General features: G+C 43.0%; 2 protein-coding genes across 3 annotated transcripts; one reads left to right on the top strand and one right to left on the bottom strand.

Annotated features, from left to right (window-relative positions):
- Positions 1-32,545: 32,545 nt before the first annotated feature.
- Positions 32,546-35,297, bottom strand: ASCL1 (achaete-scute family bHLH transcription factor 1). Its single transcript, XM_014835070.3, has 2 exons — positions 34,021-35,297; positions 32,546-33,664 (listed from the first exon to the last, which is right to left on the bottom strand). Exon 1 carries the CDS (start codon positions 34,764-34,766, stop codon positions 34,068-34,070), a length of 699 nt encoding a protein of 232 aa, XP_014690556.1. The 5' UTR covers positions 34,767-35,297; the 3' UTR covers positions 32,546-33,664; positions 34,021-34,067.
- Positions 35,298-66,617: 31,320 nt separating this feature from the next.
- Positions 66,618-136,550, top strand: PAH (phenylalanine hydroxylase). 2 transcript variants are annotated; one of them, XM_014835046.3, is made up of 13 exons: positions 66,618-66,805; positions 73,893-74,000; positions 88,195-88,378; positions 103,610-103,698; positions 115,836-115,903; positions 121,073-121,269; positions 122,397-122,532; positions 123,818-123,887; positions 127,040-127,096; positions 128,732-128,827; positions 129,346-129,479; positions 132,659-132,774; positions 135,675-136,550. In XM_014835046.3, the coding sequence occupies exons 1-13, from the start codon at positions 66,746-66,748 to the stop codon at positions 135,716-135,718; spliced, it is 1,359 nt and encodes a 452-aa protein (XP_014690532.1). In that variant the 5' UTR covers positions 66,618-66,745; the 3' UTR covers positions 135,719-136,550. The 2 variants fall into 2 exon arrangements, with proteins under 2 accessions (XP_014690532.1, XP_070363267.1); XM_070507166.1 differs by having other exon boundaries at positions 66,794-66,932.
- Positions 136,551-144,179: the final 7,629 nt, after the last annotated feature.

Genomic DNA, 144,179 nt, shown 5'->3' with positions numbered 1-144,179 from the left:
ATTAGTATTTATGTTGACTTTATTTGTAATAGTCAAAATCTGTTAAATGTCCACCAACAGGTGAATGGATAAACAAATTGTGTTATATCCATACAATGGAATAATACTCAGAATTAAAGAGGAATGAACTATTGATACATACAACAACCTGGATGAATCTCAGAATAATTATGCTGAGTGTAAGAAGCCAAATAAACGAACCAGATGAGTGTATGCTCTATGTTGCCATTTCAATAAAATTCTAGAAAATTCAACTAGTCTACGCTGACAGAGAGCAGATGAGCTGTTGCCTGAGGATAGAAGAGAGATTGAGGGGAAGGAAGGAAGAATTACAGAAACACACCAGGAATCTTTTCTAGGTGATGGATATGTTCATTATCATAACTATGATGATGATTCATGGCCACATGTATATATTCATTATCTGAACTATGGTCAGTGTCTTGACTGCAGTGGTGCATGCAAAAACCTACATGTGATAAGATTGCATAGAATTAAATACACACACACAATTGAGTATAAGAATAAGTGGTCTCACAAATGAGTACACAGAATAAGATTGCTGCATTGTATGGATGTCAATATCCTGGTTGTGCTTTTACACTATAGTTTTGCAAAATGTCCATTATCTTAACTATGATGATGATTCATGGCTGCATGTATATATGTCAAGCTTGTCAAATTATACACATTAAGCACGTGTAATTTATAGTATGTCAATTATTCCTCAATAAAGTTGTTTAAAAACGATGCTTTACGAAAAGGGAAGTGGGAAAGGGATTATTATTTCCATTAGCCTAATGACTGAGGCTCAAGGAAGCTGTTTCTCTAAAGTCCCATAGCTAGTAAATGTTGGATCCAGGATTCCAAACCAAGTCTGTCTTATTCCAAAACCTGTATTATTTCCATTATGCCTTACTGCATGACAAGATATATGTGTTAGCTATTATCATAATAATGTTGTGTAATGAACCATCCCCAAACCAAACATGTATTCTTGCTCGTTCATCTGCAGGTCAGCTGGAGTTCTGCTGATCTAGGTTGGATTCAGCTGGGTTTGGCTCTGGGCTGCAGGTTACATTCAGGTGTGTTCCATAGAGCCGTCAATGTCCTGGAACCAGTAGGCTACCTAGAGCACGTTATTTTCTTGGCAATGTCAGAGGCGCAAATGAACAAAGGCCGATTGCTTAAGCACAGTTCAAGCTCTGCCTCCACCACATCTGCAAATGTCCCATTGGCTGAAGCAAGTTACACGACTGATCCCAAAATCAAGGGACAGGGAAGTATATTCAGTCTCTAGTGGAAGGAAGTAGAAATTCACTTGGCTATGGTAGTAAATACAAAAAGGAGGGAGGAAATGGGGAAAATAATATAATCTGCCAACAACTGACCAATAAAAGGAAGAGAAAGTGAATACCATTTCAGTATGGGTAAGATTTGCACAATTGGGGAAGATAAAGGAAGACCACTTCTGTGAGACAGGCTCAGGCAAACTCAGGTGATAGGAAGTTGCAGATGGAAAGATGAAGGCACAGGAAGCTGTGTCAGCAGCCACACAGCCAGCCCTCAAGGGACAAAATGGCTATTTCTTTGGCCCCACCAGCATCCAGGCCCCCATATTAGTTTAAGAAGCCTAATTTCTTTCAAACAAGATTTCCTACAATTCTCTAACCGCAGGCAGGTCCAGATGAGCCATTCAGACTATCTCAGTGACTTTAACTCTTGAGTGGAGTGAGGTCAGAGTTGAGCTTGACTCATTGCAGAGGCAGAACTCAGGAGGGCTTTGATTCCTGGATTCCCAGAGATGTCTGCCTTCTGATCTTCACCAAGCCTGTTTCTTCAGCTACTCTTTGGTTCTAAGAGCATTCCCATGTCTTTCCAACACACTTCCTTCTACCTTAAGTTACCAGAGTCCGTTTTTGTTGAGTACAGTCTAAGAGTGAAATAATAGAATCACCATTACTGTTTGGGATGCTTCGAAAACCCAGTTGTCTGGGTCAAGTCTCTGATGACTCAATAGCCACATTATTGACAGTCCCCTCAGACGATCTTACTCATAACTCCTCCATATAGGGGACTCATTCCATATCTGTCTGCTTCTACTCCACTTCTCTCTGGATACCTGCTATGGTCACCACAAGGCATAGAACTCCTTTGTTAGCCAGAAATCTTAAGCCATGCTACTTCTTAGACTGCCTGCAGATAGCTTCCTTGGGGTTGCACTGATCCATGGTCCAAATAGCTGTTGTCAAGTTTACCTGGATAGAAAGAATCAAGATTTATGCAAAAAGTGACTGTAGGTATGGCAGGTTCCCTGAACACCCGATATGTACTAGCCTTTGTCTGAGTGAGAAAGAAGTAAGGGTAAGATATGGAGAAGGGATGGGAATAGAAGCTAAAAGGCTAAGTTTAAAATGAGGGATTCCCAGGGTATCAGCAGAGGGAGGCAGGCAGGTGCTTTCAAGGCTGATTAATCTGGTGAATCCACTGATGGACATTTTGTCTTGCCCTGAGTTTTGCTCTAGCCGAAAAAGGTCTAGGGAAGCCAGCCACGTGATAACTTGGAACAACCCCAGACTGATGCGGACTGTACAGGTCACAGAGTGTGCGAACAAGGATGAGCTAATGAGGGACTCGTCAGAGACCCTGAGACCTCACAGAGCCTGAAACAGGCTGATGGCTCTCCCTCTGCTCCAGGAGCGGAGCATTCAGGAACGCTGTGGCAGGAGCTTTTGTCCTCCTATGTGGCAAATCTCCAGCCAAGAGACTAGCTCTGCCTTTCGGGTCGTGCAGAGGCTTAGTTACAGTCGATGGTCAAACCCGTGTGATATTCAGTTAGAAAAAAACCCCAGAGAAGCGGCCCTGGCTTCAGAGAGCACATAATTCCATCAAACCCAAAATAAAATGCTATTTTAATAATCAGCATTAATTAAAACTCGGCGCTTCAGAAAATGCCCTTAAATAGCTCATTATAGATCATCACTGAGGGCTTACCGTGGCCAGATACCGAGCTAAGTGTGTTATATACATAATATTTTGAAATCTTTGCAATAAACCTTAAAAGTAGGGGATATAATCTCCTTTTTACAGATAAAGAAATTAAGGCTTGGAAAGCTTATGTGACATGCCCAAAGTCGCACAGAACCAAGACTCCAACTTAAGGCTATCTAAACCAAAAAGCCAGCCCTCACCACCACATTCTCCTTCATCTTTCTAGGTACTCATAAAAAAACCCCCGTGAGAATGACATTTATTAATTCTATTTTAAAGAGGAGGGATTTTAGCAAAGTTAAGAGCTTAAGAGACTTACTCCCTGTCACACCATTTAGTAGAAAATGAACCAGGACTAGAACTCAGATCTCCTGGCATGAAAGGAGATGCGCAAGGGTGCAGTAGAAAGACCATGTCTGTGAAATCAGACAGACTTGCATTCAAATGCCTGTTGCAGAATGCATTTACCGTGTGATTCAGGCAAATTTCTCAACATCTCTGAGCTATAAAATGAGATTTTTATACCTACACGAAAGGGGAGTTGTAAAGATTCGATGGGACAACCTTATGTACCATCAATGTTAGCTTCTTTCTTCATTTCCAAAGTCTCTGCTCTTTGCACAAGCTAGATAAAATGGCACTATCCCATCTTGAACCCACAAATACATACATTTAAAAAGAGGCCCAATTTACCAATGGATGGTATTACAAAGACTCCTTTAGCAGGTATTATTTGGAATCCTGAATGAATTTTCCAACACAAGTAATTTTATAGTGTGTGTGGTGGGTTGAATTGTGTCTCTCAAATAAGATAGGTTGAAATTCTAACCCCTGAAACCTGTGAATGCGACCTTATTTGGAAATACAGTCTTTGAAAATGTAATCAAGTTGAGATCATACGGGACTAGGGTGGACCCTAATCCAATGACTGATGTTTTTATGAAATGAGGGAAATTTAGACATAGGCACACAGAGAAGAGAAAACCATGTGATGACAGAGACAGCCATCTGTAACCCAAGGAATGTCAAGAATTGCCAGCAACCACCAGAAGCTAAGAGAGAAGCATAGAACAGATTCTCCCTCGGAACATCCAGAAAAAACCAATGCTGCCAACACCTTGATTTCAGACTTAACAGTCTCCAGAACTGTGAGGAATAAATTTCTATTGTTTTAATCCAATCCGTATGTGGTACTTTGTTACAGAAGTCCTGGGAAACTACCATAGTGTGTTAAGTGGAGTATCAGCTTTCACTGCCTAAACAATAAAACTGGCACAAAGCTTAGTGGGTTAAAACCACAGCTATTTATTTAGCTAATGATTATGTGGGTCAGCAATTTGGGCTGGGCTCAGCTGAGCAGTTCTTCTGGCCCGGGCTGGGCTCATTCCTGCATCTGCAGTCAGCTGCTCAGTCAGCCAGGGAATAGCTGATCCCTGGAGGCCACAGCAGGAGTGGCTGGTCTCTGTACCACTGGGTTTCTTATCCTCTAGCAGGCCTACCTGGCCTACTTCTGATGGAAGCAGGGCAGTTTTCCAGAGGCACACAGAGCAGAGAAACACAAAGACTTTTGAGATCTTGATTTGGAATTGGCATAGCATTTTGGCCATATTCTATCTGCCAAAGAACTCACAAGCCCAGTCCAGATTCAAACTGGGGTTATAAACTCCATCTTTTGATAAGAAAATCTGCAAAGTCACATGGCAAAAGGGCTTGAACACAGGGAGGACAATAATGGTGCCACCTTTACCAACATCCACCTCAAGAGGTTTAGAAAATCACTCAAGAGGGATCTCCAGTGGGTTCTGCTCAATCCATCTACCCCTGACAAGTTCCAAGACAAAGGGCTTTTCCTTTGCTCACATCACAGCTCTATTGGGCATCTGGGGCCCCACCTTCCTTCCTTTGAGTTTACAAGGGTCCTGGGATGTTTAGGGAGAGAGTTTTCACCGTTGTATCAGATGGGGATGAGGCAAGACTTGGGGCACATCCCTCTCCCCACTCGCTCACTCGCTCACAAGGCAAGGTACTAGAGCTACAGAAAGTCCTTGTTAGATGCTGTCCAGACAATCAGCTGTCATAGTCTTGGGACACCAAGACTGTGGTGGATCAAATTTACTCAAGTGAGGGCTTGGCGGCCTACAGGTGATTCAATTCAGGACACTCCAAAAAGGCCCTGTATCCCTAATTCCTGAATGTATGGTTTAAGGGCCCCACTGACCTCTGCAATCTTTCTCCTAAACATTTCATCTTACCCACAATTCCTCCATTACTGAACAATGCAGGTAATGGAAATGAATGAATTGGATCAGATAAGGGCTGTGGCCCACTGGGGGCCCTGTCCCTTTGGAAAGGAACTGGCACTACCAGCTACAACTAACTGATGCCCCGTGGGGGGGGGGGGGTGCCCTTATTCCCAGACTTCCCAAGTTGTTTTTTTTTGAGGTATAGTTGATATATAACATTATATTAGTCTCAGATGTACAATATAATATTCGATATTCACATATATTGTAAAATGCTCACCACAATAAGTCTAGTTAACATCAATTGCCATATCCAAGTCTTTAAAGAAGCCAACAATTGGATTCTTACGTGAAATCCAAGGATTTTTAAGTATGAGTAATTAAAATTCTAAGCACGTGTCAATATAAAACTCGAAGATGTGTTAATTAGAACATATCTTCAGGCTAGATTTGGCCTGAGGGGCACAAGATTGTGAGATTTGGGAGAGTAAGGAGTATTCCTTTATTTCTGTTTCCAGTCCTCTCAATTGTTCTCCTGAGGCGGTGAGTACAGAACTGACTGTCTTCCTGACACAGGGCCTAGTGGGGATGGAGGACAGAGAGGATGTTGGAAAAGTGTGGACCACAAGGACCAGAACATATGATATTATTAGTGGTACAGCCTAGTGTGAAGTTAGTCTGCCAGGGTTTACGACGTGGCCTTGGCACATTCAAGGCCTGGGATCTGGCAAGTGGATTGACCCCTTGTTGTTCAAAGTGTGGTCCAGGGACCAGCAGAATCAGCACCATCTGGGAGCTTGCTAGAAACCAAGAATCTCAAGCCCCATTCTACTGAATCAGAACCCACATTTTAACAAAATCCTCAATCAATTCTTAGGCGCATTAAAGTTTGAGAAGTACTAAACTAACACATCTAAGTCTCAAGTTCTTGTCAATAACGTGAGGATAATAATATTAGCCTCATAAGATCTATAAAGAGTAAATGAGTTAATGAATATAAAGCACTTAGTGCAATGTCCAGCTCACATGGAGCACTCAATCATCTTAAACAAACATCTCTTAGATTTCTAAGTCAACATGAAAAGATCTATGTGAAGGGGCCAGCCTGGTGGCCCAGTGGTTAAGTTCCCACGTTCCGATTCTCAGAGGCTCTGGGTTCACCAGTTCGGATCCCGGCTGCGGACATGGCACCGCTTGGCACACCATGCTGTGGTAGGCGTCCCACATATAAACTAGAGGAAGATGGGCACGGATGTTAGCTCAGGGCCAGGATTCCTCAGCAAAAAGAGGAGGACTGACAGTAGTTAGCTCAGGGCTAATCTTCCTCAAAAAAAAAAAAAAAAGAAACAAACTATGTGAATTATAAAAAGAATCATATACAAGAACCTAACCTCCCCCCATTACCCATATTTCTGTGCAGAAATGATTTCTGAATCCTGGCTGACAACACAGGGAGACATCTTCATCCTCCCCACTCTCTCTGTAGCAGCCACGGGTCTCATCAGAAAGGACCTATCAGAAGGGGCTCCTTGAGCAGGAATGAGGTGGGACTTCAGCAACTAAAGTGGAATAACGTATGCCAGGTGCCTGGCATCCTGCCCGACACATCGTGGGCGCTCAATAACTGGCGCCTTTTATATCCCGTCGTCAGTTTATCACATGTTCTCTCTCAGAAGCTTCTTTCGAATGAGTCAGTGAATCAAATCCAGCATTATTCTGGGATTTCTGAGTCAAAAAATCCCGACTAAAAAAGTACTTTCTCCCTAGAGCGTCTATTACACACAGTGGGGGGTGGGGAAAGAGGAAGAGGGAGCTTGCTCACTTGTCTATTTGTTGCTAGATTTTATAACATTTGCATTTTTCTGCTTATATAAATAAAGTGTGCTGTCATACAGGAAAGATCAAAAAAGATAATTAAAACCATTTGAAATGCTTCTACCCAGGAATGTTAGCATGCTGTTTCTCTTCTTCATGTTCTTTTCTAGGTAGTTATATGTATTATATTTACACAATTGGGTTTGGGTGCATGCTGAATATGCAGTCTATCCTGATTTTTAAATTTTACTTAACACTTTATCATGATCTTTTCCATGTTAATAAACAGACTTCAGAAAAACACTGTTTAATGAAGACCCTAATAGTGCTCATTATGGCTCTACCATCACTTATTTCACTATTCCTCTGCTGTTGGTCGTTGTATGTTATTTCCAATTTTTTGCTCTTACAAGTAGTACTTCGATTACGGGTCCATAGATAAATCTTTGGCTATATTTATGATTGTTTCTTTATGATTGTTTTCCTGGATGTTAATCCCAATAAATGGTATTTCTGGTTTAAAGGATATGAGATTGTCAAAATTCTTGATATAGGTTGTAAAATTGCTTCCCAAAAGGCTACATCAATTTGGATTCCCACCAGCCATTGTGAAATACTAATTTCTGTGGTCTGAATTGACTATTACCAATTCTTTTAATCTTTATATTTTAAATAAGCAGAAAAATATCTCATTGAAGTTTTCATTTCTCTAATTATTGGTGAAGTTGAACATTTTTTTAATCTTTATGGACCATTGTCATACTTTACAAATTATCTGTTTATGTTTTTTAGCTAATTTCTATGGTAAATTTTTAGTATATCCTGTTGATTTATAAAAACTCTTTTCTTAATGAAAATACTAAATATTTGTAGTACTTGTTGCAAATATTTTTCCAGTTCGTCTTTCACTTTTTAACTTGATTATGACAATTCAGTGTACTGAATTTTAAATTGTCTTCACAATCTAATCTGTTGTTTCTCTTGTGTAGTTTCTTCTATTGCTTTTATGCTTAAAGATGTCTTCACATCCCACAGATCAGTTCAACAAAGGCCTATCTTGTCCTCAAATTATTCATGGTTTTATTCGGTTTACTCGGTCCCTCACTCAAGCCTGATTTTATTCTGCATTATAGAGGAAGTAAGGTCAGAAACTAACTTACTACTTTCTCCTCAAATAGTCAATTTTACCAACATCTCTTATTGAGCAAGTCATCCATTCCCCATTGGTTTGTAACGTTTCCTTATCTTGTACTACTGTTTTGTAAATATTGTTTCAAGACGTTATATTCTGTTCCATTGACTCATCTACTGATTTTTGGATTACTACCATAGTATTTTAATTATCATAACTTTCTAGGAAGCTTTGGCTTCTGGAGGTTGCACCTAGACCTTTGATACAATTATTCTGTTAGGACTTGTAAACGTTCTGGTTACACATAAAAAAATCATTAGTCATTAACTACTTGAGATATATGAGGTCTTATATCTTATATATCTCATTAAACAGACAAGGTTATTCACGTTATAAAAACTGAAGTGGCTTGCCCAAGATTTCCCAGTTCACTAGAAACAGGGCTAGAACTTGAACCCAGGCCTCTACACCCAGTTTAGAGCACCTTCTACCACATCATATTTTATTTTCCTTTTACTAGGTCTCAACAAAATGCAGCATGGGTTGGTCTCAGGTGAGCATCAGCTATGACGCAAGCATTGTGTTTACCCACCAGGCACTGTACTATGCTTCCTGACTGTGAGGCACTACTAGGTTACAAGTTGCTTTAATAAGGTGCCAATTGTAGGAAGCATTGAATAAAGAGTAGAGAGGCAGGGAGAGACTCATTCCAACCTGGGGTTGGAAGTTTCTAGCAAGGGATAACCTCTGAGCTGAGGCTCGAAGGATGGGTCAAATTGGGGAGGTAGAAATGAGAGGAAGAGCATTCTCCAGGCAGTACAGAATGAACAAAAGCATAAAGGATAAAAATAATAGTATCTTTAGGGGCTCTTTTATTTTGCTCCTCCCAACCCACCCAGCCAATCCATTAGCCCTACTGTTGACTCTACTTTCAAAATAAATCCTGAGTATCTAAGTTCTTCATCATGTTAGCAATCATCTAAGATAACGAAGTGCGTCCCTTCAAAATGCCACTCATCTACATCCTGCCTGTCAGTTGAGCTCCTCAAAGTCTGCTTCCCTGCATCCTCCAGCTTTCATCTTCAAGTAGTGATTTCCAACTAGCTCCCACTTCTGCATCCTAGAAAGAAAGACCTCCGCTTCTCTCAGAAATTTATCTTCTGCACAATCAAGCATTTGGTCCAATAGGAGTGCGTTTCATTAGTGACTGAATGAAGCTTTTAAATTAAGTATAGCAGCTGACAATGGCTGCTCATAGTGTGATTTTCTGAACAATCCATTCTGTCAGTTCTTGAGTTCTTCCCTCGCTTTTCTAATTCACAGGATTATGTGAGAGCAAAATGAGATAACATATATGAAAATGCTTTGTAAATGTAAATGACTCTAGATGAGTAACATGCCATTGTTCCTGTTGTTGCTGAGATGCCTGTAATAGCCCTTTGACATATGTAACAAGATTGCTATCGTCTGCCAATATCTGTCCACAACTTTTCTTTCATAGTAGTAGAACCGCTAATCTTTTAGCTGAGTGCATAGCTATAAAAAAAAAAAACTCCCAGAGCCCTGTGCAGATAGGTGTGGCCATGTGACTAAATTTTGTGTATGAGCAGATTGAGTGTGACTTCTGTGTGCATCCTTCTTTTTCCCCTGGCTGGAATGTGGATGTGGCCATGCACCATCTTGGACCAGATGGAACGGGATAACACCTTAAGAAAAGTAGAACAAGATAAAAAGGTTTGGGTTCCTACCAACAGGGACCTTCAGTACCATCCCTGAACTTATTACACTTGGACAGTTATGCAACAGAATTCATTTTCTAAACTTGTTTTAGCCACTATTATTTTGGGTCTCTGTTCTATATCCTGATTAATGCAACATGGATGTGCCAAGGTCTCATGGTTACTGTGATTTTCAGCCTCTTACTCTAAGATGCTGGACCGCTGCTTAGCTCAGTGGATCACAGCACAGTGCTCAGATGGGGAGTACCATCCCTGCCTGGGCCAAGATAATTCCACACTGTTGTCAAGCACTTGTAACTAACTTCTCTGGACTACAAATGAGTGTGTGAATAGATCTGGGCAAATACATCCTCAATATAGTTGGTGAGAAGATTTCAATGAATACACCACCTACAAACAGTGGTACTGCGTGAAAGACACAACTAAGACATGGTACATGATTCTACAGCCTGGTATAAGTTGGTTAGGTTATTCTGGAGGTCAATTTGATAGTCTATAGTAAAGTTAAAAATGCTAATGCCTTATAACTCAGCAATTCACTTTTCAGTATCTACCCTAGAGACAGACTCATAGATGTACGACAAGATGATATGCCAATGGGAGCCTTTGCATGAATAATCAGGCAACATTGACAGACAATGGCTGTCTTTTTTTTCCTTTTTTTTTGTGAGGAAGATTGGCCCTGAGCTAACATCTATTGCCAACCTTCCTCTTTTAGCTTGAGGAAGATTGTTGCTGAGCTAACATCTGTGCCAATCTTCCTCTATTTTTTAATGTGGGATGCCACCACAGCATGACTTGACAATAAATGCTAGGTCCTGCCTGGGATGTGAACCTGCAAACCCTAGGCCACCAAGGCAGAGCATGCAAACTTAACCGCTATGCCACCAGGCCAGCCCGAAAATGGCTGTCTTTAGGACGTAGGTGCATACTTTGAAACCTTATGCAGCTATTTTTTTAATGAGGTGGATTCATTTATAGTTACCTAGTACATATATAAGACATACATACATACATAAGACATAATGTTCAGTGAAAAAGGAAAGTTGCAGAATGACATGTAAAAATATAACATCATACATACTTTTATAAAGCACGCATGCACACATATAAACACACACAAATTAGATGTTTCTAAAGCCTCATAAATGTAAATACCATTTTAAAAAAAGCTCACTAACTCAAAAAGATATAAGCACCCCTATGTTCATTGCAGCATTATTCACAATAGCCAAGACTTGGAAGCAAACCAAGTGCCTACAAATGGATAAAGATGACGTGGCATATATACACAATGGAATACTACTCAGCCATAAAAAAGATGAAATTGTGCCATTTGTGACAACATGGATGGACCTTGAGGGTATTATGCTAAATGATACAGAAAGACACATACCATATGATTTCACTCATATGTGGAAGATAAACAAACACATAGATAAAGAGAGCAGATTGGCGGCTACAGAGGGGAAGGGGGTGAGGGGAAGGCAAAAAGGTTAAAGGGGCATATGTACACGGTGACAGAAGGAAACTAGACTTTTAGTGGTGAACAACATGTGGTCTATACAGAAGCTAAAATATAATGATGTACACCTGAAATTTACGCAGTGTTATAAACCAATGCGATCACAATAAAATAAAAATGAAAATATAAACTTAGCAAGGTTCAAGTCCAACCTAGCAACAATGACTCCCTTTGGAATGAAGACGATTACTGGAAGCAATAGCTGTTATCTGAAATGCCTAAATATTTTACAATGAGAATTAATTTATTTATTACTTGGTAATTAAAATTAAAAGTATTTTTTGAAAGAAGACACCAATACCATGTATCAATTTATCTTATTGAAGACTGTATAGATGCCAAAAATGTGTGACTGCCTTCTAATTAGAATATGCAAGGAAAGAAAGGAGAATTTTTTAAGTAAGTATGAAAAACATGGAAATTTGGACATTTCCCTCAGCCTATAACCAAAGCCTAATTAAAAAAAATTTTTTTACATTCTTTTCTTTCAAAGGTGAGCTCTTCAATAAGATACAACTATCAGACCAAAGCGACCACTGTGATGCTTCTTCTAAACATACTAGAATACATGCCTTGGGTTCCACTGAGTTCATGTGGCATCACCTTGGCCTCCCCATCACAATACCTTGACACAGACAGGGAAAAGGGGAGTCTAGCCATACCATCAAAAGTGAAAGATGCCTGATGTTTGGGAATGCCAAAGAAATCCATCTGCTAGTCATCCAAATGGTCCAAAACTGATTCATGGGTCGCATAATTACAAAGCCTATCCCAACCACTTCACTTTGATTCTCATTTATCCAACATCAACCATTTTCATTTGTAAGTAAAATAGAAGCCATGAATCTCTCAGCCTCACATGTTCTCTACCTCTTTGTTCTCACCACCTCATCTCGTTCTAAAAGCAGAGCTCACCTTCCTCTAGTAATGCTGAAGATGGCTTTAGATGGTATACAGATGAACATTTGCTATTTTTTCAGTGTGTGTGTGTATATATATATATATATATGTAATTAACACATCAAACAAGGGATTTTACAGATATTAAATAGGACAATGGTAAAGTAAGAATTTAAATAAAAGGCTTGAGTCAATATTACACAATATGGAAAATTTAATGAAGTTGTATTTGAGTGAGTTATATTTGGGATAAACTGACTGTTAGCATCCCACAACAGGTTTTACTGCTCTGTACCAAGAGCTCAGTGTCTGAAGAATCACTTTCACCTTCTGTCTTCTCCATCCTCTGTGAACTCCCCAACAGCACGGACCATCTTGCTCTCCTTTGCACGGCCAGGAGAGCCTGCGCATAGAAGGTTTAATGAGATATTGTTTGTGGACAGAGTGAGAGTTACTTGGTTTGACATAGTGAATTGTAAGATGGCTCTCCTCAGTGACAAACAGTCCCTGGAAGGGTGATGGTGGAGTTGACCTGCTTGCTCTAGATAAGTGGTTCTCAACTTAACTGCATGTAAGAAACACATGGGGAGCTTTGTAAACTCTCAATGCTCAGGTCGCACCCTAGACCAGTTAAATCAGAATCTCTGGATGTGGGACCCAGGCCTTCGTCTTTTTCTAGTTCCCAGGGAATGAGAAAACATGCAGCCAAAGTTGAAAACCACGGAGCTGGGTGATAAAGTTGCCACCATCTAGCTAAGTGACTGAAAACCAGTCACTCTCAAAGACAATGACAGCATCGATAGACTCGTAGACTGTTAAAGACTTAGCTCTGGAGATGTCCTCTCTGCCAGAATGCCTCCCCGTTGGATAGGTGCTTGGCTGACTCTCCCATCTCCTGAAGATCATTGCCAAACCCCACTTCCTCACCAAGGCCCACCCGACCACCATATTTCATATTGCAGTCTGCCTCCAACCTCCACCCGTGGCGCGCCTGTTCCACCTTGTTCTGCCTTCCTTTTTCCTTTTCTGTAGTACTTATTATCCTCTAACTTATGCCATTTATTTATTAATTAATTATCTTTGTTCTTCATGATTGTCTCACTCTTCTGGATTGTAAGCTTCTTGGGCATGGGGAATTTCTCTGCTTTCTTCCCTAAATATCTCAACTGTCTGCAAGAGGGCCAAGTACATGGTGGGCACTCGACAAATACCTGCTACATGAGTAAAAATTAGAGCCAGCGAAGGCCCGCTAGATTGTTCGCTAAACTCAACCTTCCCATTGAACTGGTGAGAAAATGGCAGCCCAGAGAGGAGAAGAAATGCATCCAGGGTCACAGAGCGAGGCAGTGGCTGAACGGGGACTACACCCCAGCCCTGTGACTCCCAGCACCGTACCTTTTCACTCCAATGCACAGGTCTACTGTGTAGAAGTGTGCACGCAGACAGCTCCAAACAGCAACCCTGGAAGGCGAGCCTTTGTTTGCTCCTAGAATTTTCAAAACTCTGCTCTGCTTTTGGAGGGCATTTATCAGCCTTCGGTCTTGATGGAGCTGACTCACCATTTGGGAACACCACTGCCTGCTGTCTGAGTAATCACTCAGAACCTAGAGACCATAGAGAGAGATGGGTTTTTAGCAGGCTTTTTTTTTTTTTTTTTTTTGCAGCAATTTTTGTTTATTTTTTGTTTTCCCTAATCTGGGCTGAAATAAAGAAGCCGTGAGATCTGTGCTTTGGATTTTGTAAATGAGCCTGCTGCTCATCGCACTTTTCGGCAAGATAAGGCCCAAATGGCATTTGCAGAAATGCTTCGCTATCTCTCTAGCAATCCGGCTCCAATGCGGGCCCCTTGGTAACAGCTTGGCAAATCCGCAAAAGGAATGCGACTATATAGTTTGTGTGTGGACCGCGGAGTTATTACGGCTTCCAAATTGCCTAGCAGGTCATTAATCATAGGCCAAGATAGGCCATCGCAGCGGCAGTGGACTGAAAGCGCCCAGCATAATGCCAGCGAAATCATGTTTAACATGCAGCCCTTGCTGGCGTAGATATGGAAGGGGGAGAGGGAAGGAACAAAATCATTCCCCTTTTAGGAAAGAAAACTTCTACTTATCTTTGATTTGCATTCAGTCCTCCCTCAATAGTCCTTAAGCCTGTTATTTAATTCATTTTGGTGCCAGGGTTCACCACAAAGCAGAAACCCTAAGCGAGACCTATGCAGTCGGTGACCTCTAAACCCCCTGTCTTTTCTTGTCAGTTCTATGTCATTTGTGCAGTTGAACTCCACCAATTTGAAATGCTGACCTCTTCCATAGACAACCTTATTCTCCCCCAGTGAAAGAAAGGCCCGGGGCCGACGAACCACTCAAGCGGGAGATGGCAAGAAAAGAGAAAAGTGGTTGACTCGTAAATCAATTTCCACAGCCCACCCAAAACCCACACACACATTGAATTTGTATAAATTTTTTTTTTAATTGCTCAATGGATTTATAAAGACGAGGGCTCCAAGAACAAAATAAAAAATTATGAATTGGGGCCAGAGAGAATGGAAGTGGAAACCCTACTCCCAGCGGGCCAGAGGAGCGCTGAGCGCCTCCGCCCTTCGTTCACACCTGGACTCCCTGAGGTTGTTTGAAAAGAAAAGTTGAAAATAAAATGTAGGAATAGAGTTCCATGTCACTGGCAAAGGCAACAAAAGAGAAGGGGGTGGGGAAACTACCAGAAAAATAGGACTTAAGTTATGGAGCCTACGTGTTGCTAGGCACTAAAACTGGGATGTATATGTGGCCCATCTGAACTGTGCTGTATGTGTGCACGCGGACTGCAGGCTCCCCAGAGCTGGGGCCAGGTCCCGCTCGCCCCAAAATACAGAACGATATAATCCCTGTGACCTGTGGTTTTACCTAGCCAATGTTTATTCCATGCCTTCTCTCTCACTTCTTTTAGATTTTAGATCTTTTCCCGTTAAAATCAGTCATCAACTATATAATGTTATCTCATTAAAATCAGCATTTATTGATCATCTACTATGTTTCTGCACTAGGAATTGAGGACGTAAAGCACAGTCCTTTCCCAAATACCTAGCAATCTAGTGTAAAAGCTAAATATAAAAGTCCGCTCTTAAAGGAAAAAAAATTATGCAAATAGAAATATGAGATTCTTCTTTAACATATGAATCAGTTTTTCTGAGATTTTTCTCTCCATACCTTCATTTTCTTGCTACCTGGATCTTTGAGGCTGAGAAGAAAAGTCTTAAGTCAGTTTGCATTTTGCTGTAGACTGTTTTTCTGTTTCCTAGACCTTCTGACACCTAAAGAATGAAAAAGAATAGGGGCCAGCCCAGTGGTGCAGTGGTTAAGTTCCCACATTCTGCTTCGGCAGCCCAGGGTTCGCTGGTTTGGATCCTGGGTGCAGACATGGCACCGCTTGTCAAGCCATGCTGTGGTAGGTGTCCTACACATAAAGTAGAGGAAGATGGGCACGGATGTTAGCTCAGGGCCAGTCTTCCTCAGCAAAATGAGGAGGATTGGCAGCTGATGTTAGCTCAGGGCTAATCTTCCGCCTAAAAAAAAGAAAGAATAATTCTCTTCTTGTGTTCTAAAAATAGATGGTTTCTGCCTATTATGAAGCACACACTAATGACCCCTTTTCTTTCAGGTACTTTTAAGACTTGTAAAACATGGTTAGGCACTTAAGGATGATTCACCAATTGTTATAGTTGGGTGAGAGGAAGCATCATGGAGTTCCCTGGCTCCTTTTCTTCAGAGCCATTGTTCCCAGAGCTACCCAATGCCCATTGTAACTCTTGGTGGTCAATATGAAATTTGTCCTCATTTCTCTTCTTGATATGGCAGAGTCTACTTAATAAAAGTGAATCTGGCAGTTTTTCTGAATTTTAAACACAATTCAGAGTCCTTTGGTTTTGATCATTTCTCCACTCTAAGAAAAAAGGAAGGGCTGAAATCAAATAAATCAGGGAACATTATGATAGAACAACTAAATAACAACAGAATATGTAAGAGTTCCAGAGAAAAAGTGATTAATCTGTGTGAGATGAGGTCAAGGAAGGCTTCCTGGAAGAAGTGATATCTGAGCTGGAACTTAAGTGGTAAGTGAATATACCAGATCAACAAACAGGGAGCATGCAAAGGTAATGAGAAGAGACAAAGCGAGGTGTGTGCAAGGGACTGTGAGCCGCCTGGCATTCCTGAGACAGAAAGGTCAACAGGGATGGCTGGAGATCTACATGGGCCTGCAGACAGAAAGCAGCGCATCAATGCCCTTATCAACCATTCGTTAGCGCAGAAGCTCCAGGAGAGTAGCCGCCACGTTTGCTTATTCAGCATCACATCTACATCATCTGGCATAGTACTGGCACCTTGAAGGGGCTCCATAAACATTTGTGGAGTGAATAAAGTGGCTACCATGATGGGCAGTGGGGAAACCAGAAAAATCACTTTGGCGGCAGTGGTGTGGTCCACATATGATTTTTAAAGTCCTCAAGTGGCTGCAATGTGGAGGATGGACTGGAATGACGTGAACAAGGAGACTATTTAAGAGGCAGAGTTCCAGGGAGAAATAAGTTCCTGAACAAAAGCAAAAGCAAGGGAGTCGAGAAAGGAGGAGCTGAATTTAAGAGATAAATAGAGAGTATCTAAAAAATTCTGCAAACAGAGAAAAATAGAACCAAATACGTTCGTTACATTTTCAAATAACATGCTCCATATGTTTCCTCTAACCTCCAGACACCTTTACAGGCAAAATATCTCTAAATTTAAAGCCTAATGAGTCTCATCATTAATCTAGGGAAAGAGTTCAAAAAATAATTTGAATTTTTTTTCTGTTTGTATAGACTTTTCAGACGTTATATAGAATCTTTTGGATTGAGTGACGCTCACTGGGTGCCAGTTGGAGAGGATGAGAGGGAGAGGATCAGAAATGACTCCTGGGTTTCTGGTTGAAGACACTGGGTAGGTGGCACTATAAGAAACCAAGATTTGGAAAGCAAATTTAGCATGTTCCTTCAACCAACATATTCGGAGTCTACTAAATGCCTAATAAGGGCTGGATTGAGACCCTTAGAGGCTCTAGGAATGGAAAAAAATAGGAAGGACTAAAAACGTAGTTCAAACACCAAGGCCAGCGCTGCGGGCATAAATGCAGCTTCAAGTAGTGAAAGGAACTAGTTAGAAAAGATTCCACCTGGCTTTGATGGTTTAAAATCATTGCAATCTTGAAATTTGACTGAGAAGAATCTTTTGAAAGCATACACCCAGCATTCTCTTCATATGTGTTAATCTTGGATATACCCCTGAGCAGCTGTGTGATGTTGGGCAAGTCATTTAATATCTCTGGGCCCCCATTTCATCATCTGTAGCTCAGGGGCTTGAAAGAGGAGAACTTTTAGGTGCTTCCTGTAAATATTCAGTGAGTCCATAAATGAAATTGATGACACAGTATTAAGAAATCTGACCTACTTTGCAACTTAAAAGTACAGACTAATAAAGGAGGCTGAGAGGATTGGGAGCAGAGGCCAGCTTGTTGGTGGGGCCCATGAATTGGTAGAAAGTGACTCATGGGCTAAATCTACTGTAGAGGGACCTTGAGTGTCTTTGAGACCCAATACCCAACCTCTTCTTCTTCCTTACAAACAGGATCCCACTTGTGTTTGAAGCAGCAACATTCCTGGCTTTAAAAGTCCATTCCTGGCTTCTTTCACCTCTTTTATTAGCCACTTGATACAGTTCCAACCAAAGAAATGTAAGTTACTGAAGTGACTTATAGGAAAGCATTCTAGAAGAAAGCAGCGTCTTCAAGAAGGGAGCCAAGAACACACAATGGAGAATGGAAAGTCTGTTCAATAAATGATGTTGGGAAAACTGGACAGTCACATGCAAAAGAATTAAAGTAGACCATTATCTTTCACCATACACAAACATTAACTCAAAATGGATTAAAGACTTGAATGTAAGACCTGAAACCATAAAACTTCTAGAAGAAAACATAGGCAATATGCTCTTTGACATCAGTCTTAGCAGCATATTTCCCAATAACGTGTCTGACCAGGCAAGGGAAACAATAGAAAAAATAAACAAATGGGACTACATCAAACTAAAAATCTTCTGCACAGCAAACAAAACCATCAACAAAACAGAAAGACAACCTAAAAATTGGGGGAAAATATTTGCAAACCATATATCTGATAAGGGGTTAATATCCAAAATATGTAAAGAACTCATACATCTCAACAAAAAAACTCTAACAACCCAATTAAAAAATGGGCAAAAGATCTGAACAGATGTTTTTCCAAAGAAGACATACAGATGGCCAACTGGCACATGAAAAGATGTTCAACATCACTAATTATTAGGGAAATGCACATCAAAACTACAATGCAATGTAAACTCACGTCCATCAGAATAGGTATACTTAACAAGACAAGAAATAAAAAGTGTTGGAGAGGATGTAGAGAAAAGGGAACCCTCACATACTGCTGGTGGGAATGCAAACTGGTACAACCACTATGGAAAACAGTACGGAGATTCCTTAAAACTTAAGAACAGACTACTAAATGATCCAGCTAGTCCACTGCTGGGTATTTATCTAAAGAACATGAAAACACAAATGCGTAAAGATACATGCACCCCCGTGTTCATTGCAGAATTATTCACAATAGCCAAGACTTGGCAGCAACCTAGATGCCCTTAAAGGACGAATGGATAAAGAAGATGTGGAATTATACACAATCAAATACTACTCAGCCATAAGAAACGATGAAATCCAGCCATTTGTGACAACATGGATGGACCTTGAGGGTATTATGCTAAGCAAAATAAGTCAGAAGGAGAAAGTCAAATACTGTATGATCTCACTCATAAACAGGAGATAAAAACAACAATAAAAAATCACACAGAGACAGAGATTGGAGTGGCGGTTACCAGAGAAGAAGTGGGGAGAGAGGAGGGCAAAAGGGGTGATTAGGCACATGTCTGTGGTGACGGATGGTAATTAGTCTTTGTGTGGTGAACATGATGTAATCTACACAGAAATTGAAATATAATGATGTGCACCTGAAATTTATATAATGTTATAAACTAATGTTACCTCAATAAAAACAAAGAAAGCCGCTTCAGCTGGCACAGCCCTTCTGCTCTTTATCCTTCTCCTTCTTGCCTAGAAAGCAGACATGATCTGCAGATGGAGCAGTCATCCTGGGACCACAAGGCACCAAGCCAAAAGCTAAGTAAGGGTGGAAAGCTAGTCAGCACCTGTGGCCTGAGAGCACTGTGACCCATCTTAGCAATCCCAATTCCTACATCCAGACTTCTTGCTCAGAGAGAAAGGAAGGGAGAGAAGGAGGGATGAAGGGAGGGAGGAAGGGAAAGAAGGAGGGATGGAGGGAGGGAGGAAGGGAGAGAAGGAGGGATGGAGGGCGGGAGGAAGGAATGGAGGAAGGAAGGAAGGAAAAGAGAAAAAGAAAAAAAAAGAGACAAATCCCTCATATCTCATTTCACCATCACAGGCTGGGTTTTCTGCACATGCCATCAAACCTGTGTCTGATAAAAGTGATGACTGATCTTCATGTGGTGATGAATAAGCCCATTTCCCTGCAACATTTAGTACGCTTGGGAGAAACAGACATAATAAATGAGTGCTTCCAGAAAAAAAGCTTGCTTATAAAGACAAACAAAACTAATTGAATGTCCTCCAGGACAGAGATCATATTTTATTCGTCTTTATAGTCCCACTGTCCAGTGTATACGTGGCATACTTTAGGATCACAATTCCTATGAGTTAAATAAATGATGGAAAGAAGGAAAAAGCTTTTCCCATAAAGGAGTTATCTTATCTATATGATAGCAAACATTCACGTCTGATGATTTGTCATTAAATCCATTGGATTGACTGTCCTCCCTCCCCAGGTCACATAAACCAGTCTACGGGAACATCACATAGAAAACATAAGAAGCTACCAATTATTTCACCAGTGTGGCTGACATGCCCTTTGGGAGAAACCCATACACAGACTCCTAGTGTAAACCAAGCGCTTTTTTCATACCATCTATGGCAGGCAGTGATGACATTTGCCCTAAAAGGTGAAAGAGTGCAGCAGAGCTGAGGAAAGGAGCACCTGGAAGACCCGGGGAGACCTGGGGTGATCATGCAGGAGGGCAGAAGAGGGAAGAAGATTTCTCTTTTGCTCCCCCTCCTCTGCCACGCTCCTCACCTGAGGGGGTCTCAACCAATGCACAGATCTGAACTGCAATTCTATTTGAATGCAAATAGTTTACGTTATTAGCCCCCTAACTAGGAAACAGTTTTCACACTGAAACCAGCAGTCACAAGACGGAAAGACAACTGAAACTGAATGACGGGAGACGTCTTGCCAGAGCACAATGTAAGAAATTGCTACTATCTTCACTTACATCCGTTTCCAGCCAGGATTCAAAAGACACTTTCTAAAAAACTTGATCTAGTTGTCATCATCATCATCACTCTAGAGCAAGGATATGCAAACTGTGACCTGAAAGCCAAATCCTGTTTTCGTAAATAAAGTTTTAATGGAACACAGCCACACTCTCATTTACATATTTCTCCTGTTGCTCTTGTACTATAACCGCAGAAAATACTTACTTGTTAGCCTTTACAGAAATGGTTTGCTGACCTCTGCTCTAAAAGCTGTCAGGCTTTTCTGTTGTTGTTTTTTTTGTTTTGTTTCGTTTGGGGCTGCCCAGCCTCGGAGCACTCTTCCGTTAGATGTTCTTAAGCATCTTGGTAGAAAGCAGATCCTGTCTCCTAACAGAAAAGTAGGCAAGGCCAGGCACCACTTTCCCGGCCTCCCTTGCATCTATGTCTCAACCAATCAGAAGCTCCCACTCCAGATGCAGACTGGATAACTAGTGGCACAAAAAAGCAGAGACAGCAGACAAGCCATCTTTCTCACAATGGCAGCTGGAGCTATGGCTACAGCCAACCAGTTTCCAGGCAGTGGCACCATCAGCACCAGCAGGACATCCAGTGTCTAGTTCTAGAGATGGTGTCAATGCAAATGGTGGTGTCCAAGAATGAAGGCAGAAGTGGCTGCAGCCCCACCCAACTATTATAGGGAAAGGTGTTAGCCGTGGTTTCGGCTGCTGCTCAGCCTCACCTTTTCTAGCCCATTTTCTGACCCTGGAATCAGCCTTTCTAGTAATTCTATGAATAACTCAAAGCCTTTCAGTAAGTCTTTTGCATTTAAATCGTCCAGAGTTTATTTCTGTTGCTTGCAGCTGAGAGCTCTGACTGATAAAAGCATCTATTGTTTTTTCTTATATTTGTAGAGCAGCTAACAGATGACAAGTCACCATCACATAACCTGTTTTGTTCTTATGACAACCTTGTGAAGTGTGTTTTTATGCCCACTTAACAGATGAAGAAACTGAGGCCAGGTGAGGCTAAGTAATCTCTTTGAGTCAACACTGAAATCTTTTTCAATAAAAACACAGACTCTCTTTCTACTGTGCCAAGCAGGCAGAACTCTTTTTATAATATCAGGCACATGCTTATTGTTTTACTTATAAATTAAACAAATCCTCTCTCTTTTTCAAAGCCTGCAGAGGGTTAAGAGCTCTGTTAATGCTTACCAACATCTTGTCATTTTTCGCCCTCTTTATTCCAGTCCAGGTGGCTTTAGTTTTTCATTTAAAAATGTCATCACCACGTCATTAGCAATGCACTGTTACCTGACAGTAGGAAGAGGCGTCCCAGGCCATATGGCTGAGTTTAATCTACATGGTCACGGTGTAATCCCGTTGAAATGGCTTCCCTTTGCAATCAAAACCGAATTTCACACTTTACCAAGATGGGGACAGCTCTTGTCTTCCCCAGAGTAATATAGATCTCCCCAGGCAGCCAAGGCCAATGGAAATGGCTTTCTTCTCTGGGCCAGCAGCAGGTGGGGGGCAGGGCTGGGAGGTCAGCATGAATGGGAAGAGGCTGGAAAGGAGAGGCCAGGACAGGAATGAGAGTCCAAAGTAATCCTCAGCACTCCCCACCTATGGATAGCCATTGGGGACATTTGACCATGGAGCTTTGGAAAAGTAAATTTGGAATATAAGCCATCTTTATGGGGTTGGTGGTTTTATCTTACCCACAGTTGTCATTTGTGAAGTTAGTTATCTGGTTTATCTCCCCAGAAGGGCTAAAATTAAAATGACTGTCCACAAAATGACCTTCTATCAGAGCCACTTAGCTAATCAGAATCTCCAGGAATATGTATTTTAAGCACACATCCTTCATTTATTGAATGCAGCTCATCTCAGTCCTGTGTATGAGAATCACTGGTGTAAATTAATATGAAGAAATAATTGAATGTCATAAATAAGAAAAAATAATTGAATTGCTGTAGGACAAGCAGAATGAAAGAATGAGACATCACTTTTTTTTAAACCTACCAGTTGGTAAAGTGGTTTGTTTGTTTGCTAAAAATATAGTCATACCTGTGAGGCTGTGAGGACATTGGGATTCATCACTGCCGGTGAAATTGGGGCTGATTCAATCTTTCTGAGGCAATTAGGTAATATGAATCCAAAAGCCTTCAGAACACACATTTCCATTAACAAAATAGTTTTTCTTCAGATGTGTCCTGAGGACATAATCATGTGTAATTGTGTGGTTGTAAGGTTTTTCATCACAGAATGTATTCACAGATAGCAAAAAATGAAAATCAAATAAACAGAAAGAAACCTCTTCATGTAAAAACACACAGATTGGTTAAAATGTTATCCCACATTCAATCAGCATTTAAAATCATGTTATAGAAAACGATTTGATGATTCAGAAATATGTAACTACTGGATTTTTGAATGCCTTTCTTACCCCATAAACTGTAAGGGCTGAAATCCTGTTGGTCTTTTTCACTACTGTACCCTGAGAGCCTAGAACAGGACCTGTGAAAATATTTGTTGAATAAGTAACCTGATTAATGCTCATGTTTTAAGTAGAAAAGTGAATTATATGATGCCATTCTGTCAAGAAAATATATAGATAATTAGATGGTGACTGGCTTTCTCTGGTTGGTAGAATTATAGATGATGGCTATTCTCCACACTTATGAAAAGATATTTATTATATCCCAGATATATTTCCATGTTAGTAAACATAAATCTACGTCACCATTTAAAATTCTGCAAAATATACCATTATATGATCTTGTCAATATTTATTTGAACCAATATTCCAACATTGAAGTTTCAGGTTATTTTAGATTTTTCAACATTATAAAAAATGCTAATAATACTGCAACAAACACTCTTTGCTCTGTGTCTTTTGAGCATGTCTGACTTTTTCCTTAGAAAAAGTATCTAGAATTAGAATTAGCATGTCTATTTTCATCTGTAGAGGATCTCTAGCAACAAATTAGCTGTTCATTGAAATGTGTAAATTATTTAGATGCCACAAAATAAGTCTCCCTCATTTGTGTGTCCCCGTGAAGGAGGGTAACATTCCTGAGAATGGGGAGATGGATCTAGAGCAGGCCTCTTCTTGGCCACTCCAACAGGAAAAGACTGAGGAAGGAACATGCCCAATGCAGGTGCTGACTTCTCTCCCAAGCTTAGCTTCCATTTCCTCAGGAAGTAGAGACATTATGAACTGCCTGAATGCTGAAGATGGACTGGTCCAGCCTGGTCCCCTCCCAGGGCTGCAATGTTTGCTCATTCCATTTTTTCATGGAAGAAATCTCATCATTAGCTTATATAAACCACCACTGGCTACATCACTGTGGTTATACAAACTCTACAGTTTTCACTTTAGCAGTCTTATATCACGTGCTTCTGTTGGGGGGAGGGCTGCTCATAAGGTTGGCCTACATTTCAAACACCAATGCATTTTGAACATCCTCAGATAGTGTAATATTTTCATAAAATATCCCCAAAGTAGACCTTGCGCTTACACTCTGCCATTATTTTTGGCCAGCAACCCGTGAAGTAATGATTATATATCAAGGACACAATCTGTCTTCTGGAAGACAAAGAAGGTCACTCAAAGAGGCAGGAAAAAAGGGCAAATGTGGGAGAGACCTGAAGATCATCACTGTCCTCTGGAAACTAAAACATTCACACAGGAATCAGTGGAGAAACAACGACCAAGAAGCTGACCAACTGTTGCAGAATTATTAAACATTCCTGGGATTATAAACTGGAGCTTTTCTTGTCTTCTTTCTTTTGTTATTGTTTAATTGGTGTTTGGGAACTTGGAAGAGCTCATTGGTGGGTGGAATCAGAGCAAGGTGGTGACAGCAATCCTGCAGGTTTGGGAGTTGGTGCAAATTTAAATATTCTCACCAGTGACAGATGCAGTGGAAATGATGGCCATCCCTTGAATTCGTACAAGCGGTTTTCTGAAAATTTTCCCTCTAAGGCCTGGGGAAGAGGCCAAAGTTCTGAATCACTCTAGAATGCTGAGAGGATAAGACTCCTGGAGGAGAGCACAGGGCTCAGTTCTAACTTCTAGTACTTATTTTCTCCTAGCAAATTAATCACCTTTTCGAACTTCGTTTTTGTCTTCCACAAAATGGGCTGTTCTTCTACTTGCCTCACGAGGGAGCAGTAAGCAACAGTAAAACCATTCTGCTCTTACTGGAGGATGACTGCGCACTTCTTGGAGGCCCTGAAACTCTTCCACCCACTAGACAGTCTCCCCAAGACCCATGGACTCTGCTTTAGCTCACACCATCCTGGTGGCATGAACACCACAGAACAACAGAACATAAAATTCCCTAATGACTTTGCCGTAGTGCAGCATTTTTGTTTCATGGATGTAATTGCCCGTGTGGCCTATATTTTCCTGATACACAAAAATGAAAGACTCAATCCTATTTCATTATCAACTGAATTTTCTTGAACACCTACTATGTGCTGGATACCATGCTAGCTACTTTCGCATAGTTCATTTTATTCTATCTTTATAATAACCCTCACGGATAGGTGTTATCTCCACTTATGCAGATGAGGAAGCAAAATCTTAACTCCCTAGCTAACTGATGGTTTATGGAGAATTGCAACCAGATCCTTTGCTCCCAGAATCAAATATCTTCCAGAACAAAATTATGTTCAAAGAAAGTCAAAAGGACCTTTCTAAAAAGTCCCTCTCTTCTTCCATCCTTTCATTTCTCCCTTTCTTCGCTCTTTCCTTCCTTTTACAAGTTTTTGAGTGTCAAGTATGTGTCAAATACTATTCTAGAAGCAGGGAACATTCTTAGTAATACAAGGAAGATGGTGAAGAACATGCTTGCACATTGGTAATATTTTCAGAAGCAGAGGACCATAGAGTTGAACTTGGGATCTTATTGGGGAAACTATTGGCTGGATTATGGTGGGAAGAACATGGAATTTGGAGTCAGGCAAACCTGAGTTCAAATCCTGGTGCTGCCACTCTCTACCTTTGTGATCATGGACAAGTCATATAGCTTCTCTGAGCCCCTCAGTTTTTTCATCTATAAGGTAAATAGAATAATACGCCACCTTATAGGATTGCTCTGCCTATGAACAAAATAAGATGCCTGGCGCTTGGAAAATGCTCAGTAAACAGGAGATGAGAATATAACCATGTGCATATATTATAAACAAGTCTGTTTCAGGAAAAGTTCCTGCTCTACTGCCCTGGTCTGGGAGGTCTGTCCATCTGCCCATCCACAGGACTATCTCGTATGACCTCTTCTAGGCATCTTGTGCTGACTCTTAGAAAGAAGAAGCTGGGGGTATCTTGGTGCATCCCAACACTGCAGAAACCACACTTAGGCGGGCTCCATCTCCTTCAGCTTTCAAAGCCCTGCTCCTTTGGCTGGCGGGTGCTTCACCGGGTGGAGGGCCAATTCGCCATGGCGGTTTGTATCTGCAGCAGGCCTGACAGGCTGGGAGAGGAAGGCGTTAATGTTTTCTGACAGGCGACCCCTAATTGTGGAAGCTTTTCTTCTCGGCCTTTCTGTGAAATTCTGACTTAGGCAAGCAGCATAACAAAGTGGTAGGGCATTGAGCTGGGCTTGCACTACACTGGGTGGGGGTGGGGGGGTAGTGAGGGGAGGATGGGGGGGTAGCCCAGCATTATTCATGAAGACTTTCAGCTGTTTTTGTCTTTTAACTAACCTTTGAGTTTGATCAGAGGGCTGGCCGGCCTCCCTTTCGCCAAAGGCCCTGCTGGCACCTGGACAATGGAGACAGACTGTTTTTCCTCGTAAAGAGCTATAGCTGGGGGAGGTGGAGGGCTGTGTGTACTGGAGGTGGGAGGGGAGGGTTGGGGGGGGTGAGCCAGCTTTACTTCTGTCTTGGTCTTGGGGAGAGAGATGGAGAGAGAATTTCCATCTCCCCCAACACAAGCAGCCACCCTCTACTCTCTAGGCTCAACAACTTTATCCAGAGTAACGCACACAGTGGGCTGCTTTGCCCACTTGATTTTCAAATGCCACACCACCTTCCCCCACAGATATCTTTCTTCTGCTCTTCCTTCCCACCTGACTCCCTCCTTCCAAAGGGCCCATTGGCTGGAGGAGGCTTCAATCTAGGAGTGCTTGAGTGTTTTATTTAAATTGTAAATAATGATGGCAAAAAGGGGAGAGAGCAAATGAGTGGAGAAAGGAGAAAGGAGGGAGGAGGGAAAGGGAAAAGGGAGAAGAGATGGAGAAAGTGACTCAGACGACAGTTAGAGACCCAAAGAAAGGCCGGCAGACGAGCTCTGGTTCAGAAAGCAGCTAAGAGGGCTGGGCTCAGCTTCGGCGGCGTCCAGAGGCGGCGGTGCTGGGCAGCGCCCGAGCCCAGTGGTGCAGCTTCACCCCCAGCCCCTGCCGGCCCCCAGGGGAGCAGGGAGGGGCTTGAGGGGGTAGATGCTCTCCAAGAGCTCTCGCTTTTGGCAGGTGCCAAGCTTTTGTCCCCTGCATCCACTTCCTGCCCCGACAGCCCGGACCCAGGGCCCAGTCCTCTCCAACGTACTTCGCAGAAAGTGACTCCCTTCAAGGACTGTGGCTTGGCGTCTTTCCCCTATCTCGTCCCCAAAATAGCCCTGGTAGCCAGCGCGCATCAAAGGCGGCTTTGTGAGCTGCCGCTTGCAGGCTGCCTGGAGGGGGAGCGCACGTGGGACGTTCTGGGAGCACATCCCACCCGGCTCTCCAACGTCTCTCTATTCTCTCATTGATTCTTCTCCTCTCCTCTTCTTCTTTGTCTCTTTTTCCTCTTCTTTCTCTCTCCATCTCTCTTCCTTCTCTCCTCACCCACCTAATCCTCGAGTTTACTTCCTCCTCTCTCTTCTCCCTCCCTTCTCTCCTCTCTCTTCCTCTCCCAATCTCTCTCTCCTTCGCCTTTTTCTCTCACTTCTCTCTCTCTCCCTTCCTCCATCTCTCTTTTTCCCTCTCTCTCACCTCCTACCTCTTCCTCCTTTTCACACCTCTCCCCTCCGGGCCAACGCCCACGCCTCCTCTTCCCTCCACCTCCCGGCCACCCCACCCCTGCCGTCAGGTAGCCAGGCGAGGCCCGGGCGCGCGCTGCTGACAGCGGACGCATGCCTGCAGCCAATCCCAGCCCGGATGCGCTGCAGCTTGAATAAATCATTAAACCTGACACGCGCTCAGGGCCCGCGCTCAGCGCTGCAACTTGCTTCCTGCCATTAACCCACACACCCTCTTTTGTAACAACCTAATCTTGCATACAAAGGAGGAAGGAATATAACTTCAACCTGCGCTAGAGCCCAGCCTTTGGCTTTTGCAGCTGGGAAAGGACGTTAATGCCCACGAATCCCCTTTCCTCCCTACCTTTGACTCTGGCTAACCCGGAGTTTCTGGGGAAACCCGAAAACGAATCATTTCTTGGCCGAGGAGAGGAGAGGGAGAAAAAATGTTCAGAGACTTCTCAACAATAGGAAAAGGGAAATGGGGTCGAGGGCGTTTAGTACATCAGAGAAGCATCCACAGTGTTTTGAAAAGAGTTTGCAACAAAACAAGCTTTTTGGAGAGCTTGCTCTAAAAGATACAAATTAAGACAAGCCCTAGAAATGTGGACTAAATTTAATCACATCTCCCTTTTTTAGATGAGTGCTGCCTGAATGAATGGGTGAGTGATGGGGTGAGTGGCTTCCCAGCAGCAGTAGGGTCTTTGTTTCTCTTGGTGGCAAGTCCCCAGCATCACTTCTCTACCTGGGTCAGGAAGATCATGAGAAGCGGTGTCTCTTGTACTTATATAGTCACTGACGGCTCTAAAGCCCTTTCCTTTTCTACTCATCGGGTCATCTATGCAAGGGAAGGTATGATCCTCATTTTCCCAAAGAGAAAACTGTGACTGACTTCTTTTGCAAACACTCAGGTAAGTCATTCCTGGCTCAAAAAGATGAAGTGATTTTCCAGAGTTAGGGTTTTGAACATGGCTAGGTTCGCCTCTGCCTTAGGAAGTTTCTTACTGATAGCCCTATGAGGTCCTGAAAATCTTACACAAAACTACTACATCTTTGAGATCTTGTGGGAGAATGGCCTGTGTACCAGGCAAGTTCAGCAGGAGAGATGGCACTCATGAAGGGGTAAATGACAAGAGTTTAATGGAGAAGCAGAGATGTGGGCGGGGCTAAGGGAGACACAATGATGCAGCCCCCAGAGACTGCTAGCAACGGGGAGCTGTTACCACCTCTGGGCCTGAAGGAGTAAGAGGAGGAAGCTGTTAAAGCATATGAGCAAGGATCCGTTGCTGTGGAAGAGAAACCACCTGACAAGAGCTGTGGCTTTAGGTCAAGGAGCAGAGCCACTGCCAAAGCAACCAAGCCCAAGAAATGAGAAGCAGGGTTGTAAATATCCCAACCTGCCTGCCCTCCTACCCAACAATCTTCTAGTGGTGCCTCCCACTGGCCAAACCCAACAGGAAACCAGAGGGCCAGGGAGCCCTAGTGATGAAGTCCATAGAGATCAGCCTCCTGAGACACACAGCAGAGCAGAGAAGGGTGGAGAGTGGATCTGGAGGAGGAAAGGAAGAATAGGTACCACAGCTGTCAATTCAACAGAGCAGACCATCCATTCAGTCAACTAATACCTGTCTCCCCAGGGGCTGAGATACCAGTGAACAAGACGGGTGGGGTCCCTGTCTATGTGGAGTTTACCATCTAGTAGAGGGCAATTGACAGAAATCGTATAAATGGACAAAGATACAGTTTTGTCATCTGGTGGTAAATGCCAAGAAATACACGCATAGTGTAAATGCCAGGAAGGAGAAACAGCCTGATGGATAGAGAGTGACTGTGGCCAGTGTAGAGCTGCTTTAGATAGAGGAGTCAGCAAAAGCTTCTCAGAGAAGGTGGCATTAGAGGTAACGTGACCTGGGCTTCCCAGGAAAGCCCAACTTGACTCCACATCAACTCCCAGACTTCTTTCTATGTGGTTTGTGTGTAAGCCTCAAATTGAGTCTGTGATTTAGAGGCATCACCTGACCAGTCCCCATGAAACTGAGAGACAGGACTGGAAAATAAGAATAGCAACAGCACAGGGTTGGCCCGTGGTCGAGTGGTGACGTTCCTGTGCTCCACTTTGGTGGCCCAGCGTTTTGCGGTTTGGATCCTGGGCATGGACATGGCACCATTCATCAGGCCTTGCTGAGGTGGCATCCCACGTAGCAGAGCCAGAAGGACGTACAACTAGAATGTACAACTGTGTACCGGGGGGGCTTTGGGGAGAAGAAACAAAGAAGAACAACAGTAGCAGACATTCACATCACATATAGCTTATAATCTCCCCCACAAGGCCATGTGCTAATTCCTTTCCACTGTCTGCTCTTACAGCTGTAGGTACCACCAAACCCATGTTACAAACAAGACTACTTAAACTTAGAAGGAATTGGATTGTTGATTTGGTGTTCTCACATCCCCAGCCCTGCAGGAACAGGAGCGGAAATGCCCGTCCTACTCTCTCCTTCTTGCCACACGTCAGTCCTATCCCTCTGATGCTCAATGCAGAGAGGGGAACTGCTTCCTCTCTCTTCCTTGGTGGGCCCACCTGATGTGAACTTGAGACAGTTTCTTCTCCGTATGCACCCTCCTACTCCCAATTTAACATTTTTAAAAGGCTGTCAGGGAGGTGAAACGTGTGTCCCAGCAGCTTCAGCCCAGCCTCTGACAATAGTCGCATTCAACAGTTCCGCAGCCGGCGGCAGGTCTGTTTCGGCTTTCTCTCCTGCACGCCGCGCTCCTCCTCGTCAATTTCAGGCCTGCCTCCACTCTTAACTCGGTGGTCCCCAGGCCATTTTTGAATAGGTGAGATTTCTCAGTCAATAAAGTCAAGGCAGTTTTCTTCCCCAGCACCTCCTCAGCTCCACCGCCCCCCCACCCCCCCACCCCTCCAAAGAAAGTGGAGTGAGGGCTAGGACAGGGGAGAGGCCGCATTGCTAGCCGCCGGGGTCTACATTTTGTATTTCGTTGACAGCCCAGGGCCGCTCCAAAGCCCGCCGCGCAGCCAATGGGCAGCGGTGATTTATGGAGCTGACTAATGCCGGCTGAATGCGGCCTGTCAGAGCGCTGTGAATGGCTTCCCTTCGCCGCACAAGCCCAGGCTTTGTGTTGCTAAGCGATTAGAGCAGATGTAATGAGATTTTGCCCAATCTTCGCTTTGCCCTTTCCTAGCTTCGGCAAATTTGTGTGTGTTTTTGTGAATTTTTAGAGTTTGCCTTCGCGTTGTGGCAAACAACGGCTAACTTTGCCTGGAGTTTAAGGAGACTGGATATTTCCCATTAGGAAGTGAGTGAAAGAACACCTGTCTTTACAAGGAGAAGGGGAAAAAAAAAATCCCCTTTGTGGGGGCTGAAACATTATCCTAATGTTATATTCATAGACAAAAATGACTGGCTACACTTTCTTTGCGTACCTTATCTGGAAACTTGCAAAGGAGCTAAATTAAAAGAAAAAGAAATGGGGAGAGGGAGAGAGCCCAGCTCTGGTCCTCCAAATAAGAAGATAAAAATAAAAGCAGGCACCACAAAAGCGTCGCTCCCCTCAAGTAAGCTCTAAATTGGCCCACTGCTGGCAGAAAGTCCGATTATTTATGGCGATGAAGAATTTACTGATTTTTTCCCCCTTAATTACGCTCATCTCTTTGAAAGGGACTGAAGCCTCAATGTGCATTCTATAGAGGGTCATTTAGCAAAATGACATCAGATGCTGTGGCGTGCTCCGCGCATCGCGGCTTTAAAAAATGATTATTCTGTGCCACTAAATGGTATAGATGTACCAACACAGACTAGATTTTTAACTCTGGAAGACGTGCTGGCTCCCCGTCCTTTGTTGGGTTTTGTAAGATGCATTTTGCGCTCGGCTTTCCGCTTGGCTGGAGACACGCAAACTGAATCTGCAAGTAATCCAGGCAGCGAGCGAGGAGCCGGGGAGAGGCGGAGTAGGATTCTGATCACGTCCTTGCTAACTGACAAGAAGCGAGCCAGCCAAAAACCCACCAATTTCTTTTTGAATCTTGGTAATTGGGGACTTTTACACGCGGCTCACGCTATTCGGATAGAGTCACAAGCTTACATAGGCCAGTGTCTCAAAGCGACCACACATTTCTAAGGCTTTTATTTATTTAAATCTAAGTCCTTCTGCGGGGAACTCATATCATATGCCACCTTTACTTATAATCGATATGGGAAGTGTGTGTAGTGGGGAAAAGGAGTAGAAAATGTGTGCCTGGAAGTGAAGGAAGAGAGACACACCCACCACTGTGAGCATGGAGGAGAGGGTACCTCCCTCGTGCTCAAGGTCCAGCAGCACCATCCCTCCACCCACCCCTGGGGTCCTGGCTCATCCAGCCCTTCCACAGTTTCACAGGGAGAAACTGAAAGTGAGGGTGAGGGTTAGAAAGCAGGGTGGGGAGCTCCTCTTTCCAGTTAATTTGGGGGGGGGAGTTTTAAACTTATAGTCATTTTATCAAAAGATGATGCAGCCATTAATCACCACCTATTCTCTAGGTAGATGTGTAACTTCACAGCATAAAAGGGCAAGAACCCCGTCTTTAATGAGATATATATATATATATCTTGTTCCTCTACATTCGTTATAGAGTCATCTCTAGTAGGACTGGTCATAGCACTTATCTTCGTCATTTCTGCCACTTTTTTGCACCATCCTCATCTTCGCCACCCCCTTCCCTTTGGCATTTCCATAATAACTTAGACATAAGCAGTGAAATCAAAGAACAGTGAGAGACAGCTGATTATTTTCATTTGTAAAAAAAAAGAAAAAAGTTTTATTATGAAACTAGTTTGTATAAAACAGGGTTATACACGTTTTTTGTAAGTTTGTAATAAAACAGTAAGAAAAAAAAAAAGGCAGTGATAGAAATTTCCCCAAAGGCAAAACCAACTGGCTGCCACTTTGCGTTTGGACAGTAGCTGCATAAACTTTGTTCTTCTTGCACAGTATTTAATAACATCATTAATACATTAACAAAGTTTCTAAAAAGTAAGACACATTGGTGCTGAAGTACATCTGGTGGCCTTTTGATCTCCCCTATGAGGAGAGTTCTTTACAAAACCACATAGGGAAAAATGGCAGTTGCAAGGTGAACTACACATCTAAAATAGCAGAGGTAACGCATTACATGTTAAAGTATCAAGATATACACATTTTAAACCATTTGTACAAAACTCTATAAATTTTTTCTCTCTTTCTCTCTTATGTACAAAAATATCTTAATATATCCCCAAACTGGTTAGGATAGATACAAATAGATTTTTCTTATAATAAAAAAATTCACAAAAGATTGGAAGCATTCTATGATGAAAACTGTAGAAAAGATGGTGTGAGGGAGTGGGGCTTGGGGAGGGCGCCCCGGAGGATCGGGGTTTCAAAGGACTGAGGATAGCATCATTTCACTGCAGACAAATGTCTACAGCTTATTGGGATGGGAGATACTGAGAGTAAGGACACAACCCATTTCTAGAGGGCTAAGAACTGGGCTTTCAGAGAGGGCGGAGGTGAACCTCCCAGCAAGCGCTTTCAGTTCTGCCTGTTAGTGGTGGGTGGGAGTTTCTATAGGTAATGTGCTGCTCCCTTCTGCCAGGAGCCCACTGCTTTTGCACCCAAGCTGCATTTTGTGCAACGACTCAGGTCCTAGTCACTCTTCATATCTCGTGAATGATTGGAGTGTAAAGATACTGTTCCGAGCGCATCGCTGTTCTCTAAGAGCCTTGCTTCTCAGACGTGCGTCCCTTAGTTGGCGTTGGGGTTGGGTGCCTGGGGGTTCCCCCCTCCTTTTTCTCTTCTTCTTTTTTTACTTTTCTCTCCCTTCCAACATCGCTGACGAGAAAGCACTAAAGATGCAGGCTGTGCGGTCGCCCTATAACATAAGAAGAACGGGAGAGGTTAGCGTGAACTTGGAGGCTGGTGGTGGGGAAAAATGGAGGTTTGGGAGAGGATCTGTCAGGTATGGTGCCTCTTTTGACAGGTTCTAGTACTCGGTTCTTCAGCATCTCCCCACCTCACCCCTACCCTCCAGTTCTTGGATATCTAGGCAAAGCCGCTCTCAGCTGAAACTAACAAACCAGGATTTGAAATAGACAAACTTTAACAAATCCTTTAAAGCAACACCCCCCCCATCTCCGTGGAGACAGTCCCCCTCCTACAGACACTAAGACTGAGGAAAAAAGATGAAGACAAGAAAATACACCCTGTTCACTCTAAAAGGCAACTTACCTGCTTCCAAAGTCCATTCGTACCGGGGCCTGAGCAGGCCGAGCCCCTCAGAACCAGTTGGTGAAGTCGAGCAGCTCTTGCTCCTCGGGGCTGAGGGGGTCGTAAGAGCCCTCGTCCGAGGAGTAGGATGAGACCGGCGAGCCGGCCATGGAGTTCATGTCGTTGGAGTAGTTGGGGGAGATGGTGGGCGACAGGACGCCAGCCTGGAAGGCAGCGCTCACCGCGTCGTGCTCGTCCAGCAGCTGCTGCAGCGCGCGGATGTACTCGACCGCGGAGCGCAGCGTCTCCACCTTGCTCATCTTCTTGTTGGCCGCGCCGTTGGGGACGTGCTCCCGAAGGGTGGCAAAGCCCAGGTTGACCAGCTTGACGCGGTTGCGCTCGCGCTCGTTGCGGCGCGCCACCGCCGCCGGCTGTTGCTGCGGCAGGCTGTAGCCGAAGCCGCTGAAGTTCAGCCGGCGTTTGCAGCGCATCAGTTCGGGCGAGGACGAGCGCTGTCGCTTGACTTGCTTGGGCGCTGACTTGTGACCGCCCCCTGAGGGCTGGCCGTCGGCCGCCGGGCTCAGCTGCGGCGCCTGCTGCTGCTGCTGCTGCTGCTGCGCGCTCTGCGCTGCTGCCGCCGCGGCCGCTGCCGCCGCGGCTGCGGCAGTGGCAAAGAAGCAGGCTGCGGGCGGCAGGAAGGGCTGCTGGGGCTGCGGCTGGGGCTGCTGGCCGGCGCCGCCGCTCTCCATCTTGGCAGAGCTCTCCATGCTAAGCGGCGGCCAAGGAGTCGCGGAATCGGAGCGAGCCGGGACGCGAGGTGCGGGGCGCAGGAGGGAGACACAGACAGGACTTGGATGCACGAACAGAGAGGGAAAGAAGGGGACAGATGAAGAAGGAGCCCGGAGGGAAGTTAAACAAAATACAAAATCCCCGGGAGACTTCTTAGGGTGGGAGCAAAGAAGGTGCAAATGCTTTTCCTCCTCCCTCCCCTCCTCCTCCTCCCTCCCCTCCTCCCTTCGCGGGTTGGCTGCGGGAGCCTCGCGTGGCGCTCGCGTGTGAGGCTGCCGCTAGCGCCTTCTTGTTTAAAAAAAAAAAAAAAAGGCAGAAGAAGCAAAAGTCAGCGGCGAGCGCGCTCTGTTGAGTCTGCCGCTCCTCTCCCCCTAGGGCTGCGCTCTCTTGCGCCGGGTCTCGGTCTCTCCAGCCGTAGCTCAAGCTGTTTTTATTATTTTGTTAACACCCTTTCTTTCTTATTTCCTTCTTTCACTCGCCCTCCCTGGCCAGCTCCCTGTCGGTGCGCCTTCCACGTTCCCTGGCCAGAAGTGAGAGAGTGCTGGGCGGCCGGAGTGCGGCTGCCTTTTCAATGGGACACCCAGCCCCACGCGCAGCCCTGGCCCCGCCTCGCCCCCCACTCCCCGCTGCTGCAGCAAGCGGCTGCAGCCCCCACTCCCCCCTCCTCTTACCTCCTCCTCCCACCCACTCCCCAACTCCCCCTCCTCTCCTCCCCTCCCCCCGCCCATTCCCTGCGCCCGCTCCTTGCAAACTCTCCATTCAGCCGGGTTTGTTGTTGCAGTGCGTGCGCCTGGCGCGTGCCGGACTCCAGGCTGAATAAACAGGCGGCGCGCTCGGGGCGGGCTGCAGCCGGGGGTGGCTCTAGACAGGGGGGGCCGGCGTCACAAGAGGGACAAATGGCTCTGGAAATTGGGGTGTATGGGTGCAAAGGTTTAGGGTGAAGTGCCCCAGGATTTTCCTGAGAACTTAGAGCAAAGCACGGGGAAGGGTTTGGGCAGATAAAGTGGCACGGGGCAATCTTGAGGTTGGGGGGAGCGGGGCTCCATTTTTTCTGTTTCCTTCTTCCCGTTCTCTTGGGAATCTTTACTGTCCTTGGGAGCTGAAGCAAATTTGCTGTTGAAATTCAGAAAGACGAGGGGAACTCCGTCAGAAGTACTGGACTGTTCATGTAAAAGTACTCTTAAGACCTGAGTTCCACTCCCATTGCGTCCTCTCACTAGCTCTGTAGTCCTTGGTAAGTGGCATCCTCTCTGAGCCTCAGTTTCCTTGTCTGTAGCAACAGAAAGTTGGATTAGATGGTCTCTAATGTCCCATCCAGGTCTAAAAATTAGGATGTGCTCCCCACAAGGAGCAAGTGTGGAAGGGGTCGAGGAGAAGGGAGGTGATCACGCAAAGCGGTGTTTGTGATCAGTGCTATAGGTAGGTGTGCATGTCCGGGATGCCCCGCGGAATGACCTCGGGCTGCCTGAAGCATCGCCCCCCCCACCCCCACCCCTCACAGGATTATTTCCAGACCAGCTGGGGTGGATGCAGAAAGAAGGGAGCTCTCTAGGATATTCCAGGGTTGGGTCTGAGAAGAAAGATGTGGGGCGGGGCGGGGGGAGGGTGATGGAGCTTTGGGGACTGGAGGAGCTTCTCTGGTTGTTCAGAGCGCCGCCTTAAGCACCTCGGCGGCCTTGGCGCAGCCTCCATCCCGCCCCAGGCGTGTGCCCGGCGGGCTGGTGGCAGGCGACTGGGAGCCGAGCCCGGTGGGGCCGCGTGCTGGCGCCGCGCGGGAGGGGGAGGCGCTTGCAGCCGTCGCTTGGCCGCTTGGACAGCGCCTGCCCAGGCGTCCTTCCTGGGCCCTCGGCCCTGGCGCTCTCTGGCCGGAGCCGGGTCCAGCTTCAGGGCGCCTTGGGACACGGCGCTTCGCGGAAAGCGGGCGCAGCAACGGGTCACATCTCTGTCCTGCTCTGGTGGAGGCAGGGAGTGGAGGCTGGGGCGCGTCTCAGGTCGCGTCTACATAGGCAGAAGGAAGCAAAGGGTAATCATCCGGTTGATTTATCCAGGAGAAGTAGGCAGTTTTGATCAGAGACCTGGGCGAAGGGATGGTTGTAGTGAATTAACGGGATAATTGCTTCTCATTGAACTTCCTTTTGTGGAGATGGGTCTGTCTAAAGGATCCATGGAAGTGACGCAGGGAACCGCCCTTGGTATGTGTGTCTGGCTATGAGTATTGTCGGAGCAATAGTGGTGGTGATGGGTAGTAAGGACAGGTGGCTCCCGAGGTGAATCACCTCTCTTCTCTGCCTCAGTTTCCTCTTTTAAAACGAGGGAGTTTGGGAAGCATAGTACTGACTCAGGCCAAAAGAGATCAGCTCTGTAAACCTCCCTCCCCCCACAGATACCTGTCACCCACCCCCCAACCTGGGACTCGCTGACCCCACAAGACTTTGCAGGATTTACACCTCTGCCCTCTGCTCCCACCTCCCACTCCAGGAAAGGAGCTGAGAGGTCTCCAAGATCACATTTGTCTCCTCTTTCAGGAAGTGTAAGAGACGATGAGGCCTGAAGCAAAGCCACAGCACCGGTTTTCCACCCCAAGGAAGCCTCCACGACTGGCGAAAGAGCGGTTATTCAGGCACTTCCGGCCATCCACGTGCTGCAGCTGTGAGCTCTGGGTGCAGGCCGCTAGGAGGCGCCTAGGCAAAGCCTCCTTGTGGCCCATCCACTCCTCTCTCTCAAAATAGTGTGTGTGTGTTGGGGGGGGGGGTGTCGCCAACAGCGACACGTCTAACTGCGTTTTCTTTCCCATTGGGTTGAATCATGCACCCTGAGCTCCTTTCCAAGTCAGACTCTAATCATTCCACACTTAAAAGGTCCGCAGTCCTGGCTCTACCACTATTTTACGTTGTAACCTAGAACAAGTTCCTCTTCCTCCAACGCCCTCAGTTTCCTGATCTGTGCAGGAGGGGCGTACAGCAGCTAATTTCGAAACGTACCTAGGAGTGCGCAAAATTTGCAGATAGCCAGCACATGTTCTCAGTTTCCTTTTCACATGCGGGTTTCACGCGTGCACAGAGATCCTAATTATCAGGGACTTCAAGGCCAAAGCCCACTCCCAACCACGCAGACACACACACACACACACAGACACACACACAGAGCCTACTCCCAACCACACACACGAAATGGGCGCCCAAATGGAAGCGCCAACTATGGAAACGCGCATTGTAGTGGCCTTACGTGTTGGCCTCCGCCCAGGAGAAAAGACAGCTCGGGCGCTGGGATCCTTCCGGCCAAAGCCACCGGAACATTTGTCCCTATTCTGCCCGTTCCAGTCCCAAGCCAAAATTCCGTCCTCACTCTCCCCACTCCTGCATCCTCAGCCTGCTTCCTTACATGCTTTGCAAAGCTTTCCAAGAACCCAGGCGTTCTCTTCCTCCCACTGGAGTAAATACAAAGAATGCTCCCCATCACGCCCCCAGCCCAGCACTGTCTCCACTTTCTCCTCCACCACTAAGGTAGAGCGGTTTAGAATCTTTCTCCGAGTTTGCACCTCTGCCTTTCGGGATTGCACCCTACAGATGGGAGTTCTTCACTGAAATTGACTTTCAGGTCTTTTTATTTATTTATTTATTTATTTATTTTTACCAGTTTGGAGCAAAGGACCAAGGCTCAAGAGCCAATCAGAATTCTGCCTCAGATCCTGTGACCTCAATTATGACTCCCCTCCCCCAACACGCACACCTGAGAGAAGGACCACTGGCTCGCTTAGGCCAGGGGACTCCAGATCTTGCACTGGAGGGATAAAGCAGATAGACTTGATTTGGTACCCAGGTTCTGTTACTTAACAGCGATGTGACTTTGAGCAAACAGCCTACACTCTGAGTCTAGCTTTCTTCCTCCGTACCATGTCCATAGTTATAGCATCTACCTCCAAGACTTGTGAGATTTCAACGAGATGTGTATGAAGCACTCCAGATCTGGAGTCTGGGAAGGGTCTGGGAAGGGATGAATAAGAATAGCTGTTCTAAAGCCATTCTGCTGCCTACACAGCCCATCCAGGATGGGGTTTTGGGAGGAGGATGCTTGACATCTTGGAACCACACTGTGATCATTACTACAGCCATTGGAGATCCCATGCTATCCTGTCCTACTGGCCCAGCACCTAAGAGTGGGTAATTCCTGTCATTTTTGAGGAATAGTGATGATGCTCCCAAATCAAGGTGGTGGAGATAGGAGCCAAATTTTTAACATTGACAGTAGTAAGTGAGATCACACACAGACCCACTTCACGGCCGGCACATGGAGGGGGCTTCAGCAGAGCCACCGGCCCTGACCTCCCTTGCCACCCACTAGGCCTGACTCTGGGCAAGTCCCCAGGCTTTACTTCACCAGGACACTCAAGGTCCCATTTATCTCGATGTGGAGGGAAAAGAAAACAGCTCACAAAAGGAGTGTTTGATACCTTCATCCATAAATGAAGAGGTGGCACTCCCTTGGCTTATCTGTCAAGGCTGTCAGGATAATTAAATCTGATGTTCTTTGTGAATTCACTTTGCAAATCCCTCCACACGTATCAGGGATTGCCATTCTTATGAGGGGGAGGCAGGACACTGACCCCCTTTGGTGTGTCCTACCCAGAATATAGACATCTCAGAAAAATGAGAAGGTTTCTCTTTCTCCTGCAGTACAATGAGGGCCTTAGTTTCTGCACCTTCAGCTGCCTCTTCTATGTGAGGGAATCCTGGAGGTGGACCACTCCTTAGCTTGAACCTTCTCCACATTCAGCACCAGGATCTACATGGGGAGATGGCTTCCCTAGTGACATAGGAATCTGCTGCCCAGTGAACCTGAGGCCCTGGGGCCCTGAGTCTCCTGCCACCTTAATTTCCACTCAAAGTTCAAGGCCAGGCCAGTGCCAGCTTTGCTTGCACAGAATCCTCAAGCTCCAGAATTGTGCCCCTTCTCTTCTTGGAAAGGAGATACTCCTCATCTCTTTTTAAAAAGCCCCCTCTGTGCTTTTTCTTGGAGGGGAGGAGAGTTAATCTTAAAAGTGAAACTAGGTTTTCCATTGAATGGATCATTTCATAAAATTATACTTATACTGGATCCCACATAAGAAGCAAAGAGATTACCAGAGAACACAGGCCTTGATTCTTGATTTGGACACAAGAGTGTTAGCGCAATCCTTGATTTTATTGAGCACCAAGCCCCAGAAGCCATGGATACTTTGAGAAAAGTGGGTGTGCAGGGCATTCATAGCAGATCCTCGGTTTCCAGTGCTATAACACAGGGCCTCTATGCCTGGTGTATGCGGCTCTAAGCCTGTGCTTGACACTGTCCTCCCCAGGGAAATGAAAAGTCCACAACTGCATAATCTACAGTCTCCAAGCACACCCTCCCAAGGTAACTTCAGAAGCCGCTGCTGCCCACTCTGAACTGGGTCGGGCCTGGGATGGACTGTTCAGTGGGCAGAATAGCACAAACCACTGACTTGGCTCGGCTTCTTGGTCAGAGCGGCCGGGCCCGCACCTGCATCAAGGAATCCAGGCTTCTAACAAATCTATTTGCTCTTTCAATACGCCTTAAAAAGAAAAGAAAAAAAGCTGGAAAAACAAAACAAAAAAAGCACAAACTATTATTTTACTGTGGGAGGGGAGATGGGGATGGGGGGAGGGGGTAATTTGCAGCCACCCTGGCCAGCCAGTCCTTTTGAAGTTCTCCAAATAAGGAGTAACGCTAAGTCTTTATTTTTTCTAAAGCCCCATTTACATTATGATTAAATACCTTCCTCGGATAAGGATAAAGAAAGTCGTTAATCTATATAGCTCTGCAAAGAATCAATACATTCTAAACTTTTGTAGGATTTGTTACACTCTATTTTGTTACAGTAGCCCAGCTTCTCTCCGTCTAGGCACATGGCTCTCCTTCCCTCCCCCTTCCCCACCTCGCCCAAGAATGAAAATAAAGTAAAGGTCTTTCACGGTAAACAAAACCAGCTGATTCTTCACAGAGAACCCATGAATAGCTGGAGAAGAAAAAAAAAAACTTACAATAAATGGTGCATTTTTTTCTCTGCTGGGTATAGTATTCAAGGATCAGGGCAGTATTCAAACAGAGGTCCATTTTTTGCTCAGCAAGAGAGTTTAGAAAGGAAGCGTGGGGTCCATTCAGAGCTTTTCCCCCTTCACAATCGCAGGGTTCTATGAAACCTATCTTCCATGCCTTGTCGGAGTGTTTCTGGGGACCAATTAGTGCTTTGTTGCACGGCTTCTTTGCTGAATCTTTGAGCAGCAAGAAAAAGCGCTCTCGAGTCTCCCCTTATTTTGACCATTTCTGTCATTACTCAGTGTAATAATTAATATGACAACTGGACGCTCGAGTTTGTATAGAAACACCTCAGCTACAGGAGCGAGCGTGCAGTGGGTGGTAACCAGCCGCACATCAGCCGGAGAAGCCACACACACAAAAAGGAATGAATGGCCGCAGAGAAAGAGAAGGAATAAAGATAAAATAGTTGGCACAACGCAGAAGAACATAAAACAGACTCGAATGGAGACAGGGCGGGGGAAAGGGGGACAATTAGAAGGGAAGGGGGAAAAAACACCCTACAGAGGTTAACTTATTTTGAAACTGTTTTCTGAATAGAACCGTGGACGTGAGCGGCCGCTTTTCAGCCCAGCGCGTTTCCCCCCAACTTTCTGAACTCTCTGGAACACAAGGGGCGGGCGGGAGCGTGGGGAGAGAAAGAAGGCTCGCCCAATCTTTAGGTTCTCCCCAGGATCCTTCGGGAATGTGCGCCCAACACACCACCCAGCTCAAGCTCCCCGCTCCTGGTTTGACTTTCATCTTCGCAGAAATATTGTTCCCCTTTGCTCCAACTTCAATCTTTGGAGCTAGCAAGAGACAAGAACCGGCGGAAGTAGTAGAGGAGAGAAACAAGCGCCGCACCACCCTCCTTGGGGTGAATCTTGGGGAGAGGGCATTTCTGATACATCCCAGCAATTCTGATGAGCAGCGCCCTGCGGGGCTCCTGGCGTGGAGAGTCTCTCCCCGGGAGCGTTGTCCAGCCAGACTGGGCGCCGCGCCCCAGCCCCGCGCTGGGCCGCCTCTGCCGCTCCCGCAAGTGCGCCCCGGGGTTGCGACCCGCTCCGTGACGGCATAATAAATAATTAGAGGGTTTAAGCGCGTTAGCCACAGCTCATGCTAATGAGCCAGATAAGGGCTCACGCTAACCCAAAGTGACAGTTTGCATGTAGGAGGGAAGAAAAAGAGTCCTGCTATTTTTCCCCAACTTGATTGCTCCTTCTCAAATTCATGCGTCCCCTGTCCCCTTCCTCCATTCCCTTCTTCTCCTCTCCCTTATCTCCTGCCACACGCACAACACACACACTCCACCCTCTTTTGACCCTTCCTCGGTCTTTCACCCCCACCCCGGCCGCATCGTGACGTCACAAAATCCCCGGGTGCCTAAATCTGACCTGCCGGGAAAGTTCACTCCCAGCGCGTCCCGTCCAGTCTCAGCCCTCGAGTGGAGACGGTTCGTATGCCTTTCTTTACACAGTGTGGAAGGCACCAAGGCTCCCATCCTCGGGGAAGGAAGTTAAAGCTCAGGATCGGAGGTCCCTGAGCGCTTCGGGGGGCCAGCGCGCCCTTGGGTGCTCTCTGCGCTCTGCAGGGTGAGGGGAGCTACCGGCTGGGGCGAGGAGCGCAGGCGTCCGGAGCCCTGGAGCTCCTGAAATGCTCCTGCCGCCTCCCGAAAGCAGGGGCACTTTGCCGAAGTGACTGAGGTCAGTCGTGTGTCCCCATTGTGTGGCCACGTGTCCTGTGTCCATCATCACCTCGCCAAAGTCCGAGCTCAGCCTGACTCCTTGCGGCGCGGCCCGGGAACGCTCCGGCCTATAAATCAGCCAGGCGGCTGGGAGCCGTTTCCCTCTCTGTGCAGACCTGGATGCTGGCCCTGCGGGCCCAGGGCAAGTTTTGCTCCCAAGAAGTTAGGAAGGAAGCAGCCTGCCAGGGTAAGGTGTCCACCTGGGAAACTGTGCACCTGCTCCAGGTCGGCCAGTTAACGCTTCCCTCCCTCCCACCACTCTTCCTCAGGACTAGTATTTGCACCACCAGCAGGGTACTTTCTTTCTTTCTTTTTTCTTTTTTTTTTTTTGGTGAGGAAGATTGGCCCTGAGCTAACTTCTGTGCCAACCTTCCTCTATTTTGTACATGGGACACCTCCGCAGTATGGCTTGATGAGCAGTGTCTGTGTCCAGGCCCAGGATCCCAACCCGAGAACCCTGACCGCTGAAGCAGAGTGTGTGAACCTAACCGCTATGCAACCCTGCTGGCCTGGGTACTTTTTTGGGGAGGAGGAAGGAGAGGAACAAGGTGATTTATAAGACACAGATATTCGTTGACATGGAAACTTAAAGAAACAGCAACAAAAACAAAATTAAATGAGTTCGTATTTGTAAAAGGCTGAGAACAATGCCTGGCACACAGTGAACGCATTTAACAGGCATTACTAAATAAGTGCAAGCATATTGAAATACCTAACAGAAGGTGTGTGCTATTCATCTAAGAAGTTCGAAAATACCATTTTGATGTCAAATGATCAAGGTTGATATGTTCATTGGTTCATGAAATAACTATTGAACATAATTGTAGATAAAGAAGACAATCATTGCCTTGGATGAGCTTGTAGTTTAGTCGACAGAAAAGGAGGTGTATAAGAGAAGAAGGTGCATTAAACACACAGTGGGGGCAACAATGGAGAGCCCGCTTCCCTCAGGCTCCATTCCTCTTTGGACTCCCACCCTCCTCCAAATAGTCCACCAGGTTACCCCCAAATAAATAGACAGTCTAGGTACAAAAGGGTGGACTTGTTATGCAAACACATCCCAAAGTCATCCAGTCTCTCTTCCCCAAGGAGATGGTGGTCCCTTAGCTTCTCCTCTACGACAAGTCTTGAGCAGACTCTAACCAACGCCACATACACACACACTTTTAACACTTGTTGGTGTTAGGTGCAGTGAGAAGGCAAGTCACTTGAAGTCCAGAGGGACTCCAGGGTCTGGAACTTCCTAACTCTGTGTCCCGGGGGAAATTGCTCACACTCCCCTAGGCTGTTCTTCTACAGTATGAGAGGGCTGAGTGAGGTGCTGCCCCGGTAGACAATGCAGGCACGACCACATGACTCTCTGGTGGCAACAGCTCCCCTCTAAGCAGACAAACATCTTCTGCTCTTCTTTCCTAAAGCAAGAAACTGTAGGGAGTAAATGACCTCACCCACAGCTTCACCAGGCACACCAGTCCTTGCTGGTGCCAGGATTATGGCTTCTGATGGCCGGAAGGCGGCGTCATGGGTCAGCATGACTTTAGCCCCGGGGACAAGTGTAAGAGGTGGGCCACTAGCTAGCTCATCGGGATTCACGTGCGAAAAGAAGAAACTCACCACTCTTGCTGACGGCTTTGCTTGGGTAACAGGGCTTCCCTCTACTGCTGGAGCAGTTTCTGATTTGGGATTTGGGGTTTGGGGACCTAGGAAGCTCGAAGTCCTCCGTGGCGGGTTGCGTGAGTCGCTCGCCACCTGCCGGTTATTTCTCTAACTGCAGCGAGGACTGCGTGAAAATCTTGCAGTTCGGCTCATACATTACCACGAATCTCTTCTACTAATTCTACTCCATACCACTCAGTTCAACTCCCCACAATACCCACATTAGGTGCCTGTTAATATTCAGATTCTGAAGGTTCATCCTAGACCCACCAAGTCAGAATCCGTGCAATCGGCCTTTTAAACAAGCTGTAGAGTAGTCCTTTTGTACGTAGAAGCTGGAGAACTAGTTATCTCGAGGTATTCGAGGTGATGAAACCCAGTCTCCATTACTCAGACCCGTGAAGAACAAATCTCTTCTGATAAAGTTACACGAGTTCTATAAATATCCTTTCTTTGGGTAAAGGGATGCCTGGTGACTTCTGAGGAGGGTGGAAAGGACTGGTGAGTTATTGCAGAGATGGTCTTTGATGAACGGGACCCAACTTGCAGTGGGAAGAAAAGGGCCATGGGACCAACCTGCTCAACATGGAGCCTTTCGCTTCCTTGACTTTGGAGACTCCGGCAGGCTTAACCTCCTCTTCCCTTCATCCACCTCTTCCAAAGCTGCATCTTGGACTTTGCTACACCCAGAGCAGCTCCACCTTTGGAATCTGAACCTTCCATCCTCCCCTCTGATTCCTTCTGGTTCCCACTTCTGCTGTACCTCTCTCTAATCTCCTTTCCCAAGATCTATTTCTTCCCAGTCTAGTCTCTCTCCGACTCAATCTGGAGAGTGTGACTGATCGTTCCACAAACTTATAACATAAAATGCTTACCTTCCCATCTTAAAAAACAGCCAACTCATTCCTTGATCTTATGACCAGTTTCACCCCTCAGTCAAGTTTCCGATAACAGTAATCTACACCCATGGTTCCATTTACTTATCTCCCACTTACCTGCCTGAGCTTCATCACCACTGGAGTTCCTCATCGTGATGGTTAATCTTATGTGTCAACTTGAATGGGCAAGAGGGTGCCCAGATATTTGGTTAAACATTATTCTGGGTGTGTCTCTAAGGATGCTTTGGGTCAGATTAACGTTTGAATCCATAGACTGAGTAAAGCAGATTGACCTCCCCACTGTGGGCGCGCCTCACCCAATCCATTGAAGACCCGAATAGAACAAAAAGGATGAGTAAGGGAAAATTCACACACTCTCTCAGCCTGGTTGTCTTTAAGCTGGGACACTGGTCTTCTGCCTTCAAACTTGGACTTGCATGGAACTTACACCATCGGCTCTTCTGGTTCTCAGGCCTTCAGACTTCAGGCTGGAACTACACCATCTGCTCTCCTGGGTCTCCAGCTGGCCAATGACTGCAGATGTTGGGACTTCTCAGTCTCCATAATCACTTGAGCTAATTCCTTATAATAAATCTCTCTCTCTCTATGTGTGTATACACACACACACACACACACACACACATATACATATGTGTGTGTGGATGTACATAGACATAGATACATATATATGTAGATAGATAAATAGATCTCCTATTGGTTCTGTTTCTCTGAAGAATCCAGACTAACATGCTCATGAGTGGCTCCCTTTTCCTAAATGTAATAGGTACTTCAGGCCCTACCTTATTTGATTTCCCCAAGCGTTTGGCACTGTTGACTGCTCACCTCTTCTTTTCTTTTCTTTTTCCTAGCTTTGCTTTTTATTGAGTTCATACTAGTTTACATCAATGTGAGATTTCAGTTGTACATTATTTCTTGACTGTCACCACATAAGTGCTCCCCTTCACCCCCTGTGCCCACCCCCTGACCCTTCTTCCCTTGGTAACCACTGAACTGTTTTCTTTGTCCATGTGTTTGTTTATATTCCACATATGAGTGAAATCATCTGGTGTTTGTCTTTCTCAATCTGGCTTGTTTTGCTTAGCGTAATTCACTCCAGATCCTTCCATGTTGTTGCAAATGGGATGAATTTGTCTTTTTTATGGCTGGGTAGTATTCCATAGTATATATACACCACATCTTCTTTATCCAATCACCAGTCGATGGGCACTTGGATTGTTTCCATGTCTTGGCTATTGTGAATAGTGCTGCAATGAACATAGGGGTGCATATATTACTTTAGATTGTTGATTTCATGTTGTTTGGGTAGATACCCAGTAGTGGGATAGCTGGATCAAATGGTAGTTCTATTTTCAGTTTTTTTAAGGAATCTCCATACTGTTTTCCATAGTGGCTGCAGCAGTTTGCATTCCCACCACTAGTGTATGAGGGTTCCCTTTTCTCCACATCCTCTCCAACATTTGTTATTTTTAGTCTTAGTGATTATAGCCACTTAGTGATTATATATAGTGAGTATGGTGTTGGCTGTGACCTTTATTATGTTGAGGTAATTTCCTTCTATCCCCATTTTGTTAAGAGTTTTTATCATAAATGGCTGTTGGATCTTGTCAAATGCTTTATCTGAATCTATTGAGATGATCATGTGGGTTTTATTCCTCAATTTGTTGATGTGGTGTATCACGTTCATTGATTTATGGATGTCAAACCATCCCTGTGTCCCTGGTATACATCCCACTTGATCATAATGTATGATCCTTTTGATGAATTGTTGAATTCGGGTTGCCAAAATTTTGTTAAGGATTTTTGCATCTATGTTCATCGGTGATGTTGGCCTGTAGTTTTCCTTTTTTGTGTCATCCTTGTCAGGCTTTGGTATCAGCATGATATTGGCCTCATAGAATGTGTTCGGAAGTGTTCCATCATCCCTAATTTTTTGGAATAGCTTGAGAAGGATAGGTATTAAATCCTCTCTGAAAGTTTGGTAGATTCCCCAGGGAAGCCATCTGGTCCTGGGGTTTTATTCTTCGGGATATTTTTGATTATGTTTCAGTCTCTTTCCTTGTGATTGGTCTATTCAGATCGTCTCTTTCTTCTTGATTCAGCTTTGGGAGGTTGTAAGAGTCTACGAATTTATCCATTTCCTCTAGATTATCCATTTCATTGGCATATAGTTTTTTGTAGTATTCTCTTATAATCCATTGTATTTCTGTGGTGTCCATTGTTATTTCTCCTCTTTCATTTCTAATTTTGTTTATCTGAGCTTTCTCTCTTTTTGCCTTTGTAAGTCTGGCTAGGAGTTTGTCAATTTTATTAATCTTCTCAAAGAACCAGCTCTTTGTTTCATTGATCCTTTCTACTGCCTTTTTTTTGTTTCAATAGTGTTTATTTCTGCTCTGACTTTTATTATTTCTCTTCTTCTGCTGACTTTGGGCTTTGTTTGTTCTTCTTTTTCTGATTCAATTAGGTATAATTTGAGATTGTCTATTTGAGATTTTTCTTGTTGTTAAGATGTGCCTGTGTTGCAATGAATTTCCCTCTTAATACAGCTTTTGCTGCATCCCATGTGAGTTGGTATGGTATGTTTTCATTTTCATTTGTCTCCAGATATTTTTTGATTTATCCTTTAATTTCTTCAATGATCCATTGCTTGTTCAATAGCATGTTGTTTAGTCTCCACATCTTTGTCCCTCATCAGCTTTTTTATTGTAATCAATTTATAGCTTTATAGCATTGTGATCAGAAAAGATGTTTGCTATTATTTCAATTTTCTTAAATTTATAGAGGCTTGCCTTGTTTTCCAACATATGGTCTATCCTTGAGAATGTTCCTTGTACACTTGAGAAGAATGTGTATTCTGCTGGTTTTGGATGGAGTGTTCTATATATGTCTATTAAGTCCAACTGGTTTAGCTTTTCATTTAATTCCACTGTTTCCGTATTGATTTTCTGTCTGGATGATCTATCCATCGATGTAAGTGGAGTGTTGAGGTCCCCTACTATTATTCTGTTATTATTAATATCTCCTTTTAAATTTGTTGATAGTTGCTTTATGAACTTTGGTGCTCCTATGTTAGGTGCATAGATATTTATAAGTGTTATTTCTTCTTGGTGAAGTGTCCCTTTGATCATTATAGATTCCCTCTCTTTGCCTCTCTTTGCCTGCCTTATCTTGAAGTCTACTTTATCTAATATAAGTATTGTGACACTTGCTTTCTTTTGTTTGCCATTAGCTTGGAGTGTTGTCTTCTATCCCTTCACTCTGAGCCTGTGTTTGTCATTGGAGCTGAGATGTGTTTCCTGGAGACAGCATATTGTTGGGTCTTGTTATTTAATCCATCTTGCCACTCTGTGTCTTTTTATCGGAGAATTCAATCCATTTACATTTAGGGTGATTATTAATATATGAGGGCTTAATGCTGTCATTTTATCATTTGTCTTCTGGTTCTCCTGAATTTCCTTTGTTTCTCATCCTGTGTATTTTGGTATACCTATCGAATTATGTAGTTTTTTATGATGTGTTTCTTTGTTTTCTCCTTATTTCTTATTTGTGTCTCTGTTCTGCTTTTTTGTTTAGTGGTTTCCATGAGGTTTGTATTCAGAAGCTCGTGTATAAGATAGTCCATTTTCTGATGGCTTCTTATTTCCTTAGTCTAAACCAATTCAGTCCCTTTCCTCCTCCCCCCCAAGTTGTTTTTCTCACACCTTATTCCATCTTGTGTTGTGAGTTTGTGGTTAAACTGAAAAGATTGTCTTTGTTTTTGGTGGTTTCCTTCCTTATTCTCTTTAATGCTATGCTTGAGTATTTGTTATCCTATTCTGATTCTGTCTACCTATTTATCTCCTTACTCCATGCTTTGGAACCCCTTTCTCCTTTTTTTTTTTTCCATGTATGAGGACCTTCTTGAGGATTTCTTGTGGTGGGGGAGTCTTGTGACTACAAACTCCCTTAACTTTTGTTTGTCTGGGAAAGTTTTTATTTCTCCATCATATCTGAAGGATATTTTTGCTGGATAGAATATTCTTGACTGAACATTTTTATCTCTTAAAGATTTGAATATGTCATTCCATTCTCTCTTGGCTTATAAGGTTTTTGCAGAGAAATATGCTGAAAGCCTGATAGGGGTTCCTTTGTAGGTTATTTTCTTCTGCCTTGCTGCCCTTAGTATTCTTTCTTTGTCATTCATTTGTGCTAGTTTTACTACTATATGCTTTGCAGTAGGTCTTTTTACATTGACATATCTAGGAGATCCGGAAGCCTCTTCCACATGGATTTTCCTCTTTCCCTAGGTTTTGGAAGCTCTCTCCTATTATTTCTTTGAACACACTTTCTGCTCCATTCTCCTTCTTGAATACCTATAATTCTCATGTTGCATTTCCTAATTGAGTCAGATATTTCTGAGAGACTTTCTTCACTTATTTTTGGTCTTAGTTCTCTCTACTCCTCTGTCTGGAGCATTTCAACATGTCTAGCTTCGATTATGCTGATATGCTCCTCTATAATGTCCACTCGAGTGTTCAGGGAATCCCTATTTTGTTTTATCTCTCCCATTGTGTCTTTAATCTTTAATATTTCTGATTGATTCTTCTTTATAGTTTCAATCTCTTTTGTGAAGTAGCTCCTGAACTAGTTGAATTGTTTCTCTACATTCTCTTTTACCTCATTAAGTTTTTTGATGATAGCTATTTTGAATTCATTGTCATTTAGAGTACATATTTCTGTGTCCTCAGGACTGAATTCTGGGTACTTGTCATTTTCTCTCTAGTCTGGAGATTTGACATAGTGTTTGATATTGCTACAAGAGCTGGTTCATTCCTTATGCATCCTGATATTATTTGGTCCAGTTACCAACTATCACCACTGGGTGGGAGTCAAGAGCTGCATATTCTGAGCCCTCCACCTTCAGTTGAGATCCCAGGCAGTGGAGTGGTGGGGCGGGTGGGGGGAGAGGGGCTTTTCCCTGCATGCGCTCCAGGCTTTCTCACTCTTCTCTCACTATCTTATCTCCTGGGGTGTTGGCTTGATGAGGTCACCCCCTGCAAAATCTCTTGCCCCAGTAGAGGTCTTACCTCTAGGCTGCACAAGGACCCCTTGGGGGTCCTTGATGTTCCCGCAAATGGACATCCCCTACCCTGTTCCTCCCCTCTCAGAGCCTCCTTCGGTCGTGGATCACAGTCTTTAGGGGAGGAAGCGAAGTTTTCTCTTACCCCATTCCAGCTCCTCCAAGGGGGGCCCCAGTCTTTCTTCCCCCTGTCGTATGGCTGTGTGTCTCTTGCATGTTTTTTTGTGTTGTGTTAGGATGTCCTCTGTTGGAGTATGGATCAACCTTTTCATTGTATGTTGGAGGGGAGAGAATCCCAGGGAAGTTCATTCCACCATGATGCTGACATCACTCCAACTGCTCACCTCTTCTTGATAATCTCTCCTCTCTCCTCCTTCACTCCTTGTTATCCCTCTTACCATTTTTTTCCTCAGGATTAGTTTTCAGTTTCCCATCACAGTATAAAGTCTCCTGGTGACACCTGCTGTGTTTAGGTTTTAGTTTCCACCTCTTTTGCTGATGACTTTCAAATTCTTGTTTCTAGCTTGGACTCTCCCAGGGATCTCAAACTTGTGTGACCTGCATCACTTCTCGGGTGTTCCACTGGTGTGCAACATCAAACAAGTGCAACATGTTTGAATCTGGGCTCACCATTCTGACTCCCTCAAATCTTTTCCTCCTTTTGTGTTCTATATTTCAGGGCTTGCTGTCACCTACCCACACTCTCAAAACAAAATCCTGGAGTCATCCCAAACTCTCGCTGCTCACTGACACCCTCTCCACAGTTACTGAGGCTTAACTATATATATGTAATTAACTATGCAGTTATAAGTATATACATGCAACTTATATATATGTGTGTGTGCATATTCAAATCATTTTCCTCCTGTCTATCACTAATATCATTTCCCTATTTCAATACCAACTGGTCATCCTGCTTCCAGTTTCATCTCCCTCAAATATCGCCTCCTAATTGCTGCCAGAATGATCTAACTAGACAACATAGTCAAATGTGTCAGGAGCATCAGAGTGTAAAGAAACGGTGCTTATATCACAGCCCAGGAAAAGTAAACTTTTCAAAGTATAATATACCTTATTGCTCTTCTAATCAAACCCCTTCAATAGCCTCCCAATTTTCTTAGGATAAGAATCCACTGCCCTTGAAGTTCCATAATAGTAGGGATTTTGCTTTGCCTCCTTTTGCATGTCCAGCACTTAGCATGGTGTCGAAACAAGGTGCTAATAGATGCTTGTTGATTGAATAAATGAACTTGGTGGGACTAAAGCTGTTTCACTGGTGTAAGATGTATGCATGTATGATACAGAAAGCGGCATGCAAAAAGCTCTTATTGGAAAATTTAAAAGACTCAGAAAAACTATCCTCCCCCTCTTGGTATGTCCCCCTCATTTGCCACTTGGCATAGGCTCTCTAGGACCAGTAGTGATCTCTTTATGTGAATATCTTCCTAGTCTTGAGGAAAGCCATCAGGTCTTCTCTCCAAGGAACAAATGGAGCCTGGCACATAGCAGGTACTTAATTGATATCTAGTACAGTTGATATTGATGGATCACACAATGAGGGCTGTTTACTTGTCAGAACTTTTCATGGGGCCCGGCCCCGTGGCCAAGTGGTTAAGTTCATGTGCTCCGCTTTTCAGCCCAGGGTTTCACTGGTTCAGATCCTGGGCATGGACATGTCACTGCTCAACAGGCCATGGTGAGGAGGCATCCCACATGTCACAACTAGAAGGACCCACAACTAAAATATACAACTATATACTGGGGTGATCTGGGGAGTAAAAAAGCAGGAAAAAAAGAACTTTTCACGGATATTTTCTCAAATGTGTGAGAAGCAGGAGTGAGGAGCGGGAGGAGCAGGGGCCTTGTGTTGGTGAGTGCAAAGGGTTTGGGTTGGTTGGGCAGGGTGGGCTGGGCTATGGGAAGCCTTGAATGACAGACCAACAGTTTGAGTGTGATGGTCTGAGAGATTTTTAAACAGAGGAGTGACACATGGACGATAAGTCTGGAGCTATGGAAGAGGGATTGATGGGGACAGACTCTGACTAGCTCAACTCCCTTTTCTAACATCGCTTTTCATGAGCTGGTGTAGCATGCCTACTACCATTCATTCACTCATTCAACAGACTCTAGAATGTAAGCCCCAGGAGGGCAAGGACTGTGCTTGTTCCATTTACCGTTAGTTTTTGGTGTCTAGAACAGGGTCTGACACATGATAGGAGCTCAATAGACATCATTTGCATAAACATTTATTGGATACCTACTCTATGCCAAGCATGTAGTATGTTCCAGGATGCAAAGATTAAAAAAAGACTCAGTTCCTGTGTTCAGGGAGCTCACATAATATTCCTTTTTGCAACAAAGCAAGCAAAAAGGCAATTTTGAACACAAAACCAGAATGCTAACATGAGCTGAGGGAGACCAAAGAAAGGGGAGCTAACTCTCCTTGGTGAAGCTAGGCAAGGCAATTCAGGGAAGCAGTAACAGAAGAGGAGTGCCAAACTGTTTGAAGTCATCAAAGCTTTGCATTAGAAGCAGTTCATGGGCCCTAGATCGATCAGTGAAGATTTCAGGCTATGCCTATATGAGGCTCGGGCTATTCTTTCTAGCTAAGAAATTCTCACCTCTCCTTTCTGCTTGGGCATCATCTTCCTTCCCTAACTATCACCATCCACACTAGAGGCGATCGGTCACCTCCTGTGCTCTCCCATAGCACTTGGCCTCCACTCACCTGCTGTTAGTGCTTGTTTTATCATCTGTCCTCTCGTAGACTTTAAGTGAAATGTGAGCAGAGTACTTTTCCTGTCTTGTCCACATAATTCTCATTCCGGGGCAGATCCAGATTTGGGAAGCCTGAGGCTTATAAAACTTCAGGGCTCTATTTAACAAAAAGAATATAAAATTATAAATATTAGGTAGAAAACGGAATATATCCTTAGAACAAAAATACAAGCAAATTACACATTATATAAAGCTAGTAAAATGCCAAAATTTCCAGATAAATTAACATATTTTTATAAGTTAATTGTCTGCAAAACTTCTACGATAACTTTTTCTATATATTTTGGTGCACACTCTTTGATCATCTCTTCAAAATTGTTACTCTTATTTTTAGAGAGAATGAAAAGATAATTCAATTTTTTCTGTAACATATTGAAATTTGCTCTTTATTATTGATAGTTTGGATGCTCAAAGCATATTACTTAATGCAAAAATATGCTAGTTGTTTGTAGAGCTGCTATGGATTTGTGCTATACAAATACAAGAATTCTGATAAATTTATTTCACAAAATTCTTATCAAAAAGCAAAAAATATGTTTATAATTGTTGATGCTTTATTATCAACTATATTCCTAGGAAGGAAGAAAATTCTGTTTCATTATTGGGAGGAGGGTTGCCAAGAATGCGGTATTTTTCCCCAGCTTTATTGAAGTATACTTTTGACAAATAAAAATTGTATATCTATGAGGTGTACAACTTGATGTTTTGCTACTTGTGTCACCACAATTAAGTTAATTAACACACTCAACACCTCATGTAGTTATCATTTTATTTTTACTCTTTTTCTCTCTCTCTTTTTTTTGTGTGTGTATGTGTCTGTGGTGAGAACATTTAAGATCCACCCTCCTAGCAAACTCTATGTATACAATACAGTATTGTTAACTACAGTTACATTGTCATACGTTAGATCTCCAGAAAGGAAACTGTTTTGACCAGAGGTTGAAGAAAACCGCAAACTGAGAACACGCTCTCAAGACTTCTGACCCCAAACTATAAGACTCAGTGACTCAGGACAGTGGACAGTAGGACTGTTCCTGGAAACCTTTCTTACGTCTGGATGACCAGCAATACCTATCCATGAAAGTGACTATAAATGACATAACGCAGCCACTAAACACAAACTAAAGGTGTCTTCATCCTAACTTCCTAGTTCAATCCCAAAGATGTCTGGGCCACCAGACATGAAAAGTGTGATGGAGAGGATTTTGGGGTGGAAAGAGGTGTCAGTCTTACGTGATTGTGGTTTAACTATCTTTGGAAAATTTTACAAAAATATATGTCTACATATGACCAGGTGAAACCATTGCTGGGGTCCCTTTGAGAGCGATGGAGGAGTCTAGGTAGGTGCACGTCCCTCAAGCTTTAGCTTCATCAGCTTCACGACAAATCTGCCTCAGTGCCTGTGAGTAGGTGGTAAACATATTGAATGAATGAATTAATGACTGAAATAAAGTCAAAAAAGAGCATGAAGTTGGACTAGATGGCCTGTGTGACTTTGGACAAATAACTGCAATATTCAGAGTTTATTTCCTCATTTTAAAAATGAGAAAATAATTGATATTTTACAGATAATGTACTTGAAAACATAAATCAAAAAGTAAAATACAAGTAGAGAAATTATTTTTAGAAATATAACACATAAAGGTTTATGTTCTCCTCCTTTGACTTAATATCCCCATGAGTCCCAGTTGCACAGGGATCTTCTCAATGATTAGCCTGGAGAGTCCCACTCAGATGGGTCTCCTTTGTCTGTCAAGAGTAGGGATGGAGCCGTCTCAGAGAATGTTGCTGTCTCTGTCTACTCAGCAGCCTAGGAGTCACCTTTGACCTGTTTCACACCCTTGCCCACCATATCTAAACTCCTTTTTTCAACCTTCTAAACCTTTCTCAAACCCATTCCATTTTCTTCTTCTCCACCCTCAGTACCACTTTAGTCCAAGGACTAAAGCACCATGGCCATTTCTCACCTAGACAACAGTAACCACCTCTTAACTGCTCTTGCTCCCCCTCCACTCCACTCTGCACGCTGCAGCCAGAGTGATCTTGTGATAATGCGAGTCTCACAGAAGCACCCTCTAATTATGAAATTCAACGGCTTCCCAACTCTTTCAGGATAAAGACTTTTTAAAAACCCTTAACATGGTCTGCAAGACTCTGCATGGTCTGGCTTTCCCTAGGTCTCCTGCTGCATCTTCAACCCATGTTCCCCATTTTTTCCACCACATGACTTTTGCATACGCTGGTCCTTCCACCTGGAAGGTTCCAGGCAGTTCTAGGTTCTTCCTTTTCCCTTTCGTCTAGATATTTTCTAGTTCATATTCTTAGATTGAGATAACTTCCTGTGGAAAAGTTCTTGCAGCATCATGTACAACTCCTTCATGCCATTTGTTACCATTGTAAATTTGAATTTATTCCTATGATTTGATTAATGTCCATCTCTAAAAAGAACATAAACTCAGGGATAAAGCTTTATCCCTGAACCTAGAACAGTGCCTGCCTTACAACAAAAGCTTAATAAATATTTTTAGGTAGTATGGATGAATCTCACTCATTTCTAGTCCCCCAAGTGTCTCTGCATCCTCAGAGTTCAGCCAGCTTCCCCCACAGTGAGACAGATGCAGAAGATTTAGAAGAGAAATAAATGCCTAAGATCATGTATGTGTCTTACCAAGAAACTGAGCAGCCTGTAGTCTGATGGGCTGTTCGCCTCAGTAGATGTGCTTCCCAAATTTGTTACTCAATGAGTAATGACTGCAGCCGCTAAGACCCTAGCTTTCAAATGGTCAAACCTACCGAGGTTCTGAAGGGGCCAGGAGTCTTTGAGTGGACAGGGGTGTTTATACCACCCTCTCTTCCTCAGAGGCCTCTCCTCTCAAGGAAAGGATGATGGGTACTTTTCCCAAGCCTAACATCACCACCCTAGGTCTTTTGCTTCCTATCCCACAAGACCGCGATATCTCAGATTCCTCATCCATACAACGGCAATACTAAAACTCTATCTCATTAAACTGTAGAAAGAATTAAATCAGATAACCTCCACAATATCCCTGACACTGAACAAATATTTAAATGCTGAATAAACATTTGTCCCTTTCTCTTCCCAGAGAGAATGAGATGGAAAGAATAAAGCTAGCGGATAGCTTATTTATGTCTAATTAGAAATCCAATATGGCTTTGGGCAAATTCTCTAGGCTAGCTAATTTTTTTCTTTGCAACTTTCTTTCCTTGCATACATTTAAGTGGGAAGGTAGAAAGATAACAAAAAAACTCTCTCCTAATCCCACAATCTAGAGAAAACATCTCTTTCTCATTCTTTTTCATTGTTGTTTTACGCCTCTTGACACATTTACACAATGGAGAATGCAAGACCTTATATTTTATTTTTATCAGTCACTGGTTAAATAGTGCACATTTTAAGATATGATAAATTCTTCATGATTTTCAAGGAACTTTTATGGGTGCCTCTATTATGTAAAAGAACTATGGTTTAATTATTCCCCTATTGCTAAAGTTTTTATTTCTTCCCAAACATTTTTTGCCCTGAGCCCTTTTGTGCATTTTTTTTTTTACATTTCTGATTAAACTAACAGGAATTGAGTACTTAGTATGCATCAGGCACTGTGCTTAGTCTTGGAATTTAGGAAGACTAAGATTTGGTTTCCGGTCTGAGAGCATTTAATCTAGAAGAAGGAGACAGAAGAGTGAAAACACGACAACAGGAGAGTTGACGAGTTTAGTTATAGAGGAAAGTTCAAGATGCTATCTGAGCCAAGGAGAGGTGATCGCCCCTGTCTCAGGGCAGTGAGTCAGAGAAGGTTTTGTGGAAGAGGTGGCTCTTGGGTTGACCAGTTGAGTATCAACACTTACTCCTAAGCCTTACTGTGGAAACAGCCTCCCCTGGCTTTGACTTTGGATTTTTCTTCAGACTGAGTCTTACCTTGATCTGCTTGGATTTGATGCCATTACTCTGTTGACCAATAGCCAAGCCCACTCTGCCCCAAAGTGTCTTCAATCTCTGAGTGACATTGCTGTGCATCTGGCTTCAATCCAGTTCTACTTGTGGCTTTGCTGCCATGGTTATAGTCGGTGGGATGAAAGTAAATGTTTAGCAACACACTGACATCACCCATGATTCATAGGGTTTGCTGATTTCCATGCTGTAGATATTCTCATTATGGCAGATTTCAAGCTACCAATGTGAAGACGGAGATGAGAAGAGATGTGCAGTAGCATATTTTTATGTAGCATTTCCACCACACAGATATCATGGGCATAAACAACCTCAGAGCATGGATAATAAAATTTAGTAAAATAATTATGAATTAGTGAATTTTGAATATTTACTACCTTGTTTTCAATATAAATTATTTAATTGTGTTTCCAAAATTTAGTTTTTAATCATGGATGTGTTTAGCAATAGGCTCATAAAACTCCTGAAAAATCAACTCTCCCTAGTCTGTATGAGCTGGCTTTAGTACATCACTGGTGAGAAATACATGAACAGGTCCTGCCAACCTCTCCAAACTCAGCTAACACTGCTCTCCCCTCCACTCTCTCTACTGCAGCCACAACTGGCCTGTGTCTGCTCCTCAGAGAAGACCCACTTGCTCAGTATCTCAGAGATTTTGCACAGATGTTCCTTCCACTGGGAACTCTCTTTCCTCAGACTTTTGCATTTGGAGTGGAAACTTCTCCTAATTCAGTTCTTAGCTCAAACATTAACTTGTTGGATAGGTCTTCCCTGTTCATGCAACTTAAATCAGCCTCTCCAAAGCAGATAATCTTTTTTTATAATACTTATTTTCAAAACTTTACTTCTTCTTGGCTATTATCAGTACTGAGCGTAAATTGCTTCTTTTTTTTTGTCTACTCATTTACTGGCCATGTCCCCTAATAGAATGTGAAATCAATGAGAACATTGACTGTCCTGCTCATCAGTGTCTAGAACAGTGCTTGATACGTAGTATATAGTCAACAAATGTCTGTTGGATGAATGACAAAACTCAGTGACCTCACTCTGATGTTGCCAAGTGGAGATGCGAATGTCATATATATACGTATCATTTAATAAACCCTTGATCAAATGTACTTGACTTACCAACTGATTTTATTACGACCCAAAGAACAAAAGAAGTGTCTAAGTTCTGCCAGGGACTCCTGGAATAGCTGCTATAAACCTCATTTTGATGAAAATAATGACATGCATTAATTGCATTTAGTTTGTGTGGGCTTTGGTTGCTAGTGGTTTTCAGATTTCTGGGTTGTCTTGTGAGAAAATTTAGACTAAAAAGAAGTATGCCATAGAAATGAGGTCCTGAAGAAGCTCACAAGCCGGCTAAGTTTATAGTGTGGGAATTTCCTCAGTTTACCCAAAGAGACATTGCATTGTTCTCTAAATTCTGATTAGAAAAGAGCGGTTCTTGGACAGATAAAACCATCTTAAATATCATTTCCATGTCTCTTATATTGTTAGAATCAGGTTTGGCTGTGAGTGATAAAAATTTCAAAATAACAGGTGTTTAAACAAAATAGAAGTTAATTTTTTTCCTAAATCAATGTCTAAGTCATCAGTCCAAGGTTGCTGGCTCCATGGTGTCAAGAATGAGACTCTTTCTATCTTGATCTTTCTCTCTTTTTGCTTTAAAAAACATGGCTCCCATTCCTGTGTTTACCTCATCATCCAACATGACTGCTTCAGCTCCAGTCATCTTTTCTGAATTCCAACTTGCAAGAAGGATTGAAAGAAGGAAAGGGTGTGCTTCCTTTAGAGAGACTTTCTAGATGTTGCACAGATTACTTCTTCTCGTATTTCTTTGGTCAAATATTAGATGTGTAGTTACCTCTAGCTTCAAAGAAGGCTGGGAAACGTAGTTTTTATTCTGGAAGACTTGGGGCTGACCATCTAAGATTCAGAGCTTCTATTGCCATGAGAGAAAAGGAAAGAAAATGGCGCAACTAGCCATATATGTCACATCTCTATTCCTTCTCCAGCAAGTGGGTAAAGCAGTTCATAACATCAGTGTAACTGCTAGGCTGGCTGACTTGCCACACTTTTGTGAAACTGGCCAGTAAAGAAACAATGAGCCCAGATGAATTTAGACAGTTTATCGCTCAGAACACAAAAGGAAACATGAGTTTCATGTTTGTGCTGGATGTCCTTGTCCTCCCAGTCCCGTGTACTCCCTGGCGAGGGCTGCAGGCTGGAAATGTACACTCCTGCTTGTCCCTAGATAATGCTGATGACGTTTTAGTTGTGAATCCTGACTCAGCAGACTTGTTTGATGTACTCAAGTGATGTCTGATCTTCCTGTATCTGAACCTACTTGTTGACATTTGTCAACACTAAGGTATGCAACCCCACACTGGGTTGGAAAACTTATAGGGAAATAGACACTCTCACATTTTTCTGGTACTGTGTAAATTGGTAGAACCCATATGGATTGAGAGACTATACATAAGAGTTTGCCTGTGATAGTCTGATTTATACCCATTGTCTCACTGTAATTATCATTAGCACTTCCTTTCACTATCAAAATATTTCAGTCTGGGCGATCAATTATATGGGTACCCTCTGGAGGATAATTTGTCAATATCTATTAAAATGATAAATGCTTATATCCTTTGACACAGCAATTCTACTTACAGTACTTTTTCATATAACCTGACATAGTGTAAAATGGTGTACATACAAAGTTATTCACAACAGATTACTTGGAATAGCAAAAGATTGGAAACAAAAATGTTAATTAACAGAGTACTGATTAAATAAATTATGATAATCCATACAAAGTACACAACAGAGCTATTACAAAAGGATGAGAAACATCATCATGTGGTAAACAGGGTGATTGCAAGACATATTATTAAGTTAAAAGTTTAAAAAGGCAAGGTACAGAACCATGTACACTGCTACTATTTGTGTAAGAAAGCGAGAGGAAGTATACGTGCACACACACAAACACATATCTGCCTAAATGTCTCTGGAAGAAACTAATAATACTGGTTGTCTTTGGGAAAGAGAATCAGGTGCCTGAAGGACAGGAGAGTGTGAGAGAACTTTTACCATTTATGTTTTTACTTTTGGATTTTTGATCCATATAAATGTTCGCCTCTTCAAAACTAAACAAGTGAAATAACAATTATATATAAATGGAAAAAATAAATCACAACTTAGAGATAACCAGTGTCTTAGCTCAGGTTGCTACAACAAATATACCGTAGACTGGACGATTTAAACCAAAAACCCTCACTTCTCACAGTTTTGGAGACTGAGAAGTTCCATATCAAGTTTCTGGCAGATCCACTTTTGGGCGAGAGCCCACTTCCCAGCTTACAGACGGCCATCTTCTCATGGTATCCTCACGTGGTAGAGAAGAGAGAGAGGGGAAGAAAACTCTCTGATGTCCCTTCTCATAAGGGAACTAATCTCATTTATGAGGGCTCTGCTCTCATGACCTAATTACCTCCCAAAGTCCTCAGTTTCAAATACCATCATATTGGGGATTAGGGTTCAACATGAATTTTGAGGTGACACTAATATTTCAGTTCATAGCAACCAGCAAAGGAATAAAAATAGAAAGAATAACTTTCAAATCAGAAGAAGAAAACTTGATCTAATCCTCCATTGGAAGACTAAAAAGGAGAAAATGAAATAAATAAAAAGTGCAGAAAATGGAAAATATGAAATAAAATGGCTGAAGTATGTCCTAATGTAAAAGTTATTATGGTAAATGTCAATGGGTAAAACTTCCTAATAAAAAGAAACTATCAGATTCGATTAAAAGACAGGTTATATATACATATGCACATACATATTTATAATCTATGTATAAATATGTTTGAATGTATTGTTTGTGTTCTGCAAATTTTTTGTCTAATTGATATATTAATTTCTGAAATGAGTATGTTAAAATATCCAACTACATATATATACATATCTCCAAGAAATAAAAAATACCTATTCTTTGCTAGCCTGCCTGAGCATATACAAAAATTGACCATATGGGCTTGGCCACCAAGAAAGCTTCAATAAATTCCAAAGAATCAAAATCATAAAGACTGGGCTCTTTAACCATAGTATAATACAGTTAGAAATCAAAAAAGGAAAGTTAAGACTCTCCCAAGTACCTTGAATTTAAACAATATACTCCCAATTGGGTTATTGAGAAAATTATATTCAAAACTTAAAACCGAACAATAGTAAAAACACTGTGTATCAAATGACTGAAATATAGCTAAAATAATACTAATAGTCCTTTGAAGTATCTCATTTTAAATAAATAAGAAACAAAAAAGGTTGAAGACGAATGAGTTAAGTGTTCAACTCAAGAAGCTGGGAAAAGACCAACAAAGCAAGCTCAAATAAGGAAATAATAAAGAAAAGTGGGGCGAAACAATGAAGTAGAAAACAACACCAACATTACAGAAGATCAGTCTTGTGAAGTCCTGACTCTTAATGGACAAACATCTGGCAAGATGAGAGAAGATACAAATAAACAAAATACAGAACACAAAAAAGAAAAGAAATACAGACACAATAGAACTTTAAAAAATAAGAAAAGAATGCTATGAACAGTCATCTGTTAGTTTCTTTGAGAACTTGGCTGATTGAATTAATTTCTGGAAAAATATAAAGTGAGAAGAAATAGAAAATATAAATACACCAATAATAGTTAAACGAATTCAAATATAATCTACTACTTTTCCTGACCCCTAAAATTTCAAGTCCAGTGTATTTACAAGAGGTCCTACCAAATTTTCAAGAAAGAAATAACTTCTATCTTCTGTAGGTTGTTCCAGAAATTACAAAAACAAGTAAATTTGTACAACTTGTTGTGCAAGGCTAGTGTAATCTTGATTTCAAAATGAGATAACAATAGCACAAGTATTAAAATTGCAGCTCCATTTCTCTAATAAACATATATGCAAAAATCCTATATAAAATATGAGCTAACCGTATCTAATAGTGTAATAAAAGTTAATATATCATAAACAGGGAAGGTTTACCCTAGTATGCAAGAAGAGTTTAACACCTAAAAAAATCTACCACAATGCAATTCACCACATTAACAGACTAAAAGGAATACATCATATAATTTTCTCAGTAGATGCAGAAAACGCAAATGCCAAATTCAACATTTTGTGATAAAAACAAACAAACCTCATCACGCTAGACACAGGATTTCATAAATTTGATGATGGTTATAACATCAAAAATCCTCATCAAGCATAATATTCATGGAGAAACTTTGGCTGCATTCATAATAAATTGGTATCTAATATGAATGTCTACTGTTATATTACTGTTTAACACAAGTACCTCCAGATTAACCACTAAATTAAGAGCTAAATCAATCAAAATTTCTGCTGGAACAATAAAGGTGCATTAATAGATAAGTAAACTTTGGGAAAAATAAGAGCAAGCAGGGGGACTTGCCAACCAGGTATTAAGATATGCTACCAAACCATACGGTGATAATAAATACAATAAGATAAGGAGACAAAAAGAGACATAATGGGGGACCGGCCCGCTAGCGTAGCAATTAAGTTCACATGCTCCACATCGGTGGCCTGGGGTTCCCTGGTTTGGATCTCAGGTGTGGACCTATGCACTGCTCATCAAGCCACGCTGTGGCAGGTATCCCACAAAAAAGTAGAGGAAGATGGTCACAGATGTTAGCTTAGGGCTAATCTTCATCCAAAAAAAAAAAAAAAAAAGGAGACATAATGGAGTAAACAAATGGAATAAAAGTTAAACCTCAGAGACAGACTCAGGTATAAAGGGGAATTTGAAAAACTGTACATATGGTACCAGAGTCAGAGAGATGTCTCCTACCATGCGCCTCTGAGAAGAGATCCTTTCATCTCAATTCAGAAAACTCTGGTATAAAATGTCAATGTCGAAAAGCCCTTGTACTTGTTGAAAACTGACTCATGATATGGAGGGAGGAGAAAAAGCAACTAGGTCATTAGCATATCCCATAGACAAAAGAGATACAGATAAAGTAAAGATCTAAGAGTGAAAGCTAAAACGTTAATGATGAGACCAGAAAGAAGAGAATATCTTTGTAATTTAGAGATGGAGAAGGGCCTCTTAAATAAGACCCCAAGAGCACAAACTACAAACAATCTTTAAAGATGTATTTTTATTATATCAGAATTATTTTTTTCTCAAGAAACGACACAGGTTGACAGTTAACTGACAGTGATAGAGTAAGAGATGGCATCTTCAGTGACGGAAAAAGGCACAGAGCTAACATCTAGACTGTACAAATTACTCCTTCAAATCAATATGGAAAAACAGGAATCCTAATAGAAAATGGGCTAAGGATTTGATAATGAGCTAATTACAGTATGGGAAATCTAAATGGCATAAGTGTGTAAAGAGATGTTCAAACTCACTTGTAATAAGAGAAATGCAAACGAAAAACAGCAGGGAGCTATCTCTTGACAATGATCAGATTGGCAAAGAATGAGACATTTGGAAAACGCCCAATATTGGGGATACTAAGCAACAGTTTTTTTTTGCTGAGCTGGAGGGAGTGTGGACTAGGGCAAGCCATTCCAAAGGGCAATCTGGTGGGACTTTGTGCAACTAAGAATTCAAGTTCCCTGTGATTCAGGACCCTACCTTTTTATCCCAGAAAAATTCTCACACGAGTTTATAAGGGGACAAGGATGAGGAAGTTTATCTTAGCATTGTTTGGGGGCTGTGGAAAATTAGAGACAGCCTGGGTGTCCATCACTGGGGAATAGAGAAGTCAAATGTGGTAGTTATACACTGGAACACTCCACACCAGGTAAAAAGCTAAGAACGAGATGTCCATTCGGCAGCATGGCTAGATCCTAAGAACATGGTTGAAAAAAATAAGCTAGAAACTATCAAACCTATATAGTACATCTATATACTGTAGTAAACCTACACTACAGCATCACTCATATACATGAAAAAACATATACACGCACCAATATTTCCATGCATTTTAAAAATCCAAGGCTAGGTATTAAACATATTAGGGACGTTATCTTTGGGGGAAGGGAGTAGAAGTGGGGAATGAAGATAAAAGAGAACAAATAAAGCAAGAGAGGGGCCCTGGAGGTTTTGACTTTGTGCCATGAACTCATAGATTATGATTAACTCAACCCTCTATGTATGAAGTTAAATGAAGGGATTGATAACCTTCAGTGGGCGGGAAATCTTCAATTTCCAAAGCAGTGAAGGTCAACTCTAAGTTTATCAGGTACACAATTGCCCATCTTGCGACATAGCTTCCACCTCTTTGTGGCCATTCACAGTATCTCAGTGGTCTACAGGCTGAATTCTTGGATGCTCCCTCTAGAGTTTCACTGTCCAGGGCAGTTTTCTTAGGACCCAGCACCTCCCTCATTAGTATCAGCAACACATTGTATTCTATCCAAATTAAACAAGTAGTTTGTAAATCATCTACAAAATTCACGCCACAAGCAATCTCATCTTAAGCGTGTTTTTAACTTAGTCCATAGATAAATTTCACCTTTTTTGCTAAAATAATTTTTTTTAAAGAAGCTATTAGTGTTTTTCTCTGAGGTAGCAGACAATTAAGTGTGCTTTCCTCCCAACCGAGATCTGGGGCATTTTTATGCGAGATAGCATTAAGAATTCCACTTCTAGCTGGTGTAAGGAGAAAAGAGAAGTGCCATTATTTTCTTGTCCTAAACATCACAGTTCTTATTTCAAAAAGGAAAGAAAGACTATTTAAGAGCTAGTGCCTTGGAATTTGGTAAAACGTAGTTTGATTTTTTGGACTATTTAAACTTTCTTGATCTCAGTTTCCTTATCTATAAAATGGGGATGCAAAATTCATAGGGTGTTAAGTGGAAAAAATGAAATCACACATGTGGCGAGCTTGGCACAGAGTCTAACATAGTGTGCCTGGAAATAAGTAGCTGTTATTGCTTGCTCTTTTTTATTACATGCTTTTTGTATTGCAGATGCTGGCACATTCACTGCTTTCCTTAGTATACCAGCAGCATCAAGGGAAGAAATGATGTTTGTAAGGCCGTCCTGGGGCCAAGGAAAACTCCATTTTGTATCTATCACACTAGAAACATACTGGAGTCAGATAAAGGATACAGATTCTCCTGAGGGTCGAAGTCAAGGTCTCATCCTTCCTTGTTCACCAACACCGATCTTCTAACTTACCATGGGAAATATTACTCAGATGCCCAAGGACTCCTTTTGGGCAGAAATTATACCTAGTTATGTCTGTACTCTTAGCAGCCAGCAGGAAGCCTGGAACATCAGAGAGACCCGAGGAATCCTACACAACAACTCTTAAAATTCCCATTTTAAAGACAAAGAAATTGAAACACGGGCTTGACCAAAGCTACACAGCTACTCAGCGGTGGAACGAGGAGTTAATCCACTTGTTTTGAATCTCAAATCCGAGATTTTTTTTCTGTTTTGGCAGATGGTTGGTCATTCGTCAAAGAATCGTGGGAGGGGAGAGGGTGGATTTCTAGCAACCTTTATTATTGGCTTGTTTCCTCTCAGCCCATTACCCTTTCCTGGGTAATTATTAGGCAGCACTCAAGGTCTTGATGCCCCTGTGTTTTTTTTTCACATCCTTTCTGAACCTCTGACTCTGCAGTGTTTGTTTTATATTTTGTTTTTCCCACCAGCAATAAGGGCCTTATCTTAGTTTCCTGATTTGGAAAAATGGGGTGAATGACATCTTCCCACCTACTAGAAGGAGTCCACTCTCCAGCATCCAGCACTCACTCCTAGCCCATCCCCCTATTTTCTTTTCTTCAGAAGGCTTAGTGTCTAAACCTATTTGTTTATTTTCTGTCTTCCTTCTAGAATGGCAGCATGCCGGGGGGGAGACAGGGTCCCCTATTTCATTCACTGCTGTATCCCCAATGCCTAGAATACTGCCTGGCACACAGTGGAGGTCCTCATTAATTATTTCTTATCACCTACTTTTAAACAATATCTGCTATTTATCCTGTTGAACTATATGACAGGAACTGTACTAAACATTTAATGAATTACTTCATTCTTATTCTTATGCATATTCTTAAAATATCCTGGCAAGGCGGCTCTACCATTCTCTTTTGGGTGCTCCTAGCAGTTACGAAAATAGCTGGAGGACACATGGCTGGATTTCATTCCAGGTCCCGCTCTTACTTTTGGTCTTTAGCAGCTGTGCTCAGTGTTCATAAGGTCACCTATATGTAGTTTCCTGAAGCGAAAGCACAGAAAGCTAGTCTGCTTAGCGGTTAACAGAAAGGACCAAAAAAAAAAAAAAACCAAACATATCTAAATTAGGATCCTGTCTCTTCTTCTATTGGGGTGGGGTGGGGGGGGGGGGCGGGGGAGAAAGGATTATTTCTCATGATTGTAATCATCAGGCGGTGGCAAGTTTCCTCCAATAGCAGAGAACCCCCTTCCTAGGCTTCCGAGAGTCCGGGAAATACTAAATCTGTCTAATTGCCAGCGCACACGTGGCCTTCTCCTTGCTTAGCCTCTTCCTCCATCGAGGGAGGGCAGCCAAGGCTCGCCTCCCCGCCCCCGCCCCTCCCCTTTGGAGGACCCAGGCCAGGTGACCTGACCTGGAGCCACTGCGTCAGGACAACGCCCCCCAGGGGGCGTTCCTGTGGTCCTTCTGCGACAGGAAACACCCTGGAAGGTCTCCCGTCCTCCCTAAGGCCAGGTTAAAAACCTCTGCACCACGTGGTGTTTGCAAACCTGCCTGCTCCCTGGAAGCCAGCATGTCAGCTGTGGTCCTAGAAAACCGAGGCTTCGGCAGGAAATTCTCCGACTTTGGACAGGTGAGCCAGGACGGAGCGGGCCTCCCCTGCGCGGGACGGGAGTTTGGCCTCCGGTGGAAAGAGGGCTGAGGAATACTGGTGTTTCCTACTTCCATAAACTCACCACGAAGCCTGAATTCATTTGAAGGTGATGAAAATGTCCAGGAAATCAACAGATACCACATGTACTCCACGATTGTTTCCAAGTGGGAGGACATCTATCCTGTGTGGCTTTTAGGGGGAAAGGCACTGCCTTAGGAGTTGGGGTTCTAGCTTCCAGAGCAGCCACAAACTAGCTGTGTGTCTTTGGATAAGTCACTATCCCTCTCTGTTGTCTGCTTTTTCTTTTGTACCCTGAAGGATCTGGTCCTTAATGATCTTGACCAGGGGATGGGGTTCCCCTAGATCCGCTCTTCTGTGATGTTTATAAAGTGCCCTCAGCCAGGTATCGAAATGGCAACATTGTGAGAAATTGTATCCTTTTCTCATCTTTGGGAGAAAATGAGGCATGAAGAGGTCTCAGACTTACTCAGACCTGGGAAGGAGAAAATTAGAGACAGAGGGAAATGAACAAGAGCTAGCCCTGGGCTGGAAGGTGAGAGCACTCCAAATGTGACTTGGGGATAATGCCCAGGGTGCATGCCAGTCTCGGGGGATTGTTGCCTTTCTCTTAAGGTAAACATTTGCCAGATACATTCTTTAATTGTGGCATCGCATTCCTGAATTCCAGGGTTCAGATTTAAAGCCCAGCCAGGGGAGATACTGTGAGTCCACAGGCATCTGTCATCTGTAGGATTACTGAGAATGACCCAGACAACTGGAGGCTGGAGAGGAGAAGATGGTTGCTGTTTTAGTGCAACTAGAGAGGCTACAGGACTTTGGACGGACTTTTTTGTGTCCTCAGAGAAAGTCTACCTTTGAAAATGGTATGCAGTGCTGGGGAGACAGAACTTGATGTCAAAGAGGGGTGGTGTGGGCGTCAGACAGATTCCAGAATAGACCCTGGCTCTGTCATCATATATTTTCTGTGTTGCTGGCAGTGGGGCCCCCACAACCACAGGAAGAGGATAGGGGCAGAGATTTCGTCAGGGTACTGTGGGAGCTTAAAGTTTTCTTTATAGAGCACTTAGGAGATTGAGAACCACGAATTGTCACTATTGATGACCAGCGGTAAGAGCTGAGTTTGGAGCCTGCTCCGGTACCTCCAGTGCTTCGAAAACAGGTTATTTAACTTCGCAGAACCTCAGGTTTATTCATTTGAAAAATTGGAACAAAAATACCCACATCCTAGGGTTGGTGTGAGAATGAAATGGAATAATGTCTGCGAAGCTCTTAGCACAGTTCCTGGGGCATAGGGAAGTGCCAGTGGTGTTACCCAGAGCTGATTTGTTTGTTCAACAAAATGTGTCTGGAACACTGGCAGGAGGGACAAACACTGAGTCAGGTCCAGTGGCTGGTACAGCTTCATCATGGAAGGATGCTGGACATCAATCAGCAGACCTGGGCTCTCATCCTTGGTTTACTTAAGCTATGTATTGGGAAAGTCGCCTAACTGGGGTGAGGAGGCTCGGTTTGGTATCTGTAAAATTGGAGGGAGGGTTTGGACTAGAAAGGTCTTTAGGATTCCTTCCAGCTCTGATAGACTGCAAAAAAGACACAGTTTATGCCTTCTGGAAGCTCCCAACCCAGATAAACAGCACACACTGGACGTAATTCTGCTAGATGGCTAGAAGGCATAGGATAGGTCAAGCGCTCTATACACACAACAGGCACAGAAATCCAGCAAGAGGTATTGGGCTCATTCATTTACCCAGCAAAGACTTATTGAGCACATACTGTGTGCCAGGCACAGCAGAGATTCTGCTCTGGTGAAACAGATTCTAATGAAGGAGACAGACAATAAAAACATTAACGAAGTGAACATATAAGGTCATGGAGAGATAAGTGCCATGAAGAAAAATAGAGCAGGGCAATGGAATAGAAGATGATGGGAACTCAGAAATCACAGCTATGAATGGTGAAGCTGGGGTTCAAACTCTGCTCTGACTCTGATGCCCTGCATGTCCCCCTATCTCCCTGCTTCCTCCTGTAGACAAATGCTGGCACAGAGGTATAGTGTGTCCATGGCAGGATGTCTGCATGTTGTTTTCAGTTGTCTTGCACTGTAGCTGTGTGTGTGTATACTCACACATGCAAATGCACCCCTCCTACCAAGTCCGCTAAAAGCAATAAGATTGAAAGTCAGTGTCCCTGGAATATCCTTGCCAAAGAGTCTTACTGCTTGTAATTTTGAAAACTATTATTTTCCAAAGATAATGAGTATATTTGTTAGACACAACCAAAGAGAATATATTTCTATTGTGACATGTATTGCTCAATGTTCAAAGTTCTTTCCTTCCCGGTTCCTAGTAAAGTTCTTTCTCCCTGTTCTATTTCTTCCTATATAGTTTCTAAGCTGCTCTTCTCTATCTTTATCCACACTGGGTGTACATGTGTTTCTAAGTCAACTCACATGTCTATTGGAAACAAATAAGGTATAGGTTACGAGCCAACAGAAACATATTCTGGAAGAGATTTGCTCTAGGTCCCAGGATGGATTAACAAAGCAGGGTTGGAATCAGAATCCATCTAAGGCCACATCATTTCACAAACTTCCATGAACTTCCTTTTATTTAATGTCCCTCAGTCTTTGAAAAGGGGAGTTGTTGTCCCAGCTGGGTCTGTCACTGGGAGGCAGAATAAAGACTTTGGAGTTTTGGGACTTGGGGTCAAGTCCAGGCTCTGCCACTCATTTGTTGGGTGCCCTTGGACAAGCCACTTAACCTTGCTGAGACTATTTCCTCATTTGCAAAATAACAGCACCCACCTCATGGGGCTATTGTGAGGACTAAATGAGCTATTACATGTAAAGTCTTAGAACAGCGCTTGTTGCTACCAATGATGATGTTTATTAACTGTGGAAAGTGCCAAGAATGGCTCCTAGCACATAGTGGGTACTCAGTCAATGGCAGGCTGTACTATTAATAGTAACACTAAAGAGTAGTGACATCATATGGTGAATGTGAGTTTGCAGACACATTTGAGAAAAGTCATAATTTAAAAAAAAAGGGTGTGGGGGCCAGCCTGGTAGCGTAGTGGTTAAGTTCACGTGCTCAGCTTTAGCAGCCCATGGTTCGTGGGTTCGGATCCTAGGCACAGACCTACACACTGCTCATCAAGCCAGGCAAAATAGAGGATTATTGGAACAGATGTTAGCGCAGGGACAATCTTCCTGAAACAAAAAGAGGAAGACTGGCAATAGATGTTAGCTCAGGGCCAATCTTCCTCACCAAAAACAAACAAAAACATAGGCTGTATATTTATTAGTAGTTTCAAAATCTTCCACAGTTAAGAATCATCTGGAAAGCTTTTGAAAAATGCAAAGTCTAAGGTCCTACCCCAAATATTCTGATTTGATAGGGTTAGGTGGGGCCAAGGAATCTGCATTTGAACAAGAGATCACCAGGTAATTTTGGAGTGGAGATCCAAGGGACACTTATTGAGAAGGCTGATTTAGAAAGTATCTGGGGAGAATGGAGAAAGTGAAGGGGGAAAGGCATGGGTGACATGTAGGCTGTTAGGAGTGGTATTGAGTAGCTGTCTGGTAATTAGACCAGAGTAAGGCTCTTACTCTGCAAGAAACAGAGACCTTAATAACGTTATGTCCATAGCAGAGGAAATTGTATAGATTGACTGCTATTTAGGAGCCTGAGCTCTTAACCTCCTACCCACTACCTACGTGACCTCAGGTGAGTCGCTTTCTCTCTTTGCCCCATAGTTTCCCCACTTGCAAAATGAGGGAGTTGAGGTTCTAGGCACTCTTCATTTCTGATTGGCTCTTTTTCATATTTTCTAGTTCTTTGTTGAAGTTCTCACTGAGTTCATCCATTCTTCTCCCAAGATCAGTGGGCATCCTTATGACTATTAGTTTGTGCTCTTTGTCAGGTAGATTGTTTATCTCTGTTTCATTTAGTCCTTTTTCTAAGGATTTGTCCCCTTCCCTTATTTAGAATGTATTCCTTTGTCTCTTCATTGCATCTTTCTCTGTGCTTATATCTATGTATGGATAAAAGAAGATGTGGTATATATACACAATGGAATACTACTCAGCCATAAAAAGGATGAAATCTTGCCATTTGTGACATGAATAGACCTTGAGGCTATTATGCTAAGCAAAATCAGTCAGAGGGACAAAGTCAAATGCCATATGATCTCACTCATAAGTAGAAGATAAAAGTAAGAACAAAAAAATCACATAGAGACAGAGATTGGATTGGTGGTTACCAGTAGGGAAGGTAGGGGAGGAGGGTGAAAGGGGTGATTGGGCATGTGTGTGGTGATGGATGGTAATTAGTCTTTGGGTGGTGAACATGATGTAATCTACATAGGAAATGAAATATAATGATGTACACCTGAAATTTACATGTTACAAACCAATGTTACTGCAATAAAAAAAATGAGGGGGTTGAGCCAGATGAACTCTAAAAACGAGTTCAGCTCTGTGAATCATTATCATCAAGTCCCAGGTGGGCATCAGAAGCCATATCGAATGCAAAGATCGAGGAAGGATTGTCCTCCTTGGCTGAGTACTCACGTTTTCTGAGAGAAGTGAGATCCAAGAGGACTTTTGAGTAAGGGTGAGATATTTGAAAGAAGGGTGAGAGGGATGCAATGCATTTACTATAATGAGGAGTTGAAAAGGCAAGGAAGAAACCAGTTTGCTGGGGAGGAGGTTCCTAGGACTAAGGGTCATCAGTATCCATGCAGAGCTTATTATACCAAGTCACTGATGGTGCCGGCCCAGCACAGCATTCTCACTGAGATGATGTAACATCCATTCCAATAATTTTATTAACTTACTTACAAGAGAAGCATTGCTGTGCATGTTTTTTTCTTCCTAGTTTTAGGTACATGCTGTGGGTGGGTGGGCCTCAGGAGGTGAGGTACCAAGGAACTCTTGAATATCAAAAAGAGATATTTTATCCTGTTGGCCATGGGGAGCCTTTGAAGACCTCTGAGCAGAAGAAGGACATGAGAAAATTCTGTTAGGGCTGGATCAATACACATCACGCAGAGCTGGATTGCTACGGTGGTAGTGGGACTAAAGAAGGACCTGACCCCCAGAGTCATTTCTGGAGGAGGTTAGATTGGACTTGGTAATTGGCTGGACGTGCACAGGAGTGGGGAGGTGGTGGTGATGGAGTTTTGAGTATGGTGCATTCGAATCTGAATTGCCCCAGTCGTAGGTGACATCTGTTGAGGTGTATCAGGAATATGTTACTTTTCTTGGAGGCCAACAGGAGAAGAGTGTTGCCAAATGAACTAGAAATGGAAATCTTTTGTCATTTCAAGGAAACTGGAAAGGGCTAAGGGCTTAGTGTTCTCTGGACAAAGAAGAAGACTGATGTCAGAGGCTCATTTACATATTTCAGCAGGGTTTAAAAGAGGAAGAAGGTGGGGTGGAGTCCGCAAGAAGTTGTGATTCATAGACAGTATGCTGGTGTTGAGTGGCGTGGGTTTCGATCCTGGCTCCTCTGTGTAACATGGGCAAGTTACTTAACTTCTTTAAGCCTTAATTTTGTCATCAATAAAAGGGGGCATTTGGAGGATAATAAAAATTACCTTCTAGATTATTATAAAAATTAAATGAGATAATTCAAATCAAGTGTTTATTACAGTGCCTGGGGCATTTTAGGTTCATAATAAATGGTAGATTTTTTTTTATGAAAGGTAACATCATGGTCTATAAAGAGAAATATCTAACAGTTTGGTCTTCCAATTCATATGAAGCCCCTACTAATCATATTTACTGATAATTTTGAGTCTTCCCACACATCTCTGTTTTAGATGAGGTTCTGGGGGAATCTGAATTTCCTGAATTCAAAGAATGTTGTACTGAAGGTCATCAGTATTCATGCAGACCTTATTATACTGAGTCACTGATCGAGCCTGCCCAACACGGCGTTCTCATTGACATGATGTAACATCCATTCCACTGATTTTATTAACTTGCTTACAAGAGAGTAGTTATTCTACATGGCTTTTTCTTCCCAGTTTTAGGTACATGCTGTTTATTTGTGGGTACACATAAAACTTTATATTATTTTAAAACTTAAGCAAATGTTTCATCAAACTCGTCCTGGAATGCCGGCTCTAATCCCGCCTAGTTTGCTGTTACATGCATGTAAAAAGTACTCGATCCTTGACAGTATTGTGTGCTCTTACGTATTTTGTGACTGTTCTTCAACAGTTGGGTACCTCAGATCCCAGCATATGGGAACAAGTTTCTGCTTCCCTGAGATCCTTGCCAAAGGCCAAGAAGCCTTCTTGCGTATTTATAATATTTCCATCATTTTTACAGACGTCTCTTAATATTCTATTTAAACTATTTTACCTTTATCTATTTTTTTCACTATCTGAATACTGTTTTGACCCAGTTTATTATTAGCATGATTTTACAGATGAGGAAGATAAGAAAGTTAAGTGGTTTTCCCAAAGTGCTCCAGCTGGTAAACGGAAGAGAGAGGATTCCAACCCAGGGCTTTGGGCTCAAAAGCCTGTGTGTGTTCTATTTTTAGTACTTTCCACCTTGTATTTCTCCGTGTTTTCCTGGGATGCTTTTTGAACTGTATTATACCACCTCTAATAAGGATCTTTCTCTGGTTATCTGGTTTGTTGTGTATGAATGTATCAAGCTAGATTTTGAGCTACTGAAGGATAAGGCATTGTCTTATTCATCTTTGTATCTCTCAGAGCCCTGTTAGTACCTAGCACCTGTTAGGTACTCATTAAAAGGTATTGAATTTGTTGGATGCCTGGTGACATCAGTGAATAATTGAAGCGTCCTAACATGAAATCTGACCTAAGAGCATCATTGAAAATATCACTGCCCTTGACCTACTTATTTTCCATCACACAGTCTATACTTCTATATAGAATATATGTAGCTCATTGTATTCCAGCGCTTAACCAGAAGAGAAAGTTCGTGCTTGCCTCTTCCTTGGAGATTCCTGGGAATGAATTGCTAAGCTGTGGGAAACATTTTAACCAAGTGCATTTAATCCTGTAGGAAACAAGCTATATTGAAGACAACTCCAATCCAAATGGCGCCATATCACTGATCTTCTCACTCAAAGAAGAAGTTGGTGCTCTGGCCAAAGTCTTACGCTTATTTGAGGTAAGTGCTTTGTTCCTTTCTGCCTTATGTAAGCATAGGGGACTTTGTCATTTTTTAGTTGGATACAGGGAAAGGAACATAGGATCGGGAACTGAAAGACTTGATTTTGAGCTGAGGCTCTTCCATTAACCAGCTGTGTGAGCTTAGGTAAGCCTTTCATTCTCTCTGAGCTTCAGTTTCTCCATTCGTAATCTGAATCATTCAGAATCACTGGTGGCACACACAGAAACCAGCACTGGCCTCAGACTTCAATTATAGAGCCTTCCTTGAACTACGTACTATCTTCTCAGTGTTCTCAAAGCACGTTTGATTTTTCACTGCAGCACTGGTTTGCCTTGTTAAGTGTATAGATTTCTGTCTGGGCCTGCGGATGCTTTCTTCAGGCAGAGAACCTTGGCTCGGTGGTCTTTATATCCTCCACAGACCCAGTTTTATATATTTTAAGTGTCCAATTAAGAATGAGATTAAATTTAAATATGACCAAAGAAAATTAAACTTTTTCTTACTCTTTTGCCCTGGATTTTAAGAAGGAATATTTTTGAGCCGATTAATTTTTACCATGAATTCTTTAATAAAATTAAATCTGGTGACTGAATATATAAATAAATGGAGAAGAGACAAATCTCCCATGCAGAAGAATTCTAAGTAATTTGAGGAGACATTCTGTACTCAATGAGGAGAGCATAACTGCCCACTTCTGGAGTGTGGGTGGTGCAGAGTGACTTTCCTCCAAAGAGGACAGGATGGAAAGCCAGGGAAAGAGTAAGGTTTCAGTGGAGAAACCAACAAACAGCAGCTTAGGCAGGTGATCAAGGTCAACATCAACAGTGGTAAGTCATGTGGATAGTATGTACCTTTGATATGATGTGATGAAAATGGCACTTTACTTCTGTGGTCTTCCTCCCCAAAACCCATAACCTCAATCTAACCATGAGAAAAACATCAGACAAATCTCAATTAAGGGACATCAGATGAAATACCTGACCTGTACTTCTCAAAACTGTCAAGGTCATCAAAAACAAGGAATGTCTGAGAAATTGTCACAGTCAAGAGGAGGCTTAAGTCCATGACAACTAAATGTAATGGGGTGTCCTGAGTGGGATCCTAGAGCAGAAAAAAGACATTAGATATAAACTAAAGAAATTCTAATAAAGCATGGTCTTGAGTTTATGGTAATTAATCAATATTGATTCATTCGTTGTAACATATGTTCCACACTAACTATAAGATGTTAACGGTAGGGAAACTGGGAGCAGAGTCTATGGGAATTCTCTGTACTATCCTCTTAATTTTTCTGTAAATCTAAAAATGATCTAAAAAAAATAAAGTCTATTTAAAAAAATTAAACTTGGCTATCCAACGGGGAAAAAATGGCTGCCTCAATGAGAACAAGCAATGAGTGCACAGAAGAGAGACAAGTACTTTCTGAATGACTAACTGTCCATGAGTAAGAATGTATCTGTGAAATGCTCCTATGTAACATTTTACCCTTATGTTACACTTAATCAGCATTTTCTTCTTGAGAGGTCAGGACTTAGTCAGAGTTAATAAATTAAATAATAGTAAATTAACAATGTGTTTTCTATCTAATAAATAAACCACAAGTAACTAAATTACCAGGACTGCATAAAATGCACCCAAGGGGTGTTTGTGTTTGTGTGTGTGTGTGTGTGTGTGTGTGTGTGCATGTGTGTACTCTGGGTGAACTTTTAAAAGCATTATTCAAAATCTAACTGCCCTGGTCCATAAGTCGTGTAATTATACCTAATTTACAGAGGAAGAAACAGAGGTCACTGTGTTGGGTGACTGGTGAAATGTTGTTGTTAGTGTATATTGATTTTTTTCCTAATCTATTACAGAAATTGCTCTAGACGTTGTAGAGGCCAGCATACCTTCCACCCTTATTAACAGCCTGGCAACATGCAGTTAAGTTATAATCATTCAAAGTGCCAAGGGAAGGGAGAAAATAAAATTCTCGTATTTGTGGAACCACATTATATGACAAGCCAGGCACGGGTGATGCTTGATTTGATCCTCATTTAACTTGGTGGAGAAGGTATTACCCCACTTTATGGATGAGGGAACTGAGGTTCTCAGAGGCTGAGTAACTTGCTCAAGATCACACAGCAAGTGTGTGGTGGGGAAGGGATTGAATTCTGGAGCTCAGGTTCCAAAGCCCACGAGCTCTTCCTGACCCCACACCTCTGCCAAATACAGCTGTCTCTGCACATCTGAATCACTTCTGGAATTTTTTAAAAATGCAGATATTTGGGCCCCATCCTCCCAGTCTCTGGGGAGAGGGGAAACTGTTACCAGGTATTCTTTCTTTTGAATTGAAAAAAGCAATTTCAAATTTCAAATTTTCAAACTGAAAAAGGTACAAGAAAAATAACTACCTATATTTCCACCACACACAACCACCACTGTTAACATTTTGACATATTCACTTTCATTTTTTTTATAAGATTCACCTTTTTTTTTTTTTTAAAGATTTTATTTTTTCCTTTTTCTCCCCAAAGCCCCCCGGTACATAGTTGTGTATTCTTCGTTGTGGGTCCGTCTACTTGTGGCATGTGGGACGCTGCCTCAGCGTGGTTTGATGAGCAGTGCCATGTCCGCGCCCAGGATTCGAACCAACGAAACACTGGGCTGCCTGCAGCGGAGCACGCGAACTTAACCACTCAGCCACGGGGCCAGCCCCTCACTTTCATTTTTTCATGTATGATTACGGTTTCAAAAATTACAAGTGAACATATTGTTCCTTGATTATACAGCTATAGTCCTTTCTGATTTCCCCTCAATCCTGTCATCCTGCAAACTTCCTGGCCAAGGCAACATTATGATGAGTTTAGTATATTTCTTTCCAGCCCCTCAAAAAACGATATTGATACTGACATGTACCGTGCTATGCGCCTTATTCTGCAGCCTCTTTGAGTCAGTTCAGTAGAGCGGTCAAGAACACAGACTCGGGAGGGCAGGGCTGTGGCTTTGAGTCATTTGACTTCTCTGTGCTTCAGTTCCTCATCTGTAAAATGAGAATAATAATAATGGTGTCTGCTTCCAAGGGTGGTTCTCAGGATTAAATGATTTAATGCATGTAAAACCCTCAGGGTCCGTGCACATTGTGTTCAGTAAGAATTGCTATCTATATTTTTTCTGAATGCAATGTTTTTGAGATATCTGCCTGTTAATACATACAGATCACATTCATAACCTTTAACTTCTGAAGAGTAGTTCTTAATATGTGTACCATATTTTATTTATCCATCTCCCTATTTTTGGCATTTATGGTGTTTGCTATTTTCTGCAGCCACAGACAATTCTGCAGTACTTATCTTTGTTATTATTATTATTATTTTTCCTATATAATATGCAATATTTCTGTAGGATTGATACCTAGAAGTGGAATTGTGCAATTGCCAGTCCTATGGGCATTTTCATACTAAGAAACTACTAAGTTGTTCTCCAAATATCCTGTAACAATTGATATTACCACTCGTTCAATATGGGAATACTCATTTCTCTATACCTTTAAGAATATTAACTTATTACTGCTTCTTAGTCCTGGGCAATATTATAGGTGAAATGTGTTAATTTATTGTTTTAATTTTCATTTCCCTAATTATGCGTGAGATGGGATGTCTTTTTGTATTTCACAATATTAGATTTTTTCTTTTATAAATTGTGACTTGTCCATTCAGATTGCCATTTTTTTCTGTTGCAAATCTCACTGATTTCTTGACATTTTATATAATCTGAATACTGTTATGTGTGTGACAAATATTTTCTCCCAGTCTGTTTCATTTTATTTGGGTTTATGCTATCATTTGTCATACTGAACTCTAAAAATCTAATGTAGTCAATGTTTCAGTCATTTCTTTATGGGTCTTGGATTTTTGTTTGTTTGTTTTTGAATTTTTTTTAATCCCATGATGACTCTAATGCCCAATCAGAAATGAGAACACCTGCTCCCAGCTGTTTCCAGGGACAGAGCCCGTCTTGTCACCGGGACTGTCCTCACCACTTTCCGTGAATCACGTCATACTTAATACCCAGCATACTTAATGCTTTCAAAGAATTAAATCCTATTTAATACTCAGGGAGGGTAGGTGATACCTAGCATTTTAGGGACGAGGAAACTAGAGGTCAGGCAGTTCAGGAGCTCGCCTGAGGTAGACACTTAACATGGTAGAACCACAGAAATTGACTTAGGTCTCGGATTCTAAAACCTCAGCCTTATCATCTTTATCAGAGAAGAACTGATTGTTTATAAGAAAGCAGAACGACACAACAGTTATTTTGCCTTCACCTTTAAAGGAGAGTAATCTTTAAACTGGCAATGCTGGAATAAAGTATTGAGAGCCAAGAGAGCGTGACTGGGTTTTAGGACTAGCCCTGACTCAGGGTTCTGTGTCCTTGGGCATGTCATGTCACCCCATCGCCAATCTGTTACTTCCAAGGAGGTGAATTAGAGAGTATCTGGGGCCAAGATTTTATGAGGATTCAAGGGATCACTTATTTGTCTTTAGAAGAGGTCATATCTTTGGTTCCAAACATCATAGTAGCCACGTTGTGGTCTAAAGACTATGAGGAGGACAGACTTTGTCTTGGGGGGTTTGAATCTCAGATCTCACTGACTTTAGCAGGTCATTTAACTTGTGTGCCTTTGTTTACTCCTCTATAAAGTGGGGCAAATGGTGTAGACCTCCAGGGGGCTGGGAGATTACATGTGCCATGTCAAATGCATGGTATTGACTGAGCCCACAGAAGATGCTCCCACGGTGTTTGTTTCTTTACCCTTTGATATGTGACCTATGAACCCTGTCAGAAATCTCTGAGAAAGCGTGAAGATGACAAAGATGTTAGAAGACTGGAAAGAGTAAGAAGACTTGATTTTTTGAAATATTTTTCCCCCAAAAGTAAAAAATCTGGAATATATTACTTAATGTAGTTTGTGAACATTTACAGGCAAGTGGTAATGACCAAGACTCAGGGCAGGGCCATTAAAGAAAAGCAGAGTAGCTTGCTGAACAGGGGGATTGTCATGGCTATAGTGCATTTGCATACTTAGACCTTTAATGAAATCTTTGTGAATGAGGTGGAGAAGCGAGTGGCAGATGAAAATACAGACAAAACCTTTATATTGTGTAGTTGACACTAAACTTCTGGACTATACAAAATGAAACCAAAGGTAACAAAAGGCAAAGCAAATGAAAGAATCTAAACTATACTTTAGAGCAGTGTTTCCTAAACAATATTTTATCGAATTTTACATATTCGTAGCTGTTTTATTAGAAAAGAGTTCCAAGGGGAACCATGTCTGGAAAATTCTCCATTTATATTTTGGAGAGCCATCACACACATAAACACATTAAAAACCATGGTACGCCCTGCAGTGAGGAAACTTACTCAGCGTTCCCTCCTCAGCATTTCCCAAAAGTATTTGCCCACAGGAACTTGTTCAAGGAGGACCTATTAATATCTTGCAGGCACTAGTGTTCCACTGAACTTCTGCCGTTTTAGAGTTATGAGCTCCAGACTACCAGTTACAACCTGGGTTTGGGGCCCTGAGGAGTAGACCAGCACCAGGGCTAAGACTGCGCTGTCTAGAACCAAACTATTTGGGTTCAAAACCCAGTTGTACCACCTATGAGCTGGATGAACGTGGGAAAGTTATTTAACTTCTTGGTAGCTTAGTTTTCTCATTTTGAAAATGAAGGCAATAATAAGCCTGTATTATAGGGCTGCTGTGAAAATAAAGTAAATTAATACTAAATAATAAATAAATATTAACTTAATTATTATTAAATAATATTAATCAATAACTAACCGATATTATCATTAAATAATGTTGCTTAATTGTAATATTAATTAATATTGATGCATGAATTAATACATGTAAAGTACATATAACAGTATCTGGCACATAGTAAAGGTTCAATGAATGTTTGCCCTCCTCCTTTCTATGCACCGTATTTTCAGAGGGTCGTGGAGCATCAGGGATTCTTAGATTCTTCGCTCTACGAAAAAGAGTTAAAGTACTAGGATTGTTTGACTTGAGGAGGGAAGATGGGGTGAGGAAACAATGGTTTCATTCAAATGTTTGAAGGGCCATCATGAAAGAAGAATACTACTTATTTCCTGTTACTTCAGAAGCAAAAGAAGACGGTGCAGAAATTACAGGGAGCATATTTCAAATCACTTAAGGGCAGCATCTCTACTGTGGATAGGTCCTGGAAGACATTCCTTTCAAGCATTGTTACTATCAAAACAGCCCGCAAAAGGCAGGGCAGAATCAAAGCAAAAATTATGGTATAAACATGCTTACTTTCCTCGGTGGAGACAAAACATAAAAATTTATCCATCTCCTCCAAGATGGGCAATGGAGGGAGAAACATTCTATTTGGGAGAATCGCTTGCACCCTGTGAATCCCTTTGCTAAGTACTTAATAGAGTCACCTCCACATTTAATGAGCAGGAGCATCCCTTGATGGCTTGTAGCACAGCAGAGATACAGCTGGGACATTGAACCAAATCTTGATAAATGCTCAGAGTAATAAATGAGATACTAACAGCTATGTGAACCCTGGACGTCTGGCTCCCCTGGCCTGACCCCATACAGTGGAAGCTTTCTTAGCCCTTAACCAGTAGAAGCACATAGAAGGCATCCTAGCTCCTCAAAGGAAAAGCAAGGTCTGCAGAGCGAGGGCAGACTTCTCCCAGCATGGTCAGGTTGGTTCCCTCTGAGAGTCCATCTTTTCCTCAGATGATTAGCACTAAAATCACCATCCCAGTAAAGAATGGCATTCATTGCCTGCCAATGGGCATGTAGCTGTGTAGACCTCAGCCAGTAACAACATGAGAAAGCAATGCAATAGGTTTGATGTTTATAATAGAGGTACGGAGGTGCTGTGTTTCCATGTGTTGATGGGGTGGTGGGGACAACGAAGCAGCAGTTTTAGTGAACTGGGGCCTAACGATTAGGAATACACCAAAACTTCTACCTGCTAATCTGCAAACATCCCACTGTCCTCAGTTGATTGTTCCAACTCTCAATTCTTTGTGCATTTATTTAAACATTTTCCATAGCTCTCTATATTTTCAGCCTCTGCTAGCTCGTGTCCTGTACCTTAGAAAAATAGTCTTCTGAGAGTCTTTACTGCAAGTGGCTTAGTAATGGGCTATAAAATTAGAAGCAGGCTCCTGGGGGAAGTTGCAAAGAAGAGATCTCCTTTCCTCTGCCAGCGCTCCGCTAATCACCTTACTGTGTGTTCTCCAGGGAAGGGAACAAGCATACAGAGCTCCGAAGTGCATGGGTATGCTCAATTTGCATCATTTGAGTGATGGAGGCACAGAGGTTCAGACTAAGCAAGCTGCAGAAGGCTAGACACTTAGAGCTAGCAATTAGTTCAGAGTTCACTCTCCGTTTTCACAGTAGCCTAGCCTTCTGGAAACAAATGGAAAAGGCGCAATCTATACGTGTCTCATTCACTTCCTGTGAGCTCTCCTTCTGCCTGTGACCCACTTCTTCCCCTCATCAGATAGTCACTGAGCTCATACTCTCTCATTTATGCATTCGGTTAACATTCTTTTAGTACATACTATTGTCAGATCCTATATAGGTGCTGGGGAGCGTGGGGTGAGCTAGATAGTCATTCTTGCCCCTTATAGGAGCTCAAGTTTCCATGAGCATTCTTAACCATAACTTTAGACATAAGAGGCCGGGGGAGTTTCTTGCAGACATAGTTTAAGCTGAAAACTGAAGAAGTTGGCCAGAGGAGGAGAAAGGAGAAGTAAATTCCAGAATGAAGAAACAAATGACTTGAAGTGAGAAAGTAAACAAGTGATCTGGTCACAGAATCCTCAAATCCTTTACCATCTGCCAACCTCAGCGTTCCTGGGGACAGAGGCTGGATTGCGGAGGGGACATCTGGGCAGATACATGATATTTATTGCTCTGAAGTTTGGACTTGAAGGCACTGCCTGTGACCCCCGGGCCTGGTGAACAGGACAGGATCAAGAGTGAATCACGAGGACTGCTTTGACTTACCCCTCTGGCCTTAGGTGCTGAGCAGCCATGAGCAGTAAAATGTTTACAGGGAACATTTCTTCTCTAATCAAAATAAGAAGAGCTTTGAGCTCCCCTGGAAGAAAAAAAAATGCTCTTACAACCCTGATCACTTTTTCATTTTATTTATTCCCCCAAATATAATGATATGAAGAACACTCATGTAACTCACTCCCTGCTTGAGAAACAAAACATTGTGTAAGTGACTGAAGCCCCCGGGTGCCCCTTCGCCATGCCCTCCCTCCTCAGAGGTAGCTATTCATCTGAATTTGATGTATGTTATTCCCATGCATCTTTATATACTTTGTTATACAGAGAGATCCATTAATGACATGGCATAGTTTCGCAAGCTTTTAATCTTCATAAAACTGGAATCATATTGTAACTTTCCTGCAGTTTTCTTCCTTGAAGAGAAGGTGGTGACTACTGCTTTTGAGATTTGTCCCTATAGTTCTTGCTCATTCACTGTCCCCTCTGTATGTTCCATCATGTGATGATGCTTTATCCATTTCCTGGTGGTGGGATTTTAGGTTGCTTCCATTGTTTATCCACACAATGCTCCTGCACTAAACACTTTATGTAGGTTTGATGACCTATTTTTTGAGTAGAAGAACTTCAAATGGAAAACCGGCACTGTTTTTAGCTGCTAAACAGTTCAGAGAGGGGCATATTTGAGAAACAGTAACACAGAGCTTACTTTTTAAACTTTCATTATGAAGTGAGTTCTCACATTGTGAAAATTTAGACAGAGTGCTGTGGCCCATTGTTGGCATGTGAGTTGTGATTGGTCATTGGTAACCTGAGCTGAAAGAGGCCACAGGGCCTTTTTGCTCTTATTATTCTGGTGGCAAGAAAAGGTGTAGAAAGAGGAACACAAGGACAAGAATGTCTTTTCTCTAAAGCCTTGAAAAGAGCCTGGATTAAGCTGCTCCCCAGCTCTGCCCCAGAAGGGATCTCCTCTGAGTTGGACACAACCCCGACTACGTGGAAGGGAGGATGCAGAAGAAATAATTTAGTAAAGAGGCAGAAGACTGAAAGAAGAAAAGGCCAAGAGATTGCAACAGAGACACTCCCAGGGGAAGCAAGAGTGGGACCCCAAAAGATGGGCCACGTGGTGCAAATCCTACTGAAAGTCCAGGCTGAACCCTCCAAGAATTCCTCCTCCACCATAGAGTGGAGGAGAATCTTGAGCTCCCTCTAGAATTTAATTGTGCTCCTCATACTTTTGGGAGCATTTTTGGTTTCCTGTTAATCCCAGGGGATTTAATTTCCTCACTCTTGGTCACCCAGTGCTGTTCTGACCGTCACACAAGAGGAGATTAATGAAATATGTAAGAAGCCCTGCCTGCACCTCCGTGAGCCTCTTCTCCAATCTGTGCACCTGTCATTTCTCATCCCAAATATTGTAGTAGTAGCTCCCTTTAAAACATGAGTCAGAAGATGTCTCTCCTCTGCCTAATTACCTCCTGTGGCTTCTTATCTCACTTGGAGTAAAACCAAAGCTCAGATAATGGCCAACGATGCCTTCCATGGTCTATTCCCAGTTACTTTCCTGCCTCATGTCCTGTTGCCCTCCCTCTTGCTCACTCTGCCCTGGTCGCACTGGCCTCCTTGATGGTGCTCAGTCATATTGTGCACCATCTTACCTCAGGACCCTTGCACTTGCTGTACCCTCATGCTTATTCCCCCATTGATTTCAGGTCTATGCTTAAATGTCACCTGTTTATTTTTTGAGGCCTTCCTGACCACACTGTCTAAAATAGCTCCTCTATTTCACCCCTGGAATATCCAGTCCCTTGTTCCTGCTTTATCTTTCTCTATTGAGTCTGAAGACTGTATATTTTATTTATGTATTATAGTTACTGTTTGTCTCCTTCTTCAAGAATGTAAGGTCCAGGAGGGCAGCAAGTTTCCTGCTGTGTTTGCTGTTGTATCCTAGCACCCAGAACAGGGTTTGGCACATGGAAGGTGCTCGACAGGTTGAATTATTGAAAGCCTCTGTCCGTTTCCTTGAGACCAATGATTTGGGACATTCTTTATGAATGTTTGGTGTTGCCCCCAGAAACCTCTGGAATAGGCCAGGACATAACTTCATTTAAGCCTACTCTGAGGCAAGAGAAGTGGTCCAAGAAGCTCTCCCTGCCCAGTCTAGTCTCATATGAAAGTATGCTCAGTTTCCCTCCTTCTTTTTGAAACAGGCATTCAGGAAAGGAGCTGAGAAAAGTTCAGGGTAAAGCAAATATTAAAGAGTAAAATGTCTCATAAAACTTAATGTGTTTCACCTCCCAGGGAAATGCATATCTATACCAAGTTGAGAGATGAGTACTTAGTGAGTATCTGTGAATGAAGACAAAATTGGGCTGGGTGCTTTCCCTCTTTTTCTCACAAAGTTGCCAGATAACATCATTATCTTTGTTTTAAACACAAACAAACAAAAGTTTGGGAGGACCAGCTAATGTATCCAAAGGCAGCGAGTAGCAGAACCAGAATTTCAGCTCAGACTAGTTCCAAAGCCCACACTTTTTCACTATACCATTCTCCTTTTCTCAAGGAGTGAATGGAAGAGAGGAAGGGACTCTAAGCTTGACGTCAAAAAATGATTCAGAAGGACAAATCCATTTTTCACATTGTGAATTCTGTGTATCTCTGCTTTTATCTGCTTGTGACCAATCTCCCTTTGGAAAGATTTTTCTCAAGGATGGGAACAGAAAGAGGTTTCTGGTCAGTCTTTATTAAAATAGACTATTCATTTCATTTTGTTTACTCTGCTCAAGAGTTCTGATGAATTAAGATGTCACACTGCTATCTTTTATGCATAAATTAACTATTGGACAAATCATGAAATTGTCTTTGAAATGTTCACCTCTAAACTTTGCTTGCCTCCATCCTGATGTCCAGGTGGAGTAACAGAAAGAGTTCCTCTTTCTTTATCCCTCACCCAAAGATTCGGTGAGTGTGTATGGGTCAATTTGTAAACCTGCATAGAGCCCTTATTTAGAAATAAAAATTCTTTTCCTAAAAGGCAACTACGATCATAATCAAATTTGGAGGTTCATTTCTAAAGCCTCTCTTAGCAACCCAAATTATGGGTATCTAAGGATCCACACTGATAAGCTGGAATAACTCCAATAAGGAAATTGCCTGCCAAACTAGAGAGTTAATTACTAACAAATTGATTCAAATGGGAAAGAAATAGTTTAAAGCATTTGGCTGGGTGTTCTTAGCCAGAAACTTCACTCAATTTTAAAAGATATATTTTTCTTTTCGTTATATTGGTAATATTATAAGACTTTTGGCAAATAAATAGAAGTTACACATTGTCTCATCATAACTCATTTTGATGCGTTTCATTCTAGTCTTTTTATTTCTTTTGGCCTGGGCATATTTTTTTTAAACTTGTTTTAATTATCACATATCTCTATCCATCATAAATATTTCCCAAGTGATTGTCATTATAACCATTTAAGAGATAAAGTGAATTTTATTATAAACGTAATAAATGTTGTTTTTAGACAAGTTGAATTATGATAAAAAAAGAAATAGAAAGAAGGAAACAAAATCACCCCTAGGCCCATCATCTAGAGAGCACCACTGTTAATATCTTACAGTGATTATTGACACTTTATTTCATGCATGTTGTTGTTATTACTTGCTTTTTAGTTGTCGTACAATCTCCACTGAGTGACTATACTACAATCCACCTAACCAATCCCTTATTATGGGAGTTTAGTTTGCTTACAAATTTTAGTGAAAATTTTTCCCATAACTTAAGTCTTCAAAATTCTAAAAACTGAGTCACAGGGCATAAATTGTTTTACGGCCATTCCCAAAGTGAGAGGCTTCTCTCTGGAAGTGCTGTTGCGAGGGGTGGGGTGTGGGTGGTGAACATTAACAGCCTACGATCTGCCTTCCAGCCCTCTCCATCCTACACCTGCTCCCACCCCCTACACCACCCGCCTTTCTGTACTCTTCCCCAAGTAAGTGTGCCAGAGGCGTGTCCACTCCTGGTTCTTGGTTTGCTGTATTCTCTGCTTTACACAAGGCAGGGATTGGTTATCTCTTCTTTTGAGGTTTCAACTTAGGTAAATAGCAGGTGGAGCCTACCCATTCTCTTTCTTCCGGAGCCAAGAAGGATGACATTGCTCTTTGCTTTTGTTTGGAAAGTTACCTCTGTTTGCCTAGAAGGCTTCAGAGCCACCGCAATCTCACTGGCCTTCCCTCCTCCACGTTCTGTCTCTCTAGTCAGGGCCCTCACATTGGGTTACCTGGTCATCGCTGTCAGGGGTGTGTTCTCTGCAGCTGGCGCCTGTAAATAATGGTTCCATCATGCACCCTTGGGGATTATGAAGAAGAAAGAGCAGGAAGGGTGCCTGTGTGGGGTTACTTATTACTGTGTTTAGTATACCCAGAGGTTTTTGTTTTTTGTGGTTGGCATAATAGTAACAATAACGATAAAAGCTGATACTTGTAGAATGCGCACTCTATCCCTGGCGGGAAAGGCAGTGTAGTTAGAAGACCAATGATCCTGAGATTAGAAAAAGTGGGCTTCTCTCTCCCGCTACCTGTAGCAAAGCACTTTCATCTCTGATTTCATTTTTTACGTCTCTCTTAAGCTCCTCAAAGGATTGTTGGGAAAGTCATAAAAAATAAGTCTAAACTGTAAAGTGATATTCAAATGCGAAAAGGTATCCTTATTGTAATTATTCATGTTCTCTTCAACCATATGCCATCGATAATCTAAGGAAAAGATATACCTTTTGAGCTACAAGGTTTTTGAATTTTGTTTTCTGAAATTGTAAAGCTGGTTAAGTTAAATATTATTTTTTCAGGGTACGTTTTGTCTGTTTAAATGTTTGCAGTGACCTCGGTTATTTGTTTGTTTATTTTAATAATGTGTAGAGAATGCTCCTTGATTTTCTCCACAAAGAATCGTACTGTCAATGAAATCAAACTTTCTGAATAAGTAGCAGATGACTGGCACACATTTAAATTTGTGGACCAATTTAAGGAAATGATTCTCTTATTTTTTCATGAAAAACTCATAATAGCTAAAATATCACCAGCTAAAGACATTGAAGTCCAGTAGCTGCAGTAAGTGATCACTATTTTTGCAACATTTAATAAAAGCAGCCTGTACGTGAATCTTCCCTTCTCAATGAAGCCCCATGTGTCCACCCTATTAAATACTGCAGTCTGCCCCACTCCACCCCAGGACTGCCTGCCCCCTTCACCCTACTCTGCATAGTATTTTTCCTTAGCCCTTATCATTATAAAATAATACATAAATCAGTTGTTTTTTATGTTTGTTGTTTGTCTTCCCACGACTTGAGTGTAAGCTTATAAAGGGAAGTATCTTTGTCTGTTTTGTTCACTGGTGTATTCCCAATCACCTAGAAGAGTGATGGGCACCTGGTGGGTGCTTCATATACATTTGTTGCATAACTCGAATGAAAAGTAATTATGTAACAGTATGAATGGCAATTATACCAGAAAATTTTTACTAAGTATCTACCGTGTAACTGGCAGCGTGTATATATTGTCTCATCTGATGTTCCCAATAAATTTATGAAGCAGGTAGCATTCATTCCGCCAAATTGCAGATGGGGAAACTGAGGGTTAAAAGCAACAAAGTAGATCCCCTAAGGTCTCATAGCCAATACAATTAAGAACTTTGATTTAAACTCAATAAGCCTGGCTCCTGTGAACCCTATTCAAGAGAACAATGTTGCTTCTACATTATTTATTTATTGAGATATCATTATTAAGATCTATGGGATTTCATTTGGGAAAGGAGGTTTTCCTATGTAAACATTTTTGGCAACCACTGTCCTAGATATTTGAACCAAACCAAAATCTTGTGGTTGCAACTCCAGGACTTTAGCAGATTTCCATGTAATTAAATTTCTGTGGCGTTTGAACTATTTCCCCCACCTCCTGCCATCTGTTACTTGGTTTTGCAGAAGAAAAAGTAAACAACTTTTGCGAATTTAAGGACTTTCTTTTGCTCTCATAAAAAAGAATCTTGTTCCTCATCTCTCTGTATTTCGTTGTGTTGTATGTTTTGCGTATATGGTCTGTGTTAATTTCCACCACTGTCTCCTTCACATTCCCAACTCTCTTTTCTAGGAGAATGATATAAACCTGACCCACATTGAATCCAGACCATCACGTTTAAAGAAAGACGAGTATGAATTTTTCACCTATCTTGATAAACGGAGCATGCCTGTTCTGGCAAACATCATCAAAATCTTGAGGCATGACATCGGCGCCACGGTGCATGAGCTTTCCCGGGATAAGAAGAAAGACACAGGTAAGAACTAGGACAATTTTGCAACACAAGAGACTCATAAAATAACGGCAAAAATCATATCTACCCTGGAAGACCACTAGGGAGATTAAACTAGAGGATGTAGGTTAGGGACCTAGATGAATGCCTAGCATAATTTAGACGTTTGATAGATGTTAGTTCTTTTCCCCCTTTCTCAAGATAGCTCTGATATTAGTCCTTTTCTTTGTGTTGCTGCAATTTTTGTATATTTTTTGTTCCTGGGTTATTATGCTCTCAATCTCCTGTCTCCAGAGTGGGGCTGGTTAGGGTGTCCAGGATGCTTTCTATGTCAATACAACTTCAAGATAAATTCCCTAGTTATCTCGATTCCAACTAGAGGGCTCTCCCCATGTCCTTCTCATGACACGCCATTTCTGGAGCTGGGGATTTCCTGTCTCCTTGTTCCTAGGGCTTTCATTGTCATCGGACATCTCTTGATCTGTCTCTTCCCCTAGATTACGAGTTCCTCGCTCATAAAGAGAGTCTCTTACTTTTATTTGTGTCCTCAGAGTGTAACACAGTGCTTGGTACAGAATTTGTGAATGAACAATTAAATAGAGGATCTGTTGAGACTTGCTCTGCCCCCTTAGCTACTTACTGAAATGCTGCCCATTGATGTCCCTGGAGGGCAGTAGGGCAATAGAATGTAGGAATTACAAGTATGGGCTGGAGTTGGACAGACGTCCGTTCAAGTCCTACTTCTTCCACTTATTGGTTTTGAGACCCCTGACAAGCCTCTTTAATTACCCTATCTTCAATTTTGCATACAGATTTTGTGAGGATTAAACGAGAACACACCATTTAGAATAGTGCTTAGAACAGTGTCCGGCTCGATACATCATAGTATGTGGTTGTAGTTATGATTATGATTAGCCTAAAAAGAATACGGATGAACGAGGTGATTGCTTTTTAGGGTCCAAAGCATATTCAGATGAAGTATTTTTTTAATAGACTTTATTTTATTTTATTTTAGAGGAAGATTAGCCCTGAGCTAACATCTACTGCCAATCCTCCTCTTTTTGCTGAGGAAGACTGGCCCTGACCTAACATCCGTCTCCATCTTCCTCTACTTTATATGTGGGATGCCTGCCACAGCATGGCTTGTCAAGCAGTGCCAAGTCCACACCCAGGATTTGAACCGGTGAACCCCGTGCCGCCAAAGCGGAACGTGTGCACTTAACCACTGCGCCACTGGGCTGGCTCCTAGACTTTATTTTTTAAAGCCGTTATGTTCACAGAAAAATTGCGCAGGAAAAATAGAGAGTTCTCGTATGCCCCATTTCTCCTGCCTCTCCCTCCCTCAGTTTCTCCTATGATTAACATCTTACATTAGTGTGGTGCTTTTTTTTAAGATTGGTGAGCCATATTGATACATTATTATTAACTAAAGTCCATAGTTTACGTTAGGAATCATGCTTTGCATTGTACACTTCTGTTGGTTTTGACAAGTCTCATATCCACCATTACAGTCTCATGCAGAGTGGGTCCACTGCCCTAAAAATGCCCTGTGTTCCACCTGTTCATCCTTCCTTCCTTACCTGCTTCCTCTGGAAACCACTGATTTTTTTTACTGTGTCCATAGTTTTGACTTCTCCAGAATGGCATACAGTTGGAATCACAGAGTGTGTAGGCTTTCAGATTGGCTTCTTTCACTTAGCAGCATGCATTTAAGGTTCCTCTGTGTCTTTTTGCAACTTGATAGCTCATTTCTTTTTATCACTGAATAATATTCCATTGTATGGGTGTACCACAGTTTACCCACTGAAGGGCACCATGGTTGCTTCCAAATTTTGCTGATTATGGCTAAAGCTGTTATAAACATTCATGTGCAGGTTTTTGTGTGGACATGAGTTTCCAACTCATTTGGGTAAATGCTTAGGAGTGCAATTGCTGAGATGAACTATTTCTTTTTCTAAATAATCAAAAATTTTTACCATCGTAAAATCAAAAGGTTTTTTTGCCACAACACTTGACTTTAGGTCAAGAGGATTTTAGGCTCTGCAGCTGAAAATAGCATTTTAATAGGCAGAGATGTTTTTAAGTGAGACAAGACACCTCTTTGCACAGACCATTGAAACATTTTCTAAAGGATATCCCCAAACATTTCCTAGGAGATCTCTCTTGTTTTCCTGCCCTCAACCCCCCGTGGCTATAACTGAGACAAGGAAGTCTATCCCAGGGTTCTGTCCTTGCTGAGGGTGGACATGCACCATGGCTCAGGTCACTCAGGGCGGGAACTTGGAATTCCAGCTCCCATCAATCCTATCTGCCTTCCTTCCCCTTCCACAGCCCGAGCTGCTTCCTGATGACTGCCTTCTTTTGCTTTTCCGGCCACCTGCTCCCGACAGGAGCTGCAGGCCCTCAGGACAAAGGGCCTGCCGGATCCTGGGGCAAGCTCTGCCTCTGCTTGGAGCAGGTGGAGGCCAGGCCAGCTGGGCTCCTGGGGTATGAAATCAAAGCAATTGACAGGCAGGCAGGCAGGCAGCCCCTTGGGGAGCCAGAGAAGATGTATGTAGATCATCTGAAGGGCTGGCAGCCTGAACTGGAGGCTCAGAAAGGAGGTTCTTAACAGGGATGTGAAGGAATAGCTAGGAGCCCAGAATTCAGAACCAAGGCACATCACACTTGGTGTGACTTTGGGCAAATTACTGACCTTCACAGTCTCCCACTGTATCAAATGAGAGTAACAAGAGTCTCTGCCTCATAGGATTAATGAAATAACACCAGTGGAGCATTGAGAACAGTGCAGAGCATGTTCAAGGGCTTAATAGATGCTCTCTATCCCTACCATTACCGTCACTGTTATTACAAACACTGGCCTGAGCACAGGAGCCATGAAAAGCCAGCCTGTGCACAACTACTTTTTCAGAGATCATGAGAACTGCAAAATGACCTCAGAGGTCATGCAACCCAACAGACTCCTTCATTTTTCATTGTGAAAAACAGAGGCCATGACTTGCCTCAAGGCACCAAGTGAATTCTGTGCAGTTGTGGGTAAGCGTGTGTCGAGCGCTGCTCTGTGCCAGGCACTGTGCTGGGAGCTGGAGAGAGAGGGGATTCAACACTGCCTGTTCTTAAGGAGCTCACAGGCTGACAAGGGCGACGAGACACCCAGGTGAATACAGGAAAGGGACAGGTGCCTTAATGGAGACAAGGCTGGTGGAATTTGGCCTCTTCTTCACTGCTTAACTCTGAGGACCCAGCAAGTGTGAAAGTGAAAAAGCCAATGTCTTCACACAGCGGTATCATGTGATCAGTGTTGGGCTTATCAGAGGCTGAATGTAGCACAGGCTTGATTCCCTGGCAGGGCTCAAAATGGCAGGGCGTCGATATTTGAAGTTGGGTTGACATTTTACCTACTGAAGAAAAAACTGCTAAGACTAACCCTTTAAAACAACACATGTTTTGTGACCCTGATTTCTTCAGAAGATTGGTTGCTCCATCCCACACTGGCTCCCATACTCACATCCCTCTCCATGCCATATGGTTTCCTAACTTCATGTCCACATAACAGAACAGCTGCTAGAGATGCAAGTGATGCTGAAATAGCACAGCCTTGCACCTGCTGAGAGAGGTGGGCCCTTTGGGTTTCTGGGGTAGTTTTTATGGACTGGAGTCTGAGCCCAGAAAGAGATCTTTTTAGGGGAAAAAACCATCCCTTTTCAGAGTTTTTCTTTCTGTAGAACTCAGAGGGAGAATGATTAAAGGAAGAAAAGCATCGTCATAGATCAGAACCTTTGATGCTTTCACTCAGCAAAATGCCCTTTCTATTGAGGGTCTCAAAGCTCAGGGGCAAGTCTGACAGCAGGTTGAAGTGGGAGATCTGAACCCCTCAAATCAATTAGGCTAAACCACTTTCCATTCTAGTTTTTGAGCCATTCAAAAGGCCATGTGGGTGTTAGAAAATGAAACTTTTCAGTTTCTTAATTGCTAAAGTTCCCCACCCAAAACAGCTTAAAGGAAGGTTAATTATGCTGACATGGTAAAGAAACCCCAACCTTCTAAAATGCCTCCTGGAGAAGCTGATGTGAGTTTAATAGGATTTTAATCCAGAGAGTCTTTTGAATACTTGAGGTCTATTCTCCTGCTATCCTCTCTCCTGATGACCTCAAATCCGTCTTCAACCCAACATGAAAGAGCATTAATATCTTCCATCGATCAACCTACTAATCCTTTTACCTTTCCCTTTGAGTCTTCTGCATGACATGACATTTATAGGGGGATGGAAAATTCCTACATGGAGAAAGATTGCAGCCAGGAGAAGCAGACGGATAAAATGTCTTGGGTAGATGGAGGTACAGGATCGTCACCTTTTGAGAAATTTATCTGTTTAGAGTTATTTTCCAAGAGCAAATGGACATTGAGTGGATTTGCGTGTGTGTGTGTGTATGAGGAAGATTGGCCCTGAGCTAGCATCTGTTGCCAAGCTTTCTCTTTCTGCTTGAGGAAGATTTTCACTGAGCTAACATCTGTGCCAATCTTCCTCTACTTTATGTGGGATGCTGCCACAGCGTGGCTTGATGAGCAATGCTATGTCCATGCCTGGGATCCAAACCTGTGAAACCCAGGCTGCTGAAGTGAAGTATGCAAACTTAACCACTATGCTACCAGGCTGGCCCCAACATTGAGTGGATTTTGTTCAAGTTGTGGTGATTATAAGGGTCCTGGTATGGAAGCAAGGGAGTCCAGCCTACCAGTACAGGTATATTTTCTATGGGGAGAAGAAAGGCTGTTTATTTATTTATTCATCTATCTGTCTGTCTATCTATCTATCTATCTATCTATGTATCCATCTATCTATCTTTCTAGCCTGGGGCACTTATGATTTTATTTGTCTATTTAATTTGGATCAACTCCTGAAGCAATGATTAAAGGGAAAAAATTATTGTGAGAAAACAAAAGCAATATCATTGGACTTATTCCTTCTGTCTTATATGCCCCCCACCCCCAGCCCTCTTGAGTTTTTTCTGCTTCAGTGTTGCTGCCCTGAAAAGCAGCGCTGTGATGAGGCTGAACTTTCAACTCCATTGTGGGAGCAGGAAGGATAGGATTCCTTGGAGGAGTCTGGAAAGCCCCTAGGATTGCGGGCAAAATGGTACACATGCATGTGCATGAGTATTTTTTAAGACAGAAAATTTTCAAAAGGGTCGCGGTTCCTACAGAGTTGAGAGCTCTTAGAGAGAAGCTGCTTGGTGTGGAAGGGGGCTCCAGATGGTTGGGGGCTTTCCCCCTTCCCACCACCTATGCCTGCTTTCTCACTGTCCCTTCTCCCCTTTGACCTCTTCTCAGTTCTATACCTTGTCCTGTGCATGCATTTCACTTGGCCCTGTGTGTGCCTCTCGGGGCTGTAGATGCTCGTGGCCCTGGGTCTGCAGGAGACCACGAATCTTCGTGTTTTAAAAACACACAGGATTGATGGCCTTTTTCAGTCTACCTGGATGCTTGCTGGATGTGTGGATGTTGCCCTAGGGCCTGGCAGCTGAGGATGGGACTTTTGGTTCGGCAGACTGCCTCATTGAGTCAAGCAGACCCGCAGCTGAGAGGATAAGCCCATTCAGGGGGAGGTGGTCCCAAGCCTGGAGCTGGTCTACGGCTTGTTCCTTTGCAGTCTACGTACTGGCAAGGGAAGATCCAGAGCAACTGCTTTTTTTGCAGCCCAGTCTGTTTACCAGGTCGCAGCTCTTTAAGCTAAGGAAGATCATAAAATTATAAGCAAGCCCTCATTCTAAGAGAGATTCCTCATTTGCATGCCAAATCCACTGTTTTCAAAATTCTTTCCCAATTAGCTTGTATCATGGAAGCCTTGCAACAGCCAGCTCAGATAGCTAGAGCAAGCAGATAACATTATTCTCATTTTCATCATTAGGAGATGAGACAGAGAGGTAAACTTGAACGGCAGCGTGGATTTTGGACTCTTCCATCCTGGGTTGTAGCTGTTGGGCCAAGTTGCTTGCCCTCTGCAGGCCTCCCTGTTCTCAGCTGTAAAATGAAGATATCTGTGTGCTGGTGGTGGTGTGTGGACTCTAGGATATAATTCGCATAATATGCCTGGGGCAAAATGGTCAGCAAACTTACCCCTGAGTCTTTCCTAAGGATACCCAATGAATCTTATGGTTGAGGCAAGGCCAGAATCCCAAAGTCCTCATTGTTGAGAAGGAAAGGCCACCAGGACATGTTATTTGGGTCAATCCTAAAGATTGTGAAAGTTATAGGGAATTAGACTGGGGACGCCTTTTCTCTGAGTGACAGGTGTGCTCCCTCAATTGAAGGAGGCAGTAAGAAGATATGAAATGATTGTAATTGAATGTCAATTTGCCATTCATGTTGGGTTGAGGGAGTGTTATAGTGACTCAGAGAGAACAATGAATTTAGAGGTAAGAACCAGCTGTACCCTGCTAGCTAGATTTGAAATCCATCTGATCCCCTATCGGCTCTACCAACCCCCTACCCTCATTACCTGTTCTTCCTCATCTGTGCAATAGAGCTAAGATCTACTCTGCCACTTTCTTGGGTCATAGGGGGTAATCATGCAAGATACTCTGAATGTTATGGGGTTTGATGAATTGAACTTTCTTGAGTTTGAATAAGTCCCTGATCTTAGATATACTTAGGCCTCAGTAGGGAGTGAGCTCTATGATATATAACCTCAGCCTAATATCAGCCTATTTGCCACCACCAGCAACATGGGTATAGACACTGGGCAGGCTAATAATGTATAAGGAGTTGGTGGCAGCCACCCCCTCATCGAGGCCAGCCTCCCCTAGCAGCCAGGGTGACAACTTCATGTATGGGGTGATATGAGGGGCCTTGGGAATAATCTCCCATTTCCAAATATTACTTCCTGTGAACACAGTTTTGATGCTTAACGTTGTTCATTTGGCTGTGTGTTATATTGGAAATAGCTTTGGTCTAGGAAATGGAAGGCCAGCTTCTCATGTGGGTTTCCTTCCTTCTTCCCTCCCTCCCTCCCTTCTTCCTTCCTTCCCTTTTTTTCTTCTCTTCTTCCTTACCATTCTGACAGCACCCATTACCAAAACCAGTGGCCTCTTTTTATTTCATCCTCTTTGAATTTTTTATAGCATTTGAGACCATTATCCCTACTAGAATTCTTTAGTATTTTATAAATTATGTGGCCCCTATTTGTTAAAATCCTAACTATTGGGAATTTCTTCCTTTTTCTCTTACTACTCCTTCTCAAAACCCACAGAGTCAGCTTTGCCACGTTCTTCTCTTTCATTCGCTTTTATGCCCTAATTCAGCTGATCATTCCTTCATGCAACTTACATTTATTGAGCACCCATTCGATGTCGGCTACATGATAGGGATGCAGGAGGGAAAAACACTTACATGGTGCCTGGACTCACATGTCTTAGAATCTAGCAGGTAGTTGCTATATGGCATGATATATACAGGGATGGGGCAGTGTGGCATGCCTCAGGAACACTTAGGAGGTACACTGAAGCCAGTCTTGGTTATGGGGGGAAGAGGGGAAGCAGGGACAGGCAGGGACTCCTGGACAGAGATAGACATGTTATGGAAGAGGCTGTATACATTTCTATGTATCTGTTTCATCCAGTGTAGGTTGGCCATAACTCCAGTTGTAAGTGGCTGGTAATCAGATCTCATTGCAATGTGAGCCCTCAGAAAACAAAATTTGGTGTTTGAGGATATAGTGGGCAACCTGCCAATAGATATGTTTATGAGACGTGGGGCATCTTAAAAAGGATATTGGGAAGAGGGTTCTGACTTAGGTTGCTGATTGGAATAAATGACCATGCAGGTCATTCTTTTATTTATTCATTGTTTAACTCATATCCATTCATTCACTCCATCCACTTGTTCATTTCAGCACATCTTCACTCTTTACTTCCTGCTAAGTCCCTTTTATTCATCTGATTCTCATTCTCATTTTCACACGTGGACAGAGAGATCAAATATTCTGCCTGTCATGTCAGCGATAAAAGTAGGCCTTGAACCTACCACACCTCTGCTCCGTCTAAGAGGAGGAGGGAGACAGCTTGGCACCATCAGCCAGCGTTTGACTCACCCATTCTTGCCAAGACCTTCCTGAAGGGCATTCCTTCTGGCAAAGAAAATAGAAGCTCATTAAAAGAGAAAAATAAAACCCTCAAAAGTCTTCATCCTGTAGGATGTTGGCACGCCATCTCTTCTCCTTTTGGGAGAGCATGGCCAATGCTTCTCTGCGGGGCTGGAGGCCATTGCCTCAGAGAAGACACCCAGGAGCCTGGGAGGAGGGGCTGGAAGCACCCTTCTATTTTGGGCCTAGGAAATGGAGGATTTATTGCTCTCCCTGAGACAGACTGGAGGCAGAAGTCTGGGTGCCTCATTGGCTAAACCCTGGGGCTGATGAACGTCTGGTGGAGGGAGGGGGTTAGATGAGACTCAGCCTGCACCTTGAACTGCTATAAACTTAATAGGGCTGCTCTGACCCGCTGGCCAGGAAGCAGGCTCCAGCCTGGCCTGTGGGGGCCTTTTGCCCAGGAGCACTCCTGAGCCAGCCGCCCCTTGGTGTCCGGGCTGAGCAGTTGACCCCGACTTAATGAGCCCACGACGTGGGTGTCCAGGGCCAGCTCTCCCGCGGGCTGCTTCCCTAAGAGCCAAATCAATATTTATTAATGATCTGCGCCCCCTGGGTGCTTCTGGCTTCACAGAGAGCCTCTGTTGCACCAGCCTGCCCAAGTCATTCATTAACCGCCGGGCCCAGCAGCCCGCAAGGCCACAGAGGGGCTCACAGAGGCCAGCCCACCACCGAGGTATTTGCAAAGGTCATTAATGAGCTAATCTGATTTAACTTTTCAAAACAGAGGCCTGGGTCACTGGGGTCAGTCTGTATTCCCAGCATTGTGAGCGAGACCGGGTTGGGGGGGAGGGTGGTGACCTTTGCTGAAGAAGAGAAAGGACATGTGAAGATGTCTTTGAGGCGCCGAGAACTTAAGCATTAAAAAGTGACTACCCCTAAGTTCAGGGAGGCGTGGGGTGAAGGTGGGGGCGGTCCGGGCTCTCTATGGGATTTTTTCACGTCCCTTTGGCTTCCTGTTGTACTGCACCATCTCCTTTCCTTCTCCAGGTAGGCGAACAGGAATCTAAAATTAAGGACCCTCCCCACGGACACCTCCTTATTCTAAGGCAGCCCAGCACAGCAGTTAAGTGCACAGCTGCAGAGTTCTCGTTCCGGCTCAGCGAGCTCAGTGATCTTGGGCAAGCCCCTTCGTCTCTTTGAGCCTCAGTTTGCTCATCAGTAGAGCAGAAATCATAATGGCTACCTCCTAGGATTGCTCTGAAAATTAAAACAGACAATGGAAGCAATGTGCTTAGCCCAGCATCTGGTGCATTGTAAGCTCTCAAAAAAATGTGACTTTTAAAGGGAAAAAGGTAGCTATAACTTTTTGGCTGGGAAGTGAACTCCAGCCCTGCCACACACAGTAGCCTGTGTGACCTTAGTTACCTAACCAGACAAGTGTGTCTGCGTGTGTGTGTGTGTGTGTGTGTGGTTCAAGGTTGACCTACTGTGGATCAGTTGCTTCTCATCTCAACCAAAGAGGCAGGTGAGGGATTGGCTGCCTCACCCATTTCACAGATGAGAAGCCAGAGATGCAGGAATGAAGTAACTGGCTCAGAGTCACATAGTTTGTGGGTGGGAGACATGAAACTAGAACACAGACCTGCTGGCCTCAAGGCCAGGATGTGCATGTCCTTTGTGCAATATAAAGCGTAGGTACAAATGTGGAGGCTTGGGCTTGATTTTGTCTGGGGTCCTCTGCAGCCTCCCTGCCTTTAGCCCCCGGTGTCCTCACACTACTTGCTTCACACCCTGCTCAGGTCGGCCTCTTCTCAGGAAGTGAGCCATGTCAGGACCTCGATGTCCCTATCCCCCAACACCTAGAACTTGCTTGGTTTCCTTAAGCTTTGTCTCTGCTCTCCAGGGTCATAGCTGGTGAACTTCTCTTAGGCCTGGCCTGGGTCCTGCTTCTGCCCAGATGGCTGTACCCAGGACCCCTGGGAGACGATGCTTTAGCCTCAAGTAGGTCTGGGGAGGGGATGGGGGAATAGATGCAGGGCTGGGCTGCTGCCTGGAGAAAGTGTGTCCCAGGCTGTCACCCCTTGTCATCATTTGGCTCCTACAGTGATGATAATGATAATAGTAACAACTCTACCCTATCCTTATGAAGCACTTGGGGTGTGCCAAGCACTGTTCTCAGCGCTGTTCATGCATTAGCTCATTTTAATCCTCACAAAGTCGCAAGTACATACTATTGTTATAGTGGTTTTACAGATGGGACACTGGAGAACAAAGAAATTCAGGAATTTGCCCCAAAAGTCCCCAAGTTAAGATGTAGCAGAGGCAAGATTTGGACCAGGCAGTCTGGCTCCAGAGTCAATGGGCTTAGCCACCAAGCTGTGCCACTTCTCCAGCCTGGCTGTGTTCTGGGCCTTTTCTGCACGATGACAGGGCCCAGAGCCACTGGAGGCCCCTGGACTTGGGTGAGTGCCCCTGGCCTCACAGTGCCACCTAGGGTCCCTCACAGTCTGTGACAAGGACCTGGGACTTGGTGGGCTGCTTCGACCTTTGTCCCCTCTTTGCCAAGACTTGAAGCCTTCAGGTCTTTGCAACCTTCTCAAGTTCTTCGATTCCTCCCCCTCCCCCACAAGAGGTCTGAGCTAAGCCATGTGGTCCTGTTAGTGTTTTCCTTTTGGAGAAAGAAAAAAAAAAGTCACCCTGAGCTGAAAATTAGCTGGTTCTGCTGCCCTCTGGCGTTCGGTTGGGAGACAGCCAGCAGGCTCAGCTCTAAATCCAGCTGGGCGCAGAAAGGCTTCTATCTGTGGAGTAGAACCTTGTTTCTCTGGTGAGAGGAGAATGCAGAATGGTAGGGGCAGTGCATTTTGGGAGCTGGACATATGTAATGACTCTACTTCCAGAAACAAGTGAGGTTAACACATTGGTTGAACTGGAAGTGTATCTTCATGTGTCCTCTGGCCAGCCTCAACCCTTCACCGGATTCCACAGGTCTCGGAGCATGAAACCCAAAAGGGATTGCAGCAACAATGCATCCAACACCCTACATTTTATGGAGGGGGAAACTGAGGCCCAAGATGAGAAAGCCTGTTAACATCAGAGCTGGACTGAGAACTGGCTTCTGACTCCAGTCTCCCTTCTTTCCTCCTCCCCTTCCTCCTCCTCAATTTCTTCTTTTTTATCATCCTCATTAAAATCTTTGTCATCCTAAGTGATGAGCGCTTACTGTGGGCCGGTCACTGTGCTAAGATGGGTCCCATTTGCTAAAGCATTTCATGCAGGAATAATGCAGTGATACAGAAAAAGAATTTCAATCCATTTTGTGGACAGAGAAATGAAGGCTCAGGAGATAAAACACTTGCTCAATTACACAGCGAAATAAGTGGCAGACTGTCTGGCATTGCTGGAAGACTTTCTACCCTACTCTCTGTGCTATGTTGTGGCAAGGGCAGAGTGACAAAAATTCCCTGGGGCCTGTAGCTGAGCAATAATAGTGTGCCAGGTCCTGGCTTCGGCAAATCACATGCATTAACTCATCTAACCTCATATTGTTCCTACAAAGTGGTGCTTTATAGTGCTATTATTATTTCTGTTTTACAGATAGGAAGACTGAGGCACAAGGAGTTTTAATAATTTGTTCTGACTGCAGAGACAGCATTCCAGCCTAGGCTGTCTGGCTCTGTGGCCCAGTCCATTAGCCATTGCTGGACTGACTCTCCCTGAGACAAATGGGGAGCCAGCTCGGGACTGAGGACGGCCCCTGGCTGTCCCAGATCCCCTTGAACTGTGGCAAGTCAGTGTCAGGTCACCAAGACACTCACCTTGGGGTCTGGAGCCAAAGGATGTCATATGAAATAGTGTCCCCATTCCGCTTCATCTCCTTACAATATTTTCTCCTTCTTCAGGACCTTCCTGGCATTGTTATGTATTTAAATTTATGTATTTTGTATTTCTTGCCGCCCCCCACTAGAATGTAAGCACTACAAGGAGTGAAGAGTCCGTTGTGTTCGCCTCTGAATATCCAGGGCCTGATTGTAGTAGGCGCTCAGTGCATGTTTGTGGAATCTCCTTTGGCAAGTCTAAGGTTCCTCTGAGTCAGAAAGTGGTGCAGTGAGAAAGGGCTGGCTTGCCCTATTTCTGGGGGCAGCTGCTACTGCCGGAATTGTGGTTGATTCCCAGGCAAAAGAGAGACAATGAATGAGTGGGGAAGGGAGGCCTTGGAAGTGAGGTGATGGGATGGCAACGTTCTGGAGAAACAGGAATGGCCTCAGAGGAGATCCTGAGCCCTGGTTGACTATAATAGGATGTTCTTTCTCAAGCCCTTGCAAACCTGCATAGGAAATAGACCCCATTTTCAGGGCTGACAATAGAGGTCCATTGTGCAAGGCAAAGTGCTAGACTCAAGGAGAAAGGAAAGCTTGGGGAGAAGTTTAGATGACAAAGTAGGAAGCCAGGTTCCCTGCTAGGTGAGCAGAGCCTGGTGCTGAGTCATCCCAGACTCCAAAGTCTAGCAGATGGGACCAAGGAGATCTGTGAAGAGACTTACGCTCTCTGTTCCTCAGTTTCCTCATCGGTATAAAATGAGGATAATAATAGCACCCACCTGTTGGGGCTGTTAGGGGATTGCGTGAGGTAGTGTATGTGAAGTGTTTAGGACAGTGCCTGGCACACAGCAAGTCCTACATAAGCCTTTGCTGGAATTACAGTGACAGCGTCTGCTCCCAGTAGTACTATCACAGGGAGCTGATCTTGAGAAGTGGACTGGCTTAGGGGCAGGGAACCTGCCAAGAGGGCAACTGCAAAGACAATCGGGCAGTCAGGCTCCAGAGGCGGCCCTCCTAACAGTGTGCTCTGCTCCCTCCATAAGTGGCAGGATGGGTTCATGGTCAAGACCTGAGACCACTGAGTCAGCCATGCCTGAGTTTGAATCCTGACTCTGCTGTTTCCTAGCAGTGTGTGTTTGGGTTTGCCACTTAACCTCTCTGTACCTGTTTCCTTGTTTATAATATGAGACCAATAGTACCCACCAGTACTCTTAATTTGGAACAGTGCTCAGTGCTAATTTTTATTATTAACATAGGCAGTAGAGAGCTTAGCATCTCAGGTCTATGGAAACAGGCTCTAAATAGACCTTTACGGATGCTGTTGAGATAAGAATCTCATTGTTTTGGTGGAATGCAGCTGGTTCCTGTCTGATGCTGTCATCTATTGACCACAGATGACATTTTTCCAATCTGGCCACTAGGTGGCAGGCATGTTCTTTCCTGCCCAAGCTGAGCAGGGCCAGAATTAGAAAGCACATGCATGAGATGGAAAGCAACCTTTTATGGGCCCGACCTTGGGCTGCACCCTTTGCCTACATTCTCATTTACTCCTGGCAGCAATCCTCAGATCAACGGAGATATTCCACCAAAAATGCTAAGCAAAGTACTTCGCGCATGGTAAGACTTCAAAATATGTTAGCTGTTCTTCCTATTGTTGTTGCTGTTATTCCAAAGTTTACAGAGTTGGGACTGAGGCACAGAGAGGATAAATAGGCAGATTGAGCAGAAATTCCAAGCCAGAGTTGACTGACTGCAAGTTTAGCATCTTTTCCCCTAAACCTCACGTCAGGGGAAGCATTGGACACCTTGGGCTCATCTCATGGCCCCCACCATGTCTACTTTTACTGTCTGGTTTCTTTCGGGACCTACCACTCTCCTAGTTCCTGTGTAAGTCAATTATTTAGACCTTCAGAGCCTCAGTTTCTCATTTGTACGGTAGAACATAATGCCTTCCTTGTTTTACAGATACTTCCACAACAGCAATTAGACCAGAGTCGACACTCTGTGGGCGGTGGTTGCTATTGGTGCCTTACATCTTAACATAACAGAGTTCCTTCCTTCCTTCCTTTCTTCTTCCTTTTTGCGCTCCCTTCCTCCCTCCTTTCCCTCTGTGCACCTGGAAGTACGCTCATGTCCTACTGTCCACAATGTCCTAGTCTCTGTTCATTCCTGGGATAGTTCCACCCCCGGTGTGTCTTCTTTCCTGTAGGCCATAGGAATTTGGGTGCTAACACCTGCTCTTCCCTCTGAGGTCCCTCTCTGTGCAAGACCCAGTCACTGTAGGCCACACAACTCAGGCCCTGTCTTCTCCCCACTATGCTGATTCAAAAGCAAGCCCACAGATTCTTTAGGTCCTGCAAGGCACCGTCATATCCCAGACTACCTGACTGCATTCCCTCCGCTTCACCAGTGGCTTTCAAATTGGCTTTGGCATCAAAATATTTTGCTGGGGTGCCTGGAGGCCTGTGGGAAGGAGGCACAAGGTAGGAAGATGGGGCCACCAGATGGGGTCTCATGGGCCCACCCTTGTTTACACTAAAATAGCTCCATTTTTATCTAATTTATATCCTGGGGTTACATGTACTATTCTGCTGCTAAAGAAAATCATCAAAATACTATGATAGGTGGGAGGGAGATGAATTTTGAGATAATTCAGAGAAAATCTCCAGGAAAGAGAATATGTTTGGGAATGCTTTATACAGCTAGTTTCCGAGGTGCCAATAAGCCAGACAGAGAAAGACAAATACCACATGGGATCACTTATACGTGGAATCTAAAAACGACAACAGAGAAAGTTAAACTCATAGAAACAGAGTAGATAACTGGTTGTCAGGAGCTGGGAGGTAAGGAAATAGGGAGAGGTTGGTAAATGGGTGCAAACTTTCAGTCATAAGAGGAATGAGGTCTGAGGATCTAATGTTCAACATGGTGGCTATAGTTGACAACACTGTTGCATAATTGAAATTTGCTAAGAGAGTAGACCTTAAATGTTCCTACCCCTCAAAGAAGATACATATGTGTGAGATGATAGATGTGCTAATCAACTATATTAAGGAATCCTTTCACAATGTATACATATATCAAATCACAACAATGCACACTTAAATATCTCACAATTTTATTTGTCAATTATACCTCAATAAAGCCGATATAAGAAAAAGAAATAAAATCAGTTTCCAAGGAAAATGGGATTTAACCTTTGAATTTGAATGATTTGGGGGTTATCAGAGACAGCACTTGCCACCGCCATTGACTTGACTCGTTGGGACTGATGCCGTGCTTCCGACCCTGGTGAGGCCTTTGCCTGTACCCTGCCAGTCTGCCGCTCAGTATCCTGCCCTTTCTGTGTTGCAGTGCCCTGGTTCCCGAGAACCATCCAAGAGCTGGACAGGTTTGCCAATCAGATTCTCAGCTATGGAGCGGAACTGGACGCAGACCACCCGGTGAGTCCATGGCCCCTCAGATGAGATTCTCTCACTTCCTCCCCTCCCCCATACCACTCTCATCCCCTCTTTGGAACAACATGTCTTCCTTTGTTTGCTTGTACAGCAAACATTTATTGAGTGTCTACTCATCCATCATCACCACCATCATTATCATGGTCATTATGATTGTAGGAGCAAATATGGATCACTGTCCAGACACTATTGTTTATATATGATATATGTACGTAAGTGTGCATACACACACGTAAACTATCTTTATTTCTGACTTTGTACAATTACAGAGGTTTAATTCAAGTGCTTTGGAGACAGCAAATTTTGCTAACAACTCTACCAGGTACAGGGAGACAGTGGGGAGTGGTGACACTGGAACTAGATCTTAAAAACTGAGTAGAAGATGCTAGTCAAATAAGGAAAAGAGAGGGATTATAGGCTAAGGGAACAGTATCTGCAAAGGCTCGGAGTCCTGAAAGTATGAGGAATACTGTGGAATGGCTGGCTGGTGCATTGGGTGTGAGGGTTAGATTCTAAAACGTCTGATGTACCAGACAGTGAAGAAGTTGGACTGTGTCCTGTGTCTGTGGACAGAGGAGTGGATCCTTGAATGGTTTCTGAGTAGAGGACCAGGGTGGGAGATTTTATCGGTCTTTTCTGTAGGGCAGAGGCTTCTGGGGAAGAGCAGCCCAGGCTGGGCTCAGGGCCAGTTCTGACAGCCTCTGTAGGGGAGAAGTGCCTCCATCTTGTTGACTGTCCTTGATTTTCTGCCCAGGAAAATGGCTCCTTGATCTTTAAGTGACTTGGAAGATGTTTTCATTGGCAATGGCTTAGTGCGACTCAATGGGGGTGTCAGCATGCCATCAGGAGTTGTTTTCTCCGCACACTTATGTGGGTCTTTATAGTCGCATAAGTTGGGAACTTGCTCATCACAAAGGCTCTTTTCAGTAAGCAAAGCAGTTGTTCCCATTTTACAGACAGATTCATTGAGGCCCCTCGCAAGTAAATGACCTTTCTAAGGTTCCCTGCTAAGCTTTGTGTCTATAGACTCTTAACCGAGCACTCACAGTGCCTGAAGGCAAACGTCTAGCCAGTGGCAGAAATTCAGGCCTTTTCACAGAAACAAACAGAGAGCTATTTCAGGAGTAGGTTGACAGTTTCAAATATGAGCACTTGTTGCTTGTTCTAATTCACATAGTAAACCCCTTAGCGTGGACGTGAAAAACACAGAAAAGCATGAGAAAGAAAATAACGATAACCCCTAATTTCAGTTATTTCTCGTTTTCTCTTGGTAGTATTCTGCAATTTTTTTTTACAACAAGAATGTATTTTATAAACAGAAACCAAGGTGAATTCCCTCCCCATTCCCAGCCTTCAAAACAGAAAAAGAATCGTGTATAATCACACTGTCTTAAAATAATATTAACATTTTGGTGTGCTTCCTTCCTCCTCTCTCCCCCTTCCTTCTGTCCCCTCATCTCTCTCTCTCTCTCTCTCTTCTATTTATACATATATACGTGTATATATTTGTGTGTGTATGTGTAGAGATTTTTTTAATGCAGTGCCACAACTTACTAACCAGCCTCCAATGGCAAGTGTGTAGAGGTTTCCAATCTTTTGTTATTATAATAACTCTGCAGTGAATGTTCTTGCCTGTGCATCTTGGTGTGGACTCCCCATAGCTTCTTTGATACTTACTTGTGAAATCACTTAATCTAGGAGTAGAAATTGTATTTAAGGCTCCTAATATACATTACTTAAATATGCTCTCCCCCCAAAAAACCAAAGGTAAGGTTGGAGGACTTTGATCCCTGTTCCATCTTCCTGGGAATGGTGTAGCCACTTCCGTGGAGCCTGCGAGTACAGACGCCCCTCCAGGAGAAGCTCTGTATCTCCTTTGCCAGGTCTTCATCTGGAGTCTCTTGTCTGTGGGGTCTGGGAGCAAAGCACCTCCAAAGATATCCTTTCTCTGGAAAAGCTGTCTTGCTGCCTTCAACCCGGTCCATGAGATCAGCCCATCAGGGTATTTTCTCCTCGTACAACCTCCCATCCTCCTGCCCCTTCCATTGGCCACCTCGGCTTATTTGGAACCATGGGGGATAAGGCCAGGCCACAGACATGGCATTTCCCTCCCTTATCCTTGTGTCACCTCCAGGCAGATGGGCCTGGCCTTAAAACCCTCTGGAATTGATTTCTCCTTATGGACCCAACCCATTTCTTTGGCTCCCTGGCCTCTCAGTGTCATGAATTTTATCATAAAAATACAATTTATCCTGTACACAGTCCCTCCGATGAGGAGGCCAGGCTCTCTCTGTTCCTTCCTGTGGATTCTCATCAGATCCTGAGAACGGCTGGGCCAAGGACGGAGTAAACCATCCAGGGTGCTTCCCCTGGCCCTCCAGGCCCCACAGGCCCTGGCCTCAGTGTGCGAGGAATGATGCTGGTGTTCTTCCTGAAAGGACCCTCTGTTCCACTCTGTCCCCTGGTGTTCAGACTGATCTCATCTTCCCCTGACCCCTGCCCTTGGCAGGATGCACTGATGTTTGACCCAGCATCTCACTTCAGGGCCTCCAAAACAGCCACGTTGAGAAATGAGACCAAGGAAGGTTGTTCCCGAAACAGAAGGTAAAAGGCATTTGCCTTCCAGTGTTAGTCAAGTGGGAAAATGAAGTAGGGTAGCTGTATTCTTGTCCGTCCTGTCTTCTTTCCTTTGCTGCCAGTCTCTTGCCTTCCCTTCTTCCCCTCTCCCTTTCTTCCTTCCCCAAACATTTATCAAGCAAATGATATTCATAACGAACGTTTCTTGAGCAGGGACTGTACGTAAGGCCTTGTGCTAAATGCTTTACCTGCATTTTTAAAACTTAAGTGTTAAAACCATCCTGGGAAGGTTGTACTTTCTCATTTTCAGATGAGAACTCTCAGGGCTGTGTGGCCTCACGGGTATGTGAACTGTGTCCGGGGCCAGGTAAAGGAAAGGGGGTTGACATGATTAACGAAACATGATCTCTGCCCTCCAGGGGCCTCCAGTTGTGGGGCAGAGGGAGGAAGTGTGTCTACTATTCCCAAAGGGAGGCCAGAGGGGACTGGGATACAACTGGAAGCTTGGCAGGCAGAATCCCAAAAGGTCTGCTTGGTTTCCATTTCTAAAGTTGCCTCTCCTTTCTCTGACCATTTCCCGGCATCTGTGCTCCTGCCCATGTTGTTTTCTTTACCGGGGTGCTCTTCCTTATCCTTCCACCTGTTCTCTCCCTGTTGGCAAACATCTATTTGAGGCCTAATTCATATATCTTGGCCTCCCTAAAGCCTTCCACCTACCTCTTCCCCAGGACAAGCTTTTCACACTGATGCTGTGGAACTGTGCGCATTGGGCTTTATACTTTTGACTTTTATATTTTTGACTATGATATTTGACTTTATACTTTGAGAGTATCAGAACAAAATACATTCACTACCTCACGACTTGCAACCTCATAGGAGGTACAAGATATGCAGTCAGCCCTCCGGATTCATGGGTTCCACATTGAAAGACCTATGATGGTTGTGTCCGTACTGAATATGTACAGACTTTTTCTTGTCATTATTCCCTAAACAGTACAGTATAACAACTATTTACATAGCATTTACATTCCGTTAGGCGTTATAAGTAATCTAGAGATGATTTAAAGTATATGGGAAGATGTGCATAGGTTATATGCAAATACTATACCACTTTATATAAGGGACTTTATTTATTTGTTTATTTATTCATTTATTTATTTCTGAGGAAGATTTGCCCTGAGCTAACATCTGTGCCAGTCTTCCTCTATTTTATATGTGGGTCACTGCCACAGCATGGCCACCAACAAGTGGTGTAAATCCATGCCCAGGAACCAAACCCCAGCCACTCAAGCAGAGCACGCTGAACTTAATCACTAGGCCATGGGGCCGGCCTATAAAAGACTACATAAGGGAACATCCGTGGATTTTGGTACCCATGGTGGGAGTCCTAGAACCAATCCCTCACGGATACTAAGGGATGACTATTTATACAGGTGAAGGGTCATATGCATGATTCCCAAACTGTAGTCTATAAAAAAAACTCATGACCAAAGGGAGAAATGCTGTATTCTAGAACCCCATTTTAAGTGTATACAAGTCCCATTATCTCCTTAGAGGCTTTGAAAAGTCCTGCAAAAATGAAGCCCCTTCAAACTAATGTTTCTCAAACTCATTTATCTATGGCACCCTTTTTTAATGGAGAACCTAGCAACATTATCTTGAATGGTAGTGTTCCATGGAATACAGTTTGGGTAATATTTGGCTAAACCATAATGCAAAAAAGTACATGATTAAACACCCAGTTTAATGAATCAGATGGCATGTGTTTTTAGTTCTAAGATCTGTATGGACTGGAATAGTTAGAGGGGACTTATGCAAAGAGGGAGATCTGAATTGAGCCCTCCAGCAACCAGGGTAAGCTAACAGCTTATCAAACAACCTCCAAATCTCCATGGCCTAACCCAATAAAAGTTTATTTCCAATGTAAGTCAATAGGGAAATTGCTCCACAAAACCTTGCAGAGATCAAGTCTCCTTCTAATGGCTGTACCCTCCTCCAAGTCCTTGGAACCCTCTGCATTCTGTCAGCACTTGGGAAAAGAGAGAGTGAGAATTGCTCCTGGAAGGTTTTTATGGGCCCAAATTGAAGGTTATGACATCCCTTCACTCAAATCCCATTGACTACAGCTCAGTCACAGGGCCGTTACTAACTTCAAATAAGACTTGGAAAAATAGTTTAGCAATGTTCTCTGAAATAAGGAGGGAGGACAGATCCTGGGGAGCTCTGGCAGCCTCTGCCATGCAGACCCTAAGCCCAGAGCTCCCTAGTCCAGTTTCCCTAACACCTGCACCTGTGTCTAGACTGGAGATCTGCACTGGAGGGGCTTTCTGGTAGAAAAAATATCAGCCAAGACAACCATGCTTCTGTGTTTACTTCTACTTCTTGATCCAAGTCTCTCAAACTGCTTTTCAGTCCTTCAAAGTATGGGTGTTGAGTTTCTCTACTCTCTTCCCCAAGACCGGGGCTCTACTTCCAGTACTTCTTTCCTCTTCCTTTTCCCTCCCAACCTTCTCCACTTGAGGGCTCTGTCAGAGTCTATTCTAAGGGTCACTTGGCCAGTTGAGTCATCAAAGACTTGTTGCTCTCCTACTAAGTTGCTCCCTCAAAGCATAATTTTCAAAAAGTTAAAAACAACTGTCATACAGTATATAGTGAGTGTCTGTCAAAGATCCATTGACTTAGTGGTGAGGGAACCAGCAAGATGACAAAGATCATGTAAAGGAAGTTACAAGAGACCAAAGTACATGTTATCATAGACAAATAGAATGCTGGAATATGATCACAAAGATGGATACACAAATTATTAATGCCCTATAAGGCAATAAAGCCATAATCACAAGTGATATCCTTTCTACTGGACAGAAGTCATTTCAACTTGATCATAAAATAAATATTTTGCAACTTATCATTCTTCTATAAGTCAGCATCTAACTTTGAAGAGTCACTAAGTAGTAAATTGCACATCGAACAAATATACAACCACCTAGAGCATACAGTGTCTGTGATCATTAGACAATGACCTACTATGACTTGGAAAAGGCACACAGTAACTTGTTTTGTCCTTTTTCCTAAGTTTTGCATAATTTTTCTTAACAGCTCCTACTCAGGAGTATGCTGAGTATGCTATGCACTGAAAGTCCAGTGATACGTAAGACAAATAGCTTCCTGAGTTTAGTAATTATTAACAAGTATAATGATTGTCTGAAAGGAGAAACACAGGTTGCTGAGAGAGTGTATTGTAGAGGGAAGCCAATAAACTTTGGGAAAATCAAGGAAGGTCTCTAAAAGTGCAGTTTAAACCAAGAGGGAAAGACCAAGCAGTAGCTTATTGGTCTAAGAAAGTGGGGAAGAGTATTCCAATCAGAGGGAACAGCATGGATGAAGGCCTTAATGTGCGAAAAAGCATGACATGTTTAAAGAATTAAAATAAGACTAGTTTGGACAAATTTGGAGACATAGTATGAGGACAAGAGTGGTTTAGCCCAGAGTTGGAAATGTAGGCGGGGCCAGATCACATTAAGCCTCATGGACTCTGTTAAGGATCTTGGACTTTATCCTAAAAGTAATGAGAAGCCTTGGAAGGTTTTAAAGGAGGGGAGTGACCTCACCAGATTTGCATTTTATAAGTCTGCTTGGGCTGAAGGGAGGGGATGGGGAGAGGAGACAAAGAAAGACTATTGGGAAAACAGTTATAATAGTCCAGGCAAAAAATGATGAGGGACTGAATTAAGGTGTAGCAGTGAGAATAAACTAAAAAAGATAGACTCAAGATATTTGAAAGGAAGAATGGACAAAAAATGATTATTGGATGTGAAGGAAAAGAAGAGGAAAGAAGTAAAACGACTTCCAAGTTACTGGCTTGGGCAACTGAGTATCCAGATCCTGTCTAGTACAAGCTCCTTGGCCTTAGTGGTGGTGACCATGGCCAGCAACACAAAGTGGGCAAGGGGAAGGGGCATGGTCAGCACCATCCTTGACTATTAGTTTGCATATCTTTGGCTAGTGTCTACTGGATGGCAATGGCAGATACTTAAAAAATACTACTTGGAACCTTTTGTCTCCTGTGTACCATCCTTCTTCCAGTTGGCTTGGAATGCAAAAACCTCTCATTATTGGCCTAGATGAAATGCAAATAGCAGTGTAAGAATTCTACAGATGCTATTTAGAAAGCCTAAGGGGGGGCGATGGGGTTCAGTAACTGATTCCAGAGTGTATCCTATGTTCCGAGCCAGACTCCTCAGCTTTTGGATTTCCCATCATTTTGCACAAATGCTTCATTCTTTGAATGTCTCCTTTGTACTCAGAATTTCACTTGAGGCCCTGCCTACATTACCTAATCTAATCCACCTGAACCTGTGAGGTAGCTACCATTAACTGTCTCATTTTGCTGATGAAGGATCTAAGGCTCTGAGAGGTGAACTGACCAAGCCCAGGCCTTGCTGCTAGTGATTGGATGGCTTAGTAATCCAGCTCAACCTGTCTGATTTCTCCTCGCTAGTCCAAAGATGGCATTTCTGAGGTTTATCCTCAGAAATGATGAAATAAAGATCTCGGTCTAGAAGAATACTCAGAAGACTTTTCCATATAGTAACCCTCTCCCCAAAACTCCCACAAACACAAAGTCATGCACTTCAAAACCCCAAGTAACAAAAATTCTGAGATTCAGAAAAATGATTGCATGTAGACTGCAGGTGATGTTATAACTTTGCATCCTATAGAATTCCCTCCACTTTCTCTCATCCACCCCTCCCCTCTTCCCTCTCCCCCTCACCACTCCTTCACCAACAATATATTTTCCTGTCAAAACATACTTGGTTACATGCGGTGCAACCAAAATTGCTGCTATTAGCTTAATTGAGACAGAGTGATTACAAATAAATTACATGCAGTGCTACTGAAATTGCTGCTATTAGTCTAAATTGAGACAGGATGATTAGTCATCCCCAACTATAGCTTAGTTCACAGGATACTCCACAGAGCTGCAGAGGCCCTGTGGTCACCTGGCAGCCCAAAGGATGCAAGGTCAAATTCCCAAGAGACGGACTTCGAGGCTACAGTTCTCTTCCATTGGTGACTGAGAGGGCAGAAATCCAGGCAGCCTAGTTGTTAGGGTCCCCTTGCAGGCTGATAATGAACTCCTTAGAAACTTTGAACTGGAAAGGACCATGGTTAGAAATCTTCCCTTCCCATATAGAAAATCTGTGTAGCACATTATATGTGTGTGTGTCTCAATGTATGAGTCTGCTGCCACATCCCATAATGATTTGAGATGTATTTTTAATATTATCTTACTTTTTTATAATTATAAAAGAAATCCACACTCACAGCAAAAAACTTCAAAAGTATAAATAGTGTAGAAGAATAAAATAGTCACTGTTTCTTATTTCCATGACATTGTTAGACTTTGGTATATTTCTTCCATTGTTTCATTTATATATATATATATATTTCTTCTGACATAGTACATACTGGATCTACAATTTTATATTAAGCTTTTTTTTTTCACTGATGGAAAAATCTTTAAACTACCTAGACATTAAAGTAAATTAAAGATAAAGATAAAGAGCGAAATGAGGAAGAGAAATTGTCATGGGCATCCCATTCCTGGAGGCAGCATGATGAAGTAGAAATCCACTGGTTCAGGGAATTCTCTTGTCTCCGTGGTTACCTGCCTCAACCCTCAAACCTCAACTCACCAGCCTGGGTAGGACCAGAAAACTCGAGTGGAGGTGCTGGTTCTACAGTTAAAGGCCCTTGGCTAAATGGCTCTGTAGGCTTCACCTTCCTCATATCTAGATCAAAATACAGAAAAAGATGTTCTCCACGGTGTCTTGCAAAGTGCGGAAGTCTATACTTTATACTCAGGGGCTAGAGAAAGCTATTTATTATTGACTGTTAAATAAGACTTGTTGGTAAGCCTTGTAATGGTCAAGCCTTAATGATTGACAAACATTAAATGTGTATCTTGAGTCCTAAGTATGGAGATGCGTTCTTCATGCAGCCTGGTAGATAGGTTCCTAAAAGGGTGTGTTAGTACTGCTTAGAAATCAAATCATGGTGCCACGTTTTCTTACTGCATCATCCCAAAGCAACTTATCTTCACCCAGGAGAAGTGGGCCCAACAATAATGTTAAGTTCTCAGATTCCTAAGCTTTCCTACCTGTAATTAATGATTCGAAACCATTCAGTGCTTTAGAGAAAACAATGAAGTTATACTTTGTAGTAACCGTGTCATAGAATCTTTTCTAAATTGAATAATCACTCAATTTATCTTAGATTTAGGTTTGGAGTAAAAGAAAAATGTATGGTAATTTTACTTTGCTTTTCCAGTGTGAAATATTTGGATTTCTCTATTTTTCAAAATGTATCCTAGGAAACTCCTTTCTTCCTCCCTCCCTCTGAGCATTCCTCCTTCCCTCTCTCCTTTCCTCTCTTCCCTCTTTCAACAAGTATTTGTAGTTCTTTCTGTATCTCAGACTCTATGCTAAAGATTCTCAGGTGAAATTACATTATATGTCTAGATCCCTGGGTCTACTGGTAGAACCTGATTTAAAAAAACAATCAGCCAACCAACCAACCAATCAAACCAGACAAAAAATAATATCTGAAATCAGGGAACATTTATCCTTTAAAAAGACTCCTTTAATATATTAGGTTCCATGATACAAGCCCGTTTTGTATCATTCACACCTTATGTTCATTAACACCTTGGTTTGGAGGGATGATGGGGCAGAGAAATTGTAAGCTGAAGTGGTAGATTTCATGGCTTATTGGGAAATGCTTGGAGGGAGCAAAACAAAGTTCTACAGTCATGATGCTAGTTTCTTGTCTTTCTAAAATTCAGATTATAATCAAATTTTTTGTAAAATACCATTTTTTCCAGCTTTATTGAGATATAATTGACATATAACGTTGTGCAAGTGTAAGGTATACAACATGATGATTTGATTCAGATACATATTGCCAAATGATTACCACAATAAGGCTGGTTAACACATCCATCACCTAACATAATTACCATCTTTGTGTGTGTATGTCTGTAATGAGAACATTTAAGATCTACTCTCTTAGCAACTTTCAAGTATATGATACGATATTATTAACTATAGTCACTGCGCTGTGCATTAAAGTCTCAGTACTTATTCATCTTATAACTGGAAGTCTGTACCTTTTGACTAACATCTCCCCATTTCTCCCACCTCTCAGCCCCTAGCAACCACCATTCTACTTTGTTTCTATGAGTTTGGCTTTTTTAGGTTCTACATATAAGTGCGATCATACAGTATTTGTCTTTCTCTATCTGATTCATTTTACTTAGCATGAGACCCTCACAGTCCATCCATGTTGTCAGAAATGGCAAGACTTCCTTCTTTTTATGGCTTTTCATCCATTGACAGACGCTTAGGTTGTTTCCACATCTTAGCTACAGTGAATAATGCTGCACTAGACATGGGAGCAGACACCTCTTCAAGGATTTTCATTTCCTTTGGATATATACCCAGAAGTGGGATTGCTGGATCATATGGTAGTTCTATTTTTAATTTTTTGAGGAGCCTCAATACTGTTTTCCGTAGTACCTGTACCAATTTACATTCCAACCAGCAATACATGGGGGTTCCCTTTTCTCTGCACCCGCACCGATACTTACTGCTTGTCTTTTTGATAATAGCCATACTGACAGGTGTGAAGTGATACCTCATTAAGGTTTTGATTTGCATTTCCCTGATGATTAGTGTTGTTGAGTATCTCTTCACGTACATATTGGCCATGTGTATGTTTAGATCCTTTGCCCATTTTTTAATTGGATTATTTGTTTTTTAGCTGAGTGGTATGAGTTGCTCATATATCTTGAATATTAACCTCTCACTGGATATGTGGTTTGCAAGTATTTTCTCCCATTTCATTAGTTGCCTTTTCATTTAGTTGATTGTTTCTTTTGCTGTGCAGAAGCACTTTAGTTTGATGTAACTTTCCTTGCTTATTTTTGCTTTTGTTGCTCGTGCTTTTGGTGTCATATCCAAAAGATCATTGCCAAGACCAATGTCAAGGAGCAATCCTAAGAAAGAAGAACAAAGCTGGAGGCATCACAGTTCCTGATTTCAAACTATATTACAAAGCTATAGTAATCAAAGCAGTATGGTACTGGCATAAAAATAGACACACAGACCAATAGAACAGAATCAAGAGCCCAGAAATAAACACATGCATATACAGACAACTAATATTTGACAAGGGAGCCAAGAATACTCAATGGGGAAAGGGTGGTCTCTTCAATAAATGGTGTTGGGCGAACTGGACCTTCACGTGCAAAAAAACGTAATTAGACTCCTATCTTACACCACTCACAAAAATTAACTTGAAATAGATTAAAGACTTAAATGTAAGACCTTAAACAGTTAAATTCCTAGAAGAAAGTGTAGGGAAAATTCTCTTTTAATCAGTTGGGATTTCCTCCAACTAAAGGATGCCCCTCCCTACCCAACACTGAAAGATACACTTAAACTCTTTTCACTCAGAAATGTGCTGCTTACAAATTGTTGGGGAAAGGCTGCCTGTAAGTCAGCCTCAGAGAAGAAATGCTTGTCATCCACATTATGTACTGAGAGATTTCTCAGTTGAGTCCCTGCCACATTGTAATTGTTAACGATAGTAAAGTGTAGTGCAAAGAGCATGGAACTGAGTAATTCAAATCCTGGCCTCACCTTCACTTGACTCCACTTCCCTGAGCCACTGTTTATTCTAGAAGGAAGAGGATAATCATATGGGTCTACCTTACAAGATTGTTGTGGGAGTTATAAATAAAACAAGTTCCTAGCACAGACAGACTGGCACATAGTAGGCACTCAATAAGTGATATTTTTATAAATTGCAATAGCAGCACGAATATCCCTGTTAGTCTAGCAAGAAATTGGAAGGCAGTGCTAGATACTTGCCATTGGCTAGGAATTTAGCAGATACTGTATATTTTCATCATAGACGTCTATCCACTAACTTTGCCTAATTTAGCAAGTTTACAAGTTAGAAATGCTGTAGGTGAGATTTCTCTTCTTTTTTATTGAGGTCACATTAGTTTATAATGTTATATAAATTTCAAGTGTACATCATTGTATTTTGACTTCTCTATAGACGTGTTCACCACGAAAAGTCTAGTTTCCGTCTGTCACCATACACATGTGCCCGCTTACCCCTTTTGCCCTACCCCCATTTCTGTCCCTTCTGGTAACCACAAATCTGTTCTCCGTATCCATGTGTCTGTTTATCTCCCACATATGAGTGGAATCATATGATACTTGTCTTTCTTCTTTAAAATCTGTACATCGTTTGACTTTGGAATCCCATGGCAGAAAGGCTCACACTGAATTGAAGGTGCTGCCACTAATGTGTCCTTCATGATATCCAGTGGGAGAGTTTACCCTCAGTTTAACTGAGACTTTGTTTTCAGAGGTGCACGGTCAGACCTCAAGAGCCCCCATTCAAAGCACGTGTAGGTATGCCAGGCCCCTCCCACCCAAACCTTGAGAAATCAAGCGTCTCCTTTCTCCTAGGGTTTTAAAGATCCTGTGTACCGAGCAAGGCGGAAGTACTTTGCTGACATTGCCTACAACTATCAACAGTAAGTCTGCTCTGCTTGTTGAGGGGAAGAGAAAAGAGCACCGGGGCTACCCTACCTGTCCCTTGCTCAAGGTTGGAAAATACCAGCATAGAGTGTCCAGCCTTCCGTGTGTAAGTGCGTGTATGTGTGTTTAAACCCTCCCTTTAATAACACGTGTTAAAAAAAAATTGCCGCTAGACAAAACAAAATTACCCACTGAGCTGGGCCCGGCTCTCTCTCCAGCTTTGTTACATAATTATGCAGTGATGTCTGAGGTAATTATAAAAGGCCCCAGTCCCGAATCAAACAGCCTCTGGTATTCTCCACATTAAACAGGGAAGAAGGAAAAAGAGAATCATTTACATTCAAGAAGGAGTTGGCTGCTTTACTGAAATAATGAATCATCTGATGTTTCAGGCAAGCCAGGCCTCAGCATTCGTTCTGCTTTTATCTGATCTGACCCAGCTGCGAAGGGCAATTTTAAGATGAGTTTATTTTTTTCTGTCTGGGATTCTCTACTCCTCCTCGATGCTATTTTAGCCAAAGGAAAGCGCAAATATCTAGTATGTTATTTGGGAAGAGAGCTGTTTTGCTATTTTGAGTCCTCAGGAACTACAGAAATGTTACTATGGGGAACTTAGTGTTTGGGGGCCTGAGCGCCATCCCTGAGACGTGCACAAGAAACTTAAAAGTTGACCAGAACACTGAGGTAATGGTGTTTGACAGGTTTGGTAGGATATGAGGGAGATAAAAGAGATGCTAGGGCTCTGTATACAGAATACAAAGTTACCCTCCAAACGGAAAGACTTCCAGAGAAAATGAGAACGTTTCCTGCTCTGAACGACTCCTGTAGTGGAAGAATCCAGAACTGTGATGACCTTGGTCAGATCCAGGCCCATCTGAGTCTCGCCTCGTGGCAAGCAGGAATCACAGAACATGGTGCCCCCTCTCCGCTGTCCCCATCTTTGCCCTGCGTGGTCAGGTGGACACCATCAAATCAGGTACACACAGGAGTCCTTCTGCAGATAGTCAGTAACAATCAGTCATATTTATGATCTCCTTGCTATGTCTGGGGCTTTGCTAAATGCATTGTTTATGTTATTTCATTTAGTTTTATTGATAACTCTCCATTTTTCAGCTAGAAAAACTAAAGCTTAAAGTAGTTAAGTAACTTGCCAAGGTCGCATGACTAGTAGGTGGCATTCTCCAGTATTGAACTTAGGTTTCTTTAACTCCAAAATCCTTCTTAACTGCTTCCCTGAGAGTGTGGGAACTCAGAGTCAGGAGACCACGCTTCTCCATATAACCAGCTTGGCAAGTGCACTCACTCACTTCTTGGCTGTTGGCATTTGAGGAAAGAAACTGATCTTCCTCAACTTGCTTTCCATAAAAATGTTAAACTTAATGAAGAAACGTGGAATCGATCGAATGCCTCACCATCCCGGATGTTAAGCAAATAAATTAAATTGATTATTGGAAGCCATCCACACATGACTGGCTCTCAGAAGAGCATTAGAGATCTGCTAATCAATTTCCTACCTTTTATAGATGATTCCCAGGTGGTTAAGTGATGTGCTCAAGGTCATGTGGCTAGTTAGGGGCTGAACTTGGTCTCGAAGTCTATTTCAGACCTCACTTGAGCTCATCTCTTTTCAACTTTTGAAGCTGTTTACCATCCTTTCTTTCTTCGAAAAGGTCTCTTGTCTCGATATCTGGTACAGTTGATTCTCATTTTTCAAAGATTGCTTTCTTAAATTTATTTGAGACCTCCAAATCAATATGTGCGGTACTGTTCACGATCATTCCTAGACATGCACAGGAGGGGAAAATATTTAAGTCGCCTGATGCACAAGTTCCCAGCTGAGACAGAACAAGGCCATACTAACTTTCTTCTTGTTTCAGCTCTTATATTGTAAACAAGTATCCTTTTTGAGGTCTAGTTAGAATGACGTTTGTCGAATTTTTGTCCTTTTTGTTGGTAATTTTGCTGTTTAAAATGCACCCTCTTCTCAGCACATTGGTGAGGTGCTGTCTAGAGGTCCTAAGCACAAGGGATGTGCCTGATGGAGAAAGCATGTGTGTTAGAAAAGCTTCATTCAGCCATGAATGATAGTGCTGTTGGCTGCGAGTTCAGTGTTAATGTCTCAACCATAGATATTCAATGAGGTACTTTAAATAGAAGCACACACAAAACAAGGTTATGTATTATCAGTTGAAAATGTTGTTACCAGATGCTCATGGGTCCCTAGCCCTGTATTTCCCCTAGGCACTATGGTTCAGTATTCACAAACTCAGAGTTCATGGTAACTTTCTGGAACATAACTACCACAAGTAACAAGAATTGACTGTATTCCTCCCTCTGCAGATTTCCCTCCTTCCTTTCTGAGGCTTCTTCTCAGTCTCCTCTGGCCTCTTCCACCCACCTCCAAAACTGTAACATCTTTCAGGCCTCAACTTTGGCCCTCCTCCTTGGCTTCCCCCACCCTCCATGCCAACAGCTTCCATATTTGGTCTCTGGAATCTTCCCAGGCAGTATTCCACATGGGGATCAAACTCCTGCTTCATGAGTCATAGAATCATAGGATCTTCATCAATTGATAAAATATGTCTGCTAAGTTCCAGAACCTACCCCAAGAGCAAGACCAACAAAGTCTATGTCCCCTGGAAGAATACTTGGAAGACAGATATAACAATAATGCAACAGGTATTACCAAAGTCAAAACACAAGTGTATGATGCCATGTAATTAGGAGCTTTGCTATAGAAGGGGGCAATGGATCAGAAGGAAGTGAAGGAGACTGCAGATGGAGTAGGAGTTTACCAGCCAAAGAGAATGGGAGTAGTGGATGAGAGGGTGGGTCTGGTTAGCTACAGGGCTTTTGTTTTGAGACGTGTATACTTGGGTCCAGAGCTGAATTACTGTAAACAATAAGGAAGCAGCTAGACCCTACCAAGGCTAGCCACCCTCTTCTCTGCCCATCTGCCAGGCAATGCTCTCTCTCTCCTCCTGAAGAATATTTAAGAATAAAAGTCTTAAAACATCAACTTGAAGAGGCACTGACAAATTACTATTACTATTGTGTTTGCAGCACCAAATTATTTATCTTGGTAATAGTTACATGTGTGTGGGGACTATGTTATTGGGAGGGAGTTGGGCTTTGAAATTTTATCTAATAATACACTAAATGGGTTATAGAAATTTGTATCTTTCAGCTACAAGTCAATTCAAACAAAAAGGGAGACTTTATTGGCTCCTTTAAGTGAAAAGTTTGAGGGGGGTTAGTTTAGGCACAGGTGGATCTGGAAATCAATGTCTCATTCTCTGTCTCTCTGACTCTGGTATCCTCTGTGTCGGCCTTGGTCTAAAGCATTGTCCTCATCTCTCTTGGAGCCAGACCCCAGCACCACCCAGCTAACATACCAACCCAATTAGAGATTCTGCCTCTTTCCAACAGAATCAACAAAAGCTCTCTAATTGAGGCTCACTGGCTCTAATTAGAACTTGGGCCAATCTCTCAGCAGTCACTCTGGCAAGGGGAATGAGACACTCTAATTGGCCAGATCTGGTCACATGCCCACCTCTGAAGGTAGGAGTGGAGTCTCCCTCCCAGCTGAACCTCACAGACTGAGACAGGAGGAGGGTACATTGCTGGAAGAATGGAGAGTGAATAGCATTGGAACCCTAAAATAGCAAATGTCAACCAGGGGGACATTTCAGTGCCCAGGATGTCACATAGCAATTACCTTTCTTTTTAAATAAGAATCAGTTATAATGATAATTGCCAGTTACCCAATGGTTTTATTTGTCAGCACCAATGTTAGGTACTTTATATGTAGTATTTCACTTAATTCTCCACACCCTGTGAATATTTACTTATTATTATTCAACAACTGCACGAACTAGGCTCAGAGAGGTTTACTAAATTGCCCAGACCATATAGCTGAGAAATGGCAAAGCCAAGTATTAAATGCATCTCTGCCCATTTCCAAAGCCTGTTCTCCTCCCTCAGTACTTTGCCCTGAAATAATGGTGCATCCTGAGGCAGGAACTGACTCCATGTTCTTCTCAAAGTCCCTGCTGGCCATTACAGGACCTTCTGAGCTTGCCTTACTTTCAACTCTTAAACAAAAATCTGTCTTTTTTCCCTAATCCCTGCCCACCATTGTAGAACATAACAATGACTTTGCTTTCTTGTCCTTGGATGAGCTACAACTCTGAAAGGGCAGGAAGAGACCGAGTTTGGAGCCTGATGGTGATCCATAATTCTGAGGTAAACAGTCTCGCCTTGTCCCAGACACTGTGTACCCTATTAGGGATCAGGCCTGCAGCCCAGAGAACAATCACTGGTCCTTGGAGTCAGGCTTTGCTTGGTTTTCGTTTGTTTTCCCTGTTCAGAACACAGCTCATTCTCAGACGGTTTTCGAAAGGACTTTTCGAACTGATGACTCTAACTAGTGTGTCACCAGGGAGCTTATTGGAATCCAGATGCCTGGGCCCTCCCCTTCCCCACAGATTCAGGATCTATGGAGCAGGGTCTAACACATGCATTTTAACCAGTTCCTATAGTTCTGTTTTGTCATAACAGAAGATTCTAGGTAAGTGTATCTTATACCTAGCATGCATTTAAATACCTTTATAACTTCCAAGGGGAGAAATATCAAACCCAGAAAGGGCATGCCCACGAAACAAGGGGTCTCAAACTCATGTGCATGTATTAGACCCACTTTAGCCCACAGATACAATTGCTCTAGTTGACGTAATACAAAACACAAGGTTGCTTTACTTGAACTTGGATGCCTCTGTCTAGAAAGAGGCATTCTTCAGTTGTCTCAGCCCTCCTGTTGTCTATACCTGCTACTTTACACACTTATGTTCCCTGCCTGGCCCCTGAAGATAAGTGAATTTCCACCCTGGGTAAACAGTTGGAGAAGAAGGACAGCAGAAAAGCCAAGTGATTTCTCAAAGTAACAGCAAATCCTCAGTGCGGTTGGTGAGGTGAGAACTTGTGCTGTTGCTTAACCAAATCAGACAAATGTTTTCTATATCCTCCTTCAAATGACTTATGCAATCCGCTGTGTCTGGGTGGTGGCAGCTCACAGACTCTGGACCTGTCTCCCTCTGCTCACGTTCCTTTGTCCTCTACTCTGTCCCTGCCCTGCTGGAGAGAAATATTTTGTGCCTGTGTTCTAGTGGGCAGCCCATCCCTCGAGTGGAATACACAGAGGAAGAAAAGAAAACTTGGGGGACGGTGTTCAGGACCCTGAAGTCCCTGTACAAAACCCACGCTTGCTACGAGCACAATCACATTTTCCCACTTCTGGAAAAGTACTGTGGCTTCCGCGAGGATAACATTCCCCAGCTGGAAGAGGTTTCTCAATTTCTGCAGAGTAAGTCCACATCAGGGTCAAAGGCCAGGGGGCTGGGGGAATGGGAAGGGGAAGAAAAATAAACCGAGGCCAGCATGAGTGTGTTTGTGGTAATGCTCGTAGGTTGACTCTCCCAGGAAAAGGGGAATTTCACTGCTGTGTTCTGCCTTCTCTCGAGCCTCCGCCTTTAAGCCACTCTCATCCAAGGAAAGACATCAGGCGTGGGTTTTGCCATATCCATGTCCCTGAAAAGTATTTTTTTCATACTACTTAAAGTCCCAGGTTCCCAGATAGGGTTCTCCTTGCAACTCCTGCTCTGTTATGAGATGGCTACACTGTGGGTTTGTGTAAGAAGTGTGCTATTTGTGGGGCAGAGCCAAGAACCCTGGGCTCTAAGTCTATGCATCCATCTGATACAGGTATAGAAACCAGAGAGATAGTGAACAAAATGTCAGATTTATTATTGATAAAAGCAATTTAGAGAATGTGGCACAGACGTGCAGCCACAATGGACTTCCTATTATTTCACCCCTGGATTAGGTAAACTTACTTGCCTATTCATTGGCACCGCGTATAGTCTACTGCATGGCGAAGAGCAGACCAGAATGTACTCCTCTGTCAACAGACAGTCAAGAGAGAAAGGACAGAAAGAATCACATTGAGAATATTCATTTGTTTTCCCAAAGGCTCCAATCAGGGAAGTCACTGCTCCTCATGGGGTGGACTGTGTGAGGTGCAGCATAGAAGCTAGACGTGTTCCTTCTATATGTTTCCTTTCTGGAAAGTGGAGTGAAAATTCTCGCTGCACTCTGGACACAAGAGAAGCAGAGAATATGTGTTCCACTTAACAAGCAATAATGAAAGCTAAATTAATTGGGTGTTTCCAATGTGCCAGGCTCTGCGCTAAGTACTTTTTATTTACTAGCTCTTTTGATTCTCAGAATAGCCCTAAGCAGAATCTATCCATAATTTGCAGATGAGGAAACTGAGGCTCAGAGAAGTGAAGTTACTTGGTTCAAATCACCCAGCTAGACAGTATTGAGGCAGAGATTTGAAGCCAAGTCTACTGCTTCCCTGCCCAAAGGTCTTCAGACCCCTCTGGCTCTGCTATGACGGGCTTTGAGTTTTCTTTCTCGTTTGCTTCTCAGCTTGCACTGGTTTCCGCCTCCGACCTGTGGCTGGCCTGCTTTCCTCTCGGGATTTCTTGGGTGGCCTAGCCTTCCGAGTCTTCCACTGCACCCAGTACATCAGACATGGGTCCAAGCCCATGTATACACCTGAACCGTGAGTATTGTCCTCCTGCTGCCAGTTGCCAGCCACAGTGAGTGTCATCTCTCCCTGCTCCAGGAACAAGGTTTGGGTTCACTGTGGCCGATCCACAAGACAAAGGATTTTCTCTGTCCAAATAGATCACACTGATTGGAAATTTGGGAATCTTATGAATCAAAGATTCAGATCTCTGGGCTGGCCTGGTGGCATAGTGGTTAAGTTTACTTGCTCTGCTTTGGCAGCCCAGGGTTCGCAGGTTTGGATCCTGTGTGTGGACCTACAGACCACTCATCAAGCCATGCTGTAGAGGCTTCCCACATACAAAATAGAGGACGATTGGCACAGATGTTAGCTCAGTGACAATCAAGCAAAAAGAGGAAGATTGGCAACAGATGTTAGCTCAGGGCCAATTTTCTTCACCAAAAAAAAAAAAAGGGGGGGATTCAGATCTCTCTTGATGGTGGAAATAAGAGGTCACATTCAAGTTCTAAAAGAACTGTAGGAGTCAGAGCTATGAAGTTCCAAATGGAAACAGGAACAAGTGGCAGCAAGCTATCTCAACACCTCCTGAATATGTATCTAGATGATTCTCATCTTTCTATGCCTAGATCATGTCTTGGCTGGAGGTAGAGAATGACTGGCCACTATACTTCTTCTTTTGCATTTAGCCATCTTCTCAGGCAAATAGAACTTATGAAATTTATACAAAAAAGTCAGTAGGAGATCCAAAATGATTTTTCCCTGTTCACAAAGTTCATTACTACAAATCTGCAAAGACTGTTCGTAATAGACCTGGCACAAAAAGTGTTAAATAAATGTAAATTTTGTTCTCTGACTGACTGCTGTCCCCCTCCAGAATAAGAGAGGAGTGGCACTATTTTTTAAATTTTAGTTTTATTTCCCATGGGGAGTAACTGAGCACATTGTACCTACCCAGGACGTCAATACCACGGTGAAGATTTGGGATGGGAATTGTTCGTGACACACAGCTCATTCAGGTGTATGGGAGGAGCCCATAGGAGTATTGGCTCTTCTGTTCTGTGCCCCATGGGCATACACCTCAGACTCCCTGGCTGCTGTTCCATGCCCTACTCCTTACTCTTCTTTCCGCTTCTCTTTGGTCTCTTGTACCTTACCTCATCTGACCCCAAGCTTTGCACACCACTTATGCTTGAGAGTGAGGTCATAAGACTGAATGAGTTACTTCCTTTCTTTTTGCCCATTCCTCCTATAGAAAGACCGAGTCTGGCTTGGTTTATGACCCTCCTCCCCTCCAGTGTCTATACGTTCTGTCTTTCAGTGACATCTGCCATGAGCTGTTGGGACACGTGCCCTTGTTTTCAGATCGCAGCTTTGCCCAGTTTTCCCAGGTGAGAAACAGATCTCTTCAGCCTCCTAGTTACAGAGTTGAGACCTGGATTGCTCAAATGAATTGAACCCATTGAGGGGCCCTCATGTTCTCTGCAAGATTCAGTTCTATGATCCCACCTGAGATGGGTGGTTTGGTCCCCTGGAGATGACTAAATACCCATTCCAGGGACCACAGCATGGGATTGGTGAATTACTCATCCTCTGAATTATACTGTTAAATTCACTAATTTCACTTGCCCTTCCAGGTGTAGTTTAAGAGCTTTTCATCTGTGGAAACGTCCCTGATCCCCGTGCAGAAGTAACCTTGCCTTCTCCCAAGTTCTCCTAGCACATTTTCCATCCTCTTTAGGGCCTTGCCACTTCCTACCTTGTCAGGCAGTCACTTTTGTATATGCTTTAATTAAGTAATACCATATTTGCCAAATATCCAATGCCAATAGCTTGACTCATAGTTGGCAAAAAATAATGAGCCAGGTGTCTTGTCACCAAGATCAAAGCAGTAAGCTAGACCTTGATTCATCTATCATAACAATGAGGAGACTCAAAAAATGCTTTTTGGATGAGTGAAAGAATCCTGCTAATTCTCTTGAGCACTGAGAGGCAGCTTAGAACCCTGGTTGGGTAGCTGGCAACATCAGAGAGTTGAATGATGCACCCATAAGCCCCACCCTGCCATCAACCAGCTGTGTGGCTTGGGGTAGGTTGCCGGACCACCCATCTGATGCACAGATGTGAATCAGTACAAAGTCCTCCCTGCCATTCCTCTTCCTCACAAGGAAAAATGACAATCAAATAGAATGATCCATGAGCAAATACTGGGCCAACTATGAATTTCAGAGTAATGGGATTGTGTGTGAATTTTACAAGCATTTTCCCTCAACTGGAAGAAATAAATATTGCCTCTGTTGGTTGAAGAGGCTACCGCTTAATATCTGAAACAAACAAAGAAAAAGCTGGATGAACTGCTTCCTATATAAGGGAGAACAGTACTTGTAAGATACAGCCTTTCCAAATAAAGAAAACTCGTGCTTTTATGTGGGGTTTTGGGGACTGTGATGTCCAGAGATTCTTGGACTTTTAGAAGTGGGTGTGTTCAAGGATTAGTTGAACTTTAACTGTGAAAGCGTCACCACTGGACTGAGGCTATTGGTGACCAGGTGACTTTCATAAGCGTGGTTCCTGCTACCAAGGTGTTGTTGATTGCTTGGGAAAGCTTTAAAACTGGGATATGTACTATGGCCAAAGAAAAATCAGTTTTTTCCTTGGAGAATAAAAGTTTTTTGTTCTCACCACCAGAAGCTATTCTGCCCAGTCAGAGGCTAAGTGGCAATCCTCTTTAAGCTATTTCCATCTTGGGGAGCCCCACAGAGGAGTGGACAATTACCTGAGTCAACGGACAGAAGCTACTGGGCCATCAGTGTCACATGAGTCCAACTTTGACCTGGGCAGTGCCAAGGCAGGGCATCATTTTGAAAGTTCCCTGAACACAGGGGAACTTTCCACTAGAGTGCAAGATGGGATGGGGATGAAGCACAGGGAAATCTTGATACCTCTTGTTTTAGGCAAGCTCTGCCTACATGACTATGATGGCTTGGTGTCTATGAGAACAGAGCATCATTTCAATCATAGATTTATGAATGGCTTCTGTTAGACTATGGCATGTCTGGACGTTGACTTCTTTCCCTATCACATGAGGACAACCAATCTTTAAGAAAATTCCATGTATTTTACCTTCAAAATTTGTGGAGAATCTGCCCATTGCCCATCATGTCCACGGCAACCAACCTGGCCTCAGCCACTATCGTTTCTCAGCCCGGTGACTGCAGTGGCCTACTAACTGGCCTCCCTGCCTCTACCCTCGGCGCCCATGATCTGTTCTCACTCAGCAGCCAGAGTAAAATCTTTGATGATATAAACCAGATCTTGCCACGTCTCTGCTTAAAACCTGCAATGGCTCCCCATTTCACTGAAAGGAAAATCCGAAGCCTTAAAATAGCCAAAAAGGTCCTCCATGATTGGGCTCTAGATCCCTCTTTGATATCACCTGCCCCCGCTCTTACTCTGCCGTAACCACACTGATCCCTCTCTGTTCCTTGAACCAACCAGTATTTCCCCTCCTTAGAGAGCTTTCCACTGGCTGTCCACTTGGCCTGTACACTGCTCTTCACCAAGATGTCAACAGAGCCAACAACCTCACTTGTGTCAAGTCTTTGCTCAGATATCACCTTCCCAATGATGCTTACCCTGGAACCCTATTTAAAATTGCAGCCTCCCTCTGCTCTCCTGACATTCTCAATCCCCCTTGTCCCATTCTCCTTTTGTTTCTTCTTTCTAAAGAACCCATCATCTTCTAACATACCTAAATATGTATACTTATTATGTATTGTCTGTCTCCACCCACTTAAATGTAAACACCATGAGATCAAGGATATTTATTGACTGTGTACACTGCCAACCACATAAAAGGCACTCAATAAATAAATAAATATTTTTGCAATAAATGAATGCATATAATAGGGAAGACAAATACGTACGTATACACACACGTGCACACACACACACACTCTCATACTCTGTCTGATTCATGCCAGGCTGAAGCAAATGGTGTAACAGAGGCAAGGAGACCCCCTAGAGGACTTCTGCAGTTGCAGCTGTGATGATAAGTGGTCTGTGACATTTCAGACTCTCCAAGTATCTATATACCTGTGCTGATGTCAAGTACTTCTCTGCAGTTCTCCGGTGGTGTCTTCGGGGTACATGATTAAGACTCACATAGTGCTCCAGGAATGTTCCACTTGAGCTGTGGAAGAATAACCACTGAGCTGGAGTCAAGAGATGAAGCTTTTAGACACGACCTATTATGTGGCCTTGAGCAGGTCATCTCCCTTCTCTGTGCCTCACTTTTCTCATTTGTAAAATAAATACAAAGAACCAAGTGTTGAGAAAAGGTTTCTCCTCATCTATATGTCTGTGATTCTATGATATGTGGTCAGGTAAGACTTGACAGAACAATCAGGGTCTTTCTGGACCCTTCTGAAGGCATCTGGTCACCCATCACTTTCCTGTGGTCAAGTACCAGGCTGGGACTGAGGATATAGTTTGAAGGGCAGACCCCAGCCATACCAGTGACTTTGTTTCCCCACAATTACAGGAAATTGGCCTTGCCTCTCTGGGGGCCCCTGACGAGTACATTGAGAAACTCGCCACGGTAAGTCCCCTCTCTCCCTGGTGGATGGTGGGAGTGCCTCAGGTCTTTGAAACTTTGCTCCTCTCCTGAAAACCAGGTCATTTGGGAAACAAAAATCAGGATGCACTGGGTTACACTGGCACAAGTGAAATTTCACATTTTGACTTCTCCTTAACAGTTTGATTTTGCAATCAGCTGCATGCAGATGTTTACATGTGACTTTAAGCAGAGTGTCTTGAAAACACCAATAGGCTGTAATGATAGCCATTGAGAACCCTTAGGCATAAAATGTATGTGAGAAGTAGTCTGGATTCACTGCCTTGAAGAGGGAATATTTACTCTCTCCCTTTGTACTTGGAGCCAGAATTAGGATCTGTCTTTTCTCAGAACCAAGGTAGAAATAGGAGTGGGCTTTCCTCTTCTTACTAAACTCTTCCTCCTCCCCAGAGAATGTGATGGCACTCGTCCATTGAAAGATGGAAGCAGCAACTCTGCACACCAGGGGCTTATCTTTCCTATAGACTCCTTTCCAACTTGAGTACCGCATCCCCCACCAGCCTCTAAGCCACATTTTTATAATGTGCTCAGCCTGGAAGATAAAAAATAAAACTTTATAATGGAATTAGGGACCACAAAGGAATACAAATCTATCATTAGGATATATCAGTCTGGAAGTTTATGAGTTCAATTTATCAGAAGGCCAAAAATTCCCAGAAGGTTCTATCTCCCTGACCAGCTGCTCTGAGACCCGGAATGGTGGCTTTTGCTTCCCCATTTCCAAAAATGGATACAATAGTTTGTATTCTACCCATCTCGAAAGTATCATAAGAGTCTAAAGAGCTAACTTTGTGTGAACATGAGTTTTTTTAAATGCCAGATGCTATAGAGATGCAAGAAGCAGACTTAAAGAAGCTGCAGAGCTTGATAGAATGTCTCACTTGTAAGAAGATAATAAGCTTGGAACTCAGAGCATCATGTTACCTACTGTAAGAATGATAAAAGTACCCATTGCCAACCTAACTTCTCAAAAAAATCTTATTGTTGATATACTGGGCTGAGAACAGTCCTGGGGTTCTTGTGCCCTAGTCAGTAGGGTTATGACAGAGTTCCAGGACAGTCTTCCCCAGGCCAGGCATCTAGGACTGGGAGCTGTTGAATATTTGGGGAGGATAAGTGCGGAGGTTGACAGGGGTAATTTAGAAACACCTCGAGTTTTAACATGGATGACAGGATGCCCTGTTATTGATTCTTTCACTACCCAGTCCCCTACTTCCCACTGCTAAGCCTGATGGGATTGCCTGGTAAGTCCAACCAACTTAGGACATCTCACTCTAGTGGATGCCACAGAGAGGAAGGGAAAAGTGGTATAAGAGTTCCTGTCATGGAGAGAGGAACCTGTTGGGGGTATCCTTTTGGGACTTCCTCAATAATCCCCCTCCACTGCTTCCCTTCACATCTTGCATTCAGCCAACTCTTGATTCAACAGGTGACTGGATAAGGTAAGACCTCGGACAGGACACAGAGAGGTAACCCCAGGTCATGCTGATTCAGAGAACAAACCTGCATAAACACCCACCTGGGCAATCCTTTCTTTGGCCCTGGGGGATCTGCTTCCCCTTCCTTGAGGTGTGCTCTCAACTTGACTTTCCATTCCAGATTTACTGGTTTACTGTCGAGTTCGGGCTCTGCAAACAAGGAGACTCCATAAAGGCATATGGTGCTGGGCTCCTATCATCCTTTGGTGAATTACAGGTAGGACCCTAACAGGAACCAAGGATGGATTTGAAAGTGATTGGTATAGGAGACCATTTTTTCTTCTCTTAGTGCTTTTTACACCTCATTTACATCCATTCTGAAATGCAACCTGAGGGCTCATCCTCAAGTAATTGGTACCTTAGCAGCTATGATTTGGTCACGACTGGGTATTAGAGGTAGAAATTGAACTGCAAGTATACAGGTCACCAGGGCAGAAGGATCTCCTGATCCCAAGGCTGAACGTGCATAAGGATGTATGCAAACACATGCCAAAAAACGTGACTGGCTCCAACATCATCTGTTGATCACATTACTTGAAAATGGTTGCAGTGAATTACTCCTTTATGTCTTGACTGTGGGTTTTAGATAGGCTATGAAGGGTAGGATCTAGTACATGCACAATAATTTAGTTTACTGAATTTGGTGTGGAGGGAATCAAGGTGAGATGGGAGAAGGTGCAGCAGGGACCACTGACCCTAATTTAACTATGAAAACTTTCCACTTGGGGCCTGCAGTACTGCTTGTCTGACAAACCAAAGCTCCTCCCCCTGGATCTGGAGAAGACAGCTGTCCAGGAGTACACCATCACAGAGTTCCAGCCCCTGTATTACGTGGCTGAGAGTTTTAATGATGCCAAGGAGAAAGTGAGGTGAGATGGCGACCAAGGTGGGCCAGCAGCTCTTGGGACCTCTTGTCTTGGTCTGGTGCCACTGATCTGTGGGTGGTTGGCCAGAAGAGTGGACTCCAATGCCTACAGCAACAGTGGGCAGCAGATGGTTATCTCCCCAGCCTCCTCAGTCTCATCCCTTTCCACTCTTTGTTGGGAGATGTTCCCCAGCAGGACTTCATTTCACGGCTGATTGTCTGGACATACTGACCCCTGCAGACAACTCTGCCACCTGATCCTTGTTTATTGCAGCCACCAAGTCCAGGCCCTGAACTCTCTGATGTACAGAATGGCCACAGAAGTCCCTCCACCAAATCAGTCTTAGGAGTCTTCTAACCTGGTGCAGTCCCTTGTTCACTTTATTCTTCCAGACATCTGCATAACTCGCTCCCTCACCTCCTTCAAATCTGCAACCACATTTAACCTTCTCTGTGTGTCTTTCTCAAACCAACTTCTTTAAAATTGCTACCCAGTCCCACTCCCAGCACTCCTTACAGCCGTCTGTGATTTATCTTTCTCCTTAGAACTTACTAATGTCTGATATATTATATGATTTAAGCTCCACGAGGGTAGGGATTTTTGTCATTTCTGTTTCTTGCTCTTCCCCAGGCCCTAGAACAGCACTTGACACATAACGAGCACTTAATAAGTAATTGGTGAATGCACCAAATTCAGGAGCAGGTCAGCAAGAGGCTGACGAAGAGGTACCAGGACGCGGATACTCTCGGTCCTCTGAGCTGATGGCCCTGCCATTAACCTACTTGAGCAACTCTCCTCCCAGCAGGAGATGGGCAGGGCAGAGGGTCTACCTGAACGTGGCAACCCTGATACTCACCGATCGATCACCATTTCTTTTTTATATCTTAGCAGTAATGGATGATAGACATAAGGTGTATAGGCCTCTGGGATCCCATGAAGCTGGGCGTGTCAACTTTCAATGCATTGAGCTTAGATAATGAAAGGTAAAATGCTGGCTACGAGTCTACTTGCTTTGGCCTAAGATGACTCCCTTTCTCTCCTGCTCTCCAGGGCTTTCAAGTCCCTCCCCCCACTCTCTTCTAGTTCTCTCCTAAACCTCTGCCCCTTACTGGGATCCTAGCCTTCCTCTATCCCTAAAGACTCCACTCTGCCATTCCTAGCACCCCTTTAGGGTTATGTGGATTAGTGCGTTACAGCAACTGGGTAATAATAGCAAGTAAGATGCCCAGTACCCATTATGTACGAAACATTGTTCTAAGTACTTTTCGTGTATTACTTCATTTAATCTTCAAATAAGACTCAAAGTTGCAGGTGGGGGTGCAGAATCATAGAGACGGTAAGTAACTCACCCAGGGTCATACAGATGGTAAGTGGTGGCCCAGGGTTTGGACCCGGGCAGTTGGGCTCAGAGCCAGTACTTGTAACCGCCGTGTCACACTGGGATCACATGTGGGTGCTTCCTTCTGGAGACAACTCCACAACCCCAAAAGTGATCAGTCGCAGACCAGCAGGGGAGAGCTTGCCATGACCTGGGCCTCCCAGGCCTTTGAAATTCCACCTGCTCTGCCAGTGCCCAGAGCCCAGAGGAGACACCCACACAGCCTCCATTCTGCTGAGAAGTGACTCACAGAGTCAAAGAGAATTCTAAAAAACAAAGTTAACAAAAAGGAAGGGATCTGGGCATCTCTGGGGTTCCCTCAGAGCACCTGGCTAAGAGAAACCAATGCCAACTATTTTCAGTTTCAAGATTCAAATTCTAGAAAGAAATAAGGCTGAGTTTGGTCATGTGCTCACTCTTTGGCTAGAGAAGGGCTGGGCCCTGAGGCCAACTGCCCAACTGCAGTACATCCAGTAGGGGTACAGGCAGATTTTCCAAAGCAAGGATGAGGTGCACTATGAGAGGGAAGAGGTGCCGAGCGGGCCAGATCACAGATGCGCATTACATGCTTCACATCATCACCTGCGCTGAGAAGAAGAGGTGGAGAGATACACCTAACCACTTATTCTTCCCGAGTCCCCAGTGACTAATAAAAGATGAGCGCTCATGCTCTTGTAGGACTTACACTATGCTATAACAGCACTTGCTACAATCCTCTGAGCTACTCTTGCTCTTGTTCTATTTTATAGAGAAATAAGAAACTGTGGTGTAGAGGTGCCCTTGCCAGCGGCCAAAAGGCTATGACTGGCAGAGGCAGGATTTGAACCCAGCCAGTCTGGCTCTGGAGCATGGGTTTCCAGCCACAGTGCTATACTACTCTTGCCAAACTTGGAGAGAAACCGACTAGCCTCCCTTTTAATTCTCAGTATGGTGGCTTCTACTCCCACCAGAAGCCAACTTAGTACTATCATTTGTGATGTCTTTGCATTTGATAGGCCATTGGAAATATCTTGTTAATTATGTTGTTTGGTGTCCCTTATAAAGGCTCTCATGGTGCATCCCTCCCAGACCAGGAGTCATGCATCAGGAAGGCAGGGAAGTGAAGAGCACAGGTCATAATCAGACTACCTGGGTCCCTTCCCAGCTTCACAATTTACTGCCAGCATGGTCCTGGTAGTCATTTAGCCTCCCAGAGCCTCAGTTTCCTCATCTGTAGAGGGAGGATAGTAATAGTATCTTCCTCCTAAGGTTTTTATGAAGATTAAATTAGGAATGATAGTTGTAAAGACTATACAACAGTTAGAACTTAACATAGTTCTTGGTACATAGGAGGCACTCAATCCGTGATAAATTTCACCAAGAACATAGTGTTTTCTTCAACTCTCGACAGCTGTGTTTCCTTCTTTGCATTGATTGTCAGGCATCTCAGAGCTTATTTTTTTCTATAGCATTCTTTGCATAGATTTTACTTACTCTTTTGGTTTTATATAATGATAAGAATTTTGGCCTTATTGTATTCTACGCTTCTATTGTAGGCTACCTCTGTCTTGTTGGAGATAGATGGCTAAATAAATATGCACATATATGTGTTTGTGTATACGCATAGACACACACACAGCACACAAAGGCTGCCTAAGAGGACCTCATTAAAACACCACTGCACTTCCCAGCCTGGTTTCCGAAGCCTCTGTTCTAGTGAGGTTTCACCACTACTAACAGCCAAGTGAAATGCCACAGAGAAGTCTTTTAAAATTATCTTTCCCCAAATGATGCCCTTCCCTGAAGTCTGTGATTTTGGTTTCAGGAATTTTGCTGCGACAATCCCTCGGCCCTTCTCAGTTCGTTATGACCCATACACTCAAAGGATTGAGGTCCTGGACAATACCCAGCAACTTAAGATTTTGGCTGACTCCATCAACAGTAAGTAACTTATACCCTAGGAGGCCACTCTCTTTCCCAGAAATAGAGGATTGTGTTTTCTCATCTTCTTCCTATAGGGACAATAAGAAATTTATTAAATATTGAACTAAGGAGAAAAGCATCTCCAGTAAGCCACTGGTTTATTGAGGGAAAGAACCTTGGCAGAAAGACCAGATTGCCTTTGAGTGTCCTTTCTTCTTTGACCTTCCTAGATTCCACCCCACCTCTTACCACCATGCCACCTTCAATATTGGGGGAGGGGTCCCCACACCAACAAGCAATTCTCAGGACACCAGCTGGGTGTCCTACAATTCAACTCAATTCTGACACTATCTACTCAGAGATGGCATCAGATTCCACAGGTTAAGGGTTCAGTCCTACAAGACAGCCCCCCTTCAAATTCAGACACCAGATGCAAGCCCAGGTTGTTACCTGTGCTTCTGACTGACCAGCTGTAGATTGGAGGTTCCCAGGACCTCCTCCTTGGACTTCTAACTCCAGTTGCAAGTCCAGGTTGTTACCTGTACTTCTGACTGACTGCTTGTAAATTAGAGGTTCCACGAGCCCCTCCTCAGATTCAATTCATTTGCTAGAGTGGCTCACAGAACTCAGAGAAACATTTTACTTACTAAGATACTGGTTTATTATAAAAAAGATATAAATCGGAACAGCCAGATGGAAGAGATGCGTAGGGCAAGGCATAGGGAAAGGATGGGAGCTTCTGTGCCCTCCCCAGGTGCACCACTCTCCCAGCACCTCCACGTGTTCACCAACTCAGAAACTCTCTAGACCCAGGACTGGGTTTTATGGAGACTTTGTTACATAGGCATGATTGATTAAATCTTTGGTCGTTGGTGATTAATTCAACCTCCAGCCCAACCCTCTAATCATATGGTTCTTTCCACTGCAACCAGCCCCATCCTTCTGTGCTTTCCAGACGTGGCCTCATTAACATAGCAAAAGACACTTTTATCACCCTCATCACTTGGGAAATTCCAAGGGTTCTAGGAGCTCTGAGCCAGAAACAGAGATTAAGACCAAATATATATTTCTTATTATAAATCACAATATCGCATCACCTTTCCACCTGGCTTGTCACTGCCATGTTCCTCTTTCTCCTTTGCCTCTATACTCTTTTTCCTCTAAGTGTCTAACGGATATTGCTTTGCCTGGAATCTCAGCTCCGAGGTGACAGGCTCTGTTTACTTTATCAGACTTCAGCTCATCTGTTTGCCTTCCAGTCTTCCTAGACAATGAGGATATTATAATAGTTGCTTTTAAAAAAATCTCAGGGGTCCTTTGTCATCACCTGATTCTCTCTCTAGACCTTCAGACTCCCCTCTAGCAACACTGACTAACTCTTAGTTCCCATGCTCTCTCCTGGCTGCGGCCTTCGCTCATGCAGTTCTTTTTGTTCAAAATACTCTCCTTCTCATTCCCGTTTAGAGGTCCCAAACCCCGGTTCATCTTTTAAGTCTTTCATGGATATCTCTTCTTTAGGAAGCCTGGTGTAGGTATCCCTCCTATGTCTTGGCATTCCCACGGATCTCTCTCTCAGAATGCTTATCGTTATATTGTTTTGTAATTGTTTACTTTGTCTCTCCAAACAAAACCTGGACAGAGGGTCATGTCAGGTTCACTGTCAAATCCCCAGCATCCAGCCTTATTCCTAAAAATTGTGTTAGGTACTCAAGAACTATTGAATAAATGGACAAAACCACCAAAGAAATGAGCCCAAAGGGAGAAATTCTAGGTGTCAGGGGAAGGGCCTTCTACCTTAAGTAATGCTAATGGAGACTAAAAGGGCAAGTGGGCTTGAAAGTATCCCTCTAATACCCCTCTGATATCGCCTGAGGTCACTTCCAATATGTAGAGCTGGCCCTGGCCATTATAATCCTTCCCCATTAATGATGGCCACTTTCCCCGTTAATGGTCCCCATTTTGAAAAAGCCCAAGGCTGATTCACCCCCATAGACTCTGTCTTGGATACTCAGCTGGAGTAAATCTGTTCACCAGAGGCCAGCCAAGCGCTCCAGAGTCTGAGATATAAGACAGGGATCAGGCCTTAGCTATTTTCTCTGAAAAGGCAAAAATAACTCCATAGGCTATTGTTTTTAAGAGAATTTTTAAAATCACATAATAACAAATTTAGAAACTGAAGCATCCTTAGAGCCATATGACCTTACTTAAGCCCCCATCACCTTGTTACACTTCTGTTCCCTCAGGATCTGGGAAGGAGGGAGGCTTGTCCATCTCCAAGGCCCCTTCCACTTCTGTGAAGAGTCTGTGTCCCTGTGGCCCATTGGCATGTGAAAACATGACATGAATCGGAGTGGCTCCATTGTACCTTAGTCTAGTGGTCTAACAATCTAGTCTGAGTTATCTGCTTAGACTGTGCATTCTCAAACCTAGTGTGTATCAGAACCAATTGGAGAGCTAGTTAAAAATTAATAGTCTTGAATCATAGCTCAGACTAAATTTACTAAATTTGTGGTAAGGCTTAGGGGTTTGTATTTGTACTAAGCCCCCAGGTGATTCTGACGCAGGAGGTTTGTGTGAACCACGCTTTTAGGTTCAACGGCTTAGCTCCTTGCAAATACCTATCAATGGGCATGTAAAAAAGAAACAGAACAACTAGTGATTTCCCTGGGGAGAAACCTGTTACTTACTCCCCTGAGAAACAGTGTAAGGAAAGAGGAAGCTAATTACATTAAATCTGTAAGCCCCTATGACATAACTGCCCAAATACTGTCATTGTAGCTAAGCTGTAAGCTCCTTGAGGGTTGGGGTGGCATCTGGCTTATCCATGGATGCCAATGATCCCCTAGGGCTTTGCACATTGTGGACACTTGAAGGATGTTTGTTCAAGATGTGAGTGGCTCATTTATTTTTCTTTGCAGGTGAAGTTGGAATCCTTTGCAGTGCCCTCCAGAAAATAAAGTGAACCCATGGACAGAATCTGATCTGAAAACTGAGAATCTGTTGATGGAAATCCAATTACTTCTTTCATTACATCTAGAAAAGTCTGAAAAATCTTAATTTGATATGATAGCCTTAAATCCTTTTTGGCACAACATGGAGAATCAACAAAAAAATCAAAATAATCTGAAATGACAGCATATTAATGCATGCCCAAAAGCATAACGGTGTATCTTTTGGGGTCATCTTTGATTTAGAGATAGTAATCCTATACTCTCAATTGAGTTGAAATCAATAATCTGTCACATTTCATCAAAGTTAATTAAAATTTGTGACCTGCTTCATTCAAGCTTTATATAGGCTTTTGTTATTTGCCATAGAGAATTCCTAAAGGAGGATATATTGCTCAATGTAAAACACAAGACTGTCATTAGAATTGGGTTTTTGGACTTAAATCTTATCCTACAAAGGTCATTTTCTGTTTCAGTGAATTATGATTCTAATTACTGATTTGTTCTTTTGCCTACATGGGTTTCCTTTAATTCAGGAGTCCATTAAAATAGTTATAAACATTAAAGTCATAGCATAATATCAAAACATTTCTGTATATTTTATTGTAATCATAAATGCTGTTGTGGAAGGTGATACACCTCCCTACCTGACTCCATAAATTCTAGTATCATTTTCTGATGAATCATCAAGCTTGTTTTGGGAGACATTTTGAAGACAGTTATGACGCAATAGATGTTAACTAAAGGCATGGCTGGTAAATATTCATGGGAATACATTATTAAATAGCAAATCCTCAACAAAAGTGAGAATTCTAATTGTATTAAAAAGCTTTAGTGGTAACAAAATTTTGCAGTTTCAAATTTTCCTTGGAATGAAATATCCTTCTTGTTGCCTTAGAAATACATTAGCTGGATGATCTTGTGACATAAAAGAGTGACCAGTCTCAAATTTCCAACCCAGTGCTGGGGCTCATTATGATAATCTAAGTAGTGTCTGAATAGTCAACAGGCTTTGACTTTTGTTGGTTGTGCATTTTACATGAACAGATGAATATCTGAGAAACAGTGGGGGGAATAACAATGTCTTTAAAGCTGTGCTTTGAAAATCTCACACCACTTTAACATTTTATTTTAGAAATAGTTATATCTTAAAGGATTTGCTTAGTATTTCTTCAAGTGTGATTCTCAGACCAGTTGTATTATTATCAACAGTAAATCCTAGGCACCACCCCAGCTCTACCTGACTAGATTACCTGGGGATGGGGCACAGAGGTCTGCATTTTTAAGTACTCCAGGTGATTTTTTTTTAATGCTCAGCCAAATCTATTGGGTACATTAAGTTTGAGAAAACCTGACTTCTGGTGGTCAGTAGTTATGCCACTTGCCAATTATGTCACCTTGGATAAGTCACTTCCCCTCTTTGCACCCTGGTTTTATTCTAACAAAGAGGGAGTTAAATTGGATGAATGAAAGTTCCTTCCATCCTTGAAATACGATTCAAATGCTAACGTGTCTTTAAACAGCTGTCCATAATCCGCTACTAGTGTGTAATAATACTCGCCTAATTATGCCAGCTGGGCGGAAAGAACAATTTGGTCTGAATGTGTCTGAGGTTTTGTTGCTTTGAAGTTGAGGTTTTCAAGTCTGTATCTATTTTGTCATGCCTTTGTAGAACCCATTGACAAGCACTGATTCTAAAAGTAGAAATGGACTTTTTCTCCCGTGTTCTAGAGCCCAAACACTCTCCAATGCGACTATTTTGATAAATGTTTCTTTACTTTACATTAAATTTAAATGAGAGAATTTCTTGACTTTGGAATGGAAATATTATATAGTATTTTAGGCTGGGTATTTTATTTTATAGTGATTTTTAGTTCTACTGAAGATAAATTATCAGTGTATTTAAAGTCAAAGCTTAGGTTTAGATTGTAATTTTGGCTGCAAGAAATTACATACTGACTGGAAGATAATTGAATTTTTAGTAATGTGCTACTCAATACTTAGCTCTTTTTATATGAATATAAAAGCCCAGCCTACAACAATGGGACTCAATACATTTCCAAATGTTAGTATTATTATCTGTTTAATATCTAGTAAGTGAGCAGCTTTTTAGAAATAGGAGTAATGTTTTACTGACAGTTAATCCTGCTGTATCCAAACAGAAGAAATATATGTAAGAACATTACAAATATGTAGTATTAGTGTTTAGTATATTTCTGAAAGGAGAAATCTAAATTTTAATTTCAGATTTCTAAGTCATGTAATTTAGTTTTGTTTCAAAGAATCTACCACTAAAATGTCAGCTTCATATAAACAAAAACCTTGACTGTTTTCTTCACCTCTGAAAACCTTACTTAGCACATAGTAGGTACTCAATAATTTTTTAAAAAATTTTGACTGGAATCACAGAGAGTGTAGTGAAGATTATATCTCACAAATAAACTATTTTGCAAGAAAAAGTTAACAACTGTATTTGCAACTTTCCCTCTTAAAAGCTGTTGAAAATTTTGCATCTTAGTCTAAGTTATGATTTTTTAATAGAAAGATATTCCCCTTTAACCGAATTTAGACTAGATTATGACTAGGTAGTTTGTATTTACACTGGTTCAACAATAACTAACATATGGAAGTGCTTAATAAATGCTTGTTAATTAATAAAAGAAACAAAATTGCATCAATGAAACTTCTCGGTTCTCTATAGTGGAGCTGAAATGATCAGAAAGCAATGAGTGACTTGTCTAACAATTGCAAAAAATCACAGAGGAGACAAAATAAGAAAGCCTATAAAAATGGACTTTGCAAAGGAAAGGGGGAAAAAAGTGATCAAAGCTTCCTCTTTACAGTGGAGTGTGCACCTACACAGACACACACACACACACACACACACACACGATCACTGCCTTTTAATAACTTGCCTGTGCAGTTTCAGAAACTATAAACAGTAGTAGCTTTGATATGTGCTGGAAATGGCTCTAATAGCTTCTGTACTGTGAATTTTCTCCGTGTTTATAATCTTACATTCAACTCCACTAGCTTCAAGGCACAGTTTACCTTCTCATCTGTAGTAAGCATAATTCCTTTAGAGAATAAGCTCAGAGTGATAAACAATTACAGAGAAGATTGATTCTAGCTCCCCAGTGCATATATACAACTCTCCTCTATAGCATTATTCATAACTCTTTAATAATAATTGTTTTGTATATTTCTTGCACATTGTTTTTTTAGGACAACAATCTATAAACAATTGAACATTCAAGAAAAAAAGAAAGACAAGAAGACATGCCTCTCTGAGAGACGGATGTCTTAAGTCTCCAAGAAGAAGCTGTTACTGCAGGAAACATAACACCTGCTTATTTCCCAATTTGCCTAAATGGATTAAAAAAGATGAATGACAATTAGCTTGAAATGCAGTCCTTATTTTTTCTCAGATCATTCTTATGAGACGGGTGATGCCCAAAGAAAGTAAGTGGATCTTCACTGAGGTTATTAAAATCACTTCATACTTTGGATGTGTATGGTTTACTCTTCCTAGAAGTAAATTAAAGATTATCAATTTAAAAAGAAATAAACTTAGTACTCCCTGAAATCTCTTTCTTCCTAAAGCTTCTCAAAGAAATATCGGCTGCATCCCATCCTTTTCTGCAATCACCTTGCAAAAGGAGATGGTGGTGGCAAAGGGCAGATTTCTATTATTCCTTGTGAGTGATCAGGCAGAGTGGAGCTTGGACTTAGAAAGGAGTGATTAGAACTGCATCTTACTTTGTGTCTTTGAGTTTCTCCTTTATGTCTCTCTTTTCAAAAGTGTGGCCCTTGGGTTTCTTGGAAAAGTCAGTCATCATCTCTCTCTCTCTCTCTCTCTCTCACACACACACACACACACACACACACACACACGCAACATTCCTTTGACTTCCAAGGAGCCACAAGATGAGTTTGGGCTCAGTTGAGGACTCCGCCAGTGAAGGCACAGAGCGGCCGGCTGTTCCCCTGAGCGTTTACCCACTGTTTGTGGGAGGATACATTTTAAAACTTTTCCTTAGAAGCTCTCCATCCCTTGGCACCACTCAGAAGTAAAGAATCAACCTGGAACAGCAGCATTATATGCAAAGGGTAACTGTTGGCCTAGGAAGATTTTAGAGGTCCTCCAGTGTCTGAATACTCCTACCCGCCACCAACCCTGAATCTGTGGAGCCCAATGAGCTCCGTTTCCTTGGCCTAACGAAAAAAATCAAATTTAGGAATGGGGAAGGAGGAAGCAGAACCTTTCCCAAACTTCCATTCCCAGAATGTCCTTGGAAAAGCCAGGGAGACAAAAGTCTCCTTTGCAGAGTCATTCGTGGGAAAAAATTTGCTTCCTGGCACAGAGGGCAGTCTGGAATTACAAAATAGCGGTTTTATGAGGGCGAACTCTACCGTAAGACAGTGTACCTGAGGCTGGAGAGGAGGGAGACAAGAGGAGAGTATTCACGCTTCCCACAGCCAAGTTTCTCAGCACCGCGGACAGCACTCACTCCCCACACGTGTATGGCGGGCGGGAGAGGAAGAAGGTGACAAAGCGCCCAGACCTATCCTTTTATAGAACAGAAGACAGGAGAGGGTAAGGGTCGAGAAAGAAGTTAGGGCAAAGACCAGGAAACACGATGCTGACCATTGTCTTGTTCATTGCAGACTTTAAATGAATTTTTGTTGGGTAAAGGAAAGACAGAATGGACAAGTGTGACATTAATCCCCTTGGTGACAAAGTGCAGCTTTTTCCAGTTTATACAGAGGAAAGCCAAGTACCGTATTTTCTTTAGCAATGCTCTCCCACGTGGTAGTATTTGAGACCGGGGAAGATATAGCATCTCTCAGTAGCACTGCTCTGGCGATCCTGATTCAAAGGCCAGTATTTCCATCAAGCTGAACATACTTGGACAGACTTTTAATTTCCTGAGCCTCAGTTTCCTTCTCTGTAAAATGGGGAAGACTCATTACTACCTCATAAGATTGTCACACAGATCAAATAACATATTGGGTGTAGAGAAGCCTGTCAACCACTTTAAGTAGCATCTAGCAATTGTAAATGTTTATAATTCTGATATAAAGCACAAATGAGCTCCCATAAGAATTGGTTGTTATTATTCTGGTCATCTTGGTCCAGCAACATGATCCCAGTTTATCCCTCTTGCCAAAAGGATAGACAGTTGTGGGGATGCCCTACATAAAGACCCTCTGGCTTCCATTTGAGAAAAGAGTTTAGCCAATGCAGAATATAAACCTTTCAACACAGTTCAAATCTATATATACATATAAATTAATGTGAGCAATAAAATAATGAAATTTATATCAACTTGAAGCTACAACTGTACCTTAAAAAAGACAACTTTGGAGATTGAAATAAAGATGTGCTATTTGAAGGTAAAAGCAATAGACTTTCACTCTCCATTCCCATTTCTGACTATCACACATCAGTTTGCATTTTCCTTCTCTTTCTGGAGCTGTAACATCACCAGTACAGTTTTAAGTCATAATCTTCAAAAACCCAGCACTCACTCTGCTGCTGAGGACACTTGTTTCAGCTGGGAATATCATGTTGTGCTCATTTTATGAAATGATTAACATAAACAAAATTGTTTTAAAAATCTATCATTCTCCAGATGTACTGTTTTACTGAGAAACCAACACAAGAAAACATGGCTCTACTTTGCTGCCCAATTTTAAGGTCGCCTTGGGAAGTGAGAGTTGGGAGGCTTTTTGTCTTTCCAGGGGCAAGAAGTAGAGACTAATTTTTAAGATAAAGGTCGTTGGTACCACGGTCGAGCCATTTTCCCCTCTGAGCACTTAACTCCAGAGCCGATCCTAGGAAAAGCCAACGTAGTGGGCCAAATGGAGTTAATTCTTGTAAAATAAGGTAGGACAAACTGATCCCTCAAATACGAAGATGTGATGAGAAAGAATCCTGTTCCTCTAAGAGTGTTGCTCCATCCCCACAAATTAAAGGATTGTAGAATAAATATCACCCAAATCTGCCATTAGCTCCATAGTTTGACAGGGGGAAGATAGACTCAATTAAATTACAATGATTAAAAGTGCAACTTATTGAACTTTTCAGGTTTAATTCAACAAATATTTATTTGGCCATCTACTTCCTGCTCAGCGCGAGACCAGGAGCATTAAAATGGTTACTGTGGGAGCCACACAGCAACGCCTCTGTCGTCTCTACCGCGGGGACTTGGTTTAGCAGATCTATGTTTCTCCCTAGGCAGCATCCCATTCCTCGACTTCCTTTTTCTCTTCCCTCTCCTGGAGCTCTCAGAACTAAAAGAGAGAGCCTTCCATTTCTCAGTCCTGGCTCAGAATCAGCTCAGATGGAACCGCAAACACAAGCTCCATTTTAAGAGGTTCAAACCTCACCGTTCCAAAGATCCAGTTTACATTTGAAGAAACTAAAGTTCCATCCCTTCGACAGACAAGCCAGGGCAGTGGGTTTTAAGCTAATCCCATACTCAGCCTGCCCTGGAACTACCAGAGCCAGCCTGGCGACTTGGAGATCAGGAGCAAAACTGGAAATGATCACGTGGCTATGCACCCCTCACCTTGCGCCGTTTCCGCCTAGATCAGGAGGTGGGGCAGGGGAGGGAGGGAGTCGGAGGAGGAATAGATTCCGGGAGAGAGAAGGATGAAAGTGAGGGAGGCATCAAAATAGTTACAGTTTTTTGAGTCCAAAAGGGAAGATGGCACTGAGGAGGAACATGAAAAGAAACTTTCAGATTCGCCCAGGTAATGACACGCTCAGGATGGTGCGGAAACGCAGCTCTCAGACCTTGCCTGCGAACCAGTTCATTAAAACAAATTGCTTCTCCACAGCCCCAGACAGATTCCATCATGAACTTTGGCAGAAGAAGGGCGGGCTGCTCTTGACCTTAGATACCCACCCGTTGACGTCGGCCAGACCACGGACAGCTCCCGCCCCACAGCTCTTCTGCCCTCCAAGCGCTGGGCAGTCTCCAGTTCCAACCGGCAGGACGAGGAGGTGGCTGCTCAGATCAGCCTCCTCTTGCTCTGCTCCCTCCCCAGTCACCCCTCGGGTGTCTTCTGGCAGCCTGGAGTCCGGCCTTGAGCTAGGTGTCCCACGAGGTGTCAGAGACTGAGAACCAAGAAAGGGGCGCCCAATGAAGACCTAGGTCTGCAGCCGCTGGGAGCTCAGCTTCAGCGCCCAAGAGGCAGCACCAGGGAGATGACAGCGGGGAGAAGGCGGCCGCGGCCCCCAAGAGACGACAGGGCGGATGTGGCTTTACTTTTCTCCCTGAGGGAGGCTGGCTTGTTAAAGACAGCCCAAGTTGTCAGGTACTGCTTCGCTTGGGGTCCGTGTTTGCTTCTGAGTGAGGGAAAGGTGAAAGAGTCTTGTCAGAAGCCTCTCTGCACATTGGAGGTGAGATTTCCCAAGGCGACAAGCTCAGTCACCCTCCGCTTTCCCCTCCACATCCCATCTTCAGTGCCTCCTAACCCAGATCTTTGGGGGGAGGGGTTGGCCAGATGTGGAATTCCCTCACCCATAGTCATCCTTCTCAGTGTCCCCATTTTGCCAACCACTGGGTCGTCTCCACACTCCCCTCCTCCCCTATTACCAGATTTGCCAATCCCCAGGTCCTGTGGAAAGAGCTGAGAGGAAGGTTGGGCTACCAGGGTCCAGCTGGGGTTGAGGTCTAGGGGTTCTTGCCTTTTGTTGGAAGGTGGAGAGGGAATGTGAGATCCTTCTGCTTCAGATTGGTCTTCTCTGCTGGCTTTCCTTCTAAGTATGGAGGAAGAGCTTAAGAGCAAGAAGTCTTCCTGCTCCTCCAAGACTGAAGAAGCTTTTCACAGGTAGAGCCTTTGTTCAAGGAGCTTGACATTTCTTTGTGTATGTATGGTTGGTTGGTAGGGGGAGACAGGGGGGGCATATTTCAATTCAACTGAGCAACACCTTCTAAAGCTTTGGTGAACTCAAAAAGGACTCAGGGCTAGCCCAGGAGACAGTGATCAGGGTGGAAGACTGGACTTATGTGAAGGTGGGAGAGGGGGAGAGAAGATGGGAGAGGGAGGAGGTTTTCTCCCTGATTGGATATTAGAATGGGAATACGGACACGCTGTTGCCTTTAGGGATTTATAGTTTCAATCATTGCTACTGGTTGTGGGCACCTAAACCAGAATCAGGAACAGGAGAATTTGTGGAAGGGTGACTAGGAATCTGAAAACTAAATACTCATTTAGGCTTTACCTGCGTAGTTCAAAGGGGGGAAATCCAAACCAGCTGACACCTTCAGGCAAGTGCTAAATGCTCTAAAAAGACACTAATTGAAGACTGTAAAAAATTTATTAGCAAATATTTTGAAACCACCCAAATGTCCCTCAATGAGAGATTGTTTAGATGAATTATAATCTATATACTGAAATACTGTGCAGGAGCTAAAAACAAAATGAAGTAAATCTGTAAATATTGACTATCAAGGAAGTCTA

Source organism: Equus asinus, chromosome 4, assembly GCF_041296235.1.
Source record: "Equus asinus isolate D_3611 breed Donkey chromosome 4, EquAss-T2T_v2, whole genome shotgun sequence".
Lineage (NCBI taxonomy): Eukaryota > Metazoa > Chordata > Mammalia > Perissodactyla > Equidae > Equus > Equus asinus.
Note: the sequence above shows the minus strand (reverse complement) of the source record. Positions and strands in the feature narration are given on the sequence as shown.

Excerpts from the sequence above, each read along its gene's own strand:
- ASCL1 (XM_014835070.3), bottom strand. The coding sequence starts at position 34,766 with ATGGAGAGCTCTGCCAAGATGGAGAGCGGCGGCGCCGGCCAGCAGCCC.
- PAH (XM_014835046.3), top strand. The coding sequence starts at position 66,746 with ATGTCAGCTGTGGTCCTAGAAAACCGAGGCTTCGGCAGGAAATTCTCC. Across the intron at positions 66,806-73,892 it reads AATTCTCCGACTTTGGACAG|GAAACAAGCTATATTGAAGA; the intron begins GTGAGCCAGGAC and ends TTAATCCTGTAG. Across the intron at positions 103,699-115,835 it reads AACTGGACGCAGACCACCCG|GGTTTTAAAGATCCTGTGTA; the intron begins GTGAGTCCATGG and ends CCTTTCTCCTAG.